Here is a 126,028-nt window from a genome sequence, read left to right as displayed (position 1 = left end):
TAAAGACACGTGGACTGTTTTACATGATATTTATATCCAAACGACTGCTAGCAGTAAAATAAGCCTCGCTAGACAACTCTATCAGATGAAGCAGACAGACGCAGAAACTACGTCAGCTCATTTAATGAACATTACAAGGATATTTGCTGAATTGCAGGAAAGAGGAGTGGAACATACGGAAATGCAGAAAGTTTACATAATACTTTCAACTTTAAACGCCTCTTGGGATCCAGTGGTGAGTGCTCTGGAAGCGATTCTGGATTCTGGATTGACGGTGCAATATATCACAAACAAACTTAAACAAGAGTGGGAGAGAAGAAAGGAGACTGAACAGAAGCAAGAGGGAAGAAACGACAGAAAAGAAAGAACAGATAAAAGCTTTCGGAGCTAAAACGTTACAACTGCGGTTCATTGCATCATTTAAGGCGGAACTGTGATTTACTGAGGAGAAGGAAGGCAGGAAGACAACCACCCTCACATGTGCAGTTGGTGAGTGCAAAGTCAAAGAAAAAGACATTGTAAATAGAGACAATAGTATGTGGGTCTTGGATTCAGGTTCAACCCACTCACTCTTAAAGGATAAAGACTTGTTTAAAACAATGTCGCCAGCTAATGAAGACGTCATATTAGCTGATGGAACAAAACAAAGGGTGTTGGGGAAAGGTACTGTACGAATATGTGCTTTAAATACTATCATGACGAATGTTTTATACGTGCCAACTTTGACAAGTAATATAATGTCAGTTTCTAAATTACTTGAAATGGGTTACAGTGTGCTGTTCAGTAACAAGAGATGTGCAGTGATGAAAGAGAGAACAGTGTGTTTACAAGGATGTCTAAAAAAATCCTTGTTTTACATCAGACCAGGCGCCATAAGGCATTGTAGCACAGTTCAGGAGAAAGTGATAAAGACTAGTGGGAGTTGTATAACAGCGTCTACACAGACACTTCCGGTGGTGGCCCCAAGGGCTTTTACTGCAAACGTTACTGTAATAGATGAGTGTCTGAAAGAGCCCTCTAGCATTAACGATATGAGAGATTTGCCTGAAAATGAACAGAATAACTGGCTTATCGCTATGCAAGAGGAGCTTGAAGCAATAAACAAGAATAATACATGGACCTTGGGCGATTTACCTCCAGGAAAGAAAGCTATAGGGTGCAAATGGGTATATAAAAAGAAAAGAGCCAGCACGGAAAAGGTCCAGCGATACAGGGCACGCCTAGTAGCGAAAGGTTACACGCAGAGATATGGAACAGACTACGATGAGGTATTCGCTCCTGTTATTAAACATGAATCAATGAGACTGATGTTAAAACTGGCTGCTGTGAGAGGTATGAAAGTTGTTCATTACGACATTAGCACTGCATTTTTGCATGGTACGTTACAAGAAGAAATATATATGGAACAACCCCCGGGGTTTATTCTTGAGCCAGGCAAGGTTTGCAAGTTACATAAGTCTTTGTATGGGCTGAAACAAAGTGCCAGGTGCTGGAACATTAAATTAGACGAGGTGCTACAATCCATGGGTTTCACTAAGTGTATAGCAGATGCATGTGTATACGTCAAGAACCAAGAAAACAACCTAACGTATTGTACAGTGTATGTTGATGACATCTTGTACCTGTTTAATAATAATGAGGATGAAGTTTCGTTTTATTATACCCTGACAAAACATGTGGACACAAAAAGACTAGGACCAGTCCAGAATTATTTACGCACTGAAATTACACATCATAATGACGGTAGTTTTACTTTAAGTCAAGGAAGGAAAATAACACAGCTTTTAGATGCCTTAGATATGTCAGAATGTAAGCCAGTAAAAACACCAATGACTGCAGGTTTCCAACAGGAAACTGCTGCAACACTCTATGAAAAACCCGAGGTATACAGACAAATCATTGGAAAATTGCAATATATAGTGAAGGTAACACGTCCAGATATTTGTAACGCTGTTGGGATCCTCAGCAGAAGGGTAGAAAGCCCCTCTGAACGTGATTGGCAAGGGCTAAAAAGAGTAATAAGATATCTGAAAGGCACCAGTAACATGGGCATAAGGCTTACTACACAGGAAACAGATGGCATAGAATGTTACATAGATGCAGACCATGCAGGAGACCCGGCTACCCGAAAATCCACGTCTGGCATGGTTGTGCTCCTGCATGGGTCTGTTATCGACTGGCATAGTAGAAGACAAGTGGTGGTGGCTATTTCAAGTTCAGAAGCTGAATATGTGAGCTTATCCACAGCATGTAATGAACTCACATGGTTTGCACATCTGTGCAAGGAAATCCACGTGGCTGTAAATACTCCAATTAGGGTATATGAGGATAATCAGACGTGCATCAGAATGGGTATGTCAGAATCTCACACAAAGAGGACCAAACACATAAGTGTACGGTACCATCATGTTCGTGAGTGCGTGCAGCAAGGGATTATAAAGTTGACATACTGTAATACTGACCATATGCTGGCGGATATCATGACAAAGCCTGTGAGTGAAGAAAAATATACAAAACTGGTTGAAATGCTTGGAATGCAAAGGATAATGTATACAAACAATGTAACAGAACAAACTGTCTAAGAAAGAAAACTGACTGTAAATGTAATAATGCTGAAATCATATGTATTGCATGTCTGTCTGGAAGGTGGGGGCTGTCAGGCTTCGGTAAGCAACACAGCCGGTTCCAGAACAGACAGTGCAAGAGTTAAAGTGTTTAATTGAAAGGAACACCCAAGGTCAGTGTGCAGCTGCAGCAGATCAGAGGCTCAGCTATAACAGGCTTGGGTAAGCACACAATGGTGTGGGGGGTAATTGGAATGTGGTGTTGTTGGAGAGAGACGGAGCACGGTGTAATAAACTACTTTATTGGAACAGTGAAGTTTCATCTTCCAGAAGCCTCGGCTGTCGGTCTGTTATTTCATTCAGCAGCTGGCAAAAACATGACAAGTTAACAAGCTACTGGGCAATTGGTTGCTCTGGTCTGCTGGCGCGGCGCAACATGTGGAAGCCTCTGTTTGTTTGATGGTATAAAAAGAAACCAGTGTCCACTAGGAAGGCGCAGTCCTTGCCATTAACATTCATGACAACAGTTGGCTCAGGAACAACAGAAGAAATGGAAAATTAAGGTATACCATCCATCCCCCTCTCAGGTGATGGACATGATCTAGATCTATTTTTCCATGCAATTTTCACCTCTAAGGCAAATAAAGCAAAGTAGGTGAGGTCTCTGACATGTTACACTTAGGTGTCTCGGTATAGTTTGCACCTTGGCTGTTATTCTGTGGTTTCAGGTGTGCCTTTCAGAGAAGAGATGATTTTCAGAAAGAAGGCTAAAGATGCAACGGGAAGACTGAAACACTCCTGAATCTCAGAAACAAATTTTGGTTCTCTTGTTAACTGCACATCGGCTTGTTTAGAAGAGAGAAACTCATAGAATATGAGGGTTCTTTTCCACATTGACAGCACATCTCCATGGGCTTCTCTTTCCAAGGATTTTATTTATTTATTTATTAGATTTCTATCCCACCCGTTCTCCCAGTAGAAGGCCAGGGTGCCGCAAGGATCAGATGCACTATGTGAATGCACAGAATCCTTGCAAAGCAAAGGTACCCAGAGCTGAGCCTGCTCTGATCTGTTGCCAAAGTGTGCATGGCACAGAGGGAGCAGCACAACCTGTACTGCCTCATGACTCCAAGGGGCACATCAGCACCTGCTGGGTGGTATTTCCCCAAGATGTCAGGCTAAACATGCACCCAAAAATGCACATAACATGGAATTCCAATTCAATAGTGCCATTCCATCACTTTAAAATCCTCATTCAGAAATTAAAATCCTGATTCAATAAACTTGGTGAGCTTTCAAAATCTGCCAGGATTTCAAGACATCCATGTAAGAGATATGACTATATGAATACAACTTTCTCCTGTGACATTTCAGGATTTGGGGCATCAAATGAGCAACACATGTATGTCCAGATGATTTTGTATCCAGTTAGGGATACATGTCCAGATTAGCACAAGTCTGTTCTGACTATCACACACTCATACGTTCATGCAGAGAATGTGGCTTCTACCTCATCTTCCCTGTGCATAAAGCTGCAGTGATCCAGATTTCCTGAGGTTGATGCAACTCTCTGTGGATATACTGGTCACATGTTATATCTTCATAGTTGTTGCGGACAAACACACTAATGCAACCAGTAATGCTTCAGGACAGTGGTGGCTGGTAATATTTTGATTTGGTAGCTGCAATTTTTTAACATTGCTGCTTTCATCACAATAGAACTTGTGTAACCCTTATTTAGGAGAATGTGCTCTCACACATGTGCAGAGCACCACTGTCTCCTCACTAAAAAATATTGCAGTTTTGAGGCATTAACCCCGTAGCACTTATTTAGAAATTAAGCCATTCCACATAAGTTTTTGAATTCATGTATTGATTATGCCTGCACATCCATTTCCAAAAAACGAAACGCACAAAACCTTTTAAAATGCGAGGCACACTTGCTGCCAGTTGCAGGCAGTTTTTCTCCCCCCAAAAATCAAGTTGACTTTTCATTATCCCAAAGCACTTTTTCCTCAAAGAGCCAGGGCACTTCAGAGCTCAGCAGAATATATTTGCAATGCATGGCTCTATGCTGAAAATGTGAAGTAATCTCTGCTCATGTGCAGAGTGTGTCACGCCAGAAATGATCAGGCAGTATTCCATCTGAAATTAAGGAGAATATCTTCCAAGTTTGGGGAAGGAGGTGGAGTCATGGATTCCAGACAGGCACAGAGCTCAAACTTTTCATTTCAGAAATCACTGACAAAATTAAGGCGGCTACAATACTAGCACCAACATTTCCTTCTATTCCTCTGCGTTGAAAACATCCTGAACTAAACTAAGGGAGGGGCTTATTGGAACCAGGCCCACTGGAAATATTCTGGAAAATATTCTGGAATTGCAAGTTGCTCAGATCAACCCTGCTTTTAATGAGTGAATACAGGGAAATGGTTAATACAGAGTTTGTTGCAACACGTACACAAGCCATCCATTATTTCTTCTTCCAGTTCCCTAATTAACAAAAATTATTATTATAACAATTTATTACCTGCCCTTCACCCAGAGGTCCCAGGGCGGGTTACAACAATTTTTAAACACATAATTAAAAACAGTTAAAAACAACCTAAACAATATCACAGAAAATAGAGTGGACTCTAAAAATACACATCTCAGGTGTTGAAGACCAGAGTAAAGAGGTGCATCTTCAGCATGCAATTAAGTTGCCAGACACTTGGGTGGGGAGGGACTTCCACAGCTTAGGGGCTGCCATAGAGAATGCCCTCTCCCCGGCCACCACCCTGCAAGGATTCGACGGTGGCGGAACTACCAAAAGGGCCCCTTCTGCTGATCTCAACACCCAAGAGGATCTGTAGGGAAGGAGGCGGTCTTTCAGATATTTGGGACCTGTGTCATTTAGGGCTTTAAACACTAACATAAGCAACTTGAACTGGGCCCGGAAACGAACTGGCAGCCAGTGCAGCTGTTTTAAAACAGGATTTATATGAGTTCTAAAGAGAAACTCAGCCAGTAATCTGGCTGCTGCATTTTAAACCAGTTAAAGTTGCCGAGTTGTCTTCAAGGGCAGCCCCATGTAGAGCACATTGCAATAATCCAGTCTGGAAGTTACCAGAGCATGGAGCACTGTGGCCAAGTCTTCTCTGTCAAAAGCAGCCAAAGCTGATGAACCAGCTGGAGCTGGAAAAAGGCGCTCCTAGCCACTGAGGCCACCTGAACCTCCAGTGACAGTGCTGGATCAAGAAGTATCCCCAGGCTGCAGACCTCCTTCAGAGAAAGAGCAACCCCATCCAGAACAGGCCATCTTCCCACCTCCAGGACCTGAGAATTCTGGGGACATAGCACCTCTGTCTTTTCAGGATTCAGCCTCAATTTATTGGCCCACATCCAGTCCATCACTGCCTCCAAACTCTGGTTTAACACCTCAGCTGCCTCTCCTGATTCAGATGGAATAGAGAGGTATAACTGGGTGTCATCTACATATTGATGACACCTCACTCCAAATCTCCTGATGACAGCTCCCAGTGGCTTCATATAGATGTTAAATAGCATGGGGGACAAGATGGAACCCTGCGGAATACCACAGGATAATTCCCATGGTGCTGAGCAGTAGTCTCCCATAGCTACTTTTTGGGAGCAGCTCTGGAGGTATGAGTGGAACCACCGAAGCACAGTGCCCCCAACCTCCACCTCCTTGAGACATTCCAGAAGGATATCATGGTCAACAGTATCAAAAGCTGCTGAGAGATCAAGGAGAACGAGCAGGGTCACATTCCCCCATGTCTCTCCTGACAAATGTCATCAACCAGGACAACCAAGACAGTTTCAGTGTCATGGCCAGGCCTGAAGCCAGCCTAGAATGGATCCAAGTAATCAGTTTCCTCCAAGCATGCTTGAAGCTGGACCACCACCACCTTCTCAAGTACCTCGCCCCAAAAGGGAATATTTGCCACTGGGCAATAGTTGTTTAACATGTCTGGGTCCAGGGAGGTCTTCTTAAGGAGGTGATGCACCACCGCCTCCTTCAAGGCAGATGGTACCTTCCCCTCTTCCAGTAAACCATTAATCACTCCCTGGATCCATCCATTCAGTCCTCTACAGCTAATTCTCGACAGCCAGGATGGGCAAGGGTCAAAGGGGAAAGTGGTGGGCCGCATTTCTTCAAGCAGCTTGTCCATATCCTCAGGCCGCAATAACTGAAACGGATCCAATTCTGGTGGAACAGACAGTGCTCTGGACGCCTCCGTTGGACTTGTTCTAATTGCGGCATCCAGCTCTGTCTGAATCCAATTGATTTTGTCCCTAAACCATCTTGCAAAGTTGTTACAGCAGGCCTCTGAGGGTGTCAGAGTACTGCTCTCTTGGCCAGATGACAAAAGCCCATTCACCACTCAGAAAGTGTCCTGTTCGGTTGCCAGGCCCAGTCTCCAAGAGGTCTTCTGTATCTTTAAAAGCTGCGCAGGGGGGAGGGAAAATTCCACCTTGTGGTTTTTCCCATTATAGTGTTGCAAGAACACCTGCACTTGGCTGACTTTCTCTTCCCCTAAAGATATAGGATCACTCTCAGGCCCTGAACTTGGCAACCCCAGCAGTGACTGGCCCAAGGTCACCCAGTGAGCTTCATGGCTGTGTGGAGATTCAAACCCTGGTCTCCTAGGTCATAGTCCAACACCTTATCCACCACACCACATTGGCCCCATAGAAGTGTATAAAATTAGGCATGGTGTGGAGAAAGTGGGTAGGCCTCTTTCACAATGCTGGAACTCAGTGGGGTTATTCAATTAAGCTGAATGTTGAAAGATTCAGAACACAGAACGTACTTGACAGAGTGCATAGCCAAACTATGGATTTTGCTTCCACAAGTTTTAGTAATGGACTTCAGCTTGGATGTCCCAGCTAGCACAGTCAAGCAAATGCTGTTCTAGCATCAGCTGATTATGGGTTGAAGGGGAGAGACTTCCACATCGGCAAGCACATAAGAAGAGCCTGATGGATCAGGCCCATGGCCAGAGCTTGGAAGATTACTTTAAAAAAGTAATAAATTACAGTTACAGTTACATGGCCCAAAAAGCAGTAATTACCGTTACAATTACAATTGCTCTGAAAGTAACTGATTACTTTACTTTTTCTCAAAAGTAATCACTACAGTTACATTTCAGTTACTTTTTAAAAAAAATGCCTACAAGGTGCTGGCCTTGGCTGCTGCACATCTAAGTAGCCTAAAACAACATTAAAAATAAACACACACATACAGACGTAGTAGAATAATTCTTTTTATCCATAAGATAGCAATGGTGGTCTCTCCGTTGGTAAGGGAGGTGAGGAGGGAGGCAGAGGCCACAATTCAGATCTTTGCACATCAAATCAAGTGCAACCCCCCCCTCAGCCAGCCAGCATAATCTCTCTCACTTAACCACCTCCTGGATCCTGCCCTGCCACCAACTAAGGGACACTTACCCAAGCAAACACTTTCCCTGAGATGCAAAAAAGTTAAAATACTGCAAATGCAGCACAGTAGCCAGAGACACGTCGTCATCTTTCACCTCCACAGTTCTTTATCTCCATTCTGCTTCTTCCTCCTTCTCCTCCTTTATCCATGTTCTTGCCCTCTGGCTCCTTTTTCCCTCCACTCCATTTTTTAAAACAGTTGTTTTCTCCACTCCACCCCGTCTCACTCTCCACCTCCTCCCTTGTCCCCTCCTACCCACCCACAGATCATGACAATAATAAAAGTTAAAGAGGAAAGCACAAAAGCAGGACTACAGCTGAACGTCAAGAAGACTAAAATAATGACAACAAAAGATTTATGTAATTTTAAAGTTGACAATGAGGACATGGAACTTGTCAAGGATTATCAATACCTCGGCACAGTCATTAGTCAAAATGGAGTCAATAGTGAAGAAATCAGAAGAAGGCTAGGATTAGGGAGGGTAGTTATGAGAGAAGTAGAAAAGGTTCTCAAATGCAAAGATATATCACAGAACACCAAAGTCAGGATCATTCAGACCATGATATTCCCGATCTCTACCTATGGATGTGAAAGTTGGACAATGAAAAAAGAGGATAAGAGAAAAATCAACTCATTTGAAATGTGGTGTTGGAGGAGAGCTTTGTGCATACCATGGACTGTGAAAAAGTCAAGTAATTGGGTGTTAGAACATATTAAACCAGAACTATCACTAGAAGCTAAAATGATGAAACTGAGGTTATCCTACTTTGGACACATCATGAGAAGACAGGATTCCCTAGAAAAGACAATATGCTGGGGAAAACAGAAGGGAGCAGAAAAAGAGGAAAGCCAAACAAGAGATGGATTGATTCCATAAAGAAAGCCACAGAGACCTGAACTTACATGATCTGAACAGGGTGGTGCATGACATGCTCTTGGAGGTCACTGATTCATAGGGTTGCCATAAGTTGTAATCAACGAAGGCACATAACAACAAAAATATTTAAGGGGAGGGAATTCCAAAGGGTAGGCGCCACTACACTTAAGATCCATTTCCTATGTTGTGTGGAGCAGATCTCCTGATAAGATGGTATCTGCAGGAGGCCCTCACCTGCAAAGTGCAGTGATCGACTGGGTATATAAGGGATAAGATGGTCTGTCAGGTATCCTGGTCCTAAGCTGTATAGGGCTTTGTATACCACAACTAGAACCTTAACCTTAGCCCAGTAGCAAATAGGCAGCCAGTGCAATTCTTTCAGTAGTGGAGTGACATGTTGGTGACACCCTGCTCCAGTGAGCAGTCTCGCTGCTGCATTTTGCACCAGGTGCAGCTTCCGAACCAACGTCAAGGGTAGCCCCACATAGAGTGCATTACGGTAATCCAATCTGGAGGTTATCAGTGCATGGACAACAGTGGTCAGGCTATCACTGTCCAGAAACTGCCACAGCTGTCTTACCATCCAAAGCTGGTAAAGGCACTGCTAGCCATGGAGGTCACCTGGGCCTCTAGTGACAAAGATGGATCCAGGAGTACCCCCAGACTATGACCTGCTGTTTCATAGGGAGTACAACCCCATCCAAAGCAGGCAACTGACCAATTATCCAAACTTGGGAACCACAAATCCACAGCGTCTCTGTCTTGCTAGGGTTCAGACTTAGTTGATTTGCCCTCAACCAGCCCACCACAGAGTCCAGGAACTAGTCCAGGCCTTGCACAGCCTCTCCTGATTCAGATGTTAAAGAGAAATAGAGCTGGGTATCATCAGCGTACTGCTGACACCTTGCCCCAAAACTCCTGATGACCGCTCCCAAGGGCTTCATATAGATGTTAAACAGTATGGGGGACAAGAAGGTACCTTTATGGTCCTCAAGGATGGCTGACGGTCAACCCATACAGTATGGTGGAGAATATAGCTGCAGGCATTGCCTCAAGGAATAAAAAGAATGTCTGCAGACCTGGTCAGTTACTATCTGAGCATGAGGAGAAGCTGTTTTCTGACAGGAATGGGCACCAGCTGGAGGCCCAGATTGGCTTTGTGAGAGAACTAAGAAGGCTGCTGCACTGGTTTCCTTTGGTGACAGATCCTCAAGTGAGGAGTGGGTGCAATGTCTGCCCACTTCTAGTTTACCATGATGAGCCAAGAGGTATTCATTTCATACTAGAAAAGATGGCTGAAGCCTCCTGATAACCCCAGCAGCAATGGGTGTGTCTGGCCCCTTATTTGACATTTGGTGCACATGCTGTATTACCTGCACATGCATCAGATTATTATAATCAAGTCTGGGGAATTCTGGATTGGCACAATACCTTAAGAAATATATTCCACCCAACTGGCAAACAGCCCCCCACCTCAGATAACAAACCCAAAAGTCTATATTCTGCCTACCCCTCTCCACGTATGTATGAATCATTTTCCAGTTTTTTAATGGATGCCAAATGCAGAATTTGTATTTTCTGCCCGCAGAACTTGTTTTAGTCTTGGGTACATAGCAAAGCTGCTTTAAACTGAGTCAGGCCACTGGTCCATCTAGCTCAGTATTATGTGTCCTGACTCAAAGTGGATCTCCAGGATCTCAGATATGGGTGTTTCCTAGCCCTATCTAAAAATTCAGGGACTGAACCTGACATATTTTGCATGCAAACCAAATGCTCTTGCCTGAACCCTTCCCCAGTCACAAAAGCTGTGCTGTTTCAGGCAGCATTCCAATCTCGATACAATTTGTTGATTGTAAGTTGCTTAGGATTCACTATTGTGAAGAAGAGCGACTAATACATTTAATTAAATAAATAATAACAGCCAGGGAGTTCCACTGAATTTATTCCATCTGAATAAGCACACAGAGGATTGCACTGTTAGTGCAATATTCTAAACTTTGTAGATGTAACAAAAAAAAGCTGAACACTGCTCCAGTAGTTTGTATTTTTGCAAAATGTTGAGCTTCTTGGAAATGCTGTTCAAAGATTTTATTCAGCCAAATAGTGATGCTGCAGTGTTCTGTTGATAGTTTTCAGGAGGTTTCAATCAGGAATAAAGTGCCCCACAGGGGAATGTGTCTGCAACAACTTATCCTGAAAGAGATCTCTGTAAACTGACTAAAGACTGTGGTTAATGTTTTCTTCAAGCTTGCACCTTTCAATTGCTTATTTTGGGGGATAATCTATAGGGGTTTGCTGTCATAACTGTGAACGGAGAACAGGACCTCAGATGTGTCCAGCTCTGTTCTGCAGCAGCACGTTGCAGGAGAATATTGATAACAGAGAGGCTGCCTTGCAAGGCAGTTGAATCATTTCCCAGGAAAACTGGCATTGCATGAATTAATAAAAATGGAGAGTTGTAGTTTCATACCAACTTTATTTCTCCCCCCTCCCTTATGAATCACTTCTTTTGCACAACAACCACCTCAAGTTGACAATGAAATGCATGTGGTAGATTTAAAGGAATTGGAAGAGGCTCTTTTAAGAGTGAGAAAAGTCTATTAATGGCACCATTACACTTTCTTATTTTTCTGGAAAGGCCAAAGACAGCACATGCTGCATCGTAAGCAGTGAATCTTGTGCAATATTCAAACAGACTACCAGGAGGGAACAGGAGGCCAGTCCTGGGGGAGGGGGGAACACCATTTAGGTTTGGGCTACTGTCCAGGTATTTTAAGTCTGCTTTCCATAGGCTGAGCTTCATTTTACACAAGAAGGAAACCACTTCTAGATGCAACCCTTACATAGTGCTTCTCAAACAGGAACCCGTGCAATATGTCTGGGACAGAGAAATTATCTGTGCTTTACACATGAAAGGAGCTTGCAAGGCTTGTAGCACAGTCATGACCAGGTTTCCTGAGGTGGTAAACTAGTTTAGGACTTACTTCCAAAGACTGTATGTAGCCTTAAAAACTGAAGGTAGCAGTGCAAGCTGATCCACACATCAGGGGAGGCAGCGACAGACAAGGGAGAGCCAGCGACAGGCAGCAGCGGGGGGGGGGGAGAGCCAGCGACAGGCGGCGACGGGGAGGGAGAGCCAGCGACAGGCGGCGACGGGGAGGGAGAGCCAGCGACAGGCGGCGGCGGGGAGGGAGAGCCAGCGACAGGCGGCGGCGGGGAGGGAGAGCCAGCGACAGGCGGCGGCGGGGAGGGAGAGCCAGCGACAGGCGGCGGCGGGGAGGGAGAGCCAGCGACAGGCGGCGGCGGGGAGGGAGAGCCAGCGACAGGCGGCGGCGGGGAGGGAGAGCCAGCGACAGGCGGCGGCGGGGAGGGAGAGCCAGCGACAGGCGGCGGCGGGGAGGGAGAGCCAGCGACAGGCGGCGGCGGGGAGGGAGAGCCAGCGACAGGCGGCGGCGGGGAGGGAGAGCCAGCGACAGGCGGCGGCGGGGAGGGAGAGCCAGCGACAGGCGGCGAGAAGGGGGCGGCAGGACGAGCAGTGGGAGCGCGCACACACACACCATCATCACTAACCTCAGCTCTTCTGCTTCTGCCTTCTCCTTTCTTGCCCTCCAGTGCAATCTGGCTCTCCACTTCCTCCCTCGTGCCTCCTAATACAGAGCACGAGGGAAGAGCAACACTGCGCAGAAGCCTAGTGCGAGGCACATGTCTTTTTTCCACCAATCACAGGAGCAGACTGCCCCTGTTCCCTTCCCCCCCCGCGTAACGTCCAAATGTAACGTGGGAAACGTTATAGTTACAGCTAAAAAGTAATAAAATTACCACTCGTTCTCTTACAAGCAAAATGTAACGAAGTTACCCATTCGTTACGCAAAAAAGAAACAAATTACAAGTAACTCGTTATTTTTAACGAGTTACTTCCAAGCTCTGCCCATGGCCCATCCAGTCCAGCATCCTCTTCTCACAGTGGCCAACTAGATGTCTATGTGGAGCCTGCACTTTTTAAGCCAATCATGCAGAGGGGGAAAAGATCTGAATGACCTGTTTGAAAGATAACATCTTCATATGGGCCTGGGCCATAGTTTGGAGTTTTGCAGCTGGTTGGAAACATTTGTCTCTAGGTTCATCTTCATCTTGCCTGTAGTACAAAAATTAGAGACAGAAATGTGAATTCTAGCACTGAGCAGGGGATTGGGCTCAATGGCTTTGGAGGGTAGGGTTGCCATATTGCCTGGTTAGCCAGGTTTTACCTGGTTTCTATCCATGCCACCTGGTGCTCGCTTAGCCCCTTAGGTGGCCCTGATTCTCAGCTTTCATTTAAAAGAGAAAGCTAGTCTCTAGCCCTTAAAGTTCCAGAGATACAAGGCAAAATGTGGAGAGTTTTCTGCCCATTTTGTGAGAATTCAGCCCATTCCTGCCTTCCATTGTTCTTAGCCAATGAGGAACAACACAGCTGTCCTGGGAAATTCAGGAATTTTAGTCCGCCTACCTGCTGCATATGCAGAATCTAACATTTTAGCAACCTGCTCATGCTCGCTTGATCAGCCCATGCAGCTCCACCCATAGACTTTCTGGTTTAGTCAGCAAGGAAAAGCAGCTTTCATCTCAGTTGCCTGTTTCTCAGGATGCATGTCTTAAGCGGTGAATGCAATGGGAGGGTCTGCCTGTCATCATGGAGGATGGAATAAAAGGGTTTGATTCTACCAAACACTCCCTCCCCTGAACAGATACAAGATATAAAAGCAAACCTCTCTGTAGAAAAGGCAGTGATACTAGCATTTGCAATTTTCGGCCCTGCATCCACCTTGTTAAATGGTGCTTACTCCTAAGTAAAGTTGCATTGGAATGCAGCCTCACTCACCCTGTTGCCTGACAGGGCCTCTGTTCAGCAATTCAGAAAAGGCTAAAAAGTATTTTTTGATACATACCCTTCTTCAAAATGACTAGTAGGCATCTCCCCACAAAGATCACCCTACTTCATCCTCCCCAGGGTGTGCGTGTGTGTGTGTGCGTGTGTGCGTGTACACACACACACACACACACACACACACACACACACACACACACACACACACACACACACACACACACACACACACACACACACACACACACACACACACACACACACACACACACACACACACACACACACACACACACACAGTGGCTCTGGCTCTCTCTGTCTGTATATATTTAATGCAGTGGGGGTGTAACCTTCCCCCCCTTAAGACTAATAAGAATGGAACAGCTGTCCTGTCTAATGCTACCTCAGCTTGCCAGGTCTCTAGAATTCACTGCATTTTTTTACATTTTAAAAAAGAGGTGCCAGTACCCAAGTCTCCATCACATTCCAGCCTTTATCATAGAAGGCTGCATTTCCTCTCTCCCTGATCAGATATGTGAGAATCAGTGTACTAAAGATACTTCTTACATGCTCAGACACTAGTCCCTTTAGATGATTGACAGAACTGTTAATATTGAAATATTGATTTCTATCTGCGTTTTTATAGAAAAGACAATAATGCTGGGAAAAACAGAAGGGAGTAGAAAAAGAGGAAGGCCAAACAAGAGATGGATTGATTCCATAAAGGAAGCCACAGACCTGAACTTACAAGATCTGAACAGGGTGATTCACGACAGATGCGCTTGGAGGTCGCTGATTCATAGCCTCGCCATAAGTCGTAATTGACTTGAAGGCACATAACAACAACAATCTGCGTTACAAGTTGTATGAAATTTATACTGCTGCATTGACTTGTGATATGTTTAGTTTAGTTTTTTTTAGTTTATAGTTTATTTATATACCACTTTTTGGCCAAAAGGCCCCCAAAGTGGTGAACAACATATTAAAACATATTACAAAAAAACCCCATAAGAAATAACCAATAAAAATATACAGTAAAATACAATGCAACAAAAACAAAGTTTAAAATTTTTTTGCAACAAAACCAATGTTTTCTTTGATTTCAAATGATGCACACAGTTACCACAGCATATGTGGTCTTATGTTTGTTTCTGTTTTGTGTTTTATTCTGTTTTTATGTTGATTATATATTTTTATTGTTTTTATTATGTTTGTAAGCTGCCCTCAGCTCTGTTTTTAACAGTGGAATGGCAGAATATAAATCCTCTTAATAAATAAATATTCCATAGTACAGTATTGGAAACAAAAGTCTAGGCATTTAAGGCTGAAAATGTAAGGTGTTTAAAAAAAAAATCCTCACATCCTCCCCCAGTTTTTGGTGGTAATTACTAGGCACAAAAGCAAAACAACTGAACAGTGCAACCATTAATATACTTAATTGACATAATTGCATAATATGCAAATTAGCCTGCCCAGATTTGTGGAACTGGAATATGGCAACCCTATTTATAGGCCCCTTCCGACTCTGCTGTTCCATGATTCTATGAATATGTGCATGCATTTTTACCATATTATTATTGATTTGGGGATTGTAGGTGGGTTGGGTTTTTTAACTGTTTTAATTAAGTTGTAACATGCTACCTGGGGCCTTCTGGTGATGGATGGGCAACAAATTCAATGAATAATAACAGTAACAATATTTCTGCTTCTAGGCTGCACTCTGAAAGCCACTTCTGAAGGAGTAAGAGACCCACTGACGTAGAGTCACTGGGACTCATTACTGAGGAGCTTTAGGATTGGACTGTAAGCATTCTCCACAGTAGCCTTGTTCATGGAAGAGAAGGTGGGGAACCTGTTTCTGGAGGGTACCATTTCAGACGAGAGCCAGTGTGATATAGTGGTTAAGGTGGTGGACTACGACCTGGGAGACCAGGGTTTGAATCCCCACATAGCCATGAAGCTCACTGGGTGACCTTGGGCCAGTCACTGCCTCTCAGCCTCATGAAAACCCTATTCATAGGGTCGCCATAAGTCGGAATCGACCTGAAGGCAGTACATTAAGAAGGCCCATTTCAGACTGCCAGAGGGGCTGGGGTGGGGAGGGTTGTGACATAGGGCACATCCAGAGAACACATATACATCACATGGCTTCCCCCCCAAAATCCAGGGAACTGTAGTTTACCCTCCAGAGAGCTACAGCCTAAGCACCCTTAACAAACTATACTTCCCACGATTATTCAAGGTATAAAAATGCTTTAAATTTATGGTGTGCATGTAACCATAGTTGAATGTTCCTTCATGCATGGCATAAAAATATATATATGTACAAACAGAAATCTAGTAGGTAAAGAAGATAGGGAGGCTTTTCCCCCTTCAAACTCCTATATGGAAAAGTGACACGCAGACCAAAAATGTGCCCAGCACCTCTACGTAAAGCAAGCTGCTGATTTCCGCCACTGGGCTCTTTAAAGGTTAACAACAACAATAGAGCAGCCGTTCCTAGAGCAGAAGGGAAGATTGCGAAAGGGGGACTTCCTTTTCCTGTCCCTCCTGCCTGGAAGAAATGCAGCGAGTGAGAAGGTGAGTCTCTTCTTGCTTGCAGGGATGGTAGAGGGGGCCTGCCTGGCGGGAGCCCCAAGATCAAGGGGCACAATTTGGGGCGGTGGGTAAGGAAGTCAGTGGACAGTACTGAGCTAGAGGGCCGGCTGGTCTCATTCGGTATTAAGGCAACTTCATGTTTCTTGGCTCCCTGTTCACTTCAGCCTTGATACTTTAGGCATGACATTATTGTGTAAACTTCTTCCGGCGAGCTGTCCTCCCTTGCCTTCTCTCCCAGAATTAACGTTGCTGTTTAATTTAACAAGCAAACATGTCGCCCTTCCCTCATGCTTTTTAGGTAGCGCCTGGCATCCTAAAAAATGTTTAGGAAGCGAAGCTTAATTTAGTTTAATTTATTGGATTTCTTAGTCGCCCATCTGGCTGGACATCCAGTCACTCTGGGCGACATACAAAATGAACAACATAACGTAAAATGACACACCAATACAATAAAATTAAAATCTAAAAGCTTTTCCTGAAATTGATGCAAATTGGTCGGAGAGGAAGTGCTTCTCTCTCTTGCTACGTGCCGGGTGGATGTTAAAAATGCAGGGGTCTGGCAGAAAAAAAAGTAGGCAAGACTTACCTTTTCTCACTTCTGCCCTGTCGATGTTAAAGGATTTTGGTTTATTTAAATCACCCACAATGTTTTTTTAGTCATTTGGTAACGGTTGCCTAGTTCAATTGGAACCCAAGACTGTGTATGGGATTTGGCCTTGTTCCAAACATTGAGTTGAGCCATTCTGATGGCTAGGGAAAGCCCCCATAGTGTCAATCATGGTGATATATCTATATCTGCCCATCAGAATATAGGCTAGAATTTGTAGCCTCTCCCCCCCTTCCCCAGATCACTTCTCATTAAATCAGCCCCTTGCTTTTCAAGCCACTAAAAAGTCCCCTCCCCCGCCCTCCTTGAGCTCTTTAAAATATTGGGCAGCTTCTCCTATAGTGGTGATGGTGGTGGCCTTCCCCGAAAGCAGCAGGAGAAAAAAAGCCAGCTTGGCCCTTTCTGTGCTCAGCTAGTGAAGGAACCTGGTTGTCAACAGCACCCTAAGAGGGACTTTGTGTGGAGATATTGGGGAGGGGGGAGGGAGAGAAAAATCTCAGGCTGCGTGGAAGACAAGGCTAGGTTTTGGAGCCTGACTTCCACTGCTCCATTGGTTGCAGGCTAGGGTCTGAAGGCACATGAGGCCAGCACCCAGGTCTGGTTAGTACCTGGATGGGAGACTGCCTGGGAACCATGTAAGCTTCCTTGGGTTTCAATCAAGAAAAGAAAGGCGGGGTATAAATGTAATAAATAAATTGCGAAGGGAGCAAAAGTAGCAGTCAGACGTGAAACTGCATACATTTTTTAAAAAAATCATTCAGAAAGAATGCTGATTTTAAGTAAACAGTAGAGAGTTGAGATGGAAAGGCCTGAGACAAATAGTGGTAACGAGAGAGGAAGTTCTAAGCTTAATGGACAATATAAAAACTGACAAATCACCGGGCCCGGATGGCATCCACCCGAGACTTCTCAAAGAACTCAAATGTGAAATTGCTGATCTGCTAACTAAAATATGTAACTTGTCCCTTGGGTCCTCCTCCGTGCCTGAGGACTGGAAAGTGGCAAATATAACGCCAATATTCAAAAAGGGATCCAGAGGGGATCCCGGAAATTACAGGCCAGTTAGCTTAACTTCTGTCCCTGGAAAACTGGTAGAAAGTATTATTAAAGCTAGATTAACTAAGCACATAGAAGAACAAGCCTTGCTGAAGCAGAGCCAGCATGGCTTCTGCAAGGGAAAGTCCTGTCTCAGTAACCTATTAGAATTCTTTGAGAGTGTCAACAAGCATATAGATAGAGGTGATCCAGTGGACATAGTGTACTTAGACTTTCAAAAACCTTTGACAAGGTACCTCACCTATCAAATCAGTTATAGGTCTACAATATATAACAATCCTGTCTCTTAAATCATATTATAAAATCACTTTCCTCCAGTAGTTATCTTAATTAATCATCAAATCTCATAAACATTACTTTATTCTTTCCACAAAAAGTCAAAGAGAGGTTTCAATTCTTTAAGAAATATATCTATCAATTTTTCTCCAAATAAACATGTCAATTAATCCATCTCGTTAATAATTATAATAATCTTATTGTCATAACCATAGTCCAAATAAACATTTTGATTAATCCATCTCATCAGAATCTGTTAGGTCCAATAATTTCAATAGCCATTATTCCATTATCCCTATTAGTTCCATCTTCCATCTTCAATAGTCCTGTTAAGTCCAGTAATTTCAGTGTCCAATCTTCCATTATCATTATTCCATAATAATCTTACTGTTGTAGCCATAGTCATATAATAAGAGTCTGATGGGAATTTCCTCTATCCCAAATATTTTCTTGCCATCCATTCTGAATAAGTTGCTGAAATACTGTTGTAAAGTCATATCTGTGTTCTTCTTTTTTACAAAATGCACTGGCTCATCTCTTAAGAGTTTTTCCATTGTCACATGGCTGCAGTTAATTCCATAGATTTTCTCTATATCAAGCTCCATCACATCATTCCAGTCCAGAAGATTATCCAAGCCATTGATAACTTTATCTCTAATATCTTCATTAATTTCTTCAGAGATAACGTTAAATTCCAAACAGTAGATTTTATTTCTAAAATCCATAAACTCCAGATCTTTTTCCAATTCCACATTTGTTCCAATCTCCAGGGCTTGTATCTTCCCTTTATTTTTTCTTTTCTCATCTCTGATCTCATTCTCCTCTCTCACAGGATCCCCTATTTCTTTAAGCTCCTGCGTCATTTTGCTCAGTTCAATTTTCAGCTCCTTACTACCCTGTCGCAGGGTTTGTTTCGTTATCTCAATCTCATCCATTATTTTCTGAAACATAGTTACTTCCAGATTCTCAGCCACTTTCTTGATTGCCATTTTTAAAACCACGAAAACAAAGCAAAACAAAAATAAAGAAGAACCACTTCTTATTTCAGCAACAATTGGGTTAATATTCCAGGCTTGATGACATCACAGTATAAACAGAGCAACCTGCCTTATCTCTCTATGTTCAAGAATGCAAAACAAATTTAGTTCCCAGCATCAAAACATTTAGTGGCGTCGTGAAGAAGCAGATTCGTCAAAATAAAATAGACCAAAAAGAGAATAGTCCCAGACAATATAATATTCCTTGGAATAGAAATCAGGAATAGAAATCCCTCTTCTGTTTATATCTTTAGGATGCACTTCCAGGACAGCTTTTTGCGACAGAAACAGAGATAAGCTGTTAATTTCGTGAATAACAGAGAAGAGTTATAGCTCACCCAGAAGTTGTCCAAAGCCGATCAATCTGACAAATCTCCTTTTGCTGCAACAATTTAAACCAAGTAAAAAAAATAATAGAAAGAAGGGTGATTGCCTGTTAGTCCGTTCTCTCTTTAAAGAAAAGATAAACGTATCGCTTAAACAGATAGAGCTTGTTCGGAAGTCCGTCCGGCATTGTTGGCTGGACCTTATCTCATAAATTAATGAAATCCAGTCCTCCCAACAAAAACAGGCTTTTGAGGTTGATCTCTACGTTTCTCCCTGCCCGGGAGAAATTTCATCAGTCAAAAAAAAAAATGTTCTGACTGATTTATATCTGAATAAGCTTCTTTTGAGGCGGGAGCCCGTCCCAAAAGCAGGCACAAGCGAAGTCACCCTTCCCGGAAGTCCATTTTATTTTTTTTGTTTAATCATTTTTGTTTTGTTTTGTTTTTTGTCTTTGAATGTTTTATGATTTTGTTTTATGAAAATTTGAATAAAAATTATTGTAAAAAAAAAAAAGACAAGGTACCTCACCAAAGGCTTCTGAGGAAGCTTAGCAGTCATGGAATAAGAGGAGAGGTCCTCTTGTGGATAAGAAATTGGTTAAGAAGCAGAAAGCAGAGAGTAGGAATAAACGGACAGTTCTCCCAATGGAGGGCTGTAGAAAGTGGAGTCCCTCAAGGATCGGTATTGGGACCTGTACTTTTCAACTTGTTCATTAATGACCTAGAATTAGGAGTGAGCAGTGAAGTGGCCAAGTTTGCTGACGACACTAAATTGTTCAGGGTTGTTAAAACAAAAAGGGATTGCGAAGAGCTCCAAAAAGACCTCTCCAAACTGAGTGAATGGGCGGAAAAATGGCAAATGCAATTCAATATAAACAAGTGTAAAATTATGCATATTGGAGCAAAAAATCTGAATTTCACATATACGCTCATGGGGTCTGAACTGGCGGTGACCGACCAGGAGAGAGACCTCGGGGTTGTAGTGGACAGCACGATGAAAATGTCGACCCAGTGTGCGGCAGCTGTGAAAAAGGCAAATTCCATGCTAGCGATAATTAGGAAAGGTATTGAAAATAAAACACCCGATATCATAATGCCGTTGTATAAATCTATGGTGCGGCCGCATTTGGAATACTGTGTACAGTTCTGGTCGCCTCATCTCAAAAAGGATATTATAGAGTTGGAAAAGGTTCAGAAGAGGGCAACCAGAATGATCAAGGGGATGGAGCGACTCCCTTACGAGGAAAGGTTGCAGCATTTGGGGCTTTTTAGTTTAGAGAAAAGGCGGGTCAGAGGAGACATGATAGAAGTGTATAAAATTATGCATGGCATTGAGAAAGTGGATAGAGAAAAGTTCTTCTCCCTCTCAATACTAGAACTCGTGGACATTCAAAGAAGCTGAATGTTGGAAGATTCAGGACAGACAAAAGGAAGTACTTCTTTACTCAGCGGATAGTTAAACTATGGAATTTGCTCCCACAAGATGCAGTAATGGCCACCAGCTTGGATGGCTTTAAAAGAAGATTAGACAAATTCATGGAGGACAGGGCTATCAATGGCTACTAGCCATGATGGCTGTGCTCTGCCACCCTAGTCAGAGGCAGCATGCTTCTGAAAACCAGTTGCCGGAAGCCTCAGGAGGGGAGAGTGTTCTTGCACTCGGGTCCTGCTTGCGGGCTTCCCCCAGGCACCTGGTTGGCCACTGTGAGAACAGGATGCTGGACTAGATGGGCCACTGGCCTGATCCAGCAGGCTCTTCTTATGTTCTTATGAATGGCTGAGGATTTTTGTATGTGTATGGGGGGAAGGAACGGGCTACCAAGTAAAGGGTAATAAAAGAAAGGAGGTTTGATGATTATGGAGGGGAAAGGCGGGTGCAGGAGGGATGGTCTTCTCTTAAATTAAATGGCCATGTAGTTAGGCCAGCTGAGATAATGTAGGAAGCTTAAACTAGAGGGCTGGTGGAATTTAGGTGGGCCAATGTAGGATTCAGCAACAGTTAAGTTGTAGTTAATTTTAACTTTGCATATTCTTCTTCTGAGTAAATTCATATTCTGCTTTTCTATATAGTCAGTATTTATATATATTGTTTCTTGTTTCTCCCTTCCCCAAGATTCATTCATGTCCTATGTGCTGATGATTTCTGTTTGATATGACTGCGCTTGTATCTTTCATAAACTGAAATGCATTCACTGGTCTTCTGCTGATGTCTTTAAAATAAATCTCTTCAAACACATTTTAGCCTCTCGGGTCCCATTTGGTTGCCACCCTCTCACCCGTCGGGACAATTTAAGAATTTCATTTTCAATGTTGACATGAGGGTGTGACTAAATAGGGCTGTTAACTAGTTAGGTAATAACTGGGCCACCTTTTCATCCTTCGCAGGTTGTGAAATGGCATCCAAGCGACATTCGGAATCCTCCCCTCTTTACCCAGGAGAGGAAACAGCCACCATGCAGCCAGCTCAGGTAGGAGAAAGATAATCGGGGAGACATGATGGGGAAGGCCAGAGTGGGTCCTTCCTTGTTACAGGGGACAAGTTGCATGGGGGCCTGTCTCTTACCCTGCTACTCCCAGGACTGCCTCTGAGGGAGGCTGTTGGATGGACTCGGTTTTTCCCATGAAACTTTGAATACTGCATAAGAAGAGCACTGCTGAATCAGTCCCAAGACCCATGTAGTCCAGCATCCTGATTCTTACGGTAGCCAACCAGCCTCTGAGAAGCTGACAAGCAGAACCTGACTGCAACAGAACTCTTCCAGTGATTCCCAGGAAGTGGTATTCAGTCTTATCATTTTGGTTGCCCCTTTTCTGAAACTTTTTACAGCTCTGTGATATCCTTTTTGAGGTGAAGTGACCAGAATTGTACAAGGTATTCTAAGAGCGGAAGCCATGCTGGTTCTGCTTCAGAAAAACTTGTTCTTCTATATGTTTGCTACTTCAGTCTTTAATAATGTTTTGCTGAAAGAGGTACTAAGTTAACCAGCCTCTAATTTCCCAGATACCCTTTGGATCCCCTTTTAGAAATTTGGATTATATTGGCCACTTACCAATCCTCAGATATGGAAGGGAATCTCAGGGACAACATGCATTTTTTTGCTAGATCAGCAATTTCTCATTTGAGTTTTTTAAGAACTTTAGTGTTAGGCAGATGCCATCTTGATCCAGTGATTTGTGAACACTGAAGGAAAAATCTCCACTTGCCATGTCTCCCTTCAGATTATGAGTGGAGGGCAGATGATTTCCATACCTTGCCTAAAAAATTTTTTTCATGAGGAAGGTGTTTGGTTTCTTCTTCCAGGGTCCAGTGACATTTGAGGAGGTGGCCTTACATTTCACTGAGGAGGAATGGGTCCTTCTTGATCCAGGCCAGAGAGCTGTTTACAAGAAGGTCATGTTGGAGATTCATGAGATGATAACCTCTCTGGGTAAGGATCCCAATTTGAGCACTAGGAGGGTGTTGATGGACCTACCCTAGACATAAAAATATAAGAGCCCTGCTAGATTAGGCCGAAGGCTATGTAGTCCAAGATGCTGTTCTCAGTGGGAACCACCTGGATGCTTATGGGAGACTGACAAGCAGAACATGAGTGCAAGAGCACTCTCCCCACTTGTGATCTCCATACTGCCTCGGATACTGGTGGTGACATAGCCATTATAGCAAAGGGGCGCATCTGGTATGACTTATTTATCCCAAGCCTCTTTTTTCTGGCTGGATGGGTCTTGAATTGACCGTGCGTGGGTGGGACTTATTCATTCAGAGTACACAGTGCTAAAACTGGATAGACCCAGGAGTAGCTGGCAGGGAGGGGTGAGGTGATGGATAGGTTTGGGGTGTGTGGAGCACCTGAATGGCTCCACCATTTTGCCGACACAGCCCGGCCTCCCCATTGTCTTGCTGTTCCCCCTCTCCCTCAAGGTAGGCAGCAGTGACACCACCGATGGGAGGTCAGGTGTGTAGTGCTGCCCCTCCCAGCCACCCACTCCTGGGTAGGCTAAAATACTGGCGCTGTTTAAGGCAGATCCTTAAGAGCCTGCTTGATCAGGTCAGTGGCCCATCTAGTCCAGCATCCTGTTCTCACAGTGGCCAACCAGGTGCCTGGGGGAAGCCCGCAAGCACGACCCAGGTGCAAGAACATTCTCCCCTCCTGAGGCTTCCGGCAACTGGTTTTCAGAAGCATGCTGCCTCTGACTAGGGTGGCAGAGCACAGCCATCATGGCTAGTAGCCATTGATAGCCCTGTCCTCCATGAATTTGTCTAATCTTCTTTTAAAGCCGTCCAAGCTGGTGGCCATTACTGCATCTTGTGGGAGCAAATTCCATAGTTTAACTATGCGCTGAGTAAAGAAGTACTTCCTTTTGTCTGTCCTGAATCTTCCAACATTCAGCTTCTTTGAATGTCCACGAGTTCTAGTATGAGAGAGGGAGAGAGAGGAATGGAGGAATCCTTGTGTGTTTGTTTTGTTTCTAAAAGGCCATCTGAGTTTGAAATCTAACCACATCTCCTGGTTAGAAGGAGGAGTTGGAGGAGGACCCCTTTGCCCATAGCTTTGTAGCAGAAGAGAGGGATGCAGCTTAGATATTCAGATGTGCTGTGGGACCCCTCTGTCTCTGGGAATTGTGACAAAACGGGCAGAAATCTAAATTGTTGAATTTGAAGTGTTCCCCCATCAGTATTACCTAGCACAGGGGTTCTCATAAACTGAAATGCCTTCACTAGTCTCTCCAAACACATTTTTGCCCCTCGGGCCAGGTTTGGTCGCTCCTCTCTTGCCCGTTGGTGCAATTTCAGAACCTAATTTTCAATTTGAGGATTTGAATTGTCTGCATCTGCACTGGAATGGTTTTTAAAGATGTTGAGATGTTTTTAAAAGATGTTTTGCTTTTAAGTGGTTTTCTTTAGATTTTTTTTTAGTGTTTTATGGCCTCTGCAACTCTGGGCTCCTTCTGGGAGGCAGAGCGGTATAGAAATTTAATTAATAAATAAATAGGGCTATGTGCTAATTAGGTAATGACTGGCCCATCTTTTCACCCTTTGCAGGCTGGGAAATGGCAGCGGAGCGACATTCTGGATCCTTCCCCCTTTACCCTGGAGAGAAAACAGCCACCATGCAGCCGCCTCTGGTAGGGGAAAGATCACTGGGGAGACAAGTTGAGGACAGCCAGAGTGGGTCCTTTCTCGTTCCAGAGGAACCAGCTGTAGGGAGCCTTGTCTCTTACCCTTGTACTCCTGGGATTGCCTCTGAGGGAGGCTGTTGGGTGCACTCAGTTTTTCCCATGAAACATTGAACACTGCATAAGAACAGCCCTCCTGAATCAGGCCCAAGATCTGTCCAGTCCAGCATCCTGATTGCCTCTGGGAAGCCCACAAGCAGAACCTGAGTACAACCAGGACTCTTCCAGTGATTCCCAGGAACTGGTATTCAGTAGTGTACTGCCTCCAACGGTGGTGGTAGTACCTAACCCTCGTGGTTAGTAGCCATTGATAGCCTTTTTCTCCATGAATTTGCCTAATCCTCTTTTAAAGCCATCCAAGTTGGCAGACATCAATGCACATAGCGGTAGTGAATTTGAGAGTTTAACTCTGTGCGGGGTGAAAAAGCAGTTCCTTTTGTTTCTTCTCCAGAAGCTGTCAACATTTCTTGCATTGCCATCTACTATGGTATCAGAGGAGAAACGCTTGTCTTGGTGCACCAGGCATAATTATATACATCTCTTACCATGTCCTTCCTTACTCATCTTTTTTCTAAAGTGTAAACCTCCAAATGTTGTAACCTTTCCTCACAGGGGAGTTGCTCCGACTCCTGGATCATTTTGGTTGCCCCTTTTCTGAACCTTTTTACGGCTCTTAGTATCCTTTTTGAGGTGAGGCTAGCAGGACTGTACACGTTATTCTGAGGGTGGATGCCATTCTGGTTCTGCTTCAGAAAGGTGTGTTCTATATATTTAGTAATTCTGCCTTTAATAATGTTTTCCACTTGTTTTCCCAAAAGAGGTATTAAGCTAATCATCCTCTAATTTCCCAGATACCTTTTGGATCCCCCTTTTTAAAAAATTCTTATTAGATTGGCCAGTTACCAGTCCCCAGATATGGAAAGCAATCTTGGGAACAAGATACATATTTTTGTTAGAAGATCAGCAATTCCACATTTGAGTTCTTTAAGAACTTTACCCTTAGGCAGATGCCATCTTGACCCAGTGATATGTGAACACTGAAGGAAATATCCCCACTTGCCTTCAGATTGTGAAGAATGATTTCCACACTTTGCCTGGGCATGTTTATGAGGAAGGTGTTTGTTTTCTTATTCCAGTGGTCTGTGACTTTCAAGGAGGTGGCCTTGCATTTCACCGAGGAGGAATGGGTCTTGCTGGATCTGGGCCAGAGAGCTCTTTACAAGGAGGTCATGGTGCAGATTCATGAGATGATCATCTCTCTGGGTAAGAATCCGTTTTAGGTCACTGGATGGAGTTACCTTGGACATAAGAGTATAAGAAGATCAGGCCAAAAGCCCATCTAGTAAAGGATTCTAGTCTCACAGCCAACCGAATGCCTATGGGAACCCCACAAGCAACAGCACTTGTGAACCCTATACTGCCTCGGATACTGGTGCTTAAATAGCCATTATAGCAATTGGGCATTTCTGCTGTTACTTATTTATGTCAAGTTTTTTTTATTGGCGTTGGGTGGGTAAGATTTACCATTCATTCAGAGTACACAGTACTAAGGTGGATAGCACCAGGAGCAGCTGGTTCTATCCATTTTAGGCAGAATTTGCTGATTCAGAAGCTCTAAGTGGAAAAGGCTTTTGCTTTTATATTTTCCTCTTTCTACTCCTACATGCTTCTCAATGTATTGTTTACCCATCTTCTGTAATTTCTTCTCCCAGTTCTCTTTACACACTCCACTTGAACCTAATTTCCCAACCCCACCCCAGCCAGTTGCTTTCATCCCTCCTCTCTGGTCCTTTTACTTTCAATTCCTCCTCCTATAACCTATAACAACTGTGACAGTCCACTTAAAACCCAGATGAGGGCAACCAAGTCCGCTCCCCTAGTTTTCTCCCCTCACTGGAACCGGCTATCCCACCCCACCTGCCTTTTAAAACCCCACTTAGGTTACTGACAGCCCATGATGTGATTGCCCAAAACAGGAGCAGTAATGTAAATGGTGAGAGTGTTATGTCCCAATATGACACCAGTACATGACCAAGTTTATATGGGTTCCAATACTATTTCCGAACCTGTTAAGCCCCAACATTAACAAGTTAGGTGAAGCAAAGACAAAATGTTTATTTTTGAACCAAGAACTTCTTGAAGACAAGCATACATACCTGGCACCTAAGTGTGACTGTTACGGATCTGACCTTTCCCTGAAGTGTCTCCATGTCTCTTCATTTAACCCGTTCCTTTCCTAGCACATCATAACATTTCTCTGCCTCTAACCCTCAGCATACTTCTGCTAATCCCAACTCAACTCCCATCTCAACTGACTGGCTTAACTCTCTAACTGAACACACCAGACCCCCAACTCCATCTGATCTGAACTCTGTCCTAACTAACTCCATCTCAACTGCCCTGCTTAACTGACAAAACAGTATTTTTACATTCTCCCCCCTTCTGAACATTCCACTTGCAGGATTGGCTCATGAGGGAACAGGGTGGATCCTAGGCCTGTCCGTCACAACAGCTTTCTTGCTTTCCCCCCTTCCTTTCTGTTCCTGGTTTGTTTGTTTATAATACATTTTTAACCTTTTATCTCACTTTATAATTTCCTTCAACACCTCTTCTGGCCCTTTACCCTCAAAGGAGGGAGATCTTCCTTCCTCCCCACCCTCAAACGTCTCTCTATCCTGGCTACTTTTCCTCAGCATGCAAGGAGTTGCTGGTGCTTGCCTCACTCCAACCAAAAGGCTATGGCAAGGCTAAGGGATGTAGCAAGTGAGGGGGCACTCGGCTCTAGGTCCGGTCTATAAATATTGAAAGCAATCCTCTTTCTCTCTCTCTTCATAACCTGTCACCAAACAGCTGCTGCTGAAACAAGTAACAAAATAACAGTACAAGGTCTTGAATTTTGACGATTACACTCTGACATCAACAGAGGTCCCAGAAATATTTTTTTCAAGTACAAATCATAAACAGGCAGATATATACACAAGTTTTCTCCACAGTGATTTACCAGTTTTCCTTTTTATTCCTTCAGGAGATATCTGGATGATCACAGCTGAGGGGGAACCATCAGAACTGTTACGGGAAAGAGCTGAGGGGCAGGAATGGAAATTGGAGAGTCAAGATGGAACAAAGAGACAAGAAGGCAGACAAATGCAGAAGCCAGGGGATGGATCCAGTGCTTCTGGGGATGGTGAAAATAATATTCAAGGGAGTACTTATCACCTAAAGGAAACAAGAATGTCTCCAGAGTGCAGTCAAATCTTAAGTTGCCAAAAAGCCCTGAAAATACAACAGATATTACATACGAGAGAGAAACCCTATAGATGCTTGGAGTGTGGAAAGAGCTTTAGTTACACTCGCTGCCTTACTAGACACCAAAAAACTCATACAGGGGAGAAACCTTTTAAATGTTTGGAGTGTGAAAAGAGCTTCAGTCAGCATTACAACCTTATTTCACATCAAAGAACTCATACAGGGGACAAACCTTATAAATGCTTGGCGTGTGGAAAAAGGTTCAGTGAGAGTGGCGCCCTTACTAAACATCAAAGAACTCATACAGGTGAAAAACCTTATAAATGCTTGGAGTGTGGTAAGAGTTTCAGTGAGAGTGGCACCCTTGCTTCACATCAAAGAACCCATACAGGGGAAAAACCATATAAATGCTTGGTGTGTGGAAAGGGCTTCAGTTCGAGCAGCTCTGTTACTTCCCATCAAAGAACTCATACAGGGGACAAACCTTATAAATGCTTGGAGTGTGGAAAAAGCTTCAGTCAAAATGGCAGTCTGCAGGCACATCAGAGGATACATACAGGGGGAAAGCCATATAAATGCTTTGAATGTGGAAAAAGCTTTAAGCATGGTTCCAGTCTTAATTTACATCAAAGGATCCATACAGGGGAGAAGACGTATAAATGTCTGGAATGTGGAAAGAGCCTCGGTCAGGGGTGCACCCTTGCTACACATACAAAACAAACCTCACTGGGGGGAAACCATATAGCTGTCCAGAGCATGGAAGGATTGTCATTCAGCGTACCTCTTGTATTTCTTATCAAATAATGCACAGGAAACAGCTGTAATCAATTTGCCATTCTTTGCTCACATCAAAGATTCTTTAAAGGGAAGAAACCATAAAATGCTGAGTGAGTGAAAGAAGCTATAGACACTACCTTAGATATTCATCAAAACCTTTGTACGAGAGAGTCAGAGAAAGACAGACATAAGTTTCTTATTTTAATAGTTATTTGTTGGTGAGGTTTATTTTTCATCGTTTTATTTTTCCAGCCTTTTCCCTTCATCTCCGTTCTTTTGAATCCTAACCATAGTACAGTACCCGACGTTCAGTTGTTTCCTTTGCATCCTTGCTTGGATAGGTAGCTGTCTTTTTCTTTTCTCTTAATTTGTAGGGTAACTGCCTGTGTAGCTGCAATACTTTTAACTAGTTTGGACTGGTGGAAGGGGGTAGATGAAAATTGAATAGTATTATTATTATTTTCAATCCATAATTGTTTGCAATAGCTGACTTGCATATTGTTCTTCTGAGTAGAGTTATATTTACATATCTATATCCTGATTTGTTTTCCAAGTAATAATTATTTGCATATACTGATCCTTATTTCTCCTTTCCCCAAGATTAAATCCTGTGCTGTGGATCTCTCTTTTTATTGTCATGCTCCTATCTTTCATAGACTGACATGCATTCGCTGGTATTCTGCAGACTGGTACATAATTCATATTAAACAGTTCAGACAGGTTCTGTGAAATATGAACCCCCAGCTATCTCAGGGAAGATAGGCATTCACTGGTATTCTGCTGATTTATTTAAAGTAAATCTTTCCAAATAGAGTATAGACTGTCAGACCATCCCTCCTCCCTGATGAAAGGACTCCCAAGGACAGGAGCTGAACTGTATCGCTGGTACAGGCAAGGGAATCTTCAGGTGGAAGTCTTTCTTGTTGGGATAGCTTGTCTCTGGACCAAAAACCAAAATGCGGTCCCGCTAGGCCAGGATGTGAGGAGCAGGGCCTAGTCTGTGTCAGTGCCACAGCTTGATGACTTTCTTCCCTACCCAATTCTGGAACGTGTGGCCATATAGATGTTTTTGGTCCCCCAACTCCTATCAGCCCCTGTGTCAGCATGAGGGGAAGATATTCCAGCAACATCTGGAGGCCCACAGAGTCTCCATCCTTCATAGAATTGATGGAAATGTACCCAATTGTCATGTTAAAATGTTTTTTGTTTCCAACTTAGAAAAAAAGTGTTCTGGTTTGATTTGATAACTCTGTTAATCTCTTTTAATAGTTTGTGTTTTTTTGTAACATTTTGATATCTGTTTGTTTGTCATGGAGTATGGGTTGAATATGATTTAACTGCTTTTAGCCTCTTATCCCTGAATGTGGTTTAAAGACATGTATGATAAACCTTATGACCTAGTTAAAAAAGAGTTTAGAAGATGCATTAATTTGCAAGGCTTCGTCCATCCTCGGCTATTAATAGACAAAGCGCAGCATGATATTTTGATTAGCTAAATGAGGGCTGGATGAAACAGCTACCATGTGTATTCACAGTTGGCTACAGAATCGTACTCAAAAAGTGCTTATCAATGGTTCTTTCTCAAACTTGGGGAAGGTAACAAGTGAGGTACTACAGGGCTCGGTCCTGGGCCTAATGCTCTTCAACATTTTTTTTAAAGCCTTGGACGAGGAGGTACAGGCACTGCTTCTCAGATTTGCAGATGATACAAAATTGGGAGGATAGCTAATACCCTAGAAGACAGAAACAAAATTCAAAGGGATCTTGATAGGTTAGAGCATTGGGCTGAAAACAGAATGAAATTTAACAGGGATAAGTGCAAAGTTCTGCACCTAGGAAAAAGAAACCAAATGCACAGATAAGATGAGGGATACTTGGCTCAGCAATACTACATGCAAGAAGGATCTTGAAATTGTTGATCACAAGCTGAATATGAGCCAACAATGTGATGTGGCTGCAGAAAAGGCAAATGCTATTTTAGGCTCCATTAACAGAAGTTTAGTTTCCAAATTGCATAAAGTACTAGTTTCCCTCTATTCAGCACTGGTTAGGTCTCATCTTAAGTACTGTGTCCAGTTCTGAACACCACACATTAAGAAGGATGCAGACAAAGCAGAACAGGTTCAGAGGAGGGCAACAAGGATGATCAGGGGACTGGAAATAAAGTCCTATGACAAGAGACTGAAAGAACTGGGCATGTTTAGCCTTTAGAAGAGAAGGGAGATATGATAGCACTCTTGAAAGGTTGTCACACAAGCAAGGGCCAGGATCTCTTCTCGGTCATCCCAGAGTGCAGGACAAAGAATAATGGGCCCAACTTGTAGGAAGCTAGATTTTGACTGAATATCAGAAAAAACTTCCTGACTGTTAGAGCAGTACGACAATGGAACTAATTACCTAGCGAGGTGATGGCCTCTCCCAACACTTAAGGCATTCAGGAGGCAGCTGTCCAGCTGTATCTCAGATATGCTTTAACTTTGATTGCTGCATTGAGCAGGGGTTGGACTTGATAGCCTTAGAAGCCCCTTCTAACTCTACCATTCTATGATTCTTGTGGTCCAAATCTTGTTCCAAAGACCAGGATCCAGTTCCTCTCCAGTATTTCTCCCACAAAGAGCCGTAAGGCCCCAAAAGGAAGAAAAGGTAGTCCCCAGCAGAACAGATGTCAGGCCCATATTATGCTGTGCAGAGGTAGCAATAAGATGTTTGTAAGCTGTTAGAGGCCTGATGGCTATTCTCTTAATGGTGGGCTCCTGAAAAAGGGAGCTAACATGATGTATCCTTGACCAGTTAATACAAGTACCCCTAAATTTGTCTGACAGTTGTTGTTCTAATAAAGGAATATATTGATAAAAAAAGTCCTGCAAATGGAGCAAACCCACTTTGTACATTTGACATATGGTGTTGAAGGAGAGCTTTGTGCATACCATAGACTGCGAAAAACACAAATAATTGGGTGTTAGGACAAATTAAACCAGAACTATCACTAGAAGCTAAAATGATGAAACTGAAGTTATCATACTTTGGACACCTAATGAGAAGACATGATTCACCAGAAAAGACAATAATGCTGGGGAAAACAGAAGGGAAGTAGAAAAAGAGGAAGGCCAAACAAGAGATGGATCAATGCCATAAAGGAAGCCACAGACCTGAACTTACAAGATCTGAACAGGGTGGTTCATGACAGATGCTATTGAAGGTTCCCGATTCATAGGGTTGCCATAAATTGTAATCAACTTTAAGGCACATAATAACAACATGATGGCAGTCATATCACACTTTTCAGGCACTTGAAAGGGTGGATGAAAATGGAGAGGGATAACTGGAGAAAGAAACTGAGCTCATTTATGCCAAACGGTTAGGGAACACCTGAGGAAGGGTTTGTCACATTCTTCCATGTTCTCTGAATGGATGGAAGGAAAAAGAATGCCCGTAAAGAAGCCATTAGTTGATCCATTTGCCTCCAAACCCACCCATGGTTTAGTCTGACCTTGAGAGACCATAGGAAGAATCTGCCTCTATTCAAAGTATAGTTGTAAATGGGGACCCCCCTCTCCCTCAGGTTGGGATATGGTGGAAATAAGCTTGGCTGGTAATGTGGCCCTCTTATTTTGCAAAACAAAATGCTTGAAAATTGGTTGCAATTGTTTCATAATCCAATCTGGGATCAAAACTGGGAGGATTTGAACTAAAAAGCAGTCATGGGAGAGCCATCATTTCAATAGCCACAATCCTATCTAATAAGGATAAATTGAGGGAATGACTGAATATATTCCCAGACTGGTACATAATTCATATTAAACAGTCCAGACAGGTTCCATGAAACATGAACCCCCGGGTATCTCAGGGAAGATAGGCATTCGCTGGTATTCTGCCGATTTATTTAACTCTTTCCAAACAGAGTATAGCCTATCAGATCACCCCTCTTCCCTGATGAACGGACTTCCAAGGACAGGAGCTGAAATATATCACTGGTACAGGCAAGGGAATCGTCAGGTGGAAGTCTTTCCTGTTGAGATAGCCTTTCTCTGGACAAAAACACAAAATGTCCCACTAGGCCAGGCTGTGAGGAGCAGAGCCTGGTCTGTGTCAGTGCCACAGCTTTGTGACATTCTTCACTACCTAATTCTGAAAGCTGTGGCCCTACAGATGTTTTTGGTGCCCCAACTCCCATCAGCCTGTGTCAGCATGTAAATGGGGACACCTCTGTTCCTCAGGCTGGGATATAGTGGAAATAAGCTTGGCTGGTGATGTGGCCCTCTTATTTTGCAAAACAAAATGCTTGAAAATTGGTTGCCATTGTTTCATAATCCAATCTGGGATCAAAATTGGGAGAATTTGAAATAAGCAGTCGTGGGAGCCATCATTTTAATAGCCACAATCCTGTTTAATAAGGATAAATTGAGGGAATGATTGAATGTATTTCCGGACTGGTACATAATTTATATTAAACAGTCCAGACAGGTTCCGTGAAATATGAACCCCCCAGGTATCTCAGGGAAGCTAGGCATACCTTGGTACCCAACTGCCACCTAACAAAGAGCTAGCGCCATATTCATACATTTCCTTTCTGAGAAGTGGAAGGGATGTTTGGGGAAATTTTATTATTTATTTATTTAATTAAGCTTATATACCGCCCGACTAGCAACAGCTCTCTGGGTGGTGAACATTAAAAATACAATAAAAATAACACAAAACTGTACACAAAACTGTACAGTCTAAAATCAAAATATAATAATTTAGAATTAACAGGAATTAAAATGCCTCAGAGAAGAGAAAGGTTTTAACCTGGCGCCGAAAGTATGATAGTGTCGGCGCCAGGCGCACCTCCTCGGGGAGACCATTCCATAGTTCGGGGGCCACCACTGAGAAGGCCCTAGATCTTGTCACCACTCTCCGGGCTGCCCTATGAGTCGGAACCCGGAGGAGGGCCTTCGTAGTAGACCGTAGTGTACGGGCCGGTTCATATCGGGAGAGGCGTTCCGACAGATATCGTGGTCCCACGCCGTATAAGGCTTTATAGGTAAGTACCAACACTTTGAATCTGGCCCGGAAGCATATTGGAAGCCAGTGCAAACGGGCTAGCACAGGTATTATATGCTCAGACCGCTTAGTTCTTGTTAGCAGTCTGGCCGCCGCATTTTGCACTAGCTGTAGCTTCCGAATCGTCTTCAAAGGTAGCCCTACGTAAAGCGCATTGCAGTAGTCCAGACGCGAGGTTACCATAGCATGTACCACTGATGAGAGGTCCTCCTTACTCAGATAGGGACGTAGCTGGGCTACCAACCGAAGTTGGTAGAACGCATTCCGGGCCACCGAGGCTACATGAGCCTCAAGTGTGAGGGAAGAGTCTAAGATGACTCCCAGACTACGCACCTGTTCCTTTAGGGGGAGAGTAACCCCATCCAGGACAGGGTATATATCCACCATCCGATCAGAGAAACCATCCACCAACAGCATCTCAGTCTTGTCAGGATTGAGTCTCAGTTTGTTAGTTCTCATCCAGTCATTGTCGCAGCCAGGCAACGGTTCAGCACGTCGACTGCCTCACCTGAAGAAGATGTAAAGAAGTAGAGCTGCGTGTCATCAGCATACTGATGACAACGCACTCCAAAACTCCTGATGACCGCCCCCAGCGGCTTCATATAAATGTTAAAAAGCATGGGAGACAGAACCGAACCCTGCGGGACCCCACATTGGAGAACCCACGGTGTCAAGCAATGTTCCCCAAGCACTATCTTCTGGAGACGACCTGCTAAGTAGGAGCAGAACCACTGCCAAGCAGTGCCTCCAACTCCCAATTCCGCAAGCCTCTCCAGAAGGATACCATGGTCGATGGTATCAAAAGCCGCTGAGAGGTCAAGGAGAATCAACAGAGTTACACTCCCTCTGTCTCTCTCCCGACATAGGTCATCAAACAGGGCGACCAAGGCAGTCTCAGTGCCATAACCAGGCCTGAACCCCGATTGAAATGGATCTAGATAATCGGTTTCATCCAATAGCGCCTGGAGCTGGTCAGCAACCACACGTTCCAGGATCTTGCCCAGGAACGGAACATTGGCTACTGGTCTGTAGCTGCTGACATCCTCTGGGTCCAAGGAAGGTTTTTTCAGGAGTGGTCTCACTGCCGCCTCTTTCAGACAGCCAGGGACCACTCCCTCTCGTAAAGAGGCATTAATCACTTCCTTGGCCCAGCCAACTGTTCCTTCCTTGCTAGTTTTAATTAGCCAAGAGGGGCAAGGATCCAGTACCGAAGTGGTCGCACGAACCTGTCCAAGCACCTTGTCCACGTCCTCGAACTGAACCAACTGAAACTCATCCAACAAAACATGACAAGACTGTGCTCCGGACACCTCAGTAGGATTAACTGCTATTAAATAGGAGTCTAAGTCCCGGCGAATGCATGAGATCTTATGCTGGAAGTGTTCAGCAAATTTATTACATCGAGCTACCGATGTATCTGCCGTATCTTGTAGGCCTGGATGAAGTAGGCCACAAACCACTTTAAAAAGCTCCCGTGGGCGTGAGAGAGATGACTGAATAGTGGCGGTGAAATGTTGTTTTTTTGCCGCCCTCACCGCTCCTACATAGAGCTTAGTAGAAGCACGAACCAGCTCATAATTGCATTCGTCGGGAGTTCGTCTCCATCTCCGCTCAAGCCGCCTCCTGTCTTGTTTCATCGCTCTCAGCTCCGGAGTATACCAAGGAACTGTATGAGCTCTACATAGGAGAGGGCGCGCAGGAGCGATCGTGTCAACAGCCCGGGTCATCTCTGTATTCCACAGATCGACCAGGGCTTCGACAGGAGCGCCAGTCTTATCAGCCGGAAAAAACCCCAGAGCCTTTTGAAAAAGAACAGCCAGATCATCAGCAGAAAAAAACCATATTACCAAATTCTTCCAAGTTACACGGGAAGTGGATTGGACTGTGAAAGACCAACCCAAATTGTGTTTGCGTTTTTACAAATTTGTAGGACAGTCCAATATCTCAAGAGAGGAGGTCAGTTCTCCTGCTCCCCTGGTGCACTCATTATAGCTGCTCAATATCCCTGATAGAAATATTTGTTGGTTCTAGGTACATTCTTAAACCGCAAGGGTTTTTTGCCTATTAAGGAATATTCTTATTGAAGTGAATGTCTGTCTCGTCCAATCCAACCAGCAACCCCCAATCAGTTTCAGCTAGAAGATCCTTTGCACAACACTGCTAGCTGAGGCATCCAAGTTGATGGACATCACTACATCTTGTAGGAGTGAATTCCATAGTGCGACTATGCACTCTGTAAAGTATTTTCCCGTCTGCCCTGAATCTTCCTGCATTCACTTTCATTGGATAACTGTACTGTGTTCCAGCATTCCACACCATGCCTAATTTTATACGCTTCTATAATGTCCCTCCTTGCTTGCTTGCTTTTTATATCATAGGGGAGTTGCTCCAACCCCTTGATCAATTTAATTGCCCTTTTCTGAACCTTTTCCAGTGTTGAAAATAGTATTATAGGGCTGGGGTGGGCGGGCTGCAGGGTCTTTTAAACACACTGAGGGGCCCTGGGCTGAATGTTCATGATGGGGCCCCTGCCCACCCCTTTACAGCACCTTGTCTCAGTGTTATATTTTACCTCAGCTGGAAACAAACATCTACATGTAATTCTTAAATAAACAACACCCTACATTTGAGTAAAGAAAATATTGACATGCAATCACAAACTACATTCAGAATATTTTAAGTTACCTCCTCTTTTCTACTTTTCTTGTCATCAAATTCAGAGATGAGATTATCATATGATGATTCTCTCAGAAGATCCCATTCTATGGACAGAACAGATAATGGAAACAGTCTTGACTGTAGCATTGTGGAATGTCACTTAATTGTTTTTTTTAAAAAGGCTAAGTTGGCGAATGCTCTTTCCCCTTCACAATTCAAAATTGGCAGTTAGAGAAAGGCAGAGATCTATGGCAACACTTGGAAAAGCGTCAATGAAGTCCTTACTATGTGCGGTAATCTCAGAGCCATCTCATCCCCTTCACAGAAGGCAAGTCATTTCCCCAAATCACCCACCTGCATGAAAAAGGACCAGCTAAAGCTCACCCCACAGGGAGTGGCTCAGGGGTTACGTGCCCTGCCACCTGTGCAGCCGTGGGCAAGCTACAGAGTCCCAAGAAGCCCAGTTGCCTCCCAGCTGGCAGTTGTGGACAAGGAAGGGGCTGGTTGTGCAGCTGTGGCCAGCTGAGCAGGCCCTAGCCAGCTGGGGAGGACTAGCCTCAGAGGAAGGCAATGGTAAACCCCCTCTGAATACCGCTTACCATGAAAGTCCTATTCATAGGGATGCTATAAGTCGGGATCGACTTGAAGGCAGTCTATTTCCATTTGCGCATACCATGGACTGCGAAAAAGTCAAATAATTGGGTGTTAGAACAAATTAAACCAGAACTATCACTGGAAGCTAAAATGATGAAACTGAGGTTATCATACTTTGGACATAGAATGAGAAGACATGATTCATTAGAAAAGACAATAATGCTGGGAAAAACAGAAGGGAGTAGAAAAAGAGGAAGGCCAAACAAGCGATGGATTGATTCCATAAATGAAGCCACAGACCTGAATTACAAGATCTGAACAGGGTGGTTCACGACAGATGCAGTTGGAGGTCGCCGATTCATAGGGTTGCCATAAGTCATAATTGACTTGAAGGCACATAACAACAACCAACTGAATAAATTTTATTAAAGAATTTATCATAGTAAAGAGACAGTATGGAGGAGCCCTAATGAAGTCAGAGTCTTGCCAAGATGTTAATTTATCCCCTACATCCAGAATACCCACTACAGGCCCCGGATTCAAGGATTAATTGCCAATGAGAAACCTGTGCTCTCACATGTAAATAATAGGGGACTGGTTCCATTGGGCAGAATACAATTACAAAAAGATAGAGATCAAGCTGTGAATGCCATAGTCCAGATGTAGTATGACATCCTATGAAGAATGCAACTCTTATCTCCTACCTGCAAGCATACCTATATAATGTTGGGGAAATCATGATTGTAATAGATTCCTTTATGTCCTTAACCACTATGGCAATACGCAGTGAAGGATTCCACCATGATTGCTATTCAGGCTGGGCTCCTCATGAAGTGATAAGTGAAGTCACATCTGAATTTTCCTTCACAAAATTGAATGCCATACATAAAACTGTACTGACATGCTCCCATGGACCCAATTGCTATTGTATAACCAATATGACCAATTTCCCAAACCTTGCATTTGATTATAAATAGGGATATGAAACTTCATCCTTAAGAAGAAATCCTAACTGGACCCCTGAAGGTGTTGTACAAATGCTAACAGCTGAATTACAAAGGTTGCAGCCTCTATTTCCGCAGATAACAGCTAAGTGCAATATCACCACTCAAACTGACTTGCAACAAGATGATACATATTTCAGTGATACATATTCAGAAAAAGATAGGCTTTTGGACTGGATAGTGTCTGTTGAGGCTGCAGCAGATGAAGATGAAGAATCTGTCAGCGGACCCGTGTGCCAAGTTACACTAATGATACAGTTACTTGACATCATGTAATAAATGTTTGGCTTATTTGATAACACTCCTCAGGGTGCCAAGTGGGGGGTTATGGTAGGCCTATTATAATAATGTACATATCATAAAAGTCTATATAGTTGGAGTGTTGCCCCCCTTCAGAGTGTAATGAAATGCATTTTTCAAAGGCAGAGACCATTCTACCCCTCCAGGAAATCTGGGTGTACAGCCAGATTGTAGCTCTTTGTGTTAGTAAGTCTGAGCTTAATCATTAATATTGCAATGATTTTGAACAGAGATATATCTTATTAGGCTTTTCTGAATGCCCAGCAGTAACCCTACCACCTCACCTAAGAACTTATAAGAATCTGTGGGAAGATTGCTGGGTCTTATTCCAAGGCTTATCTGAGCACTCATGGGTGAGATTTAAACTATCTTTTATATCTATGTGTTCAGATTTCTAGACTGTATAAGAACTTTATGTAATACTCTTAAAGCACATATCTTATTTTGGTTTATCTTACCTTTCTTTCTGGCGAGGTTCCAGCAAAGACTTCCTTTGATGTACTTTGACTTGGTACCAGCCAATCACCTGGCTGGATAGGATGACACTGGTCCTCTGGTTTGGGCCACCTGGGTCTATAATGAAAAGCCTTAGCACACTTCTTTAATCTTACAATAGTTCATGACTATTTCATCATTAAAATGGAGGTCACAGTGGGCAGGATTTACAGGAGGTGAAACTGGGGTTTACATCGAGCGACCCACGAGGTTGCGAAGTAACCTTTAGCTGTTGCTCTGGCGCTCATAAGGGAAAGGAGATACCAAATGAATTCCTTCAACAGTCTTTTGGTAATTGTGATGGTGTTGGCCTTTGCTCTAGGGTAGGCCTCAATCCATCCAGGATTCATGCATACAATGACAAGAACAAATTCATAAGAACAACATTTTTGCATTTAAATAAAATCAACCTGAACATTTACAAAAGGTCCCCATGGTGGATGGGTGATCCCCATGGGGGATGGGTGGTCCTCTTGTCCTTACAGCTTCACCCACAGTGTGGGCTTGGCAAACAGGGCAGGTGTGGCAATATGCTGGGCCACAGTCGGAGCATGCCAATCTTGCTGTTTTGCATCATTCTCCCTTTTCTAGAGCAGGCCACACTGTGGTGCACTCCAGAAAAAAATGGGAAGGAGGACCATGGGCGCTACCAAGCAGCTGTCTGGATAGCCCCAAATGGTCCGGGTGCAGGAGGCACCCTGCCAATTGTTTTTTCAGAATCTGGGGCCTGATCTTCGATGGTTGTTATTGGAGAATGGATCATAGTTGAGAGGTAATCAGAAGTGGCCTGAGGTATAGAAACTTCATCATAAGAGATGTGATGAGCAATACATTTGACAATAGCAATTTCAGAAGGCAATAGCAAAGTGTCAAGAAGAGCAAGAGTGTAACCAGTCGTTTCATAAGAAACCAAAGCTTTGGTGTTGGGATATAAACATATATACATATATATCATACATATATACATACATACGTACGTATAATATATATATATTAATCACCTTTGAATTTAAACAATTTTGCAGCGCTGTATTTATCTCTAATTAAAACTCCAAATTCAAGAGTTCAGAAGGTACAAATACTAAAAATAAGAAAAAGGAGCTCCAGAGGAAAAATGAAGCCTCTCTTTGCAAGGTGCTAAGAGGAGAAAGAAAACTCCATCTGTAGAAGCAAGGGGGAGGAAGAGAAGCCTCCCGGCACTGGCAATAAAAACAAACACCTCGGACCATACAGGCCAGAAGCCTTATTATTGAAATTGAGTCGCCTCTACCTTGTTGTTTAGTTATCATTTATTGTTATAGCTTTCATTGTTTGCTTTTTCATATTCTGTTGTTTTATATGTTTGTTATGTACATCGCTCAGAGTGGCCGGTAAATCCAGCCAGATGGGCGATTAATAAATCGAATCAAATAAATAAATAAATAAGTGAAACATTTTGTAGCTACATAACAGACAAACATAAACATTAATAAGGCCTTTACAAACCCCCAAAATTCTGTAGGCTGCTGGATAGTCTGGTTTTCCAGAAAGACTGTGCAGAAAGACAAGGAAAGAGTTAAAACTGTCCTTAGCTGTCCAAGGACAACTCTGCAGCTGGCAGCTACCGAAAGTGCATAAATCCTTGGAAAGAGAAACTACAATGTGTGGGAATGCGAGCTGTTAGAAGAGCTAGGAAAGTTTATGTGTCTGTATCTGTGAGAGAAATCCTGTCAGTAAAGACTCTTAACAAGTAATGGTCTGTGTGTTTGTGGATATCTTTCCGCTGGTTCTCTTCCTACTGGGCACAGGGCTGGCACACGCTAGCAATACACGCCGCTGCAACAGCGGTTATGGGCCCAGCCTAGCCCAGCCTAGCCCAGGACTAGAGGACCTGAAGACCAGTCTAGAGGCACAGCAGACCAGTCTACCAGTCACTTGTGGAAGTGTGCTTAATCGTGGAAGCCAGTCGGGCAAAGGAATAGTGTTTAGCTGTGTGCAGAAGAAGTGGCTGCAGGCATGGCAGTTTCACTTTCAGCTGGGATGCCTTTGGAAAGGCTCACTGAACAAAACTATTCCAGTTGGCGATTAAGGATGCAAGCGTTCCTTATCAAGGAAGATTTATGGCAGGTGATTATGACCGACCCACCGGCGGATCCTCAACCGGCTCCGTGGATTCGAATGGACGAGAAAGCAAAGGCGTTAATCATCTTGGCAGTTGATGATTCTCAGTTGCTGTTTATCAGAGATAAGCCGACAGCGAGGCTTATGTGGACTGCGTTAAATGGAGTGCATGTGAGACAGACAGACAGCAGCAAAATTCACATAGCTCGAAGGCTTTATCAGATGAAGCTGGCTGAGGATGGGACAATGTCTGCTCATTTGTTGGAAATAAAGAAGCTGTTTGCAGAGCTGCAAGAACGGAATGTGGAACACACACAGTTGCAGGAAGAGTACATTATCCTCTCTTCACTGAATTCATCTTGGGATCCTATAGTGAGCTCGCTGGAAGCTATGCCAGATGAAGGTCTGACAAAAGAGTACGTCTCGGGCAAGCTGCTCCAGGAGTGGGACAGACGCAAGGAAGCCGATGGAAGAGAGAGAACTGAGAAAAGAGATTGCAGAAAGCCAAACTTCAAAGACACAGAAGCAAGATTTTAATCTACCTTTTAAGCTTTTAATGTATATGAGGTTATTTATTGTTTATATTTATGTTCTATTGTTCTTGTGATGTTATTGTATTTTATCCTATGCTGTACACCGCCCTGAGAGCCTTCGGGCTGTGGGCGGTATATAAATTGAACAAAATAAAAAAATAATAAGATCATTTGGACTGAAAGCCTGTTACTTCTGTGGTGCTACAAATCATCTACAAAGAGACTGTGAAGCGAAGCGAAAAGGACGAGGCAGGAAGCCGTCGTGTGTGCAGCTGGTGAGTGCTGACAACTGCAAAACTAAAAGCAGCACAGAGAGAGACAATTCTTTATGGGTGGTAGATTCTGGTGCGACCCATAGTATGGTGAAGGACATAACTTTGTTCAAAACAACACTTCCTGCGAAAGAGGATCTTGTGCTTGTGGATGGCACGCACAGACAGGTATTGGGGAGGGGAACTGTAAAGTTAAATGAACTGAACACCATAATGACTGATGTATTGTTTGTACCAAGCTTAGAATGCAATATCATGTCTGTTAAGAAACTGAATGCAATGGGATATGTTGTCACATTTAGACAAGGGACATGTGAGATGAAGAAAGGGGACAAACTCTGTATGAAGGGGAATCTTCGGAATTCACTGTTTTACATACAATTCCAACCCACAGAATGTGCTACTATGTGTGCAAATAAGAAGCCTCATGACCGATGTATTCATCTATGGCATAGAAAACTAGGTCACGCTAGTTTTGGTACGATCATGAAAACACCCAGTAATAGTGTTCATGTGACACTAAAAGAGTGTAACCAGTATGTGGAATGTGATGTATGTAATCAAACCAAAGCCACGGTTGCTCCTATATGTAAAGAGGCAGAGAGTAGCACAAATGCACCATATCAAATGATTCATATTGACTTAGCAGGACCATTTCAAAGTTCACAAGGTGGTGCCAAGTATTTTCTGGTGATTGTAGACGACTATACCAGGTTTTGTACTGTATATTTGTTACATGCAAAAGACAAAGCAGAGGGGAAACTGAAACAGTTTGTTAAAAGGATTGAGGTGCAACACGGTGTAACAATCCAAAGAATATGCTCTGACCAAGGGGGAGAGTTCACTGGTAAATCGCTAGAGCAGTATTTGTCAAAGAAAGGAATAGAACAGAATTTCACTGCCCCATTTTCTCCATTTCAGAATGGATTAGCGGAGAGAAAAAAATAGAACCCTTCAGGATGCAATTAGAGCCATGTTAAGGGACTCTGAGTTACCAAATGCGTTTTGAGGAGAGTGTATCTTATATGCCACGTACATTCAAAATAGGCTGTATCATAGAGCTATTCAAATGACACCATATGAAAAACTCATTGGTAAGAAACCAAGACTGCAACACATTGTTAGATTTGGAGCAAAGTGCTGGGTGCACGTTCCTAAAGGAAAAAGACATGGGAAGTTAGCTCCCAGAGCACAGAAAGGGAATGTGCTGGGATTTCAAAATGCTTACTATTGTGTCTGGATACCAAATCAGAGAAGGGTGGTACTAAGCAGAAGCACTGAAGTCCAGGAACAGGAGTGGGATAACATGGAGTATGTGGAACTAGGCAATTCACGGAGCATGATGCAACCACAGAACATGAACCAGAACAAGGGATAAAACAAGAGGAAGAGGAACAACCACTTGCTAGTGAGGATGAGAGAGGCAAAGAGGAAATAGAGCCTCAGGTAACATTAAGACACTCTGAAAGAGCGAATCAGGGTAAACCACCTGAATGGTTTCAGATTGGCACAGTAACAAGCCAAGAAACAAACTGGTGCAAAGTAATGGATGATGGTGAAACACTGTACCTCGAATGTGTTAAACCATGTGTTCAATAAAGATTGTTATGAATGTGTTTGACTTGAACAATGAATAATCCAATGTGACATGTATGTAACTGTAACTGTAACTGTGGAAAAGCAATGAAATGTATGTACTCGTGTCTTTATGGAAAAGGTGGAAACTGTAGGCTGCTGGATAGTCTGGTTTTCCAGAAAGACTGTGCAGAAAGACAAGGAAAGAGTTAAAACTGTTCTTAGCTGTTCAAGGACAACTCTGCAGCTGGCAGCTACCGAAAGTGCATAAATCCTTGGAAAGAGAAACCACAATGTGTGGGAATGCGAGCTGTTAGAAGAGCTAGGAAAGTTTATGTGTCTGTATCTGTGAGAGAAATCCTGTCAGTAAAGACTCTTAACAAGTAATGGTCTGTGTGTTTGTGGATATCTTTATGCTGGTTCTCTTCCTACTGGGCACAGGGCTGGCACACGCTAGCAATACACGCCGCTACAACAGATTCTTCTTCGTTGGTCATGACTTGGCTGAAAAGAATTAGCACAGTTCATGAAGATTGCATTATTTTCTGAAAATGTAAATTTGGCTTTTCCTAAACAGACCCATTTAGGCACCTTTGTTTCTTTAACATCAGAGAGCTGGAGTTATTACTTTCTGTTTTTCCGTCCTGTAATTAATACTAAGTGTGGATCAAAGTATAGGTAGAGACTTCCAATATACAAATTTATACAGATCTCATCCCCCCAAAATGACAATTTCTAATTTTCTGGGCTTTTGGGAGCCTACAGCTTCTGACCATGCACAACGCGTTTCACATGAAAAGTTGCTCTGAAATTCCCATATCAAGGTGCCACCATCTGGCTCACTTGCAGTCAAAGACTAGCTCAATGCAAAAAACATTTTTTTCAATTTATATACGCAAATGTTCTTCAGAACCAATAAAAAATACAACCATACTGTTTGGAACGGGCTGGGAAAAGGAGGGGTTGAAGGTGGAAAGACATTCCTCTTTACTCTCAGCCTTGAATGTGCAATTATTTACTGATCTCAAGCATCCTTTCAGAGAGCCGGGAAAAAAGAGGAGTTGAACTCTTGGCATTAACCCATTCTCTTGCCATCTCCCATGTCAATAAAAACATTTCTTAACCCTTCCAAACCTTTGTTACCTGCAAAGTAAGATAAGCAAAAAAATAGTTACATTTCCTAATCCTTCAATTTAGCTCTCCAGCTTCTACACACACCTTCTTCACAACATACTGTATCCCAATCATACGTAGCCTTAACTTCCCCTTCTCTCTAACGGGCACATGGGGCTTTATTTAGAAAATACCGAGCTTTTGCACCAACAGATGCCTTTGCCTTCTATTCTTCATAGGGAATGTTTTAACACAGTTCTCTGGTCTCTATCCACCTTTACACATGCTTCAGCCACATTCTCAAATCACCTGGGCAAAACCTGTGTTTTGTTCATGAGTCAGACAGCAGGAAAACTTTCTCAAATCCACAGTATGGAAACTTTCTCACAGCATTATTTAGACAACACTTCATTTCAATTTCAGTGAAAGAATCTTCTGAGTTCTCTTCTTTAAATTCCTTGGGCTTCAAAAACTTTTTTCCCTTGGGAGTCCTTAAGACTCCTTACCCGGGATTCATGTAATCCAGCCTTTCCCAACTAGTGGGCCACCAGATGCTGTTGGACCACAACTCCCATCAGCCTCAGCCAGCATTGCCAATGGTCAAGAAAGATGGGCATTGTGGTCCAACAACATCTGGTGGCCCACTAGTTGGGGCTGATGTAATCTCTCACTAGTTTCCTCATACCATTTAAAAATAGGCATTCCATCGAGTATGGGGTATTTTGCTGCTTCTAAGCTCAAAGGCTCTGTGGAGGTGAACAATTTTATCTAAATCAAAACGTTCACACCAGGGGAAACTATAAGTCCAGACTGTTTCTAATATAAAAATTCCATTCATCCAAAATCTGCCACTTTGATGGCCATTATTCTTAAAAGCCTGTGTTCCTTTTTTGGCAGGATCCTCCACCTGCCCCCCCATTTTTCTTTCTCAATTCTTACAGGTCTTTCACATAGGAAAGGCTCATTCGGGTTTATTTTTACTCACACAGGTAAGGCTTATTTCAGATGACCAGACGTGGGGTCTGCTACGGCACAGCAATGTCCACCTAATGCTCAGAGGCAAGACTGTGTGACGGCGGCACGATATGCATTTTCCCACAGTTAGATCTGGCTCATAAACAGGTTTACACTGGGGAAGGGGAGGGAAACTCATACAGCCAAGTCCCCTTTTATTAGGAGAGCACCCTATGCACTCAAGAGCTCAGGGATTGTCGGGAAGGTGCACTCAAGAGCTCAGGGCTCACTTGCTCAAACTCACAACAAGAGTAGGGGAGCAGGGTAGAGTACGTTCATTCATACTCACTAAGCCACGAGGTTGCTGGCTCAGTGGTTATGCTCAATTCACCTTTAGAGCATGCAGCTCATATAGTAGGCTAGTCCGGTAGGAAGGAAGAGAGCAGGGATTTTTGGGAGGGGAAGGGTTTGAAGAAGGGGCTGAGGGAGCAGCGCCTGCGCGGTTCATCTCATTGTTTTTAATTGTGTCTTCAATTCAGCCAGTTGTTTCTGCATTTTCTCAAGAGAGTCCTTTTGGCTAGGCATTATCCTGTTATCTCTCAATTTAGCAGCCTGATCATCCCAGCAGAAAAAAAATAGTCCATCTGGGCAGGGTGTGGATCTTCTAGGACCCCTCTCAAATATTTTAGTTTCTCCAAATCAAAGGTACCTTCTAAAGAGAATTGAAGTGCACTATCCTCATACGTGTGTGGAATGAATACACCAATGAATGAAGCACCAAATCAATCATTTTCAACTTCAAACCAGCTGGCAATTTTCCAGGTTGGTTAAGGTGTTGTACTACCACTTGGGAGACCAAGGTTTGAATCCCCACATAGCTATGAAGCTATGAAGCTCACTGGGTGAACTTGGGGCAGTCACTGCCTCTCAGCCTCATGAAAACCCTATTCGTAGGATTGCCATAAGTTGGAATCGACTTGAAGGCAGTACTTTTACACTTTTTATTTTGCCAAGGGTGTTCCTGGCAAAGGGTCAACCTTAGACCCCCTGTTTCCCATGTTTCTCCGTTTTGTTATTTTTCAGGGTTTTTTTTTTTCATTAGTTCCAGGTTCAGGCTACCCAAGGCTGAACTGGGGCTTTTAACAGCCACTAATACCAGCTTCCGGGTTCAGGCTAACCAAGAGTGAACTAGGGCTTTCAGAAAGCCGCCACCATAGTTTCCAGGTTCAGGCTATGCAAGGCTGCACTGGGGCCATCAGTACCAAATTCCAGGTCCAGGCTATCCAAGCCTGAACTGGGGCTTTTAACAACCACCAATACTAATCCCTAGTCTCTCCAAGAGGTAGGGCGGGACCGTCATTCAATTTCCAATCACTCCACCTGTTCGCGAGTATGTTTGCATGGGGAACTACCTCCCAGATCAGCCTCTTTCAAGGAGGGCATGCCTCAACCTTCACCAGGTCAACAGGTTTCCCTTAGCCAGTGGGGTGGGTTGTCTTCCCCCTTTCAATCATTCAGCAACACACACACAACACTCAGGTCCATGTTATTCCAGAGCTTGAGCAATACAAGCAATAACAGAACCACAGTACTGAAGAAACACTTAGGCAACACAACAATGCCCCCCCTTCCCCAAAAACAGTTTGTTATAAGCCTGTATTAATATAACACAGGGATGGACTCTTACCGCCAGTGAAATGGGAGCCCGGAGAAGCAGAGAGGAATGGACAGCAGGTAATGAGATTTTGGAAACGGATATCTTACCGATTTGTAGCGAGGTGCCTCAGCTGTCCTGTTTCCCCTGCTCCATTCCAGTCTCGACTTTCATCTGGTGTCACGGTCACATCCCACTGCTAACACCAGAAATGACAGGGAATTTTGAGGTCCATTAGACCGAAGGTCCTTGTAAAAATTGAAGACACAGGCTTGTAGCAAAGGTAGGCCTTTATTAGTAACGAGCGTACGCATGGTCAGTCTCCCTAAGCTTAGTGGAGAGCTGCAACATGAAACTGTTCACCTGCAGTTTTATTAGCATTTTCCAATCAAGGAGCTACACGTAAGCGTTACAGAAGCATTACATAGATGTTACATTGTATACATTATTTTTAAAGCCAAACAGAACATTTTCAGCAACTTTCATACCAGCACAGTTCTACCAGGAGCTAATACATTCCAGTACTCATTCCTATCAGGCCCTTGAGGAGTACAGGGACATCCAGTACCAGTGTCCTCTTATCTCCTGGAGCTAGGCTGTACCTCTTGCATTCCAGGCTGATTACCCTGGATACCCTTGCACACCAGGCAGGGAAGACAGCACACCAAGAACAGGCTCATTTACCTGGTATGCTATCCTTTATATTATTAAAAACCCTGTAGTTTCTAAAAGAATATATTTTGCTTACTATTTGTATATAAAAATTCCCCATTACTACTGTGACTGAAGCTCTTTCCACACTCCATGCATTTATAAGGTTTGTCCCTTGTATGAGTTCTTTGATATTTAGTAAGGTTGCTACTCTCATTGAACCACTTTCCATACTCCAAGCATTTATGTCCCCTGTATGAACTCTTTCAAGTTGAGTAAGATGGCCACTCTCACAGAAACTCTTTCCATGCTCCAAGCATTTTTGAGGTTTGTCTGATGGAGAATTTTTCTCCTTTGGGATCTTTTGGTGCGGGTCCTTGAAAAATTTGAGGACACAGGCTTGAATCAAAAAGGTAGGCCTTTATTCTTTACAAGCATATGCAGGATCAGTCCCCCAAAAAGTCTGGAGAGGACTGCAACGAGACACTGTTTGCAGGCTTCTTTTATACAGTACTAAATACACGTGACAGTAGTTTACCAATCTTATAAGTTCCTTCCCACATAACATCACGGTTCTTCCCTCTTGAAATATTTCCAACTAATCAGATAAATTTATTAAAATGAATATATGTATATTCATAATTTTACAGGTGCCTCCCATCCTGTTCTTGTTGTCTTCTTAGATTAATGTCAATCTGTCCCCTTGACTGATAATACCACTATTCTGCTGTCATACATTACTAATGATTTTAGCCCGTTTTGAGACCAGTATGTACCATACATTCCATTCCATCATGGCTCCTGATCAGCCAAGCTGGCCAGGAACATCCCAGGACGTTACAACATGTTCCTTAAGTAATACCATGATGCAAGGCCAAGTTTGGTTCCCATTAGGGTGACTGGAAGTTCTATATGAAATTCCACTTATAATTATAATAGAGAAAGGTTATTTTTTAAATCACCATATTATAACTAAAAGCCACACAATATGAGTGATTAGGGAACACAGTAAAGGAAAAGGGGTAATTCTGAGCCAGCCACTCTCCATCAAACACAGAGGGATGAAGAAGACAACCCACCTCAGAATACCTCCTACCTCGAGAACACACTTATTATATTTAGGAAGTAAAATTATACACATACTATTAAAAAAATCAGTGTCAAACTCAAATTTTATCTCCCTTCCACTTTGATTCTGTTATGAAGACTTTCCATTTCTCTACAGCATACAAAACCAGGAATTTCTAATAATCTGCTTTCCCAAAATCAAATAGTTAAAAATACATCAATCAAAAGATTATACGCACTTTGCTTAGGACAATATACTCATTAAGGGTAGTCACTCACAGTGAGGTGAACGTGACCCTTGCCTGCTAACCAGGTTTAACTCACAGGCTTCTAGGATTTTATGATCCTCTGGATATATTCCTTAATTTTATATATCTATAAAAAAGCAAACATACAAACAAAAAGGATATGTGAATTCTCCATAATCTTAACTAAACCTCTCATTTTTTCTATGGGAAGATCTAACCAGCCCCCCAACAATAGTTACTTTTTTCTCCTTACTTGCATGCTTATCAACAATATGTCATCAATCATATGCACAGGCATACTTGCTTCACTGTCATGGGCTGGGCAGTGCAAACTGAATTCCTTTTCTGTGATCAGAACGCCTGTGGCCTTCTTTGTTCGATTCCTTAGCTCCTTGTGATTCTATTATATTTCATAAACCCACACCTTTTATAACAATGTTTATATGTGTGAATATACAAGAAAAAATCCATTTTCTTCTCCATCATGTCCCCTGCATGAGTTCTTTGATGTTGAACAATGGTGCTACTGTGATTGAAGGTCTTTCCACACTCCAATCATTCATGAGGTTTGTCCCCTGTATGAGTTCTTTGATGTTTATTAAGGGTGCTGCTAACACTGAAGCACTTTCCACACTCCAAGCATTTATGAGGTTTGTCCCCTGTATGAATTCTTTGATGCGAAGTAAGGGAATAACTCTGACTAAATCTCTTTCCACACTCCAAACACTGATAAGGTTTGGCCCCTGTATGAGTTCTCTGATGTTTAGTAAGATGGCCACTCTGACAGAAACTCTTTCCACATTCCAAGCATTTATAGGGTTTGTTTCCTGTATGAGTTCTTTAAGAACATAAGAACATAAGAACATAAGAAGAGCCTGCTGGATCAGGCCAGTGGCCCATCTAGTCCAGCATCCTGTTCTCACAGTGGCCAACCAGGTGCCTGGGGGAAGATGCAGAGTAAGGCGATTCCTGCAACTGAAGCTCTTTCCACACTCCAGGCATTTATAAGGTTTGTCCCCTGTATGAGTTCTTTGATGTTTAGTAAGGCTGCCACTGTCACTGAATCTCTTTCCACACTCCATGCATTCATGAGGTTTGTCCCCTGTATGAATTCTTTGATGAATAGTGAGGCTGCTGATCTGACTGAAGCTCTTTCCACACTCCATGCATTCATGAGGTTTGTCCCCTGTATGGGTTCTTTGATGACTAGTGAGGCTGCTGCTCTGACTGAAGCTCTTTCCACACTCCAAGCATTGATAAGGTTTCTCCCCTGTATGAGTTCTTTGATGTGAAGTAAGGGCACTACTCGTACAGAAGCGCTTTCCACACTCCAAGCATTGATGAGGTTTGTCCCCTGTATGAGTTCTTTGATGAATAGTGAGGGTGTTGCCAAGACTGAACCTCTTTCCACACTCCAAACATTGATGAGGTTTATCCCCTGTATGAGTTCTTTGATGTTTAGTAAGGTGGGACCTCTCACGGAAGCACTTTCCACACGCCAAGCATTGATAAGGTTTGTCCCCTGTATGAGTTCTTTGATGTTTAGTAAGGTTGCCACTGTCACTGAAGCACTTTCCACACTCCATGCATTCATGAGGTTTGTCCCCTGTATGAATTCTTTGATGAATAGTGAGGGTGTTGCTAAGACTGAAGCTCTTTCCACACTCCATGCATTTATAAGGCTTGTCCCCTGTATGAGTTCTTTGATGTGAAGTAAGGTGGGACCTCTCACGGAAGCACTTTCCACACTCTAAGCATTGATAAGGTTTGTCCCCTGTATGAATTCTTTGATGTGTAGTAAGGTGACTACTGTAATAGAAGCTCTTTCCACACTCCATACATTTATAAGGTTTGTCCCCTGTATGAATTCTTTGATGGTTAGTAAGGTGGTGATTATGACTGAAGCTCTTTCCACACTCTAAGCATTTATAAGGTTTGTCCCCTGTATGAATTCTTTGATGTGAAGTAAGGTTGCCACTCTGACAGAAGCTCTTTCCACACTCCAAGCATTTATAAGGTTTGTCCCCTGTATGAATTCTTTGATGATTAGTAAGGTGCTGATTATGACTGAAGCTCTTTCCACACTCTAAGCATTTATAAGGTTTGCCCCCTGTATGAGTTCTTTGATGCGAAGTAAGATGGTGATGATGACTGAAGGACTTTGCACACTCCAAGCACTGATATTGTTTCTCTCTCATATGCCTGCTCCCATGTGTGCTCAGGGCTTTTTGGCTACTTAAGATTTCACTGCAGTCAGGAGACATTCTTGTTACCTTTAAGTGATGAGTACTCCCTTGAATGTTAGTTTCATATCCCTGAGAAAGCACTGGATTCATCCCCCGGCTTTTGCATTTTTCTCCCCTCTTGTCTCTTTGCTCCATCCTCACTTTCCAATTTCCGTTCCTCCTTCTGCTCCTCAGTTCTTTGCTGTGTCACTTCTGATGATTCCCGCTCAGCTGTGATCCCCCAGACATCTCCTGGCGGAATAAAAAGGAACGCTGTGGAATAAACCTATGCATAGATGTTCCTGTTTACAATTTGTACTTTGAAAAAAAATATTTCTGGGACCCCTGTTGATGTCAGAGTATCATTGTGAAAGTTCAAAGCTTTGTATTGTTACTGTTGTGGAGAAACAAAGAAAGAGATTGTTGCTTTTAATATTTATAGATGGGGCCTAGATTAGGCCAATTCATTTTGATCTGTTTGGGAAACAAGAGGCTTTGATTTCCTGGAGGTTCTACAGCAGCCTTTCCAACCAGTGTGCCTCCAGATGTTGTTGGACCACAACTCCCATCAGCCTCAGCCAGCATTGCCAGTGGTCAGGAAGATGGGAGTTGTGGTCCAACAACATCTGGAAGCACACTGGGTGGTAAAGTCTGTTCTAGAGAGAGAAGGATAGGAAGTTTACTGTGTGTTGGGAAAGTAAGTTGCTAAGGGAATTGTGAGGCACAGGCCAGATAAAGAATTGCAGGGATGGTGTCAGGAAGGCTAAAGCTGAGAATGAGCTGAAGTTAGCGAGAGATGCTAAAAGCAACAAAAAGCTTTTTTCAGGTACGTCCATAGGAAAAGACAGAGAAAAGAAATGGTGGCACAGCTACTCAATGAGGATGGCAAAATGATAACAGATGACAAAGAATGATAGACAAATGGTCAAGGAATACCTAATCACTTTGAATGACTTCAAATCGGCAGGGCCCGATAAACTGCATCCTAGAGTATTGAAGGAACTGGCTGAAGAGCTCTCAGAACCGCTGTCTATTATCTTTGTGAAATCATGGAAAACTGGTGAAGTGCTGGATGACTGGAGGAGAGTTAATGTTGTCTCTATCTTCAAAAAGGGTAAAAAAGAGGAACCAGGGAACTACAGACCAGCCAGCCTAACATCAATTCCTGGAAAAACTCTGGAGCAGATTATAAAGCCGTCAATCTGTAAGCACCTTGAAAACAATGCAGTGATTACTAGGAGCCAACATGGATTTATGAAGAACAAATCCTGCCAAAATAATCTTATCTCATTTTTTGATCCGGTAACCTCCCTTGTAGACTGTGGGAATGCTGTGGACATAATTTATCTCGACTTCAGCAAAGCTTTTGACAAAGTGCCCCATGACATTCTGAGTAGCAAGCTAGCTAAAAGTGGGCTGGATTGAACAACTGTCAGGTGGATCCACACAGTTGGCTCCAGAATGGTACTCAAAGAGTGTTTATCAAGGAGCAGACTGCGGTACAGATCATGAACTGGTCGTATCGAAAATCAGAGTAAAGCTAAAGAACAACAAAGCAATCATAATGTCAAAATACAATTTAAATAACATCCCAGGAGAATATAATGATGAAATAAGGAACAGATTTGAGGCTTTAAACTTAGTTGACAGAGAACTAGAAGAAGTACAGACTGAAGTCAGAAACATGATCAGGAAAGAATGGAAAAAGACAATACCTCTAGTTAAAAAGAGAGAAAGACCTCAATGGATGACTGAAGAAACTCTTAAAATGGTTAAAGAGAGAAGGAAAGCAAAAGCAAAAGGAGATAGAAACATGGTCAGAACCCTAAATGCAACATTACAACGATTAGTATGTAGAGACAAAGAAAACTATTACAATAGTTATTGTATAGAAATAGAAGAGGACAACAAAAAGGGAAGAACAAGAGCCCTATTCCAAAAGATTAGAGAAATGAAAGGGAAATTTAAACCAGGAGTAGGGATGTTGACTAATCAACACTGACTGACTGACATTAAAAAAAAAAAAATAGAAGCAATACACTGAAGAACTCTATAAAAAAGATGCAAGGATGAGAGATTCATGGAATAAGAGGAGAGGTCCTCTTGTGGATAAGGAATTGGTTAAGAAGCAGAAAGCAGAGAGTAGGAATAAATGGACAGTTCTCCCAGTGGAGGGCTGTAGAAAGTGGAGTCCCTCAAGGATCGGTATTGGGACCTGTACTTTTCAACTTGTTCATTAATGACCTAGAATTAGGAGTGAGCAGTGAAGTGGCCAAGTTTGCTGACGACACTAAATTGTTCAGGGTTGTTAAAACAAAAAGGGATTGCGAAGAGCTCCAAAATGACCTCTCCAAACTGAGTGAATGGGCGGAAATATGGCAAATGCAATTCAATATAAACAAGTGTAAAATTATGCATATTGGAGCAAAAAATCTGAATTTCACATATACGCTCATGGGGTCTGAACTGGCGGTGACCGACCAGGAGAGAGACCTCGGGGCTTTAGTGGACAGCACGATGAAAATGTCGACCCAGTGTGCGGGAGCTGCGAAAAAGGCAAATTCCATGCTAGCGATAATTAGGAAAGGTATTGAAAATAAAACAGCCGATATCATAATGCCGTTGTATAAATCTATGGTGCGGCCACATTTGGAATACTGTGTACAGTTCTGGTCGCCTCATCTCAAAAAGGATATTATAGAGTTGGAAAAGGTTCAGAAGAGGGCAACCAGAATGATCAAGGGGATGGAGCGACTCCCTTACGAGGAAAGGTTGCAGCATTTGGGGCTTTTTAGTTTAGAGAAAAGGCGGGTCAGAGGAGACATGACAGAAGTGTATAAAATTATGCATGGCATTGAGAAAGTGGATAGAGAAAAGTTCTTCTCCCTCTCTCATAATACCAGAACTCGTGGGCATTCAAAGAAGCTGAATGCTGGAAGATTCAGGACAGACAAAAGAAGTACTTCTTTACTCAGCGCATAGTAAAACTATGCAATTTGCTCCCACAAGATGCAGTAATGGCCACCAGCTTGGATGGCTTTAAAAGAAGATTAGACAAATTCATGGAGGACAGGGCTATCAATGGCTACTAGCCATGATGGCTGTGCTCTGCCACCCTAGTCAGAGGCAGCATGCTTCTGAAAACCAGTTGCTGGAAGCCTCAGGAGGGGAGAGTGTTCTTGCAGTCGGGTCCTGCTTGCGGGCTTCCCCCAGGCACCTGGTTGGCCACTGTGAGAACAGGATGCTGGACTAGATGGGCCACTGGCCTGATCCAGCAGGCTCTTCTTATGTTCTTATGTTCTTAAGTGACAGAGATGATTCTAGGAGAACCCCCAAGCTATGAACCTGCTCCTTCAGGGGGAGTGCAACCCCATCCAGGACAGGTTGGACATCCACCATCTGGTCAGAAGAACCACCCACTAGCAGCATCTCAGTCTTGTCTGGATCGAGCCTCAGTTTATTAGCCCTCATCCAGTCCATTGTCGCAGCCAGGCACCGGTTCAGCACATTGACAGCCTCACCTGAAGAAGATGAAAAGGAGAAACAGAGCTGCGTGTCATCAGCATACTGATGGCAACACACTCCAAAGTGGATACTGAATTTGAAAACGATGACCGCTAATGGTTTAAATGAGGAATTCGAGCTCCTTCCTTCGGGCTTAGGGCGGTATATAAATAAAATAAAATAAATAAATATTATGAAATCCAGATGATATCCATGGTCCCTTGGAGACTTCCGGGAAGGGTGACTTAGCCTGTGCCTGCTTTTGAGACGGGCTCCTGCCTCAAAAGAAGCTTATTCAGATATATCAGTCAGATTTTTTTTTTTTTTTGACTGATTAAACTTCTCCCGGGTAGGGAGAAACGAAGAGATTAACCTCAAAGCCTATTTTTGTTGGGACGACCAGATCTCATTAATTTATGGGACGAGGTCCAGCCGACGAAGGTGGGACGGATTTTCAACAACAAGCTCTATCTGATAAAGCGAACGTTCATCTTACCTTCTAAGAGAGAACGCACTAACAGGCAAGCACCCTTCTTTCTATATTTTTCTTTTACTTGACTTAAATTGTTGCTGTTTAAAAGAGATTTGCCAGATTGATCGGTTTTTGACATCTCACTGGGGAGCCATAACTTCTCTCTGCTACTCACTAATTAATAGCTTATCTCTGTTTTTGTTGCAAAAAGCTGTCCTGGATTTGCATTCTAAAGATATACACAGAAGAGGGATTTCTATTCCAGATTTTTATTTTGAAGAATATTATATTGTCTGAGACTACTCTCTTTTTGGTCTATTTTATTTTGTCGAATCTGTTTCCTAACGACGCCATTAATTGTTTCGATCCTGGGAACTGCATTTTGTTTATTTAAGCATGGAGAGATAAGGCTGTCTGCTCTGTTTATACTGTGATGTCACCAAGTTTGGAGTATTAACCCAATTGTTGCTGAAATAAGAAGTGGTTTTCCTATATTTTTCTTTTAAAATGGCAATTAAGAAAGTGGCTGAGAATCTGGAAATAACTATGTTTCAGAAAATAATGGATGAGATTGAGATAACGAAACAAAACCTGCGACAGGGTTGTAAGGAGCTGAAAATTGAATTGAGTAAAATGACGCAGGAGATTAAAGATATAGGGGTCCCTGTGAGAGAGGTGACCCTGGAAGGGGTCCCTGTGAGAGAGGAGACCCCGGAGATTGGAACAAACGTGGAACAGGAAAAAGATTTGGAGTCTATGGACTTTAGAAATAAAATCTATTGTTTGGAGACACAGGAGATTAAAGATATAGGGGTCCTTGTGAGAGAGGAGACCCTGGAGACTGGAACAGGGGTCCCTGTGAGAGAGGAGACCCTGGAGACTGGAACAGGGGTCCCTGTGAGAGAGGAGACCCCGGAGATTGGAACAAACGTGGAACAGGAAAAAGATTTGGAGTCTATGGACTTTAGAAATAAAATCTATTGTTTGGAACTCAATGTTATCTCTGAAGAAATTAATGAAGATTCTAGAGATAAAGTTATCAATGGCATGGATAATCTTCTGGACTGGAATGATGTGATGGAGCCCAATATAGAGAAAATCTATGGAATTAACTGCAGCCATGTGACAATGGAAAAACTTTCAAGAGATGACCCAGTGTATTTTGAAAAAAAGAACAGAGATTTGATTTTACAGCAGTATTTCAGCAACCTATTTAGAATGGATGGCAAGAAAATATTTGGGATAGAGGTAATTCCCATCAGACTCTTACTATATGACTATGGCTTTGACAGCAAGATTATTATGGAATACTGATAATGGAAGATTGGATACTGAAATTACTGGACTTAACAAGACTACTGAAGATGGAAGATGGAAAATGGAACTAATAGGGATAATAGAACAATGGCTACTGAAATTACTGAACCTAACAGATTCTGATGTGATGGATTAATTGAAATGTTTATTTTGACTATGGTTATGACAATAAGATTATCATAATTAGTAATGAGATGGATTAATCGATATGCTTATCTGGAAAAAAAAATTGATAGATATATTTCTTAAAGAATTGAAACCTCTCTTTGACTTTTTGTGGAAAGAATAAAGTAATGTTTATGGGATTTGATGATTAAGTAAGATAACTACTGGAGGAAAGTGATTTTATAATATGACTTAAGAGACAGGATTGTTATATATCATAGACTTATAACTGATTTGATCTTTGACAAATGGGAAGTCAATATTTTACTCTTTATTTTTTATTTTTATTTTATTTTTATTTTTTTTGTTTTTGTTTAACTATTTTTGATTTTGTTTTTTGTCTTTGAATGTTTTATGATTTCGCCTTGTATGTTTTATGAAAATCTGAATAAAAATTATTGAAAAAAAAAAAAGATATCCATGGTCCCTTACTTGCCTTCCACTCTCAGGTGTTTGTTATTTAACAATAAGAACGTTTAATTGATTTCACCTACATCTCATTTCTGGTTGCTTGTATATATACATATGCCCATGTCCTGTTCTTCGAGGCGTTTATACTGTCATATTGTTGGAAGCGGTCTGCTCATTTGAATTTCTCGCCAGCCTATTATGTAAGTTTCAGATTGATTTATAGATTTCATATGTGTGATTTTATATGTTTATGTAAGTAATTTGTCCCTGCTGTTTCATGTATTTATAGCCCCTGACGAAGGCCTGAAAATCAACAGGCTGAAACGCGTTGGGCAAACAATAAATTCCTACCTTTCTAGCAACTTGGTTTCTGCCCCTCTCTTTTGTCCTGGAGGAGAGCTTTGCGCATACCATGGACTGTGAAAAAGACAAATAATTGGGTGTTAGAACAAATTAAACCAGAACTGTCACTAGAAGCTAAAATGATGAAACTGAGGTTATCATACCTTGGACACATAATGAGAAGACATGATTCACTAGAAAAGACCATAATGCTGGGGAAAACAGAAGGGAGTAGAAAAAGAGGAAGGCCAAACAAGAGATGGATTGATTCCATAAAGGAAGCCACAGACTTGAACTTACAAGATCTGAACAGGGTGGTCCATGACAGATGCTCTTGGAGGTCACTGATTCATAGGGTCACCATAAGTCATAACTGACTTAAAGGTACGTAAAAACAACAAAGACAAATGCTGTATTAGGCTGCATTAACAGAAGTATAGTTTCCAAATCGCATGAAGTACTAGTTCCCCTCTATTCAGCACTGGTTAGACCTCATCTTGAGCACTGCGTCCAGTTCTGAACACCACACTTTAAGAATGATGCAGACAAACTAGAACAGGTTCAGATGTAGGAAACAAAGATGACGACAAACAAAGCCCTGTGAGAAGAGACTGAAAGAACTGGGCATGTTTAGCCTTGAGAAGTGAAGACAGAGGAGATAGATAGCACTCTTCAAGTACCTGAAAGGTTGCCATATAGAGGAGAGCTGGGATCTCTTCTCGATCATCCCAGAGTGCAGGACACAGAACAATGGGCTCAAATTACGAGAAGGCTGTTTTTGTCTGAACATCAGGAAAACATCCTAACTGTTAGAGCAGTACGACAATGCAACCAACGATCTAGGGAGGTGGTGGGCTCTCCAAAACTGGAGGCATTGGACAGCTACCTGTCAGGTGTGCTTTCAGATGGCTTCTTGCACTGAGCAGGGGGTTGGGCTCAATAGCCTTATAAGCCCCTTCCAATTCTATTGGAAGAATACAGCCTCCCTCAGAGGGAGCCCCAGAAGCACAAAGGTAAGAGACAGGGAACCGTCTCCCCAATTATTTTCCCGTACCTGAGCCAGCTGCATGATAGATGTTTCCTCTCCAGGGTAAAGGGGGGAGGATCCTTAATGTTGCTCGGATGCCATTTCATAGCCTGCAAACGATGAAGAGGTGGCTCACTTATTACCTAATTAGCACACGGCCCTATTTGGCTGAACCCTCGCATCAAAATTCTTAAATTGCCCCAAGAGTGACCACACAGTACCCAAGAGGCTAAAATATGTTTGGAGACATTTGTTTTAAACACATCAGCAGAAGACCAGTGAATGCATTTCAGCTTACGCAAGGTACAAGTACAATAAAATCTAACAGAAATCCCTGCGAAGGAAAAGATAAGGAACGGTAGAGAACGATTATATGGAAAAATAGAATATGAGTATTCCACACGAACTTTTAAACTTTACTCAGAAGAATATGCAAGCTTAAAATTAACTACAACTTAACTCTTGCTGCATCCTACACTGGCCCACCTGAACTCCACCAGCCCTCTAGTTTAAGCTTCCGGCATTATCTCAGCTGACCTAACTACAAGGCCATTTAATAGATAAGACCATCCTGCCTGCATTCCCTTTTCCCCTTCTATAATCAGCAAACCTGCTTTTTCTTCTATATTGCCCTTTACTTGGTAGGCTGTTTCTCCCCACCCAAAAAAAAAGATCCTCAGCCGCTCCTGGCCTTTCCATCTCACCTCCCAACTGTTTACTTAAAATCATCATTCTTTTAAAATGATTTTTTTAAAAGGACACACCTTCCTGCCTGACTACCACTTCTCCTCCCACTACTTCCATTGGATGTCAGGCCCCAAAAGCCAGCCTTGTCTCCCTCTCAGCTTGAGATTGTTCTCTTCCACCCACCCCCATGTCTCCCCCACAAGGTCCCTCTTGAGGTGCTGTTGACAATCAGATACATTCACTTGCTGAGTGCAGAAAGGACCAAGCTGTTCTTTAGGGGTCTTCTTCTCCGGCTCCTTTCATGGAAGGCCACCACCACCATAGAAGAAACTACCCAATATTTTGAAGAACTGTAACTCAAGGAGGGAGGAGAGGGGGCTTAAGAACATAAGAAGAGCCTGCTGGATCAGGCCAGTGGCCCATCTAGTCCAGCATCCTGTTCTCACAGTGGCCAACCAGGTGCCTGGGGGAAGCCCGCAAGCAGGACCCGACTGCAAGAACACTCTCCCCTCCTGAGGCTTCCGGCAACTGGTTTCCTATTGGCTTGAAAGGCAAGTGGATGATTTAATGAGAGATGATCTGAGTAAGGGGGAGAGACTACAAATTCCTGTTTATATTCTGATGGGCAGATAGATCATATCTACATATATAGATAGATTACAGATACACTATGGTTGACACTATGGTGGGTTTCCCTGGTCACCAGAATGACTCACTCAATGCTCAGAACAAAGCCATCATGTACAGTCTTGCAGCATGTGCCAAGTCCCAGGCCACGGCTAGGAAATGACTAAAAAGCATTGTGGTTGTCTTAAAGAACCCAAAACCTTTCCCATCAGTTCCAGGGAAAGCTTCATTTGCTAAACATTTTGTCTGCCAGCCTACTTTAAAAAGCATGAGGGCAGGGCCACATATTGTGCTTTGTTAAAGTCAGAGGCGACCTTAATTCGGGGGGGGGGAGCTGAGGAGGGTTGCCACCGGTCAGATTATTCCAATAATCCTCTTATTTTTAATATATCAAAGCTGAACAAAGGAACATGAAGAAGCTGGTTTAACCCAAGCCAGACCCCTGATCCCTCTAGTTCAGTCTAATCAGATACAGTCTTAACTATTCTACATGTATATATCAAAAGCTTAGATATATTTATATTTATTATTATTTATATCCCGCCCTTTCTCCCGGCAGGAGCCCATCATTGATCATTTAATGATCAAATTACAAGCAAAAGATGCTAGGCAGAATAGCTGCATTACAGATGATGCTACTTCCTCGATTCCTATTTCTATTTCAGGTTTTACCTATCCATATATCTAGCGATGTCATAAAATCATGGCAACGTACAATTATCAAATTTATTTTTCAGCAGAAAAAATCTAGATTAGCCCAAACTTTAATCTATAGAAAATCAAATTTAGGGGGATGGGGCATTCCAAATCTAACATATTATCACAATGCCTTTCAAATTCATCAAATGGTGTACTTAATTAAAAACATAAAGGAGAAACACTGGGTGGAGATGGAAATCAACCTTGCCGCTGATGCTTCACTTAGGTCCTTACCCTTTCTCTCAGTAAGATAGCAAACTATCAATAACCTGGCCAATCCATTTACTAAATGTATGTTTCAGATCTGGAAATTATGGCAGAACAGATTGGCCCCCATAATTTCACCTTTGATACCTATTGCCTTTCATCCCAAATTTTATACTACTGACAGGGAATATCAGCTAAAAGAATGGAGTATGAGGGGACACCATAGATTATGTGATTTCTTTGCAAACTCTCTTCCCCTTTCAGTTGAACAATTAAAACTGAAATTGAGAGGAATAAAACTGGACTGGCTAACATTAGCCCAGGTCCGCAGCTTTATTATTTTAAAATACAAAATACAAAATAAAAAATCTATTAAAAAAAAATTACAATCAAAAGAAGAACAACGCAGCGCTTTAAAACAACCGAGCTCTATTGCCTGTTTGCGTGTGTCATTTTATGCATCACCCAAAAGGCAGGAGTTCCCGAGGAATACTCAAATGTGGCCCCAAAAACAACACGCGGGGGTGGCCGAAGAGGCCCAGCAACAGGGCAGAGCTGGGATTCACAAGGCACATTTGCCTCCTCAAACCCAAGGCGTCGTCTGAAGGGTGCTTGAAGGGGGACCCCACTTTCACCCAGCATCCCCTTCCTCCCCTACCCACCTCCCCAAATTGAGCCACTTGATCTTGGGGCTCCCTCCAGACAGGCCCCTCAACAGCTCTGCAAGCAAAAAGTGGCTCACCCGCTCACTCACTGCGTATCTTTCCGGCAGGCGGGACAGGAAAAGGAAGTCCTTTTTTCGCAATCTTCCCTTTTGCTGTAGGGAACTGGCGGCTCTATTGTTGCTGTTAACCCTTCCAGAGCCCAGAGGCAGAAATTGCTTGCCTGCTTTATGACATGCATGGAGGAATGTTCAGCTATCAGCTCAGTGCTAGGGCATATATTTTGCATGCAAAGGTCCAAAATTCAACCTTTAGAAAAGACTATTGCCTGGAATCTTGGAGAGTAAATGCTAGTCCATGTCAGCAGTACTGAGCTAGATAGTACCAAATGTATAAGGCAGATTCCTTTGTTCCTAAAAGTGGAAGGAGGCCCAACAGCCACAGTGACTCCAAAATTTATTTACGTATTTTATTTACAACATTTATATACCGCTTTATTGTACAGAACCTCAAAGTGGTTTACAGAAGGAATTAAAACAAAGTTATTGGCAAAAACAGTTTAAGACAGGTATTTAAAAACATTCAAAATAGTAAAACCAACAATGAGTTATAAACAGATTAAAAACATAATAGTTTCCACATGCCTGAGTAGGCTTGCCTGAACAAAAATGCTTTTGGCAGGTGTCAAAAAGAGTACAATGAGGGCGTCTGCCTAATGTCAATAGGCAGGGAGTTCCAAAGCGTAGGTGCTAAAGGATTGCTTTTTTTCAAGAGCAGAACAAATACTGTATGGCACCCATAACATGGAAAGCAAGCACACCTTGAACTTGACCTGGTAGCAAATCAGCAACTAGTGCAGATTTCAAAGCAGAGGTATCATATGCTGAAAGGGTCTCACTCATGTCAGCAATCGTGCCACAGCATTCTGTAATAACTGCAGCCTCTGATTCAGTTTGTGCTGCATGGGGATTTCTGTGACCTTGACTGCCTGGCTGCCAGGATATTTTTAGTTTTGGTTTTTGGTTAGGAATCCTGACTGGTTGTGGGATGCGGAGTTTTCTGCCTTACTCATAGGAATCTTGTTGTGATTGGTTTGGTATTGCATTTAGAAACACTGTCTTTTTTTCTTTTCCTATTTGCATGTCATATACCTTTAACCTCACTCCTACATCCATAGAAGCAACAACAGTGGTTCTATGCGCTCAGCTCTTCTCCCTTAAACCCACTGATAATGCACCTTATTGGTGCATGATAATTTTTTTTCTTGCCCAATAGTGGACATTTCAGGCATGGGGTTGCCAACCTTGTTTGAATATCAATATCTTTGCACAGGATCCCTAGTCAAGCCTTACCAACAGTGCAAGCCAACCATATCTACTCAGAAGTAAGTCCTATTGAGTGCTATGGGGCTTAGTCCCTTGGACGAAGAATTGCAGCCTTCAGGAGCATCCATCTTTATTTCTGTGTGCTCCCATCTAACATCTCCACAACACTAGGCTCCTTTCTTCCTATAATGGCCTCCTGGCGACTGGCCTGGCCTGAGAGCACTTAAACCCTTCTTGTCAGAAGCAAATAGGTTAGATTAAATGTTTTCTACCCAGGGTCCATAAAAAGGTGAGAAGGAATGATCCCATTACTACAGCTGGACCTGGGAATACCCTCATTTAGCTAAGATTTCTATCTTAATTTCCTTTTTTTTTTTTTAATAATTTTTATTCAAATTTTTCCAAAAACAAACAAAACAAAGTCAAAAAGACATAACAATACATCAACAAAAAAATGAAAATAAAATAGTTGACTTCCGATTTGTCGCAGATCAGCTATAAGTATATAATATACATCAAACCTGTCCCTTAATGTATACATACAGAGTCCCTTTTCTCCATAGGCTGTCTTAATTAATCGTCAAATCCCAGTATCATCATTTTATTTTGATCTTTCAACAAAAAGTCTAAGAGAGGTTTCCATTCCTTAAGAAATGTATCTGTCGATTTTTCTCTAAGTAAACATGTCAATTTATCCATTTCTACTAAGTCCATTAATTTCAATAACCATTCTTCCATTGTTGGTGTTGATTCCATTTTCCACTTTTGTGCATATAATAATCTTGCTGCCGTAATCATATATAATATTATTCTTCCATATTTCTTTTCTATTTGTTTATCCATAAAACCCAATAAAAAAAATTCTGGTTTTGACCGAATATTTATCTTTAGAATTTTTTGCATCTTCCTACCTATCTGTGCCCAAAATAATTTCGCCTTTTTACATGACCACCACATATGATAAAAAGATCCTTCTTGTTGTTTACATTTCCAACAAACATTAGAGACATTACTATACATTTTTGACAGCTTTTCTGGAGTCATGTACCAACGGTACATCATTTTATAAAAATTTTCTTTAAGATTATAACATAATGTAAATTTCAAGCCTTTTTTCCACATATTTTCCCATTGATCCATTTGTATGTTATGACCAAAATTTTTTGCCCACTTTACCATGCACTCTTTTACTTGTTCTTCCTCCATATCCATTTTCAATAAAAGTTTATACATTTTTGCAATTATGTTTTCATCATTTGTACACAAACCTATTTCAAAATCAGATTTATTTATTTCAAACCCATACATTTTCTTGTCCATTTTATATCTTTCTAACAATTGTAAATAGGCAAACCAATGAAAACTATATCCTTCCTTTATCAATTGTTCTCTCTCTTTCATTATGTATTCTCCATGTACATTTTCTAATAGTTCTTGATAAGTTAACCATTTCTCTTTTCCAGACATTTCTCTTCTATAAAAAGCTTCTTGACTTGAGACACATAATGGTATTTTCGAATAAAACCTTGGTTTGTATCTATTCCATATTTTCAACAGAGGACGTCTTATAAAATGATTATTAAAGTCTACATTTACTTTTACTTTGTCATACCATAGATATCCATGCCATCCCCACTTCAGATTGTGGCCCTCCAAATCCAATAGTCTTTTATTCCTCAATAAGATCCATTCTTTTATCCAGACTAAACAGCAGGCAGCAAAATAAAGTCTCAAATTTGGTAATCCCAGTCCTCCTCTTTCTTTAGCGTCTTGAAGTAATTTAAATTTAACTCTTGGTTTTTTTCCTTGCCATACAAATTTAGAAATATCTTTTTGCCATTGTTTAAAAGGTAAATCAGAGGATATTACAGGTATTGTTTGAAACAAAAACATCATTCTCGGTAATACATTCATTTTTATCACAGATATTCTACCCATTAATGACAGTTGTAGTTTATCCCATCTTAGCAAGTCTTTCTTAATCTCTGTCCATAATTTTTCGTAATTATTGTGAAACAACTTTGAGTTTTTATTTGTCATGATGATGCCTAGATATTTCAACTTTTTTTCTATTGTAAAATCTGTCTTGTCCATTAACTCTTTCTGTTCCCTTAAAGTTAAATTTTTCACCAACATCTTTGTTTTTTGATTGTTGATCTTAAATCCTGCTAAAGGTCCAAATTCTTTTAATTTGTCCATCAGTATATGAATTCCTTCCAAAGGGTTTTCTAGTACAATTATCAAATCATCAGCAAATGCTCTCAATTTATATTCTTCTTTTTTTATTTTTAATCCCGAAATCCTTTTATCTTGCCTTATATCTCTAAGCAACACTTCTAAAACCAAAATAAATAAAAGGGGAGATAATGGACATCCCTGTCTTGTACCCTTTTGTATTTCACATGAGTCCGTTAAGCTGCTTGTTTATCATTTCGTTGTTCTAAATATTCCAACACATTCAAAACATTCCTGACGTTGTCACGTAATTGTCTTTTAGGTAAAAACCCTGATTGATCTTCCTGAATAAATTGTTGCAATATTATTTTCAATCTTTCAGCCAAAATCATTGTAAAAATTTTATAGTCATTGTTCAGTAGAGATATTGGCCGATAATTTTTTGTTTTAGTTAAATCTTGGTCCTCTTTAGGTATTAATGTTATATTAGCATTTTTCCAACTATCCGGTATCTTTCCCTCTTGCAAAATAGAATTCATTGTAGACTGTAAAGGTAGCAGGAGTTCTTCCTCCAAACATTTATAATACATTGCAGATAGCCCATCTGGTCCTGGTGCCTTTCCTAATTTAATTTTATTTATAGCTTCAGATATCTCTCTTGACGTAATAGGGCCATTAATAACTTGTCTCTGAAAATCTGTAATTTTAGGCAAATTCTGTTTAAATAAATACTCTTCTATTTTTTCAGATGGAATTTCTTGACACTTATACAATGTTGAGTAATATTGATGAAAAATCTTTTTAATTTTTACATTGTCTGTCAGCGTCTCATCTCCTTCTTGTATCTTTAAAATAATATTTTTTTGACGTTCTTTTCTTAATTTATATGCTAACCATTTCCCAGGTTTATTTGCAAATTCAAAAGTCCTTTGTTTAGCAAAATTTAATTTCCTTTCAATTTCTCTAGCTGTCAACATTGATACTTGCTTCTGTAACATTTTAATTTGATTTACAATAGAAACTTTAGCTGGATTCTTTTTCAATTCTTCCTCTTTTTGTTTTATTTCTTCCAAAATTAATTGCATTTTCTGTTGTTTCTTTTTTTTTAATTCAGAATTACATTTAATAAAGTATCCCCTCATAAATGCCTTACTTGTATCCCAAACAATATTTTCACTTGTTCCTTTATGTAAATTATATTCAAAGAACTCCTTTAATTTCTTCTTACATTCTTGTACTACTTTATCATTCTGTAATAAAGATTCATTTAGTCTCCATCTAAATCCAAGATTTTTTTTTTTTAAAGTTAATATCACAGGATTATGGTCCGAAAAAGTTTTTGGTAATATATCCATTTTAAAAATATCCTTCGCTAAAATTTTTGACATCCAAATCATATCAATCCTCGAAAATGTTTTATGTCTTTCTGAAAAATAAGTAAATTCCTTTGCATTATCATTTATATATCTCCAGGTATCCACCAATTCTAGATGTTCCATGAGTTCAAAACAAATCTTCGGTAATTTACCTTGTGTCTCTTTGATATTTTTTTCAGAAAGCCTATCAATTTTTGGTGAGATTACCCCATTCCAGTCACCCATGACACACCAATGCTCATATGAAAACTCTGACAATTTTTCCATAAGTCCTGTATAAAACCTTGTTTTATCTTCATTGGGGGCATAAATACCCACTATCAAAATGTTTGTACCTTGTAAAGTAATTTCAACCCCCACAAATCTACCACTATCGTCCAATAATACCAATTTAGGAAGCAATTGTGGGTTAATATAGAGAACAACTCCATTTTTTTTTTTTGGTCCAGCTGAAATAAATTCTTCACCCAAATTTTTACAAATCAAATATTTAGAATCTTTCTTCTGAATATGAGTTTCTTGTAGACAAATTATATCCAATTTTAATTTTTTCAAATAATGAAACACTTTCTTTCTCTTCTGCGCCGTGTTGGCTCCATTTATATTCCAAGTTAGGTATTTGTAATCCATCGTTAAGCGTGTATTTTAAAATTTGCCTGATGCTCCTTTTGATCCATCATCTTCCTTCCCCTCCTCTGCGTATCCTTGTTGACTTTGTTTCCCAGGAACTGTATCCATATCTTTGAGTTTATCTTCTTCCATATCTTTTGAAGCTTTTCTCAAGAAGTCCCTTGCTTTTTGAACAGTATTCAATCTATATTTCTGTTGTCTGAATGTAAAAATCACTCCTTCTGGAACGTCCCACCTAAATTGAATTTTGCATTGCTTAAGTTTTTCTGTAAGGAAAGCATATTCTTTTCTCTTACGTAAAAGTCTAATAGGAATTTCCTTCATCACCAGTATTTCCTTACCATCAATTTTAAAGGTATATTTAAAGTGTTGCTGTAAAACCATATCTCTGGTCGTTTTCTTTACGAAGTGAACAAGCACATCTCTTGGAATTTTTTTCATTGTTGCATATCTGGAGTTAATTCTATAAACTTTGTCTATTTCAAATTCCATCCTATCTTCATTCAAGTCCAGAAATTTTACTAAAGCATTAACAATTTTGTCTCTAATGTCTTCACCTGTTTCCTCAGGGATTGCACGGAATCTCAAACAATGCTCTTTATTTCTCATTTCAGTCATAGCTAAATAGTCCAAATTTTTTTCTAGTTCCAGATTTAGTATATCTGTTCTATTCTCCAAGGTTTGTACCTTTTCTTTAGTATTTTTTGCATCCTCCTTTATTTGCCCAATTGTCCCTTTAATCTCGTCCACTTGTGTTTTAATATAGTCTTTTATATCTGTCAATTCAATTTTCATTTCCTGTTTAATTTCCTGTTTTATAGCATTAATCCCTTCCATTATTTTTTGAAACATTTCTGGGGGTATATCCTCTTCCTGTGTATCAATAGAACCTCTTCGCCCCTGGGCCTTAGTTGTTTTTTTAGTTGTCATTTTCAAAAAGAGGCCTTTAATTTCTAAAATTAATCACTGTTTCAGAACCTAAGGGCAGTCTATTTCTTCTTTTTTTCCCTCCACCAAAAAGAAGAGTTAATATTCCAGGCCTGTAATTGGAATCCAGCCAGCACAACACAGTCCTTATCTGCATCCAAGAATGCAAAACAATTCTGGTTGCCAAGACTAAACAATTAGTAGCATATACGAGCAGCGGATTCATCCAACAAGAAATAGTCCAAAGAGAAAGATAGTCCAAAATATAATAATTACCTCTCATCCGTTTTTAAACTTTAAAAGTCCAAATTCAAGCCAGCTTTTTGTCGTAGAAAAGTAAATAAGTTGTTTATATTTTCTTTCTTCCTTAATTATATTTAAAAGAGAAAAAGTATGACTCACCCAGGTTTCTCAATTGCTGATTCATAAACAAATCCCTTTTATTGCAATAATTTAAGCCAAATGATAAGGTTTAGGCAGAAGTGGGCTCGCTGGTTAAGAACGTTTTTTTTTAAGAAAAGAAAAAACGCTTCGCTTCATTCCAGTCCAGCTTGCGTGAAAATCCTGACTCCGTCTTCAGCCGATCGGCTTGCCTTCTTATCTCAGGAATTTCCTGATCAATTCCAGCCGCCGACAGCTCAACGAAGTCTTGTGGAAGATCTGATCGGTTCTCCTGTACCTTGGAGAACATTTAAGCCAGTCCAAGATTCCTCTTGGCTGACTTTTAACCTGAAAAAAGCTTCCTCTGAGGCAGAGCTCCCTCAGAGACAACCACCAGCCAGCACCACTTCCCGGAAGTCACAGATTTCTATCTTAATTTCCAATCAGATGTTTGTGTTTTGAATTGTATGCTCAAGCAACTGTGATGCTTAACATATCATGCTTAATGACATCACTAGGGACCACCCCTGAAATCTCAGGGTTTGGGATGCTTCTGGCCTGGCAACCCTACTCAGATCAGATTTTTTTTCCTGGACCTGATTGGCTCAAATAGTGCAGGCTTCCTTCCCATACAGCCCTGTAGCCAGCCTTACTTGTTAGATGGGGCAGCCATATTTCTAGGTGGGGCCTTTGTGGGGGGGAAGGTACACAACATTAACCAATCCCCCCCTTACTAGTGGAGGGGATGTGATGGCCAGGCCAGGGCAAGGGAAGGAAAAGGCCTTGACCTACTCCCTCACTCTTCCTCCATCCAGAGTGTGTGTAAACGTACAGGAATGAAGTTTAATTTATTGAATTGTCTTACCATATTTTTGCTAGATCCCCAGGAATACCAGACTCAAAAGCTTGACTTTATAGCTACAGTCTTCCTTCACCTGTGTTCTGATTCTTCATGAACTGAACTACTTTGGTAATGACATGGAGCTCCTAAGCTTGGCTTTGATGCTAGATCAGGTATCTCTTGTCCATACTACAAGTTTAGGGAAGAGCAGAGTGAAAATAAATACTGTATGTGTATCTGTTTACCCCTCCTAGTCTTGTTCCTGACCTTTAGATTTTCCTTCCTGTGAACAATCTGGTTGCTATATAAAGAATTAACTAAGCAACTGGAAACTAACTGTGGAAAGCAATTGGGTTTGTTGTTTTTTTACTGGTTGCTGGGTTGTTTCTGTACATAAACCTAAAAAGTCCTCACACTGAGCTGCACATATTGGGAAAATCAGAAATTAGGTCTGAGTTACAGCATAGGTGGCCAGCCAGCCAGCCAATTGTATTGTACACAGCAGCATTTCTATTCCTCTAGGGCTCTTTTCATCCTTTGTCATCAAGTACTAAAAAAAAAAAATAGCCACAAATATTGTGAGTATGGTGAATGCTTTAAAAGAGTAAATAGTAACTTGGGGTAGCCATTTTTTCAGATTACTGTAAGTTATCTCTGTATTTCACCCTTTAGCAATAAACACTCAATCCTGCTGTACTCATTATAATAAATAACTGTAGAATGAACAAATTCTTACTTTTTTCTCACCTCATTCACTTGCCACAGCACAGGGGGTCCATCGGTTTTGCTGTTGATCTGAGAGATGACATCATTGTGTAGGAGAGTTGAACCCCATTATTTCTGATCAGGCTTACTGTATGTCTGATTGATTTGATCGAGCGATTCAGAGGCAGCTTTTGCAAAAGGGTTCTCTACCAGTGAAACAGCCAAGAGTGGGAAGTAAGACGTCTGGGCAGACAGGCAGGTCTGCCAAAGCGTGAACTTCTGGATGGAGGGGAGAAAGGAGGCTCCACGCTTTGGTGGTCAAATACATGTGTCAGTTAATTTTTATCAGTTGTTAATTGGGCAAACCAATGGTGTAAATTAAGTAACACGAGAGTCCATTGGATATATATTCTTTTTGTTAGGATCTCCGATTGTACCACCAAACCAGGCCCCGCCAGTCATGATGAATTCACCGGAGATACCAGTGGTACCCAAACTCAGGCACCAGCCAAATATATAGCCAGTGTGCTCCTTCAGAGTAGGAATTTTACTATTCAGGATTCTCCTGGAGATTTTCCCACCTGTGTTGCCAGATTCATGGTGTATCAGCTTCTTGGTCCCTTAGAGGATGGGTGTACTGGTGGAGGGCACATTCTTGCAACGGATGAGTGCCGTGTGCCAACGGGTGATGCAGACAAGTCAGTTATTCGCTGGTTTTCTTCAGGAATGGGACACACTCGCTACCCGTTGTTTCTGTGATGTTTAAATGAACTTGTTTAACGAAACAATGCCGGTAAACTGAATGAGTTTGTTGTTAAGTAACAGTGTATTCTGTTGGTTCATACTGTATGGACTTCCAGATATTGTGAAGTTAGCCAAAACTCATCAAGCTCAAGGATCACACTAGTATTTTATAATAAATCTCATTTTATTTACTTTTCTATAACTATGTATGTATATTAATAAATCATACTAAGAATTCAATGTGTAATCTAAGTGCAGTAAAAAGGTATGATAAAAATGATCAGTAATAATAATTGAAAATACCTTTTATGCATTACTCATATTTTAAGGGAAGAATAGGAAGCATTGCCATATACTTAATCTGAGGGGGGCATTGGGCACAAAAAGATTTTGCAAAGGGGCGTTGGGTCAAAAAAGGGTGGGTAACGCTGCTTTAACCAAAAAGGCTCTCAGGGTGACACAAATTGAAGTATATTTGCTGTGTATTTCCTCCTTCCTATTTTTATCAATGCCTCAGCACCTCTGTGCACATATATTCATGCCATTCATTATTGGCATTGCTACTGGAATATTGCCATATGCTTCTGCACTGCTATGCATTGACTATAAATATTCTCTCATTGTATTCACATTTATAATTGTATCTCTTAAATATATATAAGAAATGCTCTAAGTATTGAAAATGTCAGAAATAGAGTGAATGAGATAAAGCCAGGAATGTTTATAACTTTCTCCATCTTGTTTGTGTAACAAAGCACAGTGCCTGTTACATTGCTTGTACGTACTATGGAACCAGCTAGTTACCCAAGGCCACCGATGACAGAGTGGTCTATGTTATGATAACATGCAGAGGATGTATGGGTGTGAATGAATTTCTCTTTCTAGGGCTTATGGCTGAAACTGGAGGCTTCACGTTTCCCAGGAGAATCATGGACAACCATCTGTCTTCAGGAAACCATTTTCCCATGACAGTGCTCCAGCTTTCCCCTACTCCATCATTGTCATGACTGTCCCATTCCTGGACTCAGAGCAAGTACTTACTGAGGTGGGAAACAGGAGCAGCTTACCACATCGGGCAGAGCTGCCACTCTGCTCCTCACATCCCTGCTCTGATGGTAGATGGACCACATCCTGTTTTTGTCTGAAGACACGCTATCCCAACAGAAAGGACTTCCACCTGAAGATGCCCTTGCCTGGAGCAGTAATATGGTTCAGCTCCTCTATTTGGAAAGATTTACTTTAAACACATCTGCAGAATACCAGCGAATGCATTTCAGTCTATGAAAGACAGGAGCATGATAATATCAAAGAGAAATCCACAGCACATTATTGAATCTTGGGGAAGGAGAAATGTTGTTGTTATGTGCCTTCAAGTCAATTACGACTTATTGCGACCTTATGAATCAGGGACCTCCAAGAGCAACTGTCATGAACCACCCTGTTCAGATCTTGTAAGTTCAGGTCTGTGGCTTCCTTTGTGGAATCAATCCATCTCTTGTTTGGCCTTCCTCTTTTGCTACTCCCTTCTGTTTTGCCAACATTGTTGTGTTTTTTAGTGAATCATGTCTTCTCATGATGTATCCAAGGTACGATAACCTCAGTTTCATCATTTTAGCTTCTAGTGAGAGTTCTGGTTTAATTTGTTCTAACACTCCATTATTTGTCTTTTTCGCAGTCCATGGTATGTGCAAAGCTCTCCTCCAGCACCAATTTCAAATGAGTTGATTTTTCTCTTATCCGCCTTTTTCACTGTCCAACTTTCACCAGTATATGCAAATAACTATCATTTGGGGAAAATACAGAATATGGATATGTAAATTTAACTCTGCTCAGAAGAACAATGTGCAACTCAGCTATTGCAAACAATAATTCTGACATGCAAAACGAGTAAAAATAACTATTATGCAACTCTACTTTCATTTACCCCCTTCCCCCAGTCCAAACTAGTTAAAGCTTTGTTGTGTTACAGCTATATAGTCATTCATCCTATCAAGAAAAGTGAAAAGAACAGGATAGCTACCTATCCAAGCAGGGATTCAAAGGACACAGCTGAATGTGGGGTCATACGGATAGGATTCAGAAGAACAGAGATGAAGGGAAAAGGATGGGAAAACAAAATGGTGAAATATAAACCTCACCAGGGAATAAGCAAAAATATTAAAACAAGAAATTTATGTATATAAGCACTAGAAAAGCAAAATCTGTTCAAAGTTGTATATGAGACAAAGCTCCATCCCCAAAGGAGTGGCTTAAAGGGCAATGGCCACAAACAGCCGCAAAATTGAAGAAGGGACATGTTCAAAGCAAGAAAGCCTTTTTCTTTTAAAAGAAACGGCAAAAAGCCAAGCTCAGCTGTAAAGGCCCCAGAACAAGAAAAAGTCTAGGAGAAAAAGCTGGAGTTAAGCAAAAATAAAATGAAGCAAAGAAGCAGTCAGAACTTTTTGTGAGAAAGAAGAGAGAATATCACAAGAACTACAACTGAAGAATTGGGGCCTGCGTTTGCTTTTTCTCCTTTCCCTCGTGTGCCCCCCCTTTTTTTTAGATTTTACCCCTATGGGCAGGAACTGTCTGACTTGGTCTGACTGTGTGTAAGCCACTCTGGGAGCCTTTTTGGCTGAAAAGTGGGGGACAACTCCTCAAAATATACAAATACGCTGTTACGACAAGGCAAGGCCCTGAAGCCTGCTAAACTACAATTCCCACCCCACACCCACACCCTCTAGTATGGCTGGTTATGCCTTCCTGAGGTATTGTGCGAAGGACAACAAGGGCAGCCGTTAAGAAACAAAATTAACTGAAAGCTACTGAATAAATGTTATCTTCTCCTTGGCAGGCTTCCCTTATGCACCACAGAAGAAGAATAAAATAATAATCATAAACTTTATTTCTACCCCGCCCTTTTTCCAATAGGACTCAGAGCGGCTTACAACTAAAAACAACACCATTAAAACATACAGAAATATACAATTAAAATAGAATTAAACTATGAGAAAAATTAAAAACCATAAAACATACGTTAAAAACAGCGGACAATTTAAAATAATAAAATCATATACTGTAGACACCAATCCTATGTCATTTAATCTTGGTCGTTCTCTATCCCAAATGCCCGTTGAAATAAAACAGTCTTTACTTGTCGCCGGAAAGACAGCAAAGAGGGAGCTAATCGCACCTCACTCGGGAGTTCCATAGCCTAGGGGCGGCCACCGAAAAGGCCCTATCTCGTGTCCCCATCATATGTACTTGCGAAGGTGTGGGGAGCACAAGAAGGGCCTCACCTGAAGATCTCAAATCCCGGACAGGTTCATGTAGGGAGATACGATCTGTCAAATAGCCTGGACCTGAGCCATATAGGGCTTTGTAGGTCAAAACCAGCACTTTGAATTGTGACCGGAAACAAATTGGCAGCCAGTGGAGCTGTTGTAACAGGGGAGTTGTATGGTCCCTGTAACCAGCCCCGGTTAGCACTCTGGCTGCAGCTCTTTGTACCAATTTAAGTTTCCGAACTGTCTTCAGGCAGCCCTACGTAGAGCGTGTTACAGTAGTCTAAGCGGGATGTAACCAAGGCATGCATCACCCTAGTCAGATCAGGCAGCTCCAGGAACGGGCGCAGCTGGCGCACCAGTTTTAATTGGGCAAAGGCACTCCTGGATACAGCAGTAATCTGGGCCTCCAAATTCAAAGCTGAGTCTAAGAGTACACCCAAACTGCGAACCTGAGACTTCAGGGGGATTGCAACCCCATCCAGCACCGGTTGAATCCCTATTCCCTGATCTGCCCTCCGACTGGCCAGGAGTACCTGTTTTATCAGGATTTAATCTCAACTTGTTTGCCCTCATCCAGTCCATCACTGATGCCAGACACTGATTTAGGACCTGTACGGCTTCCTTGGCTTCAGGTGGAAAAGAGAAATAGAGTTGAGTGTCATCAGCATACTGATGGCACCGAACCCCAAAACCCCGGACAAGCTCTCCCATTGTTCATTAGAAAGTAGCCTGAGTTTTCTCAGGGTCACACGCATACAACCACCAGATGCCCAGACCCCTCCTTGGCAGGGGGGTGAGAGAAGTCTTTTAAAACAGAGACTTGAAATCTAGTGAGAAAAGAAGGAAGAACAGGGGCTACTGGTGATCTGAGCTCCAGCACAGGACTGCAGCAACAGAACCAGGAAGGGAGTCTGAGCCTCGGTCCAAGCCTGGAGGCAAACAGATTCCTTCCTGACTTAGGTTCAGAGTTCATACACATCACTCCGGCTGCATTCCACTGCCCACTCTGGGCCTAGGATAGGTAATCTCTCCTGTCACTCTTTATAGTAATAGGGTCCTTCAGCGGCGTCACTAGCGGGAGTGCGGGGGGGGGTGCGGACCTCCGGTGCGTGCCCTCCCAGGGGCATGGACAAGGTGGCTGGGCTTGTGTGCACGCGCGCGCGCACTCGAGGTCAGCCACCCCATCCATGCCCCTGGGAGGGCGCGCGCCGGAGGGGCACCCAGCCGGAGAAGGCCTGGGAACGCCGGCGGTCCGCGCTGAAGAAAGAGCGCCTCCCACGACGCAGGAGGGTCCCAGGCCATGCCGGGGGCACGGGCGGGCACACGCGAGAGGGGGGGCTTCTGCCACGGCGGCAGGGGGCTCTGCATGAGCTCGGGCTCACTCCTCCCCTGCAAAATGGGCAGCAGCCCCAGCAGCAGGAGCGCTTCCCTGGCAGAGCCGGCGACCAACTGGGAGGGCCGCCTCCTCGGGCACTAAGGCGGGGGGCGGCGTGAGCCGGAGAAGGCCTGGGAATGCCGGCGTGCCTCCCTCGCCCTGCCGACGCTGCTCCCAGTCTCCCGCGCCCGCCCGCCTCCGAGAAGGAGTTGAAGCAGCCTTGCTGGGCAACGGCAGGGCGGCTCTGGGTGTCACCCCCCTCATGGTGACACCCGGGTACGGGCCACACCCTCCGCACCCCGGTAGTGATGCCCCTGGCGTCCTTTGATCTCTTTAGTTTAGTTACGAATGGGTTAGGATATTAATGATTAAGCTGCCACGCACCCAGTAGTTTTGTAATGCTATTCTTCTCTTTCTCTCAATAAAAGGCAGCTTTGCTTTATTTTGGATTGGATCTGCAATTTCTTGGGTTATATATATATATGCACCATTTAGGCACACTTCAGGGCAAAGTGCTTGTTTTTATCCATAGCAAAAGATTCCCTCTCCTCTCAAGGTGTGTTTAATGGGACATGTGGGTGGCAAGTTCACACACTCAGGTTCCCAAGAGCACATGTCGCAACAATGCTCAATGCTAGATCTTGCTACTAATTACTCTTATTTTGACTCCCAGAGACACCCCAACATTTCTGCATTCTGGTTTGTCTTTTTCTCTTGCCTCACTTTTTCTTATTAAAGATTCAGTTCTGTTTTGGTAAATGACAGGTCACAGGGAAAACACCTGCAAAAACAGTTTCCCATCATTTTAGGGGTTGACGTGATCCCGGGCCTGGTCAGGGTACCGGGAGACTCACAAAGGTCACCTGCCATGTGGCAATCACATGGAGTAACAAATGTTTGACCTTCACTATTAGTTTGACTAAGACCTTGCCAGCATTTCTGCTTCTCGCACTCCAGGAAGAAAAATATTTCTGCCCTCAAGCCAGACATTCAGTCCGACATCAGTCAATTTGTTAGCCAAAGTTTTTCTTCCATTCTGCTCCGCAGTTCTTTCATTCCACTTCAGCTTCAAGATGCTCACAGATTTGCCCCCAAAACTGAGCTCAGCAACCATCTTCATTGAGGCTTTCCTAACAGTTCAAATATTTCTAACAATTCCTTCCACTGGTATCTACTACAGGTAGCTATCATATAGGACAAGTGAGTGGCCAGCTTCCCACCACTGTGTACTGTAACTATTATGCCTCTCTCTCATACGGAGGTGTTGATGAGTATCTAACGTAGTGTCTATAACTAAAGCGCTTTCCACTCTCAGCATTTTATGGTTTCTGCCCTTAAGGATCCTTTGATTTGAGCAAACAATAGCAATTTGATTAAAGCTGTGTCCTGTGAATTGTTGTTTTGTGGTTATATGCCTTCAAGTCAATTGCGACTTATGGCGACCCTATGAATCAATGACCTCCAATAGCATCTGTCATTGCATTTTGGATACCCTGTTCATAGGGTTTTTGTGGTAGGAAGTATTCAGAGGTGGTTTACCATTGCCTTCCTCTGAGTTTGGATGCATCTTAATCTGGTGTCTCAGCTTTGACCATTCCGCCTTGGGTGCCCCTGCTAGTAGCCTCTTGGTCTAGACTCCTGCCGGCATTGCTCTCAGCTTCTTCGACCCATTTTCAAGACATTTATAAGGCTTTTCTATGAGTTCTTTGATGTCTAGTAAGGATGCCACTCTCACTGAAGCTCTTGCCACACTCCAAGCTTTTATACACATTGTAGGCCTATTAAAATGTATGTATCATGTAAGTTCATATAGTTAGAGTGTTGCCCCCCTTCAGAGTGTAATGAAATGTATTTTTAAAAGGCAAAGGCCATTCTACCCCTCCAGGAAATCTGGGTGTACAGCCAGATTGTAGCTCTTTGTGTCAACAAGCTTAATCGTAAATATTGCACAGAGTTTGAAGAGATGAGGAAATATCTTATTCGGATTTTCCCAATGGCCAGCAGTAACCTTACCACTTCACCTGCTAAACATCTCTAGGAAGATCTGGGAAGATGTTTATGAAATGAAATGTCTGTGAGAATTGTCTGTTGGAAAGGTCTGTAGGAACGGAAAGATGATGCCAATTCAGATCAGATGATCTGAAATGAGAGACTATAACCTGTTCCTGGAGAGTATAGGGAGGCACCCCAAGCATTGCCCGTACAGGTGGTTCGAGGAGTGGTAGGACCAACCTCTGGTATAAAAGATGTGGCAATGTGGACTTCCAAGAATATGACTGCTATAGAAGGGATAGTTCCAGTTCCATCAGCAAATATACGCAGGAGATTGATCAATGCCTTAGTGCCAGCATCTTTGGCTTTGACTGAGAATGAAGGGGGCAGTTGGAGTGATGCTACAGCGGCACTCTATTTAATGGTGCATGGAGATATTGCAGCCTGTAACCTACAACCTGTTTTGGCCAATACAGCAAAAACAGAGGGAACAGCAGTGGCCTTTTGATTGGGAACGTGCCTGCCTCCAGGAGCCTATCTCACTGTATAAGGCCTAGTGAAGAGTTTGCTGAGAGGACAAGCATTAATATTGGCAGTGAATACAGCTTTAGAAGTTCTACCAGATGACCGTATAAGGGCAGGTTAGTTCAAGCCCAGAACACCCTGGATCCACTTGGAAGAACTCAGGGAGCTCAAGAGAAGGAAACTGCTGAAGAAGCTGACGCTGGAAGACAAGGACAGAGATTTGGAAGTAGAAGAAGACTGGCACGACCTGTAGGGACAGAGACAAGAGCTCAATCAGCTGCGAGATCTCAAGGAATCCCACAGAGGAAATATGACGAGCCACAGAGGTAGCAAGAGTTAGCCTTACCAAGAGGACCGCAAAGAAGATATCAAGAGCCACCAGGAGAACAGTATCAGTTCAGACCAGTAGTAAGACTATCTCCATGGTATGGTGGTGAAGAGAATCCTGAATTCAGACAGCAAGGTGCTGCCTGGGAAGCCAGAGGAAAGCAGCAGGTCCCCCTCACTCCAAGAAGAGGAAGAGGACGGCGAGGACAACGTTCAGCTATATTACCAGCAACAGGAGAACCTGGCACGCCAGTTGCAGGGCCAAAGGTGGTGCTACACGTATGTACTGTATCAGTAGAGGATGGAGAAGATGCCACTCAAGACTGAGTATCTATATGGGGTGGTTATCTATCAGGGCGAGGCCTTTCAAGGTTTGATAGATACTGGAGCTGAAATATCTTGCACAACTTTACCGCCAGAGCAGGCTCGTATCTGTGAGAACGTTATGGTGCAAAGCCCATTAGGATCAAAAGAAGTACCTACAGCATGTGTGACTATAACATTTAATATCTACCAATAACTGCAGAAATGGTGTTAGTTGACAAGTTGTATAATATAGACTTTATATTGGTATACCAAGATGTGTCACCAGTGTTTGCCAGCAAACACATTATACTTGTCAGAACTGGTAGACCTTCCAGTATTATTGCAGACGCAAAGAGAAAAAAGCAATCTGCCACAAGAACCGAAAGATATCCCTTTTGGATTCTTAGGACATCACCATCATTACCTACAGAAATGGACAAATCAGGTCATCATCAAAAAAATATTTGCCATAAGATAGACCTGGGGACCATACATCTAGTGAAGCAATATACCAATAACAGGAAGGCAATCCCAAGCATATAAAAAGTAGTGGATGATTTAACAAAGCAGGATGTGCTTGCCATACAGACTTCTCCAATGAAATCAGCTGTGTTCCCAGTTCCAAAGCCTGGAGTTAATCAATGGCGTATGTGCATTGATTACCGTAATGTGAGCCACAGAACACAATTAATAAGGGCACAGAATTGCCACAAGGCTCTTTACTGACGCAACTAAATCAAGGAAAATATACTAGTACTTTAGATCTGGCTAATGGATTTTGGTCCCATCCAACAGACCCACAGGGTTATTGGTTGACTACATTCGTGTGGGCAGGATGCCAACATGTTTTCAAACATTTGCCTATGGGATATCTCAATTCACCTGCCATGTTTGTTAGATCGTTTCTACAGGATTATGCTGCATGATGTAAGCCACTCCATGAAGCCCTGGTGCGAGCTCAGAAGAAGGAAGGATCTCTCTGGACACACCATGAAGAAAGAATACTGAAAGAACTGGTAAAGGCAATAACTGAAGCAATTGCCCTGGAGATGAGAAATCCAGATACCAGGTTAATAGTCAAGGTACAGGCTATACCAAAAAGTGCTATATATTAAATGCCTTTAAAGCAGCTGAGTTAAAATACACTCCGTTGGAAAAGTTATTGTTGGCAATTCATTTAGCCACATTAACTGCATGTGATATGGCTCAAGGACAACCCATCATATTATATTCTGCATTAAGACCTCAACATGCCTACAGAAATCAGCAGTGGCTGAGAGGAAAGCAGTTAACAAAAGGTGGTTAAACTGGCTACCCATGTTAGAGAACACAAATAACCTTCCATCATGAAGGAGACACAGGAGCAGCTAAGGGCTTCCTTGATTTTGAAACACAGCCAAAGAAAGTGCTTTTGCTCCAAACACACCCAAACGAAGAATATACCACGGTCAGCTGTGAATTTCAAGATAGAAGGGAAAAATAAGTCAGTTGCAGCAGCTTCTGTAAGAACACACTGGATCGATGGTGAAATGCAAGTTCTGCAAGAATGGAAGATACCCATTCGAGACCATTCTGCCCAGTACGCTGAATTTTTAAAGCCAATTAGAACATTTTCAGCAATTTTCATACCGAAAATTTTCATACCAGCACAGTTCTACCAGGAGCTAATACATTTCAGTACTCATCCCTATCAGGCCCTTGAGGAGTACAGGGACATCCAGTACCAGTATCCGTTCTCCTCTTATCTCCTGGAGCTAGGTTGTACCTCTCACATTCCAGGCTGATTACCATGGATACCCTTGCACACTAGGCAGGGAAGGCCGTACCAAGGACAGGCTCCTATACCTGGCCTGCTATCCTTTATATTATTAAAAACCCTATAGTTTCTAAAAGAATTTATAAAAATTCCCCATTACTACTGTGACTGAAGCTCTTTCCACACTCCATGCATTTATAAGGTTTGTCCCCTGTATGAATTTTTTGATGACTACTAAGGTGGTGAACAGCTGGTAATGCACAGTGGGGAGGAGAGCCTGGCTGGGAGTCCAGAGTCTGTGAGTTCAAATCCCTGCTCATGTCTCCTGGGAGAGAAGGGCCAGCTAAAAATCACCCCCACAATGAGTGACTCAGGGGTTACGTGCTCTGCCACCTGGGCAGCCGTGGGCAAGCTGCCTAGTCCCAAGGAGCCCAGTTGCCCCCCAGCTCTTTCCACACTCCAAACATTGATAAGGTTTGTTCCATGTATGAGTTCTTTGATGTTTAGTACGGTTGCTACTCTCACTGAACCACTTTCCACACTCCAATTTTATTTATTTGATTTGATTTGATTTATTAGTCACCCATCTGGCTGGAAACCCAGCCACTCTGAGCAGCGTACAAAATAAAGGCATATAAACATCAAAAAACAAGCAATAAAACTAATCAACAAAGTAGAAGCTATCCCCCAACTCACACAGCCCAACCCAAAGATCAGAAAGTCCTCCTAAAGAAGCTGCATTTGAAGGCTGGAGGGTGGGGCAAGGCAGGTGGAAACAGCCTCCCTTGATAGCAACAGAGTCTCTCTCCCCTCATAGTCCTTCTCCTGAGGCAGCTCCCTTTTGAAGGCTGGAGGGTGGGGCAAGGCAGGTGGAAGCAGCCTCCACTGATGGCAACAGAGTCTCTCTCCCCTCATAGTCCTTCTCCTGAGGCAGCTCCCTTTTGAAGGCTGGAGCAAGGCAAGTGGAAGCAGCCTCCCCTGATCTCCAAGCATGCATAACGTTTGTCCCCTGTATGAATTCTTTGATGTTGTGTAAGATGGCCACTCAGACAAACTTTTTCCACACTCTAAGCATTTATGAGGTTTGTCCCGTGTGAGTTTTTCGATGTTTACTAACGGTGCTACTATCACTGAAGCACTTTCCACACTCTAAGCATTGATAACGTCCCCTGTATGAGATCTTTGATGAGCAGTGAGGGCACTGCTAAGACTGAAGCACTTTCCACACTCCAAGCATTTATGAAGTTTGTCCTCTGTATGAATTCTTTCATGCGAAGTAAGGGAGTAACTCTGACTGAATCTCTTTCCACACTCCAAACATTGATAAGGTTTGGTCCCTGTATGAGTTCTCTGATGTTTAGTAAGGCTGCCACTGTCACTGAATCTCTTTCCACACTCCAAGCATTTATGAGGTTTGTCCCCTTTATGAATTCTTTGATGAATAGTGAGGCTGCTGCTATGACTGAAGCTCTTTCCACATTCCATGCATTTATAAGGTTTGTCCCCTGTATGAGTTCTTCGATGAATAGTGAGCGTGCTGCTCTGACTGAAGGTCTTTCCACAATCCAAACATTTATGAGGTTTGTCCCCTGTATGAATTCTTTGATGTTTATTAAGGGTGCCACTATCACTGAAGCACTTTCCACACTCCATGCATTTATAAGGTTTGTCCCCTGTATGAGTTCTTTGATGAATAGTGAGCGTGCTGCTCTGACTGAAGGTCTTTCCACAATCCAAACATTTATGAGGTTTGTCCCCTGTATGAATTCTTTGATGCGAAGTAAGGGAGTAACTTTGACTGAATCTCTTTCCACACTCCAAACACTGATAAGGTTTGGCCCCTGTATGAATTCTCTGATGTTTAGTAAGGCTGCCACTGTAACTGAATCTCTTTCCACACTCCAAGCATTCATGAGGTTTGTCCCCTGTATGAATTCTTTTATGTGAAGTAAGGGCGCTACTCGTACGGCAGCTCTTTCCACACTCCAAGCATTGATAAGGTTTGTCCCCTGTATGAGTTCTTTGATGTTTAGTAAGGCTGCCACTGTCACTGAATCTCTTTCCACACTCCAAGCATTTATGAGGTTTGTCCCCTGTATGAATTCTTTGATGAATAGTGAGGGTGTTGCCAAGACTGAAGCTCTTTCCACACTCCATGCATTCATGAGGTTTGTCCCCTGTATGGGTTCTTTGATGACTAGTGAGGCTGCTGCTCTGACTGAAGCTCTTTCCACACTCCATGCATTTATAAGGTTTGTCCCCTGTATGAATTCTTTTATGTGAAGTAAGGGCGCTACTCGTACGGCAGCTCTTTCCACACTCCAAGCATTGATAAGGTTTCTCCCCTGTATGAGTTCTTTGATGTGAAGTAAGGGCACTACTCGTACGGAAGCGCTTTCCACACTCCAAGCATTGATGAGGTTTGTCCCCTGTATGAGTTCTTTGATGAATAGTGAGGGTGTTGCCAAGACTGAAGCTCTTTCCACACTCCAGACATTGATGAGGTTTATCCCCTGTATGAGTTCTTTGATGTTTGGTAAGGTGGGACCTCTCACGGAAGCACTTTCCACACGCCAAGCATTGATAAGGTTTGTCCCCTGTATGAGTTCTTTGATGTCTAGTAAGGTTGCCACTGTCACTGAAGCACTTTCCACACTCCAAGCATTGATAAGGTTTGTCCCCTGTATGAGTTCTTTGATGAATAGTGAGGGTGTTGCTAAGACTGAAGGTCTTTCCACACTCCAAGCATTGATAAGGTTTGTCCCCTGTATGAGTTCTTTGATGTTTAGTAAGGTTGCCACTGTCACTGAAGCACTTTCCACACTCTAAGCATTGATAAGGTTTGTCCCCTGTATGAATTCTTTGATGCGTAGTAAGGTGACTACTGTAATAGAAGCTCTTTCCACACTCCATACATTTATAAGGTTTGTCCCCTGTATGAATTCTTTGATGGTTAGTAAGGTGGTGATTATAACTGAAGCTCTTTCCACACTCTAAGCATTGATAAGGCTTGTCCCCTGTATGAATTCTTTGATGTGAAGTAAGGTTGCCACTCTGACAGAAGCTCTTTCCACACTCCAAGCATTTATAAGGTTTGTCCCCTGTATGAATTCTTTGATGATTAGTAAGGTGCTGATTATGACTGAAGCTCTTTCCACACTCTAAGCATTTATAAGATTTGCCCCCTGTATGAGTTCTTTGATGCGAAGTAAGATGGTGATGATGACTGAAGGACTTTGCACACTCCAAGCACTGATATTGTTTCTCTCTCATATGCCTGCTCCCATGCCTGCTCAGGGCTTTTTGGCTACTTAAGATTTCACTGCCGTCAGGAGACATTCTTGTTACCTTTAAGTGATGAGTACTCCCTTGAATGTTAGTTTCATATCCCTGAGAAAGCACTGGATTCATCCCCCGGCTTTTGCATTTTTCTCCCCTCTTGTCTCTTTGCTCCATCCTCACTTTCCAATTTCCGTTCCTCCTTCTGCTCCTCAGTTCTTTGCTGTGTCACTTCTGATGATTCCCGCTCGGCTGTGATCCCCCAGACATCTCCTGGCGGAATAAAAAGGAACGCTGTGGAATAAACCTATGCATAGATGTTCCTGTTTACAATTTGTACTTTGAAAAAAAATATTTCTGGGACCCCTGTTGATGTCAGAGTATCATTGTGAAAGTTCAAAGCTTTGTATTGTTACTGTTGTGGAGAAACAAAGAAAGAGATTGTTGCTTTTAATATTTATAGATGGGGCCTAGATTAGGCCAATTCATTTTGATCTGTTTGGGAAACAAGAGGCTTTGATTTCCTGGAGGTTCTACAGCAGCCTTTCCCAACCAGTGTGCCTCCAGATGTTGTTGGACCACAACTCCCATCAGCCTCAGCCAGCATTGCCAGTGGTCAGGAAGATGGGAGTTGTGGTCCAACAACATCTGGAAGCACACTGGGTGGTAAAGTCTGTTCTAGAGAGAGAAGGATAGGAAGTTTACTGTGTGTTGGGAAAGTAAGTTGCTAAGGGAATTGTGAGGCACAGGCCAGATAAAGAATTGCAGGGATGGTGTCAGGAAGGCTAAAGCTGAGAATGAGCTGAAGTTAGCGAGAGATGCTAAAAGCAACAAAAAGCTTTCTTCAGGTACATCCATAGGAAAAGACAGAGAAAAGAAATGGTGGCACAGCTACTCAATGAGGATGGCAAAATGATAATGTGATGTTCCTGTATTAGTGTATATATGGTAAGTGCTGTTTGAATAAAAGATACATGGTAAGTGGAGTGAAAGAGGAGGGGGGAGTGAATGGGCAGTAGAATGCTGGATGATTGGCTGAGGGTGGAGAAGGGCGGAGAGTATAAATGGAAGGATGACAGTTAAATCTGGGTGGATGTTAGTGGGTTGTTTTGGTGGGTTTAAGAGAGGAGATTGTGTGGAGAGTTGGTGGATGTGAGGAGAGTGTGGAGTTTGGATTAATACTAAGACCAGTACCTCAGGGATAGATGAAACCATATGCTTAAGTGCCTTTATAAAGAAATCTTGTTATCTCTGTTATTAAATAAATATATTTGGTTTACCAAAGGCCTGATCCTTGGCTGGGGTTCCACAGACCAGAAGGGAGGGTAAGGTAAATACCAAGGCTGAAGAGTGACAAATAGTGGCAGCGGGGAAGGGAAGAATAACACCACAAGTATTCAGAGCAAACCAGGATTATCTGCATTGATACAAAGGGATTGGGGACAGCTTTAGCACTCAGTCACAGAGGTAACCAGATAGAGAGACTCAGGCAGAGTCTCTGGGACTACTGGTTATAGGATGTGACTGGTGGTGCTGCCTAGCAGGGGGATCTGTTGAGATCTGTGCTAGAGCGGGGAGAGAAACCATAAAAAAGGACAGTCCAGACTAGTGGAGTCCCTGGTGGTGCCTAGAGACAGGCAGTAACCACGAGCAGGTAGGAACCTGACAGGGACAGCCAGGGAAGGGCATCACAGATAACAGATGACAAAGAATGATAGAGAAATGGTCAAGGAATACCTAATCACTTTGAATGAGTTCAAATCGGCAGGGCCCGATAAACTGCATCCTAGAGTATTGAAGGAACTGGCTGAAGAGCTCTCAGAACCGCTGTCTATTATCTTTGTGAAATCATGGAAGACTGGTGAAGTGCTGGATGACTGGAGGAGAGTTAATGTTGTCTCTATCTTCAAAAAGGGCAAAAAGGAGGAACCAGGGAACTACAGACCAGCCAGCCTAACATCAATTCCTGGAAAAACTCTGGAGCAGATTATAAAGCCATCAATCTGTAAGCACCTTGAAAACAGTGCAGTGACTACTAGGAGCCAACATGGATTTATGAAGAACAAATCCTGCCAAAATAATCTTATCTCATTTTTTGATCCGGTAACCTCCCTTATAGACTGCTGTGGACATAATTTATCTCGACTTCAGCAAAGCTTTTGACAAAGTGCCCCATGACGTTCTGAGTAGCAAGCTAGCTAACTGTGGGCTGGATGGAACAACTGTCAGGTGGATCCACACAGTTGGCTCCAGAATCATACTCAAAGAGTGCTTATCAAGGAGCAGACTGCGGTACAGATCATGAACTGGTCGTATTGAAAATCAGAGTAAAGCTAAAGAAGAACAACAAAGCGATCATAATGCCAAAATACAATTTAAATAACATCCCAGAAGAATACAAAGATCAAATAAGGAACATATTTGAGGCTTTAAACTTAGCTGACAGAGAACCAGAAGAACTATGGACTGAAGTCAGAAACATGATCAGGGAAGAATGGAAAAAGACAATACCTCTAGTTAAAAAGAGAGAAAGACCTCAATGGATGACTGAATAAACTCTTAAAATGGTTAAAGAGAGAAGGAAAGCAAAAGCAAAAGGAGGTCAGAACCCTAAATGCAACAATACAGCGACTAGTATGTAGAGACAAAGAAAACGATTACAATAGTTATTGTATAGAAATAGAAGAGGACAACAAAAAGGGAAGAACAAGACCCTGACTGACTGACATGAAATAAAAAGAAGATAGAAGCAATACACTGAAGAACTCTATAAAAAAGATGCAAGGATGAGAGATTCATTCACAGAGGAACCATATGATGAAGAACCAGAAATTTTAGAAAGTGAGGTAAAAGCTGCTCTTAAAATACTTGGAAGAAACAAATCACCAGGAATAGATGGCATACCAATGGAGTTGCTACAATCTACTGAGACTGAATCTGTCCAAATGTTGACAAAAATTTGGCAAGAAATATGGAAAACTAAACAATGGCCCACAGACTGGAAGCGTTCAATATATATCCCAATTCCAAAGAAAGGGGATCCCAGGGAATGCAGTAATTATCAAACTATTGCCTTAATATCCCATGCAAGTAAAGTAATGCTCAAGATTTTACAACAAAGGCTCTTACCATATATGGAGCGAGAAATGCCAGATGTCCAAGCTGGATTAAGGAACGGAAGAGGCACCAGAGATCATAATGCGAACATACATTGGATAATGGAACGGACCAAGGGATTTCAGAAGAAAATCACCCTGTGCTTTACAGATTAAAGCAAAGCCTGTTGACTGTGTAGATCATGAAAAACTATGGAATGCTTTAAAGTTACACTGATTTAATTTTAAAAATGTTTATTGTGTTGGATTGTTGCTTGTATTTTAGTATTGTTTTGTTATTTATTGTATTTTTATGCTGTTTATGTTCACCGCCCAGACAGCTATTGCTAGTCGGGCGGTATATAAATTTAATAAATAAATAAATAATAAAATAAAAGAAATGGGGGTGCCAGCATCTGATTGTCCTGATGCGCAACCTATACTCTGGTTCCCAATCGGAAAGGGTGTGAGACAGGGATGTATTTTATCACCCTATTTGTTTACTCTGTATGCAGAACATATCATACGGAAAGTGGGATTGGACCAAGATGAAGGAGGTGTGAAAATTGGAGGGAGAAATATCAATAATTTAAGATATGCGGACGAAACCATACTATTAGCAGAAACCAGTAATGAATTGAAAAGAATGCTGATGAAAGTTAAAGAGGAAAGCACAAAAGCAGGACTACAGCTAAACGTCAAAAAGACTAAAGTACTGACAACAGAAGATTTATGTAACTTTAAAGTTGACAATGAGGACACTGAACTTGTCAAGGATTATCAATACCTCGGCACAGTTCTTAACCAAAATGGAGACAATAGTCAAGAAACCAGAAGAAGGCTAGGACTGGGGAGGGCAGCTATGAGAGAACCAGAAAAGGTCCTCGAATGCAAAGATGTATCACTGAACACCAAAGTCAGGATCATTCAGACCATGGTATTCCCGTTTCCTATGTATGGATGTGAAAATTGGACAGTGAAAAAAGTGGGTAAGAGAAAAATCAACTCGCCTGAAATGTGGTGTTGACCTTTGCGCACACCATGGAGTGCGAAAAGACCAATAATTGGGTGTTAGAACAAATTAAACCAGAACTCTCACTAGAAGCTAAAATGATGAAACTGAGATTATCATACTTTGGACACATCATGAGAAGACCTGAGTCACTAGAAAAGACAATAATGCTGGGAAAATCAGAAGGGAGTAGAAGAAGAGGAAGGCCAAACAAGAGATGGATTGATTCCGTAAAGGAAGCCACAGACCTGAACTTACAAGATCTGAACAGGGTGGTTCATGACAGATGCTATTGCAGGTTACTGATTCATAGGGTCGCCATAAATCGTAATCGACTTGGAAGGCACATTACAACAACAAAATGTTTCAAGGAGGCATGATGTAGAGGTAATGGGAGACTTCAATTACCCCGGTATCTATTGGGAGACAAATTTCGCTAAACACAGCTCTTCCAAGAAATTCCTACCTTATGTTTCCAGTAACTTTCTTCTATAGAAAGTGGAGGAAGAAACTGGAGGATCGGCTATCCTTGACTTCATTCTAACCAACTGAGATGACTTAGTGGGTGAAGTGGCAGTTACAGGAACTCTGGGGGATAGTGACCACGCTATACTTGAGGTTTTGATCTTAAAGGAAGCAAAAGCTGAGTTTACAGCTATACATGTACCCTGGTCTTCAGAAAAGCCAACTTAATCAACTCAGAACAATGATAAGCAAGGTCCCATGGCAAGCAACTCTAATGAGAAAAGGAGCCCAAGATGGATAGGAGTTTCTAAAAAAGGAAATTCTGAAGGCACAATTGCAACCAATTCCAACAAGGAGAGAAGGTGGAAGACAGCAGAAGAAGCCAATGTGGTTTAATTTAAAACTTAGAGATGACCTGAAAACAAAAAAGGACACATGTAGGAAGTGAAAGGAAAGCCACACCACAAAGGAAGAGTACAGACAGGTAGCATGGAACTGAAGAGATGGCGTCAGGAAGGCTAAAGCTAAGAACGAGTTGAGATTAGCAACCGATACCAAAAGCAAAAAAGCTTTCTTCAGGTATATCAAAACACAGAGAAAAGAAACGGTGGTACAGCTACTCAATGAAGATGGCAAAATGATAACAGACGACAAAGAAAAGGCAGAAGTGCTCAATTCCTACTTTGGCTCAGTCTTCTCCCAAAAGAGGGTCTGTGACCCTCCTGGGAAACATGAGGTTGAAGGGACAGGATTACAGCATGAAACTGATGGACAAATGCTTAAGGAATACCTAATCACTTTGAACGAGTTCAAATCAGGGCCCAACGAACTGCATCCTAGAGTATTGAAGGAACTGGCTGAAGAACTTGATTTTAAAGGAAGCAAAAGCTGAGCGTACAGCCATACACGTACCCTGGTCTTCAGAAAAGCCGACTGAAAAGGTCCCATGGCAAGCAAACCTAAAGAGAAAAGGAGCCCAAGATGGGTAGGAGTTTCCAAAAATGGAAATTCTGAAGGCACCATTGCAATCAATTCCCACGAGGAAAGAAGGTGGAAGACCACAAAAAGACCACAAAAAGCTTAGGGATGTCCTGAAAACAAAAAGGACACATAGGAAGTGGAAGGAAGGCCAGGCCACAAAGGAAGAGTACAAGTAAGCACAGAGTTGCAGGGATGGCATTAGGGTAAGCACAGAATTGCAGGGATGGCGTTAGGAAGTATAAAGCTGAGACCAAGCTGAGGTTAGTGAGGGATGACAAAAGTAACAAAAAAGCTTTCTTCAGGTACATACATAGTAAAAGACAGAAAAAATAAATGATGGTTCACCTACTCAGTGAGGATGGCAAAATGACAAAGTCAAAGCAGAACTACGCAACTCCTGCTTTGGCTCAGTCTTCTCCCAAAAGATGGTCTATGACCCTCCTGACAAATGTGAAGTACAAGTTGAAGGGGCAGGATTGCAACTTGAGATTGACAATCGTCAAGGAATACCTAATTACTTTGAATGGGTCCAAATCTCCAGGGCCCAATGAACTGCATCCTAGAATAATGAAGGAACTAGCCAAAAAACTCTCAGAAGCACTGTCTTGGCGGAATTATGAAGAATGGGGGAAGAGCTGGGAGAAGGGCTAATGTTGTCCCTATCTTTAAAAAAAAGCAAAGAGGAGGAACCTGGGAACTACAGACCAGTCAGTCTGACATCAATCCCTGGGAAAATTCTGGTGCAGATTATAAAGTGGTCAATCTTGTAAGCTCCTTGAAAACAATGCAGTCATTGCTAGAAGCCAACATGGATTTATCAAAAACAAATCCTGCCAGACTAATATCTCATTTTTTGATCAGGTAACCTCCCTGGTAGACTGTGGGAATGCTGTGGACATAATTTTCTCAACTACGGCAAAGCTTTTGACAAAATGCCTATATTCTGATTAGCAAGCTAGCTAAATGTGGGCTGGATGGAACAACTATCAGATGGATCCACAGTTGGCTACAGAATCATACTTGAAAAGTGCTTCTCAAACTGGGGGGAGGTAACGAGCAGGGTATCGCAGAGCTCGGTCCTGGACCCAGTAGTCTTTAACATTTTTATTAATGATTTGGCGAGAAGTTGCAGGGAATGCTTATCAAATTTGCAGATGATACAAAATTGGGAGGGATAGCTAATACCCTGGAAGACAGAAGCAAAATTTAATGGGACCTTGATAGGCTGGAGCATTGGGCTGAAAACAACAGAATGAAATTTAACAGACATAACTGGAAAGTTCTACATCTAGGAAAAAGAAACCAAATGCACAGTTATAAGATGGGGGATACTTGGCTCAGCAATACTACGTGGGAGAAGGATCTTGCGATTTTTGTTGATCACAAGGTGAATATGAGCCAACAGTGCGATGTGGATGCAGAAAACGTTAACAGAAGTATAGTTTCCAAATCGGGTTAAGTATTGGTTCTCCTCTATTTGGCACTGGTTAGACCTATTTGTTTAATCTATACGCAGAACATATCATATGGAAAGCCAGATTGGACCGAGATGAAGGTGTGAAAATTGGAGGGAGAAATATCAATCATTTAAGATATGCAGACGATACCAGAAACCAGTAATGAATTGAAAAGAATGCTGATGAAAGTTAAAGAGGAAAGCACAAAAGCAGGACTACAGGTAAACGTCAAAAAGACTAAAGTAATGACAACAGAAGATTTATGTAACTTTAAAGTTGCCAATGAGGACATGGAACTTGTCAAGGATTATCAATACCTCGGCACAGTCCTTAACCAAAATGGAGACAATAGTCAAGAAACCAGAAGAAGGCTAGGACTGGGGAGGGCAGCTATGAGAGAACTAGAAAAGGTCCTCAAATGCAAAGATGTATCACTGAACACTAAAGTCAGGATCATGGTATTCCCGATCTCTATGTATGGATGTGAAAGTTGGACAGTGAAAAAGGTGGATAGGAGAAAACTCAACTCATTTGAAATGTGGTGCTGGAGGAGAGCTTTGCGCATACCATGGACTGTGAAAAAGAGAAATAATTGGGTGTTGGATCAAATTAAACCAGAACTATCACTTAAAGCTAAAATGTTGAAACTAAGGTTATCATACTTTGGAAACATAATGAGAAGACATGATTCACTAGAAAAGACAATAATGCTGGGGAAAACAGAAGGGAGTAGAAAAAGAGGAAGGCCAAACAAGAGATGGATTGATTCCATAAAGGAAGCCACAGACTTGAACTTACAAGATCTGAACATGGTGGTCCATGACAGATGCTCTTGGAGGTCACTGATTCATAGGGTCACCATAAGTCATAACTGACTTAAAGGCACGTAACAAAAACAAAGACAAATGCTGTATTAGGCTGCATTAACAGAAGTATAGTTTCCAAATCGCATGAAGTACTAGTTCCCCTCTATTCAGCACTGGTTAGACCTCATCTTGAGCACTGCGTCCAGTTCTGAACACCACACTTTAAGAATGATGCAGACAAACTAGAACAGGTTCAGATGTAGGAAACAAAGATGACGACAAACAAAGCCCTGTGAGAAGAGACTGAAAGAACTGGGCATGTTTAGCCTTGAGAAGTGAAGACAGAGGAGATAGATAGCACTCTTCAAGTACCTGAAAGGTTGCCATATAGAGGAGAGCTGGGATCTCTTCTCGATCATCCCAGAGTGCAGGACACAGAACAATGGGCTCAAATTACGAGAAGGCTGTTTTTGTCTGAACATCAGGAAAACATCCTAACTGTTAGAGCAGTATGACAATGCAACCAACGATCTAGGGAGGTGGTGGGCTCTCCAAAACTGGAGGCATTGGACAGCTACCTGTCAGGTGTGCTTTCAGATGGCTTCTTGCACTGAGCAGGGGGTTGGGCTCAATAGCCTTATAAGCCCCTTCCAATTCTATTGGAAGAATACAGCCTCCCTCAGAGGGAGCCCCAGAAGCACAAAGGTAAGAGACAGGGAACCGTCTCCCCAATTATTTTCCCGTACCTGAGCCAGCTGCATGATAGATGTTTCCTCTCCAGGGTAAAGGGGGGAGGATCCTTAATGTTGCTCGGATGCCATTTCATAGCCTGCAAACGATGAAGAGGTGGCTCACTTATTACCTAATTAGCACACGGCCCTATTTGGCTGAACCCTCGCATCAAAATTCTTAAATTGCCCCAAGAGTGACCACACAGTACCCAAGAGGCTAAAATATGTTTGGAGACATTTGTTTTAAACACATCAGCAGAAGACCAGTGAATGCATTTCAGCTTACGCAAGGTACAAGTACAATAAAATCTAACAGAAATCCCTGCGAAGGAAAAGATAAGGAACGGTAGAGAACGATTATATGGAAAAATAGAATATGAGTATTCCACACGAACTTTTAAACTTTACTCAGAAGAATATGCAAGCTTAAAATTAACTACAACTTAACTCTTGCTGCATCCTACACTGGCCCACCTGAACTCCACCAGCCCTCTAGTTTAAGCTTCCGGCATTATCTCAGCTGACCTAACTACAAGGCCATTTAATAGATAAGACCATCCTGCCTGCATTCCCTTTTCCCCTTCTATAATCAGCAAACCTGCTTTTTCTTCTATATTGCCCTTTACTTGGTAGGCTGTTTCTCCCCACCCCAAAAAAAAGATCCTCAGCCGCTCCTGGCCTTTCCATCTCACCTCCCAACTGTTTACTTAAAATCATCATTCTTTTAAAATGATTTTTTTAAAAGGACACACCTTCCTGCCTGACTACCACTTCTCCTCCCACTACTTCCATTGGATGTCAGGCCCCAAAAGCCAGCCTTGTCTCCCTCTCAGCTTGAGATTGTTCTCTTCCACCCACCCCCATGTCTCCCCCACAAGGTCCCTCTTGAGGTGCTGTTGACAATCAGATACATTCACTTGCTGAGTGCAGAAAGGACCAAGCTGTTCTTTAGGGGTCTTCTTCTCCAGCTCCTTTCATGGAAGGCCACCACCACCATAGAAGAAACTACCCAATATTTTGAAGAACTGTAACTCAAGGAGGGAGGAGAGGGGGCTTAAGAACATAAGAAGAGCCTGCTGGATCAGGCCAGTGGCCCATCTAGTCCAGCATCCTGTTCTCACAGTGGCCAACCAGGTGCCTGGGGGAAGCCCGCAAGCAGGACCCGACTGCAAGAACACTCTCCCCTCCTGAGGCTTCCGGCAACTGGTTTCCTATTGGCCTGAAAGGCAAGTGGATGATTTAATGAGAGATGATCTGAGTAAGGGGGAGAGACTACAAATTCCTGTTTATATTCTGATGGGCAGATAGATCATATCTACATATATAGATAGATTACAGATACACTATGGTTGACACTATGGTGGGTTTCCCTGGTCACCAGAATGACTCACTCAATGCTCAGAACAAAGCCATCATGTACAGTCTTGCAGCATGTGCCAAGTCCCAGGCCACGGCTAGGAAATGACTAAAAAGCATTGTGGTTGTCTTAAAGAACCCAAAACCTTTCCCATCCGTTCCAGGGAAAGCTTCATTTGCTAAACATTTTGTCTGCCAGCCTACTTTAAAAAGCATGAGGGCAGGGCCACATATTGTGATTTGTTAAAGTCAGAGGCGACCTTAATTCGGGGGGGGGGGAGCTGAGGAGGGTTGCCACCGGTCAGATTATTCCAATAATCCTCTCATTTTTAATATATCAAAGGGACTTCCGGCTACCTCTGTTCCAGTAAGACACACTTATATGCGTTCTCGGTCTTTTGCTTTTAACAACTTGTAATTAGCCTTCGTTTTTTAAAATTTAACTCCCTTGAGTACTCGACTGCAAGCCGTAAGCCTGTACAGCACTAGAACATTTTATATACGGGACGCTGCTTATTAAAGACAGCTGCAAACTGAAGGAGTCGAACGCCATTAATCTCCGGCTGTAGACTCAGCCATTAATCACTCCTGTTTACGACTTTAAATGCAAGGCGAAAACGACCCGAGTGCAGAACTTAAATAAATGCACTATATAGTCTGCGTGAAATAAACATCAAGTGCAAAGCTTCCGAGACACTCCTTGGAATTGAAAACGAAACCTACCTTTTATATTTTATTTTTAATTTGTGTATCTAAATGGTTCTAACAAGGAGGCGATATCAGGAGCTGGGAATAGATACTGAGGGTGATGTTTTGACAAGTAACCTTCAATCCAAAATCACGAGCTTCTTTCCATACATTCATGACTCATCGCAACCTCCATCACAGCCCCAAAGTGGGCAGGAAGTGAACCCTCTGCCAGAAATATCACATGAATGGACTTTAGATCAACCCTTCTCAATAAAAGCATATGCTGCTAATACAGCTGCTAAGTCTGGCTGAGGAGCTGTTAGATGCTGGCTTCAACTGTATCTTAAATTCAGTGAATGGTGGGCCTCCTTCGGAGGTAATTACTATCGACTCATATCATGAACCCCAGAGGCAACCAATGTCCCTACCTGAGACGAGACTAGAGGCAAATTACTCAATCTCTCCATCTCCCGCCGCTCCTAGGACTCCCGGTCCGGGCTGGCAAACTCTCTTGTTCGAAGAACTGAGCCTAGTTAAAACGTATATCACAGAAACTAGTAACTTACTTACCACGCTGGTGCAGGCACTCGGGCCTCACCTTCTTAAGAGTACTTTTGATCATGGAACCTTGATAACGTCTCCACCTACTTGTGTTCAACAGAAGTTGACCTTAGGAGGAGCTGGCAAGAATAAGAATAAGCCTTCGAAGAAAAACTCCTCAGGTATTGGGAGGCAGAAGCAAACAAAGAAATCAAAGAATATTAAGAACTCTAAACCTAGTCCTGATAGGAAAATGAACTTTAAGCCTCTGTTTAAGCTGCTGGATACCCAGACGTTGAGTGACACCCTGAGGGAGCAATGCCCTATAAAACCTAATAACAGTCCCTTACAAAAAAAGGGTATGTCTCTAAATCAAGAGAGCCAAACTTCCAGAAATGACTCTATAAATAGGGCTTTGGAAGAAAGCCTTTTATCACTGACGACTCCACCGGATACAAGGCCATCCTTTGCTAAAACTCAATTTCTCCCCTGGAACCCTGTACTACAATCCAAAAAATTGGTAGTTTTATCCTTCCCGAATATTCCATTTTTGGATAACTGTTTTGGCCAATCTCTCTCTGCACTACATCGCACAAACTATATCAAGTCTATGGCTAACATATCCATCAATCCTGGCGTCTGATTGTCACCTTTCACTCTTCATCTATCGCCAGTCAGATCTATCATGTAAGGGAGAATCTTAAGAAAAGGGGCTTAGTAATACAGCGTTATTACATTAATACTGCCCCTCTTTCACCGTTGGTGTTCTACACTTCACAATCCCCCAGATCGACTACTTCTGAACTAGGGATGACTCTAACTCATGTCCCCCAACGGAATCCTCTACAGCTCAGTCCTGCAACGTCAACTCGATCCTCTGTTCTCCCTAGTGGGACACAAGCCCTGTCAGCTTTAATGCAGGAATTGGAGCCTGAGGAGCTCCAGCTTACGGAACTATATTGCCATTTAGCTGATACTGAGCGATCAATGATTATCAATAAGCTATACCAGCTAATACAACGACTAGCTGCTATGAAACCTGATGCAACTCCGTCGGAAAAATATTCTTTTACTTCCCCATCTGAATCTGACCTTTCTCCAGTTAAGCCAATACAACCGGTGAATACATATGTAGTTCCCACTAAGATATCTGGTGCAATCTTTGTGGATGTTACAGGCTCCTTAAATCGGATCAGCAAGTTACATTGACATTCTCCTTCTTTAATAAACTCTACACATGGATCTATAACAGCCTCTTCCGCAACATCCTTCTGCATACGTCGGAACGCCTTGTTGTCAAAGCCTGCACTACATCTCCTATCGTGGAACATAGCAGGCTGGAATGCCAAGCAAAACAATCTAGAACTGAGCACTTACCTGAATGAACACAATATAATTTTCCTCCAGGAGACCTGGTCTACCCATAACTTATTCCTAGATGGCTTTTCCTCTATTGATTTACCAGCAGTTCCATCTCTGGGTAAACGGAAAGATAGAGCAAAAGGAAGTATGGCAATACTACTCTCTACTACATTGACTGCACATTTCAGAAGCCTCCATCCGTGCAATAATGCTGCTATGGCTGTCCTGTTGACGTTTCATACATTATCTCTTCTCTTAATTAATGTTTATATGCCTCCATGTTCATCAAGGGAATACACCGATCAATTATGGGACGATCTAGACAGCTATATACCAGAACTTGAGTCCTGGTTTCCCAAAGCCCTATTAATCATCATGGGAGATTTTAACGCCAGGATTGGACCTAATAATGCTACACTTTTTGCATCGAAACTGTGGGGGGGGGTGAGGATAATGAACACTATGTCCCTGCCCATGATAGGGCCTCTAAGGACCTTAGGGTTAATTATCCGGGAATCTGTCTAACCTGCCTAGCTGGAAGCTGTAATCTTATTATCCTTAATGCCCTTAATCTACTGGATACCTGCGCCAAATACACTTACATCTCTAGTAGAGGAAGTGTAACCGATTATGCGCTAATTTCCCATCAGCTATTAAATTCAACAATTAATTTCCTTGTGGGCAAGAGACAAGATAGTGATCATCTCCCTCTAACCCTTTCAATTCAATTAAAAGAGAAGAGCCGCCTAGATATGGAGTACAATCCAGCAGCCAATTCAGCGTATTTCATATATAAGAGATCCATTTGGTCTCCACGTGTAGCTTCTATGGTTGCAGCCTTTATCTCCTCCCCTTCTGCTTTGGCCATTCAAGAACAATTAGTGAAGGCTTCCAACCTCCAAACGGCCCTAAATGTCTACGATATCCTGACTGTGACTCTAAATTCCTTCTTAGTCCCCAATTCCTCCTCTTCTAGAACAAACTTAAGATTAGGTCCTCCTAGATGGTTTGATAAAGACTGTCTAGCTGTTAAGAGACAATTAAGACAGACCTATCTACAATATCGCCAACAAAATGCTAGTACCCTTCCTTCCGAGTACTTTACCATTAAAAGAAAATATAAGGCATTAATACCCATTAAAAAGAGGCAAGCAGTACATGATGGCTGGAAGGCCTTAATTTATGCATCCAGGACCAAAAATTCGAAAACATTCTGGTCTCTTGTTTCTGGAACCTTGAGGTCCACTAATCCCGCTCTATGCAATATTCCCTCCCACGTATGGGAACAATACTTCACAGATATGTATGAGGATACCCGATATACTCCCTTTTCTTTTGATTTTGAAAATCTCCCTGTCTGGCCATCTGTTTCCCAGAGTGAAATAATTGATTTGATTGGTGGCTTAAAATCTGCTAAGGCCCCGGGTTGTGACAATATACCCCCGGAGCTCTTGAAATGTCACCAAGACTGGTGGGCTCCCATACTAGCTAACCTATTCACTCTGATAAATAATACCGGCCATTTCCCTGAGGCGTGGCTCGAAGCCATAGTTATTCCTATATATAAAAAAGGTCCAAGAGATGATCCCACAAATTACAGGCCAATCAGCCTTCTCTCGGTAGTAGGAAAACTTTATGCTAGCTACCTGAAAGGGAAATTGTCCACTTGGTTAGAGGAGGATAACATTCTGGGTTGGGAACAGGCAGGATTTAGGAGGGGTAGATCTGTGCTGGATCATTGTGTACTTTTAAACCATCTGGCAGAAAAATATAGGAACCGAATGGGAAATGGCCTATACGTCGCCTTTATTGACTTAAAATCTGCTTTCTTTCGATTCTATCCCAAGGGGCAAATTATGGGCTAAGCTTGCAAAAACAGCAACTGATAAAAGGCTTCTTTTCCTAATTTTTAGCCTGCATCTGCATACTTCTCTCCGTATTCATTGTGGGCATGATGGTGGCCTAACAAATTCGATCTCCACAACAAAAGGGGTTAGGCAGGGTTGTATCCTGGCTCCTCTTTTATTTAACCTTTTCTTGAATGATTTGAAAATAAGGTGTCATTCCCCAGACTTCCATCCCCCCAAACCTAGTGAACACAGATGTCCCATTCTGCTATATGCAGATGACGCTGCCCTCCTATCAATCTCCAAAGTTGGCCTTAAACGCCTATTTCGAGCTTTTATGTCCTACTGCTCTGATAATCAGTTAACTATAAATTTTTCTAAAACCAAAATTCTAGTTTTCTCAAAGCGCACCTCTGTTTCTGAGTGGACAATTAATGCCCAACAAATTGCCCAGGTTACGCATTATAAATACCTTGGCATTACGTTTCATTCTTCTCTCTCCTGGGCTCCCCATATTCATGTGGCTGTCTTGACTGCCCGGAACACAGCAAAGGATATTCTTCGATATTTTTACACCAAAGGGGGGCAGTATATTCCCGCTGCTATCCAGGTTTTTAGAACCAAGATTATTCCCCAACTTTTATACGGTGCCCCACTGTGGATCTGTGCTTATAACTCCTCTGTAGAATCAGTACTCTCTAATTTTTTACGACAAATTTTTGGTGTCCCAAGGTGCGTCCTGAACGCAGCTCTCAGGTTAGAATCTGGCCTAGCCTCGATTGAATGTCAAGCATGGTCTCTTGCGTTCAATTACTGGATCAAATTATCCTATGAATGCCCTCCTGGCTATCTAACATCTCTTTGGAAAGATCCTTATCTTTCCACATGGATGAAAACATTTCATGCTAAACTTCCCAGGTTAGGCTTTTCCATATAATACTTATCCTCCCAAGCTCAAGCAATGGTTAAATCTACCATTCGAGCCCGACTTAGGGATATAGATCTCCAAAGTTCAACCGCTGCAGCATCCAAAGTATGCTCTCCCATTCACTTCAACCTGAGTTTTGACCCTCTGAATTGTGCCTCATACTTGGATTTTCTTATTGTTCCCAAATATCGACTTGCATTCACCAAGGCCAGATTTAATTGCTTAACCTCAGCATTATTGGAAGGGAGATACCAGGGTATAGCTTATGACCAACGCCTCTGCCCCTGTAAGGAGGGCGGTACCGAAACGCTCTTACATGTTTTTTTTTGTCTGCCCATTATATTCCTCTGAACGTTTTAAATATTTATCTCCTATCATAAAAAAGCTTCCTAATGAGTCTTCTGATCGTTTGTTACTCTATCTTTTCACAGGCTCAAACAGGACTTTTACTATGTCTGTTGCTAAATTTGTTCATGCTGCCCAACTTAAACGGTCAAAATCTTTGTCCTGAATGACCTACTACATGACTTTAGCACATTGATCCTATCTAGATACACAGTATTTGTATTTATTGTATCCTATTTTATGCTACCCTTGTATTTTGTATTTTATTCCTTTGTATGATGGGTCTTTGACCGCAATAAACGAACAAACAATTAATATATAAAAGCTGAACAAAGGAACATGAAGAAGCTGGTTTAACCCAAGCCAGACCCCTGATCCCTCTAGTTCAGTATCGTCTAATTAGATATAGTCTTAACTATTCTACATGTATATATCAAAAGCTTAAATATATTTATATTTATTATTATTTATATCCCGCCCTTTCTCCCGGCAGGAGCCAATCATTGATCATTTAATGATCCAATTACAAGCAAAAGAAGAACAATGCAGCGCTTTAAAAACAACCGAGCTCTATTGCCTGTTTGCGCGTGTCATTTACGCATCACCCAAAAGGCAGGAGTTCCCGAGGAATACTCAAATGTGGCCCCAAAAACAACACGCGGGGGTGGCCGAAGAGGCCCAGCAACAGGGCAGAGCTGGGATCCACAAGGCACATTTGCCTCCTCAAACCCATGGCGTCGTCTGGAGGGTGCTTGAAGGGGGACCCCACTTTCACCCAACATCCCCTTCCTCCCCTACCCACCTCCCCAAATTGAGCCACTTGATCTTGGGGCTCCCTCCAGACAGGCCCCCCAACAGCTCTGCAAGCAAAAAGTGGCTCACCCGCTCACTCACTGCGTATCTTCCAAACTTCCCTTATGCTCTAGGAATTGGCAGCTCTATCGTTGCTGTTAACCCTTCCAGAGCCCACTGGCAGAAACTGCTTGCCTGCTTTATGACATGCATGGAGGAATGTTCAGCTAGCGTCATGTCGACCCCATACATTTCAAGCAGTCTTGTGCGTTTAACAAAATGTATATATCTCTTGATTGTAAAAAAATCTAAGCAGTTCTTTTTTGAATTGAAACTATTTATAAAACAGCTAAAAAAAGGAATCAGAAACATTTTAAACACAATTGAAACAGCAAAAGACTATACAAAGATTAAAACTCACCAGCATCTGATGTGTCTGGATAGGCTTGCCTGAACAAAAAAAGTTTGAAGCAGGCACCGAAAAGAAGACAGCGAAGGTGCCTGCCTGATGTCCATAGGCTGGGAGTTCCAAAGAGTAGGTGCTGCCACACTAAAAAAACAATTTATTATAAATGCTGGACTTTATACCAATTTAATATTCCTGGAGAATCCTGGGAAGTGTAGTTTGTTAAGGGTGCTGGGAATTTTCACTCTGTGAGCTGTAAACAACAGTTCCCAGGATTCTTTGAGAGGGGAAGCAACCCTCCCTTGGCAGTCTGAAATAGTACATACAGTCCAGAAACAGGTATCCACCTCTGCTGGTTCCAAGGCTACTGTGGGGAACACTTACAGTCCTCAGAAGTCAGTTGCAGTGACTGGGTCTCAGTGGGTCTCTTACTTCTTCAGAAGCTTGCGTTCAGAACACATCCTAAAAGCAGAAATATCCTTACTGTTATTATTTGTTGAATTTGTTACCCACGCTTCACCAGAAGATCCCAGGAAAGGTTATAGCATGTAAAATCTTAATTGAAAAATGGAAATGGACAGCCTTCAAGTCGATTCCGACTCATGGCGACCCTTTGAATAGGGTTTCCATGGTAAGTGGTATTATTCAGAGGGGGTTTACCATTGCCTCCCTCTGAGGCTGAGAGGCAGTGACTGGCCCAAGGTCACCCAGTGAGCTTCATGGCTGTGTGGGGATTTGAACCTTAATCTCCCAGGTCGTAGTCCAGCACTCTAACCACTATGCCACACTGGCTCTCAAATGTTAATTAAAACAGTAAAAATAACAACCAACCCCATACCTAATCCACAAATCAATAATAACTTGGTAAAAATGCATGTAAACATACCATTATGTTCTAGCTGCTAATTTTTCTTCCACAGGTGAGAAGAAGATGAACCTGGCAGTCTAACCAGCTGCAGAATTCCAAACTATGGTCAGCCCCATGTGAAGATGTTAACTTTCAAACGGGTCGTTCAGATCAGATTCTTTTTTTCCCCTGTGTATGATTGGCTCAAAATGTTCAGGCTTCCCGAACCAACCCTGTAGCCAGCCTTACTTGTTAGGTGGAGCAGCCACATTTCTATATTTAGGGGAGAAGAGGTGCACATCTCCTGCCCTTACTGGTGGAGAGGAAGTGAGGAGCAGGCTGGGGAAGGGAAGTGAAAGGCCTTGACCTTCTCCCTCACTCCTCCTCTATCCAGAGAGTTTGTTAACTTACAGGAATGAAAGTTTAATCTGTTGAATTGTCTCACCCTCTTTTTGAGATATCCCAGGAATACCAGATTCAAAAGCTTGACTTAGCCTATAGTCCTCTTTCACCTGTGGCCTGTTCCTGTGTTCTAATTCTTCATGAACTGAACTACTTTGGTAATGACAGTGCACTCCTATGCTTGGCTTTGATCAGGTATCTCAGTTTTGGACACCTCCCAAAAAACAAACTTGTGCATATTATGACCACTGTTGTCCACACACTGCTAACATCCAGACTGGATTCTTGTAATGCGCTCTATGTGGGGCTGCCCTTGAGGTTGGTCTGGAAGTTGCAACTGGTGCAAAATCCAGCGACACAACTGCTCGCTGGGGCAAGGTATCACTAACATGTTATCCCAGTGCTGAAAGAATTGCATTGGCTGCCCATTAGCTACCGGGCCAAGTTCAAGGTTCTGATATTGGTGTACAAAGCCCTATACAGCTTGGGAACAGGATACCTGAAAGACCGTCTTACCCCTTATATACCCTGTCGATCACTGCGCTCTGCAGTTAAGAGCCTTCTGCAGATACTATCTTATCAGGAGGTCCATTCCACACAACATAGGAAACAGACTTTCCTCTTCTCCCAGGCATTTTAGCATGTGTTTTTAAATTGCTTTTTAAAAATGTTTTTTTTTATTTGTATATTTGTTTTTAATGTTTTTAATTGCTGTAAACTGCACAGAGAGCTTCGGCTATGGAGCAGTGTATAAATGTAATACATACATACTCCTTGACAGTTCCTCCTGCTAGTCTTGTTCCTGACCTTTAGATATTCCTTCCTGTGGACAATCAAGGGGAAACTTTTTAACTGGTTGCTATACAAAGGATTAACTAAATGATTGGAAACTAATTGTGGAAAGCAATTGAATTATTTTTTTTTTACTGGTTGCTGGGTTTGTTTTTTTGTACATAAACCTAAAAAGTCCTCATATTGAGCAGCACATATGGGAAAATCAGAAATTAGGCCTGAGTTAAAGCCTAGATGGCCAGCCAGCCAGCTAACTGTATTGTGCACAGTAGTATTTCTATTCTACTAGGACTGTTTTCATCGTTTGTCATCAAGTACTCAAGAAAAAGAAAATAGCCACAGAGATTGTGAGTATAGTGAGTGCTTTAAAAGAGTAAAGGGCAACTTAGGGTAGCCATTTTTTCATATAACTTCAGGCCTGGTTTTGGCACAAAAACAGCCTTGGTCGCCCTGTATGATGACCTTTGTCAGGAGAGAGACAGGGGTAGTGTGACTCTGTTGATTCTTCTTGATCTCTCAGTGGCTTTCGATACCATTCACATTGGTATCCTTCTGGCTTCTGGCTGAGTTGGGAGTGGGAGGGACTGCATGGCGGTGGTTCCGCTCCTACTTGAATTCAGGCTCCTATGCCTGAATTGGAGTAAAGTTTCAACAATGCTTGATGAAGTATTTGAGGATACAGATGTTAGCATTAGTTTATACCCTTTAATTTATTATCCTTTTGTATTGTGTTTGTAACTGTTTTGTGAAAAGATGGTGATGTGATTTTGTTCTATTTCCCTTTCTCTTTCAGACATTTCTCACCATTACTAATATCCAGTCATAGACAGTGTTTTGTAGAAATTTATAGTTAAAGCTTTTAATTTGTAATCTCTAATTTTTAGGATTTTGATTATGTCTATATGGAATGTACTTGTGTTTGGTTGTAAGTCGCCCAGAGTGGCAGATTAACCTCTGCCAGATGGGCGTCTAACAAATCTCATAAATAAATAAATAAACAACGATTTTATTTTACTCCATCTCTACTAAATCTAGTACAATACCACAATACATTTCTTAGACTTGTCGAGACATTATTCTGTTCCATAAATATTCTCTTTAACCTAGACCAGATTTCAAAGAGTCCTTACACTGTACAACAATTTTATCTTATTCCATCTCTACTAGATCTAGTACTTGAAACCAAAATATTAAGTCCTCCAAGTTTATCACTTCGGTAAATACCTGGCCTGAGTCCAGGTGATAGACAATCATGACAGTGGTGGAGTAGGGGGAGAGTCGTTTCTCATAAGAAGCCATCCTGGTTCCTCCTCAGATGCAGGAGGAGTGTGCTAGGAGAGAAGCTCAAAAACTGAGAGTCTGCAGGTGGCAGAGATACCTTCTGCCACACTAAGCCTATCCCAGTGGCTTGCCTAGGCATCCCTCAGAAGCTTAGGAAAGGTTGCTCAATGGAGATATCAGTCTTCCCTGATGACAGTTGCTTGCTCACCATCACTGATGTTCCCTGTGCGCAGGCCCACAAGGAAACATGCTCTCTATTCATGTAGGGTGATGTTAATGCCCCGTGTGCCTTTTCAGTGCCCCATGCGACATAATTCTTTGTAACACACAGCTTCTTTGATAGAAGGACTATCATGGGACAGAGTTATGAGAAAAGGTTTCCTGAAGACAGATGGCTGTAGCTCAGTTCAAGTGCATCAGTCTTGCATGCAGGAGGTCCCAGGTTCAAACCCGAGAATCTCCAGGTGGGACGTGTTGCAACAAACCCACTTCCCCAAAATATCTGGCTTTCTGTGATGGGGAAATGTATTGGAAACTGTGGGATAACACTTGCTTTGATGCAACATCATCTAATCTTCCCGCAGAATGAATAGTCAAGGCTGTCTAATCTCCCTGCAAGCAAATCAGGATGAATTTTCATTTAACAGGCCTTCTGGAAGCACCCTTCGGCAAATGGCTTCAAATCTTTGCCTGACTTGGATACAGATAATTTTTAAAACTTTGGGCTCCTGCTGGAAGGGCGAGATATAAGTCAAATAATAAAGAAATAATAAAAAAAATTGAATGCTCTTTTGTGCAAATCTGGTAGTCAAAAAGCATGTACTTTTTTAAAAATGTAAGGTGTATGCAAACAGGTCAACAAATACCTGTGGGCATGCCCACGATGGATGTCAGGTTTCCTGGCTTAAAAAAAAGATTGTTCTTTTGGGTGAACATGGTATATCTAAAAACATGTGTGCATAGGTAAACAAATGCCAGCATGCACACTGTCAATGGAATTCACATTTCCAGAACTTACAATGGGCGGAGGAAAGTACAAATTGAGGTGAGGGGAGAACACCGCACAGCACAAATACATCCCATTGAGCACTGCCCGGTAGTCAGGATAGGCAACAGTGAGACAGATTCTGGAGGCACGAAACTGAAAGAGCTCATGTGTGGGTGAAGGTGCAGAAACGCACATACAGAAACAGCGACCCACCAACTTCTTGGCTGAAGAGCAGGGTTTAAATGCATTAAATACATAATGCCAGTGACTTCTAGCACTCAATGTAATCTTTTTATCCCCACAGACCCCCCATTTTTATTTGTTCTGATTTGTCCTTGTCCCTCGCCTCACATTCTCTTACTAAAGATTCAGTTCTGACCGGTCACTGGACAAACACCCGCAGAAACAGTTTCCCATCGATTTAAGGGCTGAGAGGATCCGAAGCCTTGTCAGGGTACAAGGAGACTCACAAAGGTCACCCGGCACTGCTAGTCACATGGAATAACTAATCTTCCATCTTCACTATTAGTTTGACTAAGGCCTTGTCAGCATTTCTGCTTCTCAGACTCCAGAAAGGAAAACATTTCTGCCTTCAAGCCAGACATTCAGGCAAGGCCAGCCTTAGGGATGGGTGAGCTGGACAGTCATCCAGAGTGCCAAACTGAGGGAGCACCAAGCTGAGCTGAGTGGCTTGTGAATGTCTTGTCTGCAGTGACCTAGGATGTTAAAAAACAAGTGTCTGTAATCTTTTCTTCCAAGGTTCTACAGGTTGCTTTGGTGCTAACTAAAAAAATGATCTTCCTTCAATTAGCTTTGAAGTATTTTCCTTTTCAGTTTCCTCTTTGATGTCATTTCCGCTAGGTAAAAATCCGTGGAGCACAGCTTTACTTTGAGGCAACGTTACCAAGAACTTAGCACTTCAAACACTATATAAATAATAAAATAAAGCCTTAAGCTGTAAGAGGTAAGCTGGATATCCTTATTTATACCTTGTATTATTTTAAAAGATAAAAATAATGGATATTCCAAAATAAAGAATAGGAGCTGCTACAACAAATAAGAAAAGCAAAACCTGTAATAGCCGAAAAGGCCTTTGCATAGGCAGTGCTGGGGAAAAGACTGGGAGCAGCAGGATCTGTAACCCGGCTATGGTTTGCAATCCTCGACAAGCCATACAACGTGGTCATATTGCAAAGCTGCAGGGCTGCCCAAAGGAGGGGGTATATTAAGAGTGTAAGATGATACTGAATCTCAAGCCTGGTTTAGTCATGAGCCTCAGTGTCCTGACCAAAGTTTGTCTTCCATTCCACTCCGCAATTCCTTCACTTTCACCATGCTCACACCATGCCCCCAAAACTGGGCTCAATAACAAGTTCCACTTGTCCAAACATTTCTAATGATTCCTTCCACTGCTATCTACCACAGGCATCTATTATGTAGGGGAGGTGTATTTAGAAGTGAATGGCCAACGTTTCCCACGAATGTGAATATAACAACTATGCCTCTCTCTTGTACAGAGGTTTTGATGAGATACTCAAGGTAGTGTCTGTGACTGAAGCTCTTTCACCCTCTCAGCATTTCATGGTTTCCCCCCTTTAAGGATCCTTTGATGTGAACAAAGAATGGCAATTTGATTAAAGCCATTTCCTGTGAATTATTTGATGCAAAATAAAGGAGATATGTATTTATTAAATTTATTAGTCACCCATCTGGCTGGTTGTCCAGCCACTCTGGGCGACGCACAACATAAAAACATACAATTCACATTAGAGCCTTAAAATTCCAACAATAACACTGAAACCTAACCCACCTCAAAGGCCTGCCTGAAGAGCCAGGTTTTCAGGGTCCGGCGGAAGCTCATCATGGAGGGGGTATGGCGGATGTCATTTGGGAAGGAATTCCAGAGAGTGGGTGCCATGATTGAAAAAGCCCTCTCCCTAGTTCTCACCAGTCTAGCTGTTTTAACTGGTGGGACAGAGAGAAGGTCTTTTGAGGCTGATCTTGTTGGGCGGCAACATTGATGATGCTGGAGGCGCTCCTTCAGATAGACTGGGCCGAATCCATACAGGGTTTTAAAGGTCAAAACCAACACCTTGAATTGGGCTCGGAAAGCAACTGGTAACCAATGCAACTCCTTCAGCACTGGAGTAATGTGGTCTCGCCGGCGGCTACCCTTCATCAGGCGAGCCGCCGCATTCTGTACCAGTTGCAGCTTCCGGACCGTTTTCAAGGGTAACCCCACGGTATGCTGACTGAAACGCTTTTTAAAATATCAATATTTTTTTCAAAACTAAAAAACCAAACAAATATTTCTCAAACAAAACTCAGGTATATAGGAGCTCAGTCTACAAGTTTTAGGTTCTTACTAGTCTGTGCACAGACCCCATTATCCACCCTGTGGCTCCAATCCGGATGGGAGGGGAGGCATCAGGCCTACCTGCCCTGGGGCCCCTCGGAGACTACCCACCCCGGCTCAGAGCCAGTTCCAAATGGGTTCAGGGGCAGGGCTCATGTTTAATTAAGGTAAGAAAAACCCTAAGCAAACTTATGGCAGGGCAGAGGTCAGGGAAAAGAGATGGCGTGCCTTCTCCCCTACACACACAGACCTCAACTGAGAGCAGGGTCAGTTTATCCTACAGGAAAGCTCTTTGTAAAACAGCACTGCAGCAGTCTTTTGCAATGAGCTTTCCTGGAATTCAGCAGATGGGAGTGCTGCTGCAACGGTGTTTCCCGGCAGTTGGATGCAGTGTGCCAGGCAAAACCCTTGGTGCGACGATCTCTTCTCCAAGAGCTCAATGCTTGTGCTACTGCCTCCTCAGCCGGCCTTCCCAGGATGCAAGGGGAAGGGATCATTCTGGGATGTGGGAAGCGGGGCACAAGTGCATGCACGAGGGGAGAGCTGACCAAGAAGTTTCTGCCTTTGGGGGTCACGCCTGATCTAGTAAGCACTCCCGGGCGCTTGGGGCACGTGTTGCGGCAAGTGTGCAGGGACGCTTGTTGTTACCTGCAGCAGGCACCTTCCTCAGGGTCCAATCAGCTCACAGCCACAAACAGCAAGATCTGTGGGGTGAGGGGATCCAACACTCACTGTTTGTGTGTGTTTTTTAAATATATACACGCAGAAATATAAAATGTGAAAAGAGCAAGATCTGAACCTGGCCCTCCATCTTCTCACAATGGCCTCGCCACACACACACACACTCCTAGCAACTCCTGACTCTGTACAGCACAGTGCAGGAGGGAGCAATCCTAGGGGGATGCTGTTTTGCAAGCCCCTTGCATAACAGGACCTGCACACCCAGAGGATCAATGCCTCTGCTCATCAGACAGGAACAAGAGCCACAGCTGCCTCTTTTTCCTGCCTGCTGCCCCACTCCCTGACAGCCCCTGGTCACTCTGGGTCATCAAATCTGACCCATAGTGATCTGTGGCTGTCAGAGCCCAACTCAGCCAAGGCCAGAAAATGTCCGAATGGGCCTGATTTGGCTCAGGCCTCAGCCGAATACAGTGCACAGCCCTAGTTCTTACTTTACATAAGCTTATAAGAACATAAGAACATAAGAAGAGCCTGCTGGATCAGGCCAGTGGCCCATCTAGTCCAGCATCCTGTTCTCACAGCGGCCAACCAGGTGCCTGGGGGAAGCCCGCAAGCAGGACCCGAGTGCAAGAACACTCTCCCCTCCTGAGGCTTCCGGCAACTGGTTTTCAGAAGCATGCTGCCTCTGACTAGGGTGGCACAGCACAGCCATCATGGCTAGTAGCCATTGATAGCCCTGTCCTCCATGAATTTGTCTAATCTTCTTTTAAAGCCATCCAAGCTGGTGGCCATTACTGCATCTTGTGGGAGCAAATTCCATAGTTTAACTATGCGCTGAGTAAAGAAGTACTTCCTTTTGTCTGTCCTGAATCTTCCAACATTCAGCTTCTTTGAATGTCCACGAGTTCTAGTATTATGAGAGAGGGAGAAGAACTTTTCTCTATCCACTTTCTCAATGCCATGCATAATTTTATACACTTCTATCATGTCTCCTCTGACCCGCCTTCTCTCTAAACTAAAAAGCCCCAAATGCTGCAACCTTTCCTCGTAAGGGAGTCGCTCCATCCCCTTGATCATTCTGGTTGCCCTCTTCTGAACCTTTTCCAACTCTAGAATATCCTTTTTGAGATGAGGCGACCAGAACTGTACACAGTATTCCAAATGCGGCCGCACCATAGATTTATACAACGGCATTATGATATCGGTTGTTTTATTTTCAATACCTTTCCTAATTATTGCTAGCATGGAATTTGCCTTTTTCACAGCTGCCGCACACTGGGTCGACATTTTCATCGTGCTGTCCACTACAACCCCGAGGTCTCTCTCCTGGTCGGTCACCGCCAGTTCAGACCCCATGAGCGTATATGTGAAATTAAGATTTTTTGCTCCAATATGCATAATTTTACACTTGTTTATACTGAATTGCATTTGCCATTTTTCCGCCCATTCACTCAGTTTGGAGAGGTCTTTTTGGAGCTCTTCGCAATCCCTTTTTGTTTTAACAACCCTGAACAATTTAGTGTCGTCAGCAAACTTGGCCACCTCACTGCTCACTCCTAATTCTAGGTCATTAATGAACAAGTTGAAAAGTACAGGTCCCAATACCGATCCTTGAGGGACTCCACTTTCTACAGCCCTCCATTGGGAGAACTGTCCGTTTATTCCTACTCTCTGCTTTCTGCTTCTTAACCAATTCCTTATCCACAAGAGGACCTCTCCTCTTATTCCATGACTGCTAAGCTTCCTCAGAAGCCTTTGGTGAGGTACCTTGTCAAACGCTTTTTGAAAGTCTAAGTACACTATGTCCACTGGATCACCTCTATCTATATGCTTGTTGACACTCTCAAAGAATTCTAATAGGTTACTGAGACAGGACTTTCCCTTGCAGAAGCCATGCTGGCTCTGCTTCAGCAAGGCTTGTTCTTCTATGTGCTTAGTTAATCTAGCTTTAATCATACTTTCTACCAGTTTTCCAGGGACAGAAGTTAAGCTAACTGGCCTGTAATTTCCGGGATCCCCTCTGGATCCCTTTTTGAAGATTGGCGTTACATTTGCCACTTTCCAGTCCTCAGGCACGGAGGACGACCCGAGGGACAAGTTACATATTTTAGTTAGCAGATCAGCAATTTCACCTTTGAGTTCTTTGAGAACTCTCGGGTGGATGCCATCTGGGCCCGGTGATTTGTCAGTTTTTATATTGTCCATTAAGCTTAGAACTTCCTCTCTCGTTACCACTATTTGTCTTAGTTCCTCAGAATCCCTTCCTGCAAATGTTAGTTCAGGTTCAGGGATCTGCCCTATATCTTCCACTGTGAAGACAGATGCAAAGAATTCATTTAGCTTATCTGCAATCTCCTTATCGTTCTTTAGTACACCTTTGACTCCCTTATCATCCAAGGGTCCAATTGTCTCCCTAGATGGTCTCCTGCTTTGAATGTATTTATAGAATTTTTTGTTGTTGGTTTTTATGTTCTTAGCAATGTGCTCCTCAAATTCTTTTTTAGCATCCCTTATTGTCTTCTTGCATTTCTTTTGCCAGAGTTTGTGTTCTTTTTTATTTTCTTCATTTGGACAAGACTTCCATTTTCTGAAGGAAGACTTTTTGCCTCTAAGAGCTTCCTTGACTTTGCTCGTTAACCATGCTGGCATCTTCTTGGCCCTGGCGGTACCTTTTCTGATCTGTGGTATGCACTCCAGTTGAGCTTCTAATATAGTGTTTTTAAACAACTTCCAAGCATTTTTGAGTGATGTGACCCTCTGGACTTTGTTTTTCAGCTTTCTTTTGACCAATCCCCTCATTTTTGTGAAGTTTCCTCTTTTGAAGTCAAATGTGACCGTGTTGGATTTTCTTGGCAATTGGCCAGTTACATGTATGTTTAATTTAATAGCACTGTGGTCACTGCTCCCAATCGGTTCAACAACACTTACATCTCGCACCAGGTCCCGGTCCCCACTGAGGATTAAGTCCAGGGTTGCCGTCCCTCTGGTCGGTTCCATGACCAACTGATCTAGGGAATAGTCATTTAAAATATCTAGAAACTTTGCTTCTTTGTCATGACTGGAACACATATGCAGCCAGTCTATGTCCGGGTAGTTGAAGTCACCCATTACTACCACATTTCCTAGTTTGGATGCTTCCTCAATTTCATATCTCATCTCAAGGTCTCCCTGAGCATTTTGATCAGGGGGACGATAGATCGTTCCCAGTATTAAGTCCCTCCTGGGGCACGGTATCACCACCCACAACGATTCTGTGGAGGAGTCTGCCTCTTTTGGGGTTTCAAGCTTGCTGGATTCAATGCCTTCTTTCATGTATAGAGCGACTCCGCCACCAATACGTCCTTCCCTGTCCTTCCGATATAGTTTATATCCAGGGATAACCGTATCCCACTGGTTTTCTCCATTCCACCAGGTCTCGGTTATGCTCACTATATCAATGCTCTTCTCTAAGACCAAGCACTCCAGTTCTCCTATCTTGGTTCGGAGGCTCCTAGCATTAGCGTACAGGCACTTGTAAGCAGTGTCTCTCTTCAAGTGTCTTTGGCACTTGTGGTTAGGCCTGTGGTAATTTTGCTCTTCTGAATTTATATCCTGTGCCCCTGCTCTCACAATGCCTACTTCTAGGCCTACCCCTTTTAAAATTTCATTATTTCTTTGGTTTTTATCCCAGGGGGGAGGTTTATTCCGAACCGGACCTTTCTCAGCTCCTGTCGGGTTTCCCCCCTCAGTCAGTTTAAAAGCTGCTCTGCTACCTTTTTAATTTTAAGTGCCAGCAGTCTGGTTCCATTCTGGTTCAAGTGGAGCCCGTCCCTTTTGTACAGGCCCGGCTTGTCCCAAAATGTTCCCCAGTGCCTAACAAATCCGAACCCTTCCACCCGACACCATCGTCTCATCCACGCATTGAGACTGCAAAGCTGGGCCTGTCTAGCTGGTCCTGCGCGTGGAACCGGTAGCATTTCAGAGAAAGCCACCTTGGAGGTCCTGGCTTTCAGCATCCTACCTAGCAACCTAAACTTTGCTTCCAGGACCTCACGGCTGCATTTCCCCATGTCGTTGGTGCCAACGTGCACCACGACCACTGACTCCTTCCCAGCACTGTCTACCAAACTATCTAAACGACGGGCGATATCCGCAACCTTCGCACCAGGCAGGCAAAACACCTTGCGGTCTACACGCCCATCACACACACCCCTGTCTATGCTCCTAATGATTGAATCACCCACTACAAGGATCCCTCCACCCCCTGGAGATATATCCTCGGCACGAGAGGATAGCTGCTCATCCCCCAAGGAATGGGTCCCTTCTAAGGGATCATTTCCCTCTTCCTCAGCTGGATGCTCTCCTTCCCCGAGACCATCGTTCTCCATGATAGCAGGAGAGCTATCATCGTTGGAGTGGGACACAGCTATAACGTCCCTGAAGGCCTCCTCCACACACCTCTCTGCCTCTCTCAGCTTTTCCAGGTCCGCCACCTTGGCCTCAAGGAAATGAAGTCGTTCCTGGAGAGCCAGGAGCTCATTGCACCGAGAGCACACCCACGACTTCTGTCCAACAGGCAGATAGTCGTACATGCTGCAGGCGGTGCAAAACACTGGAAAGCCCCCACACCCCTGCTGGCTTCTTACCTGCATAGTTTTGTTTAAGGTTTATTACGTCAATGGGTTGGAGACTGCGGTTTAGTTGAGGTCAGGGAACAGACGGGCAGAGTGGGGGGCCCTGGCCTCCTCGCCCTGCTGCCGAACTCGCTCTGCTGCTTAACTCGCCTTGACGCTTTGTCAGCTGGGGCTCCCTCTAGCTCGTAGATGACGTTTCTACATTGCACAGTGAATTATGCTTTCATTTGCAGCGATATGTACAAATACCTCTTAAAGGGGTGCTCAAACAAAGCCTTTATGTTTACCTTTATAGGTAAGAGCTTCAAACATTGCAGACATTTTAAGGAACAGGCATGGAAGCATGCACTCCCAGCTTTCAGAAATCAGTCCTGCCAAATGAAGGAATAAATCCCCTGGACCGATAACATTAATAATCAAGAAAATGGGCAATTAATAAAGCTGAACCAAACCAAAAAGAAAAAATCTTGATTTGCCTGGCCTCGCGTTATACTCAGTTTATGAGTAAACTTTTCCATGATGGTGATGTCAAACTTTCTGACACCAATGGCCCAAATTAGTGGCTTGAAAGTCTTTCCAGTGAAAGGCCGCAGCAAGAAGGTGTGAGGTAACTCCTTTCCTTGATAAATGTTCTTAGTGTTCCAAGAATAGATTACGCAAGGCCATTGGATGGAGTTTGGTGCATAATGGTGGAGACTCTTATCCAAACTTCCTGCACCACCCTGGAGTCCCACCACATACGCTGGTATTTTCCAGTAACCTGGCAGCCCCTCCAGCACACGGGGGAGTTTCCAGGTCGGACCAGTGACAATAACCAGGGTGTTAGGTACCAACTACGTATAAGCTGCTTGAGCGAGGCATCTCTAGTGCAAGTTGAAAACGATTTAATTCTACTTTGACCCCGAGATAATTCCACCAGATGCAATTAAAAATTCTTCTCCTAGCAGATCTTCAAGCCCGTATTACCACCAAAGTCTGCTTCAATAATAATAGGTACAGAATTTAAATCATTTCTTTGGAGTTGCCAATGGTGTATAAAAGTAGCTTTTCGAATTGGGTGAGATTTCCAGGGGCTTGATCAGGAATTACAGGTCTGTTTGGAAATTAACTGAAACTCTTTCTACCCTCTACATAGTTATATGGTTCTGCCCCGGTGGGTTTTTTTTTTAAATGTGCAACAAGTGTGTGATTTAATGTGGCTATTTCCACATTAAATACATTTATAAGGCTTCTCTACTGTATGGCTCCTTTGATGTACATTAAGATTAGAACTAAATGTAAAGTTCTTTCCACATTCAAAGCATTTATATGGCTTTTCCCCTGTATGCATCCTTTGATGTGCCTGAAGATTGCAATTCTGACTAAAGCTCTTTCCACACTCCAAGCATTTATAAGGTTTCTCCCCTGTATGAGTTCTTTGATGCACAGTAAGGGAAGGACGCTGACTGAAGCTCTTTCCACAATCCAAACATTTATAAGGTTTGTCCCCTGTATGAGTTCTTTGATGTTTAATAAGGGTGCCACTGTCACTGAAGCCCTTTCCACACCCTAAGCATTTATAAGGCTTGTCTCCTGTATGAGTTCTTTGATGCATAGTAAGGTGGTGATGACGACTAAAACTCTTTCCACACTCCAAGCATTTATAAGGTTTGTCCCCTGTATGAGTTCTTTGATGAGAAGTAAGGTGGTGGTGACGGTTGAAACTCTTTCCACACTCCAAGCATTTATAAGGTTTGTCCCCTGTATGAATTCTTTGATGTGTAGTAAGGGAGTTACTGTAAGTGAAGCTCTTTCCACACTCCAAGCATCCATAAGGTTTGTCCCCTGTATGAGTTCTTTGATGTCTAGCAAGGGAGTAAGTGTAACTGAAGCTATTTCCACACTCCAAACATTTATAGGGTTTCACTCTCATATTCCTTCTCTGAAGTGTACTCAGGGCTTTTTGGCAACTTAAGATTTTACTGCACTCAGGAGACACTCTCGTTGCCTTTAGGTGATGAGTACTCCCTTGCGTTCTATTTTCATCACTCTGAGAAGCTCTGGATTCATCCCCCATCTTTTGCAGGTGTCTCTCCTCTTGTCTCTTTGCTCCATCTTGACTCCCCAAATTCTGTTCCGCCTTCTGCCCCTCAGCTCTTTCCAGTGACATTTCTGATGGTTCCCCCTCAGCCGTGATCTCCCAGACATCTCCTGATGGAATAAAAAGGAAAGCTGGTAAAACTCTGTGGAGAAAAGCTGTGCATATATCTGCCTGTTTATGATTTGTATTTTGAAAAAATATTTATAGGTTCTCTTTTGATTTCACAGTATAATTGACAAAGCCTTATACTGTTACAGAACTATCTTAGCTGTAACTGTCTGGCAACAGATTGTGAAGAGAGAGAGATGATCACTTTTAATATTTATAGATGATATCTGGCTCAGGTAAATTCATTTTTATCTATCTGGGAAACAACAGGCTCTGATTGGTTGGATGTTCTAGACAGCGAAGGATGGGCAGTTAACTGTCAGTTCAGAAAGTCAGTTGATGATGGAGGTGTGAGGCAGAGGCCAGAGAAAGATGAAGTGAAAGTGGAGAGTGCAGGCCTGTATTCCATTTAAAAAACTCTGATGTAGGATGCTCCCCCCCCACCATTTTTGTAGATAGGAAACCAATGTGTTAACAGTACTTGGCTGATGAAGATCAGAAGAAGGGAGCCAGTGACTGAGAGGCTGCCCTGTGTAAAGACCTTACCAGAGAAAGGTTACACAAGTGGGTTTTCAAAAATCAGCTAAACTGCCCGAGCAGCCAGAAGTTCAACTAGAGGAGATTTGGGGTTGGAGAAAGATTGTTCTGAGTAGCTGGACCAGATTGTGAGTGAGGTTGTTGTGAGTGGAGATTTAGGGAACTTGGCCCTAAAGTAGAAGCCTCTTAGAAGCAGGTGTCAGCAACAGTGTCTCCAGTTCCTTTAGAAACTGTCCCTAAACACTTTTAAGACCCCAGTGTAAATATCAGTAGTCCCTTATTAATGCAAAATCCCTTTAATAAACAAATAATCTGTTGTAAACCACCCTGTTCAGATCTTGTAAGTTCAGGTCTGTGGCTTCCTTTCTGGAATCAATCCATCTCTTGTTTGGCCTTCCTCTTTTTCTACTCCCTTCTGTTTTTCCCAGCATTGTCTTTTCTAGTGAGTCATGTCTTCTCATTATGTATGATAACCTCAGTTTGAGAGTGTCAAAGAAACTGAGAGCAATACCATCAGGAGTCTAGACCAAGAGGCTAGACTCCTAGCAGGGCCACCCAAGGCGGAATGCTCAAAGCTGAGACACCAGACTAAGATGCATCCAAACTCAGAGGAAGGCAATGGTAAACCTCCTCTGAATACCTTTTACCACGAAAACCCTATGAATAGACTATCTCTGAGAACACCTAGTAGCAATATTTTGGAATTGTTTTGTGTTGAATAACCTGACATATCCCGAATTATTTTAAAAATCAAATTCCAGTATACCTGTATCTCTGGGCAACTCCAAAATATATACAAATAATCAGCATTAGACCTGTTGGATGATTTGTTTTGTTTTAATGCACCTTCAAAAGAGTGAGAGGAGAGACAGAGTTTGAGTGATATATTTTGCTTCCATGTGCTACCATTTTGTGGCTGGCTCAGCACCTGCACCACCGTTTTGAGACTGGTGTGCTTCAGTTATATTCAGGGGTCTCACATGAGCACTGGGTGAAGTGAACCCCTGTGCTTGGTAATGCTGATAAGGGAGCACCTCAAATTCACCAATTTAGATTTGTGCCAATTTAATCACAATTCCCAGACAGAGGGATCCCACCCCATATTTGAGCATCTACCTGCTGATCTCTCCTCTGCTACAAAGCCACAGGCAAAGATGTCATCTCCTTCCGCCCAGGAAACGTGGTTAGGTTTCAACAAAAAACATGCACAAATGAACCTACCTTAAACAGGAACAGTCTACTGACCTATCCAGGTGCGGGGGGCTGGGAAGGGCAGCACTACACAACTGGCTTCCTAGCAGGGGTGTTGCCACGGCCTACTTTGAGGAAGACGGGGAGGAGCAGGTGAGGGAGGGTTGGGGCTGTGCTGGCAAACTTGCAGAGCCGGGCGGTACTCCTTCATCCAACACTGTCCCTGGAGGTTCAGGTGGCCTCAGTCGCTACGAGTGCCTTTTTCCAGCTCTGGTTGGTTTGCCAGCTTCACCCCCTTTGGGACAGAGATGACTTGGCCACAGTGCTCCAGGCTCTGGTAACTTCCATACTGGATTATTGCATCGAGCTCTTCATGGGGCTGCCCTTGAAGACAAGTGGAAACGTCAACTGGTCCAAATGCAGCAGTCAAATTACTGGCTGAGTTTCTCTTTAGAACTCATATAAACCCTATTTTAAAACAGCTGCACTGGCTGCCAGTTTGTTTTCGGGCCCAGTTCAAGGTGTTTAAAGCCCTAAATGACTTAGGTCCCAAATATCTAAAAGACTGCCTCCTTCCCTACAGACCCCCTCGGTGTGGAGATCAGCAGAGGGGGCCCTTTTGGTAGTTCCGCCATGCTCAGACGTTTGGGGGGTGGGCGGCCCGGGAGAGGGCATCCTCTGTGGCAGCTGCTAAGCTGTGGAATTTCCTCCCCAGGTGCCTCTGGCAACTTCATGGTACAACTTTCGGCGAATGCTGAAGACGCACCTCTTTACCCTGGCCTTCAACACATGAGATGTATATTTTTAGGATCCACTCTATTTTCTGTGATGTTATTTACACTGTTTGTAACTGTTCTTAATTACATGTTTTTAAATCGTTGTAACCCGCCCTGGGACCTGTGAGTAAAGGGCAGGTAATAACCTCTGATGATGATAATAATAATGAATTATATTATTATTATTATTGTGATACACACAGCCAAAACCTACCCGCTGCTTCACCCATCCCCACTGGCTGCTCCTGGGTCTATCCAGTTTAATACTGTATACTCTGAATGAATGATATGTCCCACCCAACCTCAATGAGAGACCTGTCCACTTAGGAAAAAAAGAGACTTGGGATACATAAGGCACAGCAAATGTGCCCATTTGCTTTGTTGGCTCTATTACCACCAGTATCTGAGGCAGTATGGGGATCACAAGTGGGGCGTTTCCTGTCGCACTCATATCCAGCTTATGAGAGTCCTACAGGCATTTGGTTGGCCGCTGTGAGAGGAGAATTGTGAACTACATGGGCCTTTGGCCTGATCCATCAGGGCTCTTCATATATTCTTATGTCCAGGGTAAGTCCATCAACACCCTTCCAGTGCTCAATTTGGGATCCTTACCCAGAGAGATTATCATCTCATGAATCTCCACCATGACCTCCTTGTAAAGAGCTCTCTGACCTGGATCCAGCAGGACCCATTCCTCCCCGGTGAAATTCAAGGTCACTTCCTCAAAGGTAACTGGACCCTGGAATAAGAAAACACCTTCCTCATAAACACCCTTAGGCAAGGTGTGGCAATCATCTATCTTTCACTCACAATCTGAAGAGAGAAGTGGCAAGTGGGGATTTTTGCTTCAGTGTTCACAATTACTGGATCAAGATGGCATGTACCTAGGGATAAAGTTCTTAAACCATCCTGGGCTCCTTCAGGAGGAAGGCTGGGCTATGAGATCAATCAATCAATAAACAAATAAATTAAAGGACTCAGATGTGAAATTGCTGAAGTTCTAAAAAAAATATGTATCTTGTCCCTGAGGTTGCCTTGCATATCTGAGAACTAGTAAGTGGCCAATGTAATACAATTTTTAAAAACGGAGATCTGGGAAATTACAGGCAGGGACAGGATTACCAAATGTACAGAAGAACAAGTCTTTCTAAAGCAGAACCAGTATGGCTTCCGCCCTTAGAATAATGGGTATAGTTCTGGTTGCCTCACCTCAAAAAGGATACTGTAGAGCTGTGAAAAGGTTCAGAAAAGGGGCAACCAAAATGATCAAGAGATTGGAGCAACTCCCCTATACTTTAGGGGGAAAAGTGGAGCAAGGAAGCACGTGATAGAGATGTATATAATTGTGCCTGGGTGCAGAGGAACTGAGCACTGATACTATAGTTGAGGGCAATCCAATAAAGAGAAATTTTGGCAGCTTTAGCAGGAACAAAAGGAACCACTTCTTCACGCACAGCAGAGTTAAAACTCTTGCATTCATCAGGGCTGTGGAGTCGGAGTCGTGGAGTCGAAAGCAATTTTGGATGGAGTCAGAGTCGATAGAAATGTAGAAATAAAAACTTTCATAGGAATTTAGGAAAGCTTTCTTGTTCAGAAATTTTAATCAAATAAATATATTTTATGTTCTATCAATCTAGCCTGATGATTCATGTGGTGGTGATGAAATGCCTTGTGCTACCATTTTACTACAGTAAATTTGTTATTACTAGTTAATATACATTTGACATTTATGAAGGAGTCGGACAGTAGAAAAATAGAGGAGTTGGAGTCGGAGTCGAAGGTTTGGCGTACCGGCTTCACAGCCCTGCATTCACTACCACACCATGCAGTAATGGCCGTCAACTTGGATGGCTTTCAAAGAGGGTTAGACAAATTCATGGAGGACAAGGCTATCAATGGCTCCTAGCCATGAGGGCTATGCACTACCTTCAATGTTGAAGGCATGATACTATTGAATACCACTTCTAGAGAATCACTGGAAGAGCGCTATTGCATTCAGGTTCTGCTTATGGGCTGCCCAGAGACATCTAGTTGCACCACTGTGAGAATCAGGATGCTCGTCTAGATTAGTCTTGGGCCTGATTCAGCTGGGCTGTTCTTCTGTAGTTTTCAAAGTTTCACGGCAAAAACACAGAGGAGCCTCCTTCAGAGGGAGTCCCAGAAGGAGAAGGGCAAGAGACAAGGCCCCCTGCAAGTAGTCCTTCTGTAACAAGGAAGGACCACGTCTGGCTGTCCCCAACTTGTCTCCCCAGTGATCTTTCCCCTACCTGAGCTGGCTGCATGGTGGCTGTTGCCTCTCCAGGGTAAAAGGGGGAGGATCCTGAATGTTGCTCGGATGCCATTTCACAGCCTGTGAAGGGTGAAAAGGTGTCCCAGTTATTACCTAATTAGAACTCAACCCTATGTAGTCGAGCCCCTAATGTCAAAATTGAAAATGAGATTCTTGAATTGTGCCAGAGGGTGAGAGGGTGGTGACCAAATGGGATCCCAAGAGATTAAATGTGTTCGGAGAGATTTATTTTAAATATATCAGCAAAAGTTCAAGGAGTGCATTTCAGCTTATGAATGATACGAGCACGATCATATCAAACAGAAATCAACACCACATTGCACATGAATGAATCCTGAGGAAGGAAAGATCTGTAAATAGTGATTGTGTAGAAAAATGAAACAGAATATGGATCGCTCAAAAGAAGAATATGCAAGGTTATAATTAAAACTATAACTTCTGTTGCCGAATCCTATGTTGGCCCACCTAAACTTCACCAGCCCTCTACTTAAAAGCTTCCTACATTATCTCAGCTGACCTAGCTACATGGCCATTTAATGGAAGAAAAGTCCATCCCTTTTGCATTCCCCTTTCCCTTCTGGAATCAGCAAACCTCCTTTATCTCGTTTATTGCCCTTTATTTGGTAGCCTGTTTCTCCCCACCCAACTTGAAAAAAAGATCCTCAGACATTTCTGGCCTTTCCATCTCACCTCCGAACTGTTTACTTAAAATCATTCTTTTAAAATGATTTTTGAAAAAATTATGCACCTTCCCATCTCACTGCTGCTTCTCCTCCCTTTGCAATGGAAGGGAGACTCCAAAACCCAACCTTGTCTCCCTCTCCCTTGTCTCTGTTCTCTTCCCCCCAACCCCCATGTGTTATCCACAAAGTCCCTCTTAAAGTGCTGTCGACAACCAGGTTCATTCACTAGCTGAGCGCACAATGGACCAAGCTTCTCTTTAGGAGTCTTTTTCTGCTGCAGCTTTCAGGGAAGGCCACCACCACCGCAACAGGGGAAACTGCCCAGTATTTTATTTATTTATTTATTTATTTATTTATTTATTTATTTATTAGATTTATATCCCCCCCTTTATCCCAGTAGGAGCCCAGGGTGGCATTTCTGAGGAGCTTTATCTCAAAGAGGGAGGAGAGGGGGCTTTTTTTTGGTGGCTTGAACAGCAGGAAGCTGATTTTATGAGAGGTGATCTGGGCAAGGAGGGAAAGGCTACCAGAATGACTCACCTAATGCTCAGAACAAAACCAAATCATGCACAGTCTTGGGGCATGTGCCAAGTCCCAGTAGAACCAGGCTAAGGCTAGCAATGACTAGAAAACATGGTAGGTGTTTTTAAAAAACCCAAAATGCTTTAATATCCACCTGGCACAAGTGTGGAAGGATCAGCTTTGCCAACTTTTTTTTCCTGGCCACCTCTCCTGCACGTTTAACACCCACTGGGCATGAAGGAAGAGCTGCAAGTTGATCCCACCATTTTGCATCAATTTCAGGAAAAGCTTCATTTGCTAAGTATTCTGTGTGATAGGATATGTTAAAAAGCACAAGGGCAGGGCCACATTTTGTGCTTTGTTAAATTCACTGGCGACCTTAATTCTGAGGGAGCAGGAAGCTAAGGAGGGCTGGCACCTGGCAGATTATTCCAATAATCACCTCATTATTAATATATCATGGCTTAACCAAAGAGCGAACAAAGGAACAGAAAGAAGCTGCTTTAACCCAAGCCAGACCCCTGGTCCCTCTGGCTCAGCACTGACTACTTGGACACAGTCTAACTATTCTACCCTAAACTTTGATATATTTAAGATCAAATTCAAGCAAAAGAAGAAAAAAGCGGCACTTTAAAACAACCCGGATCAATTGCTATTTATATACCATTTTATTCATCACCAAAAATGCAGATGTTCCCAAGGAATGCTCGTATCTGGCCTAAGCACAGCAAGTGGGGGTGGGGAGATAGTTGGGACCCTGTAGGAGGGTAGAGCTGGGGCCCACTGTGATGTTTGTTGTTGAAAAAATGGACTGCCTTCAAATCGATTCCAACTGATGGCAACCCTATGAATAGGGTTTTCATGGTCATCGGTATTCAGAGGGGGTTTCCCACTGCCTCCCTCTGAGCCTAGTCCTCCCCAGCTGGCTAGGGCCTGCTCAGCTTGCCATAGCTGCACAAGACAGCCCCTTCCTTGTCCGCAACTGCCAATTGGGGGGCAACTGGGCTCCTTGGGACTCTGCAGCTTGCCCACGGCTGCACAGGTGGCAGGGTAGGTAACCCCTGAGCCACTCACTGTGGGGGTGATCTTTAGCTGGCCCTTGACACCCAGGAGACACGAGCGGGGATTTGAACTCACAGACTCTGGGCTCCCCGCCAGGCTCCCCAATGTTTTGGAATGTGTTTGTATTAGTATAAATATGGTATGGAGAGATGTGGGGGGGATGGAAGAGGGAACAAGTGAGTGTACTGTGTGTTTATCTGTGTGAGAGAATTGTCATTTAGATAGGGCAGAGTTCTTGAGGGAGAGAGGGTTGGACTTTGGAGGGAATTGTAGAGGTGGGTAGGATTGTATTATGTATTTCTATTCTCTGAGGAAATTTTGACAAGAGTAACATAAATTAAATCAGTAACCATCATCTTGTGACCACACACTTTTAATCCATTTGATTTAATACACACCTGATTCTTGGCCTAGGTACCACACAGAACAAGTGTTTTGTGATTTGGGTTTTTTTAAAAATAAATAAATTTAATGCTGTGTTTTAAAATTGTTGTAACCTGCCCTTGTATCTTTGGGTGAAGAGCAGGTAATAAATGATTATGATAATGTTAACAACAACTACTACAGCAACTATGTCTGGTGTCAAAGCTACCACCGTAGGTTGGCATAAGGTGAATAAGGGCAGATACACTTATTTAGGATGGCAGCAAAATACCCAGGAGAGAGAAACAGTTGCTAACAGCAGAAGAACAACCCACAGCTGGGAATTTTGTTGTTGCTGTCATGTGCCTTCAAGTTGATTTCGACTTATGGCGACCCTATGAGTCAGCGACCTTCAACAGCATCTGTTATAAACCAGCCTGTTCAGATAGGGGTTGAGACTTCCGTAAACAAAGGCTGGGATGGGGGGACGGAGAGAGACAGACAGAAACGACAAAATCCCTATAAACAGGTTTGTTTTACACTGGGCTATGGCAAAAGTATATCTACCTCTGCAATGCAGAGCGTTGCCAGGGGAGATATGGCATCCACAGGGCAGGATTGCATCCTCAAACCCTAGGAATTGCGTGTGTGTGTGGAATTAAAGGGAGTTCCTGCTTTCTTCCAACATTCACTTCCTTCCTACCCATCGCCTCCAATTGTGCCCCTTGATCTTGGGGCTCCCTCCATGCAGGCCCCCCCCCAACACCTCTGCAAGCAAAAACAGACTCACCCGCTCACTCTCTGCATTTCTTCCAGGCTGGCGGGATAGGAAAGGGAAGCCCCTCTTTAGCAAGCATCCCTTCTGCTCTAGGAACAGCTGCTCTATTGTTGTTGTTAACCATTAAAGAGCACAGTGGCAGAAATCTGTTGCTTGTTTCACACAGAGCTAGTCGGTACATTTCTTCCATACAAGAGTTTTTGGATTTCTGTGTGTAGAGATTTTTTTTTTTATGGCATGCATGAAGGAACATTCCACTAAGTTCAGAGCCACCTCATTCATTTAAAGCACTCTTGTACGACTTTACCAGTCCTGGAGAATCCTGTGAAGTGTCATTTAAGGGTGCTGGAGATTGTAGTTCTAGAAGAGGTAGCCTATAGTTCCCAGGATTCTTTGGGGGAAGCCATGAGATTTATATGTATGTGCCCTATGTCGGACCTATCCCCTGGCAGTCTGAAATAATACAGTCCAGAGACAGGTTTGCCACTTTCTCTGCTGGTTCCATGAACCAGGCAGTCCATTCCTAAACTTCCTCAGAGGTCAGTCCCAGTGACTGGGTCACAATGGGTCTCTTACTCCTTCAGAAGTGGCTTTCAGAGCACAGCTTAGAAGCAGGAATATTACTTGGTGAATTTCTTACCCACCCATTATTTGGTGGATTTCTTACCCACGCATCACCGGAAGGTTGCAGGGAACGTTAAGAGAGAGCATGTAAAAAATTAAAACAAGTGCCAGCTGACCGATTGAGGGATGAGATACCGGGGCTCATTGAAAATATCAAAAGAACAAAACATTGTCTGTCTATAAAGATACCCCAGCTTCACAGAAGGTTTGAAAAGTTTTCTACCACAGCCTACCACCCGAGACTCCTGTGAGTGTGCTGCCTGCTTCTCCTTCTCCCTTGCTACAGTACTGGCTGTCCCCCAGTTACCTGCGCGATTGTATGTGAGTATGAAAGATCAGGACTATTGGGTTTATCTAATTTTGCATTTTCCTGCAATGGGTGACTCACAAGAGCACCTCAATTGGACATCTTTCAGTAAATCTTTTAAAACCTTTTATCTTGGTGTGGTTCCAACACTCCTTCTGCTCGTTCCCACTGTATCCTGGCTTGGTCACCCAGGAGTGGCGCTGGGTCAATTGACTGAATCTCAAATGGTACCCACCCTCAAGCTCACAGTCTAAAAAACACGTGACACACAAGGAAAAAAGAATGGAAGGGAGGAAGGAAAAAGCAAGCTCAAGCAGAAGTTCTTGCAAATTAACAGCTGACGATGTCAGTGGCAGTTCTGGCTGTTTTGCCCTTGATAAAGAGCAACCCCTCCCACTCCCTGGAAACATTCTTTCCCAACAGATCAGATCCAGGAGCAAAAGTGTTGCAATGTTCAGGCCAGGAGGACAGGGCAGCTCCTGCCACCCAGTCTGAGTCTCGATAGCCATTAGGATCCTCATAGGAGGAGGCTTGATAGAGTCCCTCTCCTCTGTCGTCAATGTCAGTAAGCTAAGGCATCAGTCCCATTGAGTATAGTGGGTCTCTCTGCTAAATGTTTGTTTGTTTGTGCCATTTAGCCAAAAAGGCCCTGAGAGCAGTACTAAAACCAGTACTTATTCAAATCAGTACTAAAATGGTCCCTGCCCTCGGCTAACCATCCGGAAAGACAAAACACACGAAAGGCACCACATGCGAAGCAAACGGATGGGGAGGGAGGAGGGAAAAGCAAGCTCAAGCACAAGTTCTTCAAGTTGCAGTACTTATGATGCAGTTAGGAGCAGCAACTCCTCGCCCCTCTGTCAGTGTCAGTTCTGGTGGTCTCTCTCTCTCTTGAGGCACTCTTCCTCCTCCCCGCCAGATCAGATCCAGGAGCACAGCCGGTGACAACGTCCAGGCCAGCAGGACAAGGCAGCTCTTGCCACACAGTTTGCATCTCGATGGCAGTTAGAGTACTCACTGGAGGGGTTTTGATGAAATTACCCTTCTCCCCTGGTGCTGTCACTAAGTCCCACTGGGTCTTAACAGCTGACCAAGGGTAGTATTCAACACTAGTCCTACTCGAAAGTAGATCCACTGAATGTAATAGGCAAGACGGAGGCTGCAATCCAATACATGTTTACTCAGAAGTAAGCTCAATTGATTTCAATGGGACTTGCTCCCAGGTAAATGTGCACTGGATTGCAGCCTAATTTAGGTTCATTCATTTCAATGGGTCTACTCTAAGTAGGGCGTAACAGAATACAATCCAAAATATTTGGATTTGGGTCAAGAAAGCCCTCAGGGCAGCTTATAAAAATCGGTTTTAAGAAGGACCCAGCCCTCAGGCTCAACATCTAAAAAGACACAAGGGAAAATGGCATGGGAAGGAAAAAGCAAGTTCAAGTGGTGTTTGACATAATTTGGTGGCTGAAAGATACTGACCATGGCAATCCTGAAATTGGCAACTGTGAGGTATGTAATTGCTTTTAAATGTTTTTAGACTATCAAAATCTTTTTAGATGGTTTTTAATTGTTTTTAAATGTTTTGAATGTTTTTTATTTTATTTTAATTTGTACTGTTTAAACATTAAACACTGGACCAAGACAAGCAGGTGTGAAAATTGGAGGGAGAAATATCAATAATTTAAGATATGCAGACAATACCATACTACTAGCAGAAACCAGTAATGAATTGAAAAGAATGCTGATGAAAGTTAAAGAGGAAAGCACAAAAGCAGGACTACAGCTGAATGTCAAGAAGACTAAAGTAATGACAACAGAAGATTTATGTAACTTTACAGTTGACAATGAGGACATTGAACTTGTCAAGGATTATCAATGGCACAGTCCTTAACCAAAATGGAGACAATAGTGAAGAAATCAGAAGAAGGCTAGGACTGGGGAGGGCAGCTATGAGAGAACTAGAAAAGGTCCTCAAATGCAAAGATGTATCACTGAACACTAAAGTCAGGATCATTCAGACCATGGTATTCCTGATCTCTATGTATGGATGTGAAAGTTGGACAGTGAAAAAAGCGGATAAGAGAAAAATCAACTCATTTGAAATGCGGTGTTGGAGGAGAGCTTTGCACATACCATGGACTGCGAAAAAGACAAATAATTGGGTGTTAGAACAAATTAATCCAGAACTATCACTAGAAGCTAAAATGATGAAATGAGGTTATCATACTTTGGACACATCATGAGAAGACACGAATCACTAGAAAAGACAATAATGCTGGGGGGAAAAGGAGTAGAAAAAGAGGAAGGCCAAACAAGAGATGGATGATTCCATAAAGGAAGCCACAGACCTGAACTTACAAGGTCTGAACAGGGTGGTTCATGACAGATGCTATTGGAGGTTGCTGATTCATAGAGTCGCCATAAGTCAAAATCAATTTGAAGGCACATAACAACAACAACAACAAACATTTTGATGTTGGCAGTCCTGGGCTCCTTTGGGAGAAAGGGCAGGATAGCAATGTAATTGATGGATTGATGGATGGAT

General features: G+C 42.7%; 2 protein-coding genes and 1 pseudogene across 6 annotated transcripts; 1 reads left to right on the top strand and 2 right to left on the bottom strand.

The window, feature by feature from the left end:
- The first annotated feature begins 16,256 nt into the window (after positions 1-16,256).
- Positions 16,257-29,467, top strand: LOC133381322 (zinc finger protein 501-like). Of its 2 annotated transcripts, XM_061620308.1 has the most exons (6): positions 16,257-16,331; positions 22,037-22,119; positions 22,953-23,079; positions 24,693-24,775; positions 25,963-26,089; positions 27,852-29,467. In XM_061620308.1, the coding sequence occupies exons 2-6, from the start codon at positions 22,045-22,047 to the stop codon at positions 28,874-28,876; spliced, it is 1,437 nt and encodes a 478-aa protein (XP_061476292.1). In that variant the 5' UTR covers positions 16,257-16,331; positions 22,037-22,044; the 3' UTR covers positions 28,877-29,467. The 2 variants fall into 2 exon arrangements, with proteins under 2 accessions (XP_061476292.1, XP_061476293.1); XM_061620309.1 differs by lacking the exons at positions 16,257-16,331; positions 22,037-22,119 and adding an exon at positions 22,132-22,429.
- An 18,080-nt stretch (positions 29,468-47,547) lies between these two features.
- LOC133381304 (zinc finger protein 883-like) lies at positions 47,548-99,916 on the bottom strand. Of its 4 annotated transcripts, none has more exons than XM_061620263.1 (4): positions 69,859-70,749; positions 58,602-58,684; positions 57,557-57,622; positions 47,548-51,588 (listed from the first exon to the last, which is right to left on the bottom strand). In XM_061620263.1, the coding sequence occupies exon 4, from the start codon at positions 51,490-51,492 to the stop codon at positions 49,594-49,596; it is 1,899 nt and encodes a 632-aa protein (XP_061476247.1). In that variant the 5' UTR covers positions 51,493-51,588; positions 57,557-57,622; positions 58,602-58,684; positions 69,859-70,749; the 3' UTR covers positions 47,548-49,593. The 4 variants fall into 4 exon arrangements, with proteins under 4 accessions (XP_061476247.1, XP_061476246.1, XP_061476248.1 ...); XM_061620262.1 differs by lacking the exon at positions 69,859-70,749 and adding an exon at positions 61,537-61,554; XM_061620264.1 differs by lacking the exons at positions 58,602-58,684; positions 69,859-70,749 and adding an exon at positions 99,884-99,916.
- On the bottom strand, positions 80,591-122,608 carry LOC133381332 (zinc finger protein 91-like; annotated as a pseudogene).
- Between the last annotated feature and the right edge of the window lie 3,420 nt (positions 122,609-126,028).

The sequence above is a fragment of the Rhineura floridana genome, chromosome 3 (genome assembly GCF_030035675.1).
Source record: "Rhineura floridana isolate rRhiFlo1 chromosome 3, rRhiFlo1.hap2, whole genome shotgun sequence".
NCBI classification, from domain to species: Eukaryota; Metazoa; Chordata; class Lepidosauria; order Squamata; family Rhineuridae; genus Rhineura; species Rhineura floridana.
Note: the sequence above shows the minus strand (reverse complement) of the source record. Positions and strands in the feature narration are given on the sequence as shown.

What these genes read in the sequence shown, in the direction of transcription:
- LOC133381322 (XM_061620308.1), top strand. Translation starts at nt 22,045, where the DNA reads ATGGCATCCAAGCGACATTCGGAATCCTCCCCTCTTTACCCAGGAGAG. An exon ending in CCACCATGCAGCCAGCTCAG is followed by an intron (nt 22,120 to 22,952) that starts GTAGGAGAAAGA and finishes TTCTTCTTCCAG; the next exon opens with GGTCCAGTGACATTTGAGGA. An exon ending in TGAGATGATAACCTCTCTGG is followed by an intron (nt 23,080 to 24,692) that starts GTAAGGATCCCA and finishes CACCCTTTGCAG; the next exon opens with GCTGGGAAATGGCAGCGGAG.
- LOC133381304 (XM_061620264.1), bottom strand. Translation starts at nt 51,492, where the DNA reads ATGGAGCAAAGAGACAAGAGGGGAGAAAAATGCAAAAGCCGGGGGATG.